Genomic DNA, 144,179 nt, shown 5'->3' with positions numbered 1-144,179 from the left:
GGTTTCCATAAATTCAGGGAAGTTTATTTCTCTAGATTCTCACTCGCGCTTATGGACAAAAGGGGACCCTGCCATGGATGAAGTTCACAACATGGAGCTAAGCTAGCCTCTGCTCTACAGAAACAGGTATTACCTGCAGAGGCAGTATGGGGAAACTAGTCTTTCTGAAATAGTTTTCTGTCAGAGGCTCCATGGAAGTGCTTCACAGTGCCCCTGGGCATATCTAAACTGGGGGACTTGAGAGAACTTCCTAGATATCACTAGGAGGCAGAGGTGTCCCCTGGCCACAGCCCACATACCTGCTGGGTAGGGCGGCCAACGCAGCCTTCAGTGCTGTCCCGGCCAACCTTCCTTTGGCCGTGGCCTCCTGGCAGGATGGGACAGGGCATTGCTGCTCAGAGGCTGCACAGTGTCCCGCAGTTAGAACACAATAGACTAGACTATTTCAGGTGGAGGGGACCTACAATGACCACCTAGTCCAACTGCCTGACCAGTTCAGGGCTGACCAAAAGTTAAAGCCTGCTATTAAGGGCATTGTCCAAATGCCTCTTAAACACCGACAGGCTTGGGGCATCCACCACCTCTGAAGGAAGCCTGTTCCAGGGTTTGACCACCCTCTCGGTAAAGAAATGCTTCCTCAAGTCCAGTCTAAACCTCCCCTGGTGCAGCTCTGAACCATTCCCAAGCATCCTGTCACTGGATACCGGGGAGAAGAGAGCAGCACCTCACTCTCCTCTCTGCTTCCCCTCCCCAGGAAGCTGCAGAGAGCAGTGAGGTCACCCCTCAGCCTCCTTCTCTCCAAACTAGACAAGCCCAGAGTCCTCAGCCGCTCCTCAGAGGACATGCCCTCCAGCCCCTTCAGCAGCCTTCTTGCCCTCCTCTGGACACATTCCAGGACCTTCGCATCCTTCTTAGATCGTGGGGCCCAGAACTGCGCACAGTACTCAAGGTGAGGCCTCACCAACGCTGAATACAGCAGGATGATCACCTCTTTTGACCAGCTGGTTATACTGTGTTTGATGCACCCCAGGATGCGGTTTCCCTCTTGGCTGCCAGGGAAACTGGCAGGAAACTGCTGACTCGTATTGAGCCTGCTGCCGGCCGGCACCCCCAGCCCCGTTTCCGCAGGGCTGCTCTCCAGCCACTCCTCTCCTAATCTGTACTTGTGCCTGGCATTACTCTAGGCGAGGTGCAGGATCCCGCATTTGGAGTTGCTAAACGTCATCCCATTAATCACTGCCCAATGCTCCAATCTATCTAGATCCCTCCGCGAGGCCTCTTGTGCCTCAAGAGAGTCAACAGCACCTCCCGGTTTGGTATCGTCCGCAAACTCGCTCATGGCGCCTTCAACTCCTGCATCCGGATCATCGATAAATACATGGAACCCAACTGGCCCTGGAATTGAGCCCCGAGGAACACCGCTGGTGACCGGTCGCCAGCCAGATGTAGCCCCAAAGGCAGAGGCATGCCTTTTCCCGGGCCTGCGCACAGCCACACACGTCGGCCCTTGTTTGTCCACCGTCATCTCAGACAGAAGTGCTCAAAATCCGTGCAAACCACCAGGACAGAGCAGGTTGAACCGCCATGACTCAGTACTTACCTTTCAGCCTTTAACCTCGTTGGGTGCTGCTTGATAGTAATCTTGGCTGTGGAAGTGTAGACACTCCATTACACATGAACTGACCAGCACACGTAGTCTCAAAGTTGAAACAGGCCGCAGCGCCCTGAGAGATGCCCGAGGGAAGAACCCTCTCCCTTTCCCACCCTGCTTTCTGCTGCAGTTAGCCCTTTAAAGTTGGACAGCGGATTCGCTTACTTCGTAGCAATTATAGAAGCCTTCGGAAGCCGCCTTGTGTAAACCCATGTCTTTGCCTTACGCGGCGCACCATGAAGAACACAACTCGCACTTTGAGAAATTCAAAGGAAAAAAATCTGAGCTGGAAGGCCAGTCTGGCTTTCGGAACTATTGGTTGCCCACACAACATACATCCTTGCAACTTTGGATACGGACCCTGCAACGATGCTGTGCAGCGACCTCGGGGCTAAACCGTTCCAGTTCTCGCGGCTCCACAGCTGAACAAACCGCTGCCCTACGCACCCCGGCCGCACCCCACCACAGGCACTCTCTGAGGCAGGGCGGCCTTCTCCCCTTCCCTCAACACCCCCTCACACAGGCGCCACCGGCCCCTCTCACGGGCTCAGCTGTTCCCCGGGGTGGGTCCCTTGGAGCCGCCGGAGCTGGCCCTGTCCCGCACCGGGCAGCCCCCGCCGCTCCGCTCGCTGCATTAGAAATGGCCACGATGGAGCACGCCAGGCAATTCAGCGTTTCGGAAGAGGGGTGGGAGCAAGGCTGAGCACCGAGCTGCTGCTGCCAGCAGATGACTGGTGCGGCAGTGCCACGGGCAAACTCGTGGCCTGCCTCCGCGTGGCTGTCAGGTCCTCCGGCTGAGCCCGCTGGCAGCGGGCTCGGAGGGGCAGCCACCCCAGCCACCCCACCATCAGGAGGCCGCCGGATGCTCTCTGTCCACAGCTGTACTCGCACTCGGAGCAGCAACCGCTTCGTAAGCGCTTGGAAAAGCAGCGGTTTTGCAAGAGTTCATTAGGGAGCTGTGTCAGTCCTCCTACAAGGGAGAGCCACGCACCCAGGCCTCAGCCGCAGGCAGCTGCGTGAAAGAGGCGTGCACTTTCTCTTTTTTCAAAAAAAGGAAACGAGCATTTCCCAATCGGCCTCCTTAAAAAGTCCTTTTCTCTCTTACATTTGAAGGGTTTTATCTGGACACTTTCAGAAGACTTTTTCTACTACCAAAAAATTCTGTTGTTTGAGTAGGAAATATGCTGTGTTTTTTAATAAACCCAAACTGACCGAATCCTCCACAAGCGATAAAGCTCAGCGTCTTAAGGCTTGTCATCTTTGTTGTTTAAAAAGAGAGCAAATCACGTTTTCACAGAATCACAGAATCACTAAGGTTGGAAAAGACCTCTAAGATCATCAAGTCCAACCATTAATGTAACCCTACTAAGTTCACCCCTAAACCATGTCCCTAAGCGCCTCATCCACGTGTCTTTTGAATACCTCCAGGGATGGTGACTCAACCACCTCCCTGGGCAACCTGTTCCAATGTCTGACGACTCTTTCAGTGAAGAAATTTTTCCTAATATCCAGTCTAAACCTCCCCTGATGCAACTTGCGGCCATCTACTCTCGTCCTAAGAGCAATTTCTCATAAAAGTAGCATTCACAGATATGTTACAGCATTAGTAAGGAAGAATACCAGGATCTCGTTAGGTCACGCAGAGAGGGACTTAGAAAGGCAAACGCCCAGCTAGAGCTCAATCTGGCCACGGTCGTAAGGGATAACAGAAAATGTTTTTACAAATATATTAACAACAAAAAGAGAGCCAAGGAGAATCCCCATCCTTTATTGGATGTGGGGGGGAACATTGTCACCAAGGATGAGGAAAAGGCTGAGGTACTTAATGCCTTCTTTGCCTCAGTCTTTAATAGCCAGACCAGGTATCCTCAGGGTATTCAGCTCCCTGAGCTGGAGGACAAGGATGGAGAGCAAAATAAACTCCCCATGATCCAGGAGGAAGCAGTTAACGACCTGCTATGCCACCTGGACACTCACAAGTCTATGGGGCCTGATGGCATCCACCCAAGGGTACTGAGGGAGCTGGCGGAGGAGCTTGCCAAGCCACTCTCCATCATTTATCAACAGTCCTGGTTAACAGGGGAGGTCCCAGGCGACTGGAGGCTTGTCCATGTGATGCCCATCTACAAAAAGGGCTGGAAGGAGGATCTGAAGAACTACAGTCCTGTCAGCCTGACCTCAGTGCCGGGGAAGATCATGGAGAGGTTCATCTTGAGGGTGCTGACAGGGCACGTGCAGGACAACCAGGGGATCAGGCCCAGCCAGCACGGGTTCAGGAAAGGCAGGTCCTGCTTGACCAACCTGATCTCCTCTATGACCAGGTGACCCGCGCAGTGGATGAGGGAAAGGCTGTGGATGTTGTCTGTCTGGACTTTACTAAAGCCTTCCACACTGTCTCCCACAGTATTCTCCTGGAGAATGGCGGCTCGTGGCTCAGACAGGTGCACTCTTCGCTGGGTAAAAAACTGTCTGGACGGCCGAGCCCAGAGAATCGTGGTGAATGGAGTCAAATCCAGTTGGTGGCCGGTCAGAAGCGGAGTCCCCCAGGGCTCAGTTTTGGGGTCGGTCTTGTTTAATATCTTTATCGATGATCTGGATGAGGGGATTGAGTGCTCCCTCAGCAAGTTTGCAGACGACACCAGGTTGGGCGGGAGTGTTGATCTGCTTGAGGGTCGTAAGGCTCTGCAGAGGGATCTGGACAGGCTGGATCGATGGGCCGAAGCCAATTGTATGAGGTTCAACAAGGCCAAGTGCTGGGTCCTGCACTTTGGCCACAACAACCCCATGCGGTGCTACAGGCTTGGGGCCGAGTGGCTGGAAAGGTGCCCCGCAGGAAAGGACCTGGGGGTGCTGGTTGACAGCCGGCTGAATATGAGCCAGCAGCGTGCCCAGGTGGCCAAGAAGGCCAACACCATCCTGGCCTGTATCAGAAATAGTGTGGCCAGCAGGAGTAGGGAGGTGATTGTGCCCCTGTACTCGGCGCTGGTGAGGCCGCACCTCGTATACGGTGTTTGGTTTTGGGTCCCTCACTACAAGAAGGACATTGAGGTGCTGGAGAGTGTCCAGAGAAGGGCGACGGAGCTGGTGAGGGGTCTGGAGCACAAGTCTTATGAGGAGGGAGGGAACTGAGGTTTCTGGGGTTGTTCAGTCTGCGGAAGAGGAGGCTGAGGGGAGACCTTATCGCTCTCTACAGCCCTGCCCTGGTGCTTTGAAGGGGAAGGCATGGAGAGTGTGAGTGAAAGGGGCTCTGTTGCAGCATTTGTGTTCGAGAAGTTCACAGCACACTCCAGGAAATGCTAGAAAGCATTCCCTGCAATGGTTTGTGCTCTGGGTTTTGAAAGAAACACGCCCCAAAAAGCTGCTGGATCCTTATTCAAGTTCCATGAAGGCAAGCAGCCGTTCTCTTAGCGCCAGCAGGTCATAGCGGGAGACGGGTCCATCCGCTGTGCTGGCTGGGCGCTCCCCTGCAGCCTGCTGGGCGGAGGCGTTGGAAGGCCCTGGAGCTGCAACACCCCGTGCCCCTCGGTGCCTCCTCGCAGGTCCCCTTCTCCCATCTGCAGGCTCGTTGTTGGTGGGCCTCGGGCGCAGGTGGTAGCGCCGCTGCGGGGATCTGCTGCGCTGCCGCTCCCTGGCCGCGCCTCTCTGCCGGCGGGCGGACGAGCCAACCACATACTCCTGGTAGTCATCGTCCATCCTCACCGTGTGCAGGATGTGATTGAAAGAACACCTGCAGAGCGGGCACGTAGCTCTCGTGGCGGCCCACCGCCGGATGCAGCCAAAGCAGAAGGTGTGGAAGCATCCGTCGATGTAGGCTGCGTTCTTGATCTCGCCCAGGCAGATGGTGCACAGGTCGTCTACCGCTGCCTCCGACTCCTCTGCCTGCTGCTGCTGGCTGGTGGAGGCTGTCACGGCAGAGTTGCGCTGCTCCGGAGCCTCCTCAGCACCCGACGCCATGACCTGCCACAAGAGATGTTGAGAGCTTTCCTGGCACAAGGACCGGAAAAGCAAAGAAAGCCCCAGAAAGCCGTGGGAGAGGGGAGGCAAGGGCCTCCCAAGGGATCTCCTTGCGGGCTGAAAAGTGGCAGCAGAAGCAGCCCCGTGGGACAGCCAGCCCCAAGGGCTGCCCTCCCCACCTGCCCGTCCCCCTCAGCTCCCCCCAGGGACACTGCCCACAGTCCAAGACCCCCCCACTCCCTCCACTCTCCCAGATAACCGGCATGATGCGAGCTAGCACAGCTAGTACCTGAAGGAAGCGCTCAGGGAAGGCGGAGGAACTGGCTGGGAGTCTTCAGTGGTGCCCACAGCCACAGCACAGCCGCCGTATGGGACCCGCAAGACCCCCGCCAGCCAACACTCTGCACAAAGGCAGCACTCCCAGTGGAGGTCCACAGTCCTGATGGAGCTTGCACGCTGTGCGTGTGCACTCGCAGGAGCTCTGGACCAAAGGTGCTGGGACACAGCCTGCAGCTGCTGAAGAGCAGTGAGGTTGGGGCCGTCACAGATGCCCCCGAGTGACATCACAGGGGTCTCTGGGGCTGCCCCCCAACCTAGCAACAGGCAGCCCAGTAATGCAGGCAGGGAAGCCCCGGTGACCTCCTCGGTTCCAATGGAGCACCCTGACTGGGCTCCTCCAAGGGCTGTCAGGGAAGAAAGACTCGCCCCTTCTCTGCCATGGGAAAGCCCCAGAGCTTGGAAGGGACCTCTGGAGGTCATCTTGTCCAAGTCCCCTGCTCAAGCAGGGCTGCCTACAGCCAGCTGCCCAAGACTATGTCCAGGTGGCTTTGGAAGATCTCCAAGGATGGAGACTCCACCCGCTCTCTGGCCAACATGTGCCATTGCTCCATCACCCTCACAGTAGAAGAGCCTTTCCTGATATTCAGGAGGAACGTCCTGTGTTTCCGTTTGTGCCCATTGCCTCTTGGCACTTGGCACCAGTGGAAAGAGCCTGGCTCCGTCTTCTTTACACTCTCCCTCCAGCCACCTGTACAGCTTGATGACAGCCTTCCTGAGCCTTCTCTTCTCCAGGCTGAGCAGCTCCAGCTCTCTCCTCCCCCCACCTGCTGACAGCACTCTTCCTAATGCAGCCCAGATGCCTGTTGGCCTTCTCTGCCACCAAAGCACATTGCTGGCTCGTTTTCCATTTGGTGTCCATCAGGACACCCAGATCCTTTTCTGCAAAGCTGCTTTCTAGTTAGCCAGGCCCCAGCATACACTGCTGCATGGGCTTGTCCCTCCCCAGGTGCAGGACTTTTCAGGTCCACTAATTGAACTCGATGATGTTCCTCTCGGCCCATTTCTCCAGCCTGTCGAGGTCCCGCTGGATGGCAGCACGTGGTGTATCAGCCACTCCTCCCAGTGTTGTGTCATCAGCAATCTTGCTGAGGGCACACTCTGCCCCAGCATCCAATTAATTAATGGAGATACTTGTCGTGGTTTAAGCCCAGCTGGCAACTAAGCACCACACAGCCGCTCACTCACTGCCCCCCAGGTGGGGTGGGGGAGAGAATCAGAAGAGTAAAAGTGAGAAAACTCGTGGGCTGAGATAAAGACAGTTTAATAGGTAGAGCAAAAAAAACCGCGTGGAGAAGCAAAGCAAAAGAAGGAATTCATTCACCACTTTCCGTCGGCAGGCAGGTGTTCAGCTATCTGCAGGGAAGCAGGGCTCTATCACGCGTGGCAGTTGCTCGGGAAGACAAACGCCATTACTCCGAATGTCCCCACCTTCCTTCTTCCTCCCCCAGCTTTATATACTGAGCATGATGTCATATGGTATGGAATATCCCTTTGGTCAGTTGGGGTCAGCTGTCCCGGCTGTGTCCCCTCCCAACTTCCCGTGCACCCCCAGCCCACTCACTGGTGGGGTGGTGTGAGGAGCAGAAAAGGCCTTGGTGCTGTGTGAGCCCTGCTCAGCAGTAACTAAAACAGTCCTGCTTTATCAACATTGTTTCCAGCCCAAATCCAAAACATACTAGCTGCTATGAAGAAAGCTAACGCTATCCCAGCCAAAACCAGCACGATACTGAACAACACTGGAGCCAGTACTGACCCCAGGGTACACTGCTAGATGGTCTTCTCAGTCCTCCTGTTGACTCTACAGCCACAGGATTTGAAGTTTCTTAGCTTTTTCTCCTTATCTTGCGTGATGAGCATTTGCTGACAGTAGAACGTTCCTTCCAGCCATGCCTAGGTAACCAAAGGTAGCCTGGAGGGAAAGGAAATAATACATTAGTGAAGCTGTACTTTTTAACTATGATGCAACAGAGACATCTGAAAAACTACTTCTGATACAAAAGAAAAGAGATCAAACACTGATTCAGTTGGGGTAACTTGGTGTTGTGAGCAGAGGAGCACGTTGAGAGTAGAGAGAAGGAGGCCCGAGAGTCCGCTGGAACAGATAGGATTTCAGTGGGGGCAAAGGAAGTGTTTGTTGCTAGTAGTACAAGAAGCTGATCATCTGCTGGCAACTGAGGTGGGTAGCACAGGTTTTGAACTGAACAGAGTCAGGATAGACTTTACTGAAAGTTTTGTCTAGGAGTGGGTTGCTGTTTTGAGGATGTTGGGGAGAGAAAAGGTGATGGCGAGAGTTACATTAAGAGGAAAGCCCTGAAGTGCATGCCACACCATGCATGAAGAAAGCAGAGCAGAGAATAGTTCTCTACATGGCAAGAGAAAAAACCCTGGGCAAGGGCAGACCATGGAGCATATGCGTAAAGGCCAGAGGGGTGCGTGAACATTCTTCCAGAAAAGGAGGTCTTTAAAGTTGGAGTACCGCTGCACTAGATCCTCTAGATGGGTAAGAAGCATCTCAACAACCATGAAAACGTCAGGTAGTCCTTTTCAAATGATTTGTCCTTGAAGAAAGAAGAGGCTTTGGATTTGGCAAAGGGTTAGAGGCATCTTTTTTCCTGCTTATGACAAGAACCAAGGACAGGCTGCCTGTTCCGTATAAAAAAGAAAAGAGCAACCTCCACTGCCCACTGTCAAAAGAGAGAGAAGAAAAGAATAAAAAGAGAGAAACTAGATACCTACCTGCTCGGCTGCTTATTCAGTGAGTGGGAATGGCAAAAGCAGCTCAGGAATGAATTGCAAAGTTGTAAGCATCCTAGCATTGGCTGATACGAAGGAGCAGGGAAGGACGCAAAAGAACCTCTGATACATCCTTCAGTACTCAGCAGGAGGGCCAAAAAACAACTCTGGCACTACAATGCGGGAGGAGAAGACCAGTTTTGCAGTTAATTGTAATTGCTCCTCACCCTGAAGTATCACTTAAAATACTGTTTCTCCTCTTCCAATCCCATTTCCCCCACCACCCTCAAGCCTTTCAGCAGGAGATGATGAAGATCATAAGCACAATTTTTAGTCATGGTGAATTGGACTGTATCTATACTTTCTTCCACTGTGGCTATTTCTTATGGCCTAAAGTGATGGTATGAAGGACGGTGTCCTACAAGAGAAAAACCTTGCTGAGATAACAAAATTCTTCAAACTAAATTTTAAAATAACCAAGCCATTTATCAAGAACCTTGGAATCTTCCTCATACAAGAACTGGTGTCACTTTGGAAGAAAAAGCTGATTCAATTCATTTTAGATTTAAGCAGATTCCCTAGTTTTCTGAGAACTCAAAGGCCTTGACAACTTTTTATCTTTTTTTTCCCTGCAGAGCAAGACAGTCTTAAGGACCACGCTAGCCTGTTAAACTGAAATTTTGCTACTGACTTACGTGGGCTAGGGTTTCAGTAAGTGGGTTATTACGGAAGCACAAAGGTGCAACAGTTTCTTTTGGGAAGAAAACCCCATGCTTTTTCTAAGATTGATTAGGCAGGAGAAGGGAAGTAAAAAGAAAAACAACCTACGAAAAAATTCTCAGCTTCAAGATGTCAGTCAGCATATAATGGATTAGATAAAAAAAAGAAATAAAAGCTAAAACAGGATGTTTTCTGTAATCCGTACTAATGTCCCATGGAAACTAAGAAGAAAGCTGAAAGAGCCTATTGGCTTCCAAATACAAATCATGACATAATTCAGTTACATTTTCTAATAATATTTGTTAGATGTGCCTCTTAGCTCAGAGGTTAAGAAATTTCAGAGGTTTAGATGAAGTACCACTACCCCACGTAACAGATAGTTGGGGGAAACACATCACAGAATGAATAACCCTGTCCAAGGTCATCAGAAACCAGCAGGTCTACTAATATGGCCCCTGTGTTCTGAGGCCCAAACTAATGGCCTCTCAAGTCAGCCACACGACTTCTTTTTACAAGTTTTTCCTTGCTGATGTGTGCACTGCTGGTATTATTTCTTTGGTGTTGCATTTTATTAGTGCAATGAACCATCTGGATCGTGTCCAAGTTTAGATCCATTTAATCTCACCACGAAGAAACAAATCTATTATGGTACAAGGAAATTAGTGTGAAAAGATACACAGAGCAAATGTTTTATTTTAGTTCATCCTTCGTGCTGATTGTGAAAATTTGTGGATATAGACTCATCACCTCCAGCCGAGCGGTGCATTATCTGCCCAAAATGCAGTACATTACAGGACGTGCATTCACTCTCTTGGTCTTGTTTAGTTACGTTGAATAGACCAGTAGAACTGCAACAGCTTCGGTGCACTTACATGGAATATTTTGAAGGGCCTGTTTCATCACCAGCTTAAGATATCATCTCTGGGATACCTGATTAAATATAAGAGCAAAACAGGCAAAGGTTAGTGTAGAGTTCTATGGCATTTGCAGTAATAAAACTTTTTGGATACTTTCTAAAGTCTGGCAAGGTAACAGGAGAATAGGTTGGTTCATTGTTGTTAGTTTTTGTGACTGTTTCTGTCAGTTTCCATAAATTCAGGGAAGTTTATTTCTCTAGATTCTCACTCGCGCTTATGGACAAAAGGGGACCCTGCCATGGATGAAGTTCACAACATGGAGCTAAGCTAGCCTCTGCTCTACAGAAACAGGTATTACCTGCAGAGGCAGTATGGGGAAACTAGTCTTTCTGAAATAGTTTTCTGTCAGAGGCTCCATGGAAGTGCTTCACAGTGCCCCTGGGCATATCTAAACTGGGGGACTTGAGAGAACTTCCTAGATATCACTAGGAGGCAGAGGTGTCCCCTGGCCACAGCCCACATACCTGCTGGGTAGGGCGGCCAACGCAGCCTTCAGTGCTGTCCCGGCCAACCTTCCTTTGGCCGTGGCCTCCTGGCAGGATGGGACAGGGCATTGCTGCTCAGAGGCTGCACAGTGTCCCGCAGTTAGAACACAATAGACTAGACTATTTCAGGTGGAGGGGACCCACAATGACCACCTAGTCCAACTGCCTGACCAGTTCAGGGCTGACCAAAAGTTAAAGCCTGCTATTAAGGGCATTGTCCAAATGCCTCTTAAACACCGACAGGCTTGGGGCATCCACCACCTCTGAAGGAAGCCTGTTCCAGGGTTTGACCACCCTCTCGGTAAAGAAATGCTTCCTCAAGTCCAGTCTAAACCTCCCCTGGTGCAGCTCTGAACCATTCCCAAGCATCCTGTCACTGGATACCGGGGAGAAGAGAGCAGCACCTCACTCTCCTCTCTGCTTCCCCTCCCCAGGAAGCTGCAGAGAGCGGTGAGGTCACCCCTCAGCCTCCTTCTCTCCAAACTAGACAAGCCCAGAGTCCTCAGCCGCTCCTCAGAGGACATGCCCTCCAGCCCCTTCAGCAGCCTTCTTGCCCTCCTCTGGACACATTCCAGGACCTTCGCATCCTTCTTAGATCGTGGGGCCCAGAACTGCGCACAGTACTCAAGGTGAGGCCTCACCAACGCTGAATACAGCAGGATGATCACCTCTTTTGACCAGCTGGTTATACTGTGTTTGATGCACCCCAGGATGCGGTTTCCCTCTTGGCTGCCAGGGAAACTGGCAGGAAACTGCTGACTCGTATTGAGCCTGCTGCCGGCCGGCACCCCCAGCCCCGTTTCCGCAGGGCTGCTCTCCAGCCACTCCTCTCCTAATCTGTACTTGTGCCTGGCATTACTCTAGGCGAGGTGCAGGATCCCGCATTTGGAGTTGCTAAACGTCATCCCATTAATCACTGCCCAATGCTCCAATCTATCTAGATCCCTCCGCGAGGCCTCTTGTGCCTCAAGAGAGTCAACAGCACCTCCCGGTTTGGTATCGTCCGCAAACTCGCTAATGGCGCCTTCACCTCCTGCATCCGGATCATCGATAAATACATGGAACCCAACTGGCCCTGGAATTGAGCCCCGAGGAACACCGCTGGTGACCGGTCGCCAGCCAGATGTAGCCCCAAAGGCAGAGGCATGCCTTTTCCCGGGCCTGCGCACAGCCACACACGTCGGCCCTTGTTTGTCCACCGTCATCTCAGACAGAAGTGCTCAAAATCCGTGCAAACCACCAGGACAGAGCAGGTTGAACCGCCATGACTCAGTACTTACCTTTCAGCCTTTAACCTCGTTGGGTGCTGCTTGATAGTAATCTTGGCTGTGGAAGTGTAGACACTCCATTACACATGAACTGACCAGCACACGTAGTCTCAAAGTTGAAACAGGCCGCAGCGCCCTGAGAGATGCCCGAGGGAAGAACCCTCTCCCTTTCCCACCCTGCTTTCTGCTGCAGTTAGCCCTTTAAAGTTGGACAGCGGATTCGCTTACTTCGTAGCAATTATAGAAGCCTTCGGAAGCCGCCTTGTGTAAACCCATGTCTTTGCCTTACGCGGCGCACCATGAAGAACACAACTCGCACTTTGAGAAATTCAAAGGAAAAAAATCTGAGCTGGAAGGCCAGTCTGGCTTTCGGAACTATTGGTTGCCCACACAACATACATCCTTGCAACTTTGGATACGGACCCTGCAACGATGCTGTGCAGCGACCTCGGGGCTAAACCGTTCCAGTTCTCGCGGCTCCACAGCTGAACAAACCGCTGCCCTACGCACCCCGGCCGCACCCCACCACAGGCACTCTCTGAGGCAGGGCGGCCTTCTCCCCTTCCCTCAACACCCCCTCACACAGGCGCCACCGGCCCCTCTCACGGGCTCAGCTGTTCCCCGGGGTGGGTCCCTTGGAGCCGCCGGAGCTGGCCCTGTCCCGCACCGGGCAGCCCCCGCCGCTCCGCTCGCTGCATTAGAAATGGCCACGATGGAGCACGCCAGGCAATTCAGCGTTTCGGAAGAGGGGTGGGAGCAAGGCTGAGCACCGAGCTGCTGCTGCCAGCAGATGACTGGTGCGGCAGTGCCACGGGCAAACTCGTGGCCTGCCTCCGCGTGGCTGTCAGGTCCTCCGGCTGAGCCCGCTGGCAGCGGGCTCGGAGGGGCAGCCACCCCAGCCACCCCACCATCAGGAGGCCGCCGGATGCTCTCTGTCCACAGCTGTACTCGCACTCGGAGCAGCAACCGCTTCGTAAGCGCTTGGAAAAGCAGCGGTTTTGCAAGAGTTCATTAGGGAGCTGTGTCAGTCCTCCTACAAGGGAGAGCCACGCACCCAGGCCTCAGCCGCAGGCAGCTGCGTGAAAGAGGCGTGCACTTTCTCTTTTTTCAAAAAAAGGAAACGAGCATTTCCCAATCGGCCTCCTTAAAAAGTCCTTTTCTCTCTTACATTTGAAGGGTTTTATCTGGACACTTTCAGAAGACTTTTTCTACTACCAAAAAATTCTGTTGTTTGAGTAGGAAACATGCTGTGTTTTTTAATAAACCCAAACTGACCGAATCCTCCACAAGCGATAAAGCTCAGCGTCTTAAGGCTTGTCATCTTCGTTGTTTAAAAAGAGAGCAAATCACGTTTTCACAGAATCACAGAATCACTAAGGTTGGAAAAGACCTCTAAGATCATCAAGTCCAACCGTTAATGTAACCCTACTAAGTTCACCCCTAAACCATGTCCCTAAGCGCCTCATCCACGTGTCTTTTGAATACCTCCAGGGATGGTGACTCAACCACCTCCCTGGGCAACCTGTTCCAATGTCTGACGACTCTTTCAGTGAAGAAATTTTTCCTAATATCCAGTCTAAACCTCCCCTGATGCAACTTGCGGCCATCTACTCTCGTCCTAAGAGCAATTTCTCAGAAAAGTAGCATTCACAGATATGTTACAGCATTAGTAAGGAAGAATACCAGGATCTCGTTAGGTCACGCAGAGAGGCACTTAGAAAGGCAAACGCCCAGCTAGAGCTCAATCTGGCCACGGTCGTAAGGGATAACAGAAAATGTTTTTACAAATATATTAACAACAAAAAGAGAGCCAAGGAGAATCCCCATCCTTTATTGGATGTGGGGGGGAACATTGTCACCAAGGATGAGGAAAAGGCTGAGGTACTTAATGCCTTCTTTGCCTCAGTCTTTAATAGCCAGACCAGGTATCCTCAGGGTATTCAGCTCCCTGAGCTGGAGGACAAGGATGGAGAGCAAAATAAACTCCCCATGATCCAGGAGGAAGCAGTTAACGACCTGCTATGCCACCTGGACACTCACAAGTCTATGGGGCCTGATGGCATCCACCCAAGGGTACTGAGGGAGCTGGCGGAGGAGCTTGCCAAGCCACTCTCCATCATTTATCAACAGTCCTGGTTAACAGGGGAGGTCCCAGGCGACTGGAGGCTTGTCCATGTGATGCCCATCTACAAAAAGGGCTGGAAGGAGGATCTGAAGAACTACAGTCCTGTCAGCCTGACCTCAGTGCTGGGGAAGATCATGGAGAGGTTCATCTTGAGGGTGCTGACAGGGCACGTGCAGGACAACCAGGGGATCAGGCCCAGCCAGCACGGGTTCAGGAAAGGCAGGTCCTGCTTGACCAACCTGATCTCCTCTATGACCAGGTGACCCGCGCAGTGGATGAGGGAAAGGCTGTGGATGTTGTCTGTCTGGACTTTACTAAAGCCTTCCACACTGTCTCCCACAGTATTCTCCTGGAGAATGGCGGCTCGTGGCTCAGACAGGTGCACTCTTCGCTGGGTAAAAAACTGTCTGGACGGCCGAGCCCAGAGAATCGTGGTGAATGGAGTCAAATCCAGTTGGTGGCCGGTCAGAAGCGGAGTCCCCCAGGGCTCAGTTTTGGGGTCGGTCTTGTTTAATATCTTTATCGATGATCTGGATGAGGGGATTGAGTGCTCCCTCAGCAAGTTTGCAGACGACACCAGGTTGGGCGGGAGTGTTGATCTGCTTGAGGGTCGTAAGGCTCTGCAGAGGGATCTGGACAGGCTGGATCGATGGGCCGAAGCCAATTGTATGAGGTTCAACAAGGCCAAGTGCTGGGTCCTGCACTTTGGCCACAACAACCCCATGCGGTGCTACAGGCTTGGGGCCGAGTGGCTGGAAAGGTGCCCCGCAGGAAAGGACCTGGGGGTGCTGGGTGACAGCCGGCTGAATATGAGCCAGCAGTGTGCCCAGGTGGCCAAGGCAGCCAAGGGCATCCTGGCCTGTATCAGAAATAGTGTGGCCAGCAGGAGTAGGGAAGTGATCGTGCCCCTGTACTCGGCGCTGGTGAGGCCGCACCTCGTATACGGTGTTTGGTTTTGGGTCCCTCACTACAAGAAGGACATTGAGGTGCTGGAGAGTGTCCAGAGAAGGGCGACGGAGCTGGTGAGGGGTCTGGAGCACAAGTCTTATGAGGAGGGAGGGAACTGAGGTTTCTGGGGTTGTTCAGTCTGCGGAAGAGGAGGCTGAGGGGAGACCTTATCGCTCTCTACAGCCCTGCCCTGGTGCTTTGAAGGGGAAGGCATGGAGAGTGTGAGTGAAAGGGGCTCTGTTGCAGCATTTGTGTTCGAGAAGTTCACAGCACACTCCAGGAAATGCTAGAAAGCATTCCCTGCAATGGTTTGTGCTCTGGGTTTTGAAAGAAACACGCCCCAAAAAGCTGCTGGATCCTTATTCAAGTTCCATGAAGGCAAGCAGCCGTTCTCTTAGCGCCAGCAGGTCATAGCGGGAGACGGGTCCATCCGCTGTGCTGGCTGGGTGCTCCCCTGCAGCCTGCTGGGCGGAGGCGTTGGAAGGCCCTGGAGCTGCAACACCCCGTGCCCCTCGGTGCCTCCTCGCAGGTCCCCTTCTCCCATCTGCAGGCTCGTTGTTGGTGGGCCTCGGGCGCAGGTGGTAGCGCCGCTGTGGGGATCTGCTGCGCTGCCGCTCCCTGGCCGCGCCTCTCTGCCGGCGGGCGGACGAGCCAACCACATACTCCTGGTAGTCATCGTCCATCCTCACCGTGTGCAGGATGTGATTGAAAGAACACCTGCAGAGCGGGCACGTAGCTCTCGTGGCGGCCCACCGCCGGATGCAGCCAAAGCAGAAGGTGTGGAAGCATCCGTCGATGTAGGCTGCGTTCTTGATCTCGCCCAGGCAGATGGTGCACAGGTCGTCTGCCATTGCCTCCCACCGCCCTGCCTGCTGCTGCTGGCTGGTGGCAGCCGTTGCCCCAGAGTTGCTCTGCTCCGGAGCCTCCTCAGCACCCGACGCCATGACCTGCCACAAGAGATGTTGAGAGCTTTCCTGGCACAAGGACTGGAAAAGCAAAGAAAGCCCCAGAAAGCTGTGGGAGAGGGGAGGCAAGGGCCTCCCAAAGGGTTTCCTTGCGGGCTGAAAAGTGGCAGCAGAAGAAGCCCCGTGGGACAGCCAGCCCCAAGGGCTGCCCTCCCCACCTGCCCGTCCCCCTCAGCTCCCCCCAGGGACACTGCCCACAGTCCAAGACCCCCCCACTCCCTCCACTCTCCCAGACAACCGGCATGATGCGAGCTAGCACAGCTAGTACCTGAAGGAAGCGCTCAGGGAAGGCGGAGGAACTGGCTGGGAGTCTTCAGTGGTGCCCACAGCCACAGCACAGCCGCCGTATGGGACCCGCAAGACCCCCGCCAGCCAATACTCTGCACAAAGGCAGCACTCCCAGTGGAGGTCCACAGTCCTGATGGAGCTTGCACGCTGTGCGTGTGCACTCGCAGGAGCTCTGGACCAAAGGTGCTGGGACACAGCCTGCAGCTGCTGAAGAGCAGTGAGGTTGGGGCCGTCACAGATGCCCCCGAGTGACATCACAGGGGTCTCTGGGGCTGCCCCCCAACCTAGCAACAGGCAGCCCAGTAATGCAGGCAGGGAAGCCCCGGTGACCTCCTCGGTTCCAATGGAGCACCCTGACTGGGCTCCTCCAAGGGCTGTCAGGGAAGAAAGACTCGCCCCTTCTCTGCCATGGGAAAGCCCCAGAGCTTGGAAGGGACCTCTGGAGGTCATCTTGTCCAAGTCCCCTGCTCAAGCAGGGCTGCCTACAGCCAGCTGCCCAAGACTATGTCCAGGTGGCTTTGGAAGATCTCCAAGGATGGAGACTCCACCCGCTCTCTGGGCAACATGTGCCATTGCTCCATCACCCTCACAGTAGAAGAGCCTTTCCTGATATTCAGGAGGAACGTCCTGTGTTTCCGTTTGTGCCCATTGCCTCTTGGCACTTGGCACCAGTGGAAAGAGCCTGGCTCCGTCTTCTTTACACTCTCCCTCCAGCCACCTGTACAGCTTGATGACAGCCTTCCTGAGCCTTCTCTTCTCCAGGCTGAGCAGCTCCAGCTCTCTCCTCCCCCCACCTGCTGACAGCACTCTTCCTAATGCAGCCCAGATGCCTGTTGGCCTTCTCTGCCACCAAAGCACATTGCTGGCTCGTTTTCCATTTGGTGTCCATCAGGACACCCAGATCCTATTCTGCAAAGCTGCTTTCTAGTTAGCCAGGCCCCAGCATACACTGCTGCATGGGCTTGTCCCTCCCCAGGTGCAGGACTTTTCAGGTCCACTAATTGAACTCGATGATGTTCCTTTCGGCCCATTTCTCCAGCCTGTCGAGGTCCCGCTGGATGGCAGCACGTGGTGTATCAGCCACTCCTCCCAGTGTTGTGTCATCAGCAATCTTGCTGAGGGTACACTCTAGCTATCATCCGATTAAATAATGGAGATACTGAACAACACTGGAGCCAGTATTGACCCCAGGGTACACTGCTAGATGGTCTTCTCAGTCCTCCTGTTGACTCTACAGCCACAGGATTTGAGGTTTCTTAGCTTTTTCTCCTTATCTTGCGTGATGAGCATTTGCTGACAGTAGAACGTTCCTTCCAGCCATGCCTAGGTAACCAAAGGTAGCCTGGAGGGAAAGGAAATAATACATTAGTGAAGCTGTACTTTTTAACTATGATGCAACAGAGACATCTGAAAAACTACTTCTGATACAAAAGAAAAGAGATCAAACACTGATTCAGTTGGGGTAACTTGGTGTTGTGAGCAGAGGAGCACGTTGAGAGTAGAGAGAAGGAGGCCCGAGAGTCCGCTGGAACGGATAGGATTTCAGTGGGGGCAAAGGAAGTGTTTGTTGCTAGTAGTACAAGAAGCTGATCATCTGCTGGCAACTGAGGTGGGTAGCACAGGTTTTGAACTGAACAGAGTCAGGATAGACTTTACTGAAAGTTTTGTCTAGGAGTGGGTTGCTGTTTTGAGGATGTTGGGGAGAGAAAAGGTGATGGCGAGAGTTACATTAAGAGGAAAGCCCTGAAGTGCATGCCACACCATGCATGAAGAAAGCAGAGCAGAGAATAGTTCTCTACATGGCAAGAGAAAAAACCCTGGGCAAGGGCAGACCATGGAGCATATGCGTAAAGGCCAGAGGGGTGCGTGAACATTCTTCCAGAAAAGGAGGTCTTTAAAGTTGGAGTACCGCTGCACTAGATCCTCTAGATGGGTAAGAAGCATCTCAACAACCATGAAAACGTCAGGTAGTCCTTTTCAAATGATTTGTCCTTGAAGAAAGAAGAGGCTTTGGATTTGGCAAAGGGTTAGAGGCATCTTTTTTCCTGCTTATGACAAGAACCAAGGACAGGCTGCCTGTTCCGTATAAAAAAGAAAAGAGCAACCTCCACTGCCCACTGTCAAAAGAGAGAGAAGAAAAGAATAAAAAGAGAGAAACTAGATACCTACCTGCTCGGCTGCTTATTCAGTGAGTGGGAATGGCAAAAGCAGCTCAGGAATGAATTGCAAAGTTGTAAGCATCCTAGCATTGGCTGATACGAAGGAGCAGGGAAGGACGCAAAAGAACCTCTGATACATCCTTCAGTACTCAGCAGGAGGGCCAAAAAACAACTCTGGCACTACAATGCGGGAGGAGAAGACCAGTTTTGCAGTTAATTGTAATTGCTCCTCACCCTGAAGTATCACTTAAAATACTGTTTCTCCTCTTCCAATCCCATTTCCCCCACCACCCTCAAGCCTTTCAGCAGGAGATGATGAAGATCATAAGCACAATTTTTAGTCATGGTGAATTGGACTGTATCTATACTTTCTTCCACTGTGGCTATTTCTTATGGCCTAAAGTGATGGTATGAAGGACGGTGTCCTACAAGAGAAAAACCTTGCTGAGATAACAAAATTCTTCAAACTAAATTTTAAAATAACCAAGCCATTTATCAAGAACCTTGGAATCTTCCTCATACAAGAACTGGTGTCACTTTGGAAGAAAAAGCTGATTCAATTCATTTTAGATTTAAGCAGATTCCCTAGTTTTCTGAGAACTCAAAGGCCTTGACAACTTTTTATCTTTTTTTTCCCTGCAGAGCAAGACAGTCTTAAGGACCACGCTAGCCTGTTAAACTGAAATTTTGCTACTGACTTACGTGGGCTAGGGTTTCAGTAAGTGGGTTATTACGGAAGCACAAAGGTGCAACAGTTTCTTTTGGGAAGAAAACCCCATGCTTTTTCTAAGATTGATTAGGCAGGAGAAGGGAAGTAAAAAAAAAAAACAACCTACGAAAAAATTCTCAGCTTCAAGATGTCAGTCAGCATATAATGGATTAGATAAAAAAAAGAAATAAAAGCTAAAACAGGATGTTTTCTGTAATCCGTACTAATGTCCCATGGAAACTAAGAAGAAAGCTGAAAGAGCCTATTGGCTTCCAAATACAAATCATGACATAATTCAGTTACATTTTCTAATAATATTTGTTAGATGTGCCTCTTAGCTCAGAGGTTAAGAAATTTCAGAGGTTTAGATGAAGTACCACTACCCCACGTAACAGATAGTTGGGGGAAACACATCACAGAATGAATAACCCTGTCCAAGGTCATCAGAAACCAGCAGGTCTACTAATATGGCCCCTGTGTTCTGAGGCCCAAACTAATGGCCTCTCAAGTCAGCCACACGACTTCTTTTTACAAGTTTTTCCTTGCTGATGTGTGCACTGCTGGTATTATTTCTTTGGTGTTGCATTTTATTAGTGCAATGAACCATCTGGATCGTGTCCAAGTTTAGATCCATTTAATCTCACCACGAAGAAACAAATCTATTATGGTACAAGGAAATTAGTGTGAAAAGATACACAGAGCAAATGTTTTATTTTAGTTCATCCTTCGTGCTGATTGTGAAAATTTGTGGATATAGACTCATCACCTCCAGCCGAGCGGTGCATTATCTGCCCAAAATGCAGTACATTACAGGACGTGCATTCACTCTCTTGGTCTTGTTTAGTTACGTTGAATAGACCAGTAGAACTGCAACAGCTTCGGTGCACTTACATGGAATATTTTGAAGGGCCTGTTTCATCACCAGCTTAAGATATCATCTCTGGTATATCTGATTAAATATAAGAGCAAAACAGGCTGAGCACTGAGCTGCTGCTGCCAGCAGATGACTGGTGTGACAGGTCCTCCGAGTGAGCCCGCTGGCAGAGGGCTCGGAGGGGCAGCCATCCCAGCCACCCTAGCCATCAGGAGGCAGCCAGATGCTCTCTTTCACATTTAACGTCTGCTTTTTGGCTTTCTAGGAATTATTTTCCAATGAAAACTGTAGATACAAAGATTTTACTTTACCTGAACATCATGATCACCTGTTTTAATATTTATACATTCTAGAAATATATTTACTCTCATCTAAAGAGGGCTGTCAAAAGTGCTACCTGCAGTTTGAGAAACAAAAATTAATGACACCCATTTTTACATCTTTGTCACAGTGCATCCTTTCATTTATACTATTTTGATTACAATCTTCCAAACTTCAATGCACGTGCTGGAAATTTTAGTTGCAAGCGTGCCCTCTCCTGAAACAGATTCTCCTAGACATCATACGAATTGCTGCATGGACTGAGGACTTTTCCTGAGCAATACACCATAAAATTTGCCCCACAAGTCAAGATACCATGCTAAAGATGTTTGCTTGCTGCCCGGTCTCTCGACTTGACGTTCCTAATGCTCAGAATTTGGGGATTCCTTGCATATCAATCGAGCCGATGGCTAATTAAAAGAAGATGGAACTTGATACACAACTGCCCCTTTAGCAGGCAGATAGAGAAATTCTGGATTGCGCCACATAATTTTCAGGTTTGTAGCCTAATGCAAACTTTGCAGAGGCTTCATACTGCTCACCAACCTGTTGGTAAGGAAACTGGAGGAGAAGGAGCAAGAGCTATGTCCTCTGAAGTACAAGATGAAGTACTGGAGGGAACAATGGACATTTGTAAAGCGCTAATGCTGTACTTCACGCTTTGCTGAAGAAGCATACCATCATCCTGGTTAAACTTCCATGAAGTACCATTTTCAGTTTATCTCCTGGAAATTGCCTGTGATTTTGGTCTTCTTGTGATGGTGAGCTGTAATATGATGGCCATATTGTGCAACTCTAACTCAGAAAAAGCACTTTTTAATACCTTGGCCAATAAGTTAGCCATAATATTCTCTTCTAGATACACATCAAACAGTCACCTTAATATTAGAGTGCAAGATACAGACAGCCACAGCTAACCCCTGATTTCTAATGTTTGCTGAGTAGTCAGTGCAATTAATATATTATAAATAGCATTCAATATAATTAGAATTCACATAATAAAAGGTGAACACATATATAGAGTTGTATAAGGAGGAAGTAATTAAAACCATAGCATACTACCTACCTAAAGGTGTAGCGTTAAGGTTTCCATGGCAACACTAACTCTGCATTTCCTGCCTTTTGTGATTTCAAAGGCTCAGCTTCGGTTTTGCTTTAATATAGTATTTCACACTGAATACTTTTACGAATAGAAGGTTTATTTTGAAACCTGACATTTCTAGGGCTCCTAATACTAACCCAGGTTGCACAGCAACATTATAAATTATTCAGAAGAAACTGTACTAATACATAGCTCACAACAAAGACTGAACTTGCCTTGAGCTGGTGTAATGTATTATGGATATGTGGTAGCCTCTTCATAGATAAGGTGCTGGCAGCTTCCCTTGGGAGCCCTGTTTCATTTCCTCTATGACACTGGCTGAAAAACTATCTGGCCTGAAAAATGCCAGATTAAAACTGAAGGCAAGAAGGAACACATCTGCAATTGTAACATGGGAAAAATTTACTTTATTTGAATTACAACTTGTTAAAAAACATATAGCAAATGCACCTGGAAAAATGTTGGTTATGAATAAAAGTAACACTGTGAATTACTGCTGCATTAGACAGATCTGTTCCAATTTTGAACTGTAATTTTTGATTCTACTTCTGTAACTGTCTTCAACAAGAATGTGTATGAGCACACAGATATGTGTCCATCTCTTGGCTGCCTGCATCTTAAAATGAAAGTCACTTTTACAGTTTACTAGTAACATAACTGCTAGCAAGTTGAGAGAGAGGGACCTGGGTTTCCAGAGCCGAAGTACATAGCTCCAACTCTTTACAGGCTGCTTTACTTAAACACTAAGTAAAAATTATGGGTTTAGTTATTCGCATTGTAAGGCTTCATAGAAAAGCCCTGAAGAAAACACATTTACACATATTGTAAAGTTTAAGGTAATCTTTAAACCTGTTAACAAAAAAGTTCTGATTTCTTGAGAAAAAACTCTTAAACACTAGTACATTTTATGTCAAAGTTTTTATGGTACATGAAAATGTTCCTCATTCTGCCAAATGTATTTGAAATTTGGCAAACTTTACAATAGCGTTTGTGTACAGAGACTTGTAATACCCAGGATAGTAGTATCTTTAATAATCTGCTCTGGGGGCATACGATTAAGGAATTTCTTAGTTGATAGGGACACATCTTTGCCAGCAAAGCCACTACGTAAAGTTTTTTTCCGTAAAATACTGTCATCATTTATATCCAACTGACAAAGTTTAGTACTTAAACAAGGGAAAACTCCTGAATCAAGAAATCTCGGTGTTCAGATGCATTTTCCACAAACAAGTATGTAATCAAAACCAGACATAAAAACCTGCAGAATACAGTGAAGAAATGTAATACAACAGAATTTAAGTTGACCACCACCAACTAGCTGTTGCACCCTACTCAACCCTTGGCAGTGCACATAGAAAACGTTAGGAAAAAAGGCAACAAGTAGCAAATTATATTTTATTTATTAACTCATAGAAGAACCTTACCAACTCGTTCAAATCTCAATATGCCTGTTGAGACCTCACAACTTCTAAGTACATTCTTGATTTAGCAAAGTCAAGTATAAAATAGAGGTAATACTTATTATGTCTGTAAAATGCTTACTTCAAGAGATAAAAAAGTTCGCATCTGTCTGTCCCCCAGTTTGGGGATGTTAATATATGCACAAAGTTAAGTTAATGAGTATTTATTGCCTCTAGATCGATTAACACTAAATCAATTTTTCTCAGCTACTGATAAAAACTGGGCAACAGTGAAACATCTACTAGACCTTTGTAACAATAATCAAATTCCTTCTTAAATACCTAACCCTCAGCAACTGACTTACCAGGCAAACCCTTCAAAAACTTTACTGACTAGTTTAGGACTTGGGGAACATGAACATCCTCCAAAGAGTACAATGGATTAAAAAAAAAGTAAGTGAAAAAAAGAGCTATTAAAATTTAGGAAAACCCAGAACTTAGACCTTCTTTAAAAAAGTTGTATTTGAAGGACTTTAATTACAAAATTTAGAAAACCAAAGCACTGAAGTAATGAAATTACTAGCAAATATACTCATTAATCTAACCAGTGCACAGCATTAACCATTTATCAGAACAGCTTTAATTCTCATCAAAAACAAATAGTGTATTTTCAACAATAATCTAAAATGGCGTAGCACAATTCATCTAAAAAAGATACAGCAATCGTTCAAATGTAGACATGTTTTTAGATCATCCTAAATAAAGATAACTGTAAATATATATTTTGCTATAAATCAGCATAGTAGATTTATAAAATCTGTATTTAACAAATTTAAGTTGGAATTAATGGATACAACATACATGTTTGCATAGTTACTTAACATTTTCATATCAATGCCTATGATACACTAATTACATTTCAGAAATACTGTACTTAATATATGTATCAACTGATCTCTCACCTAAAAAGCACTGAAGAAAGCATATAGAGGCATACATGAACATCGCTGAACCTGGCTGAACGCTGAACATCAGAACTAGGATGCTGCACAGTGAGAAAAAAAAATACCGCATTTGCTTAATTAAGAAAATTATTCATTTTTCCTTCAGTATATACTTGCTAAACTTCTGAATCTTGTTTTAATATCGGTGGATATTTACATGGATACCTGCCAACCTTCAGCAATTGATTTGTGCCTTTTTAATATTGTTTCTTAATGTACATCTAATTGAAATTCTTTGTATTATTATTAAAACCTTGTATTGTTTTCCTGAGGAAAGCTGCTTTTTGCCTAGTACATAAAATTTATTTTAGACCTAAGTCTCTGGTTTGGCTTCAATCCCAGAATATCCTGATTTCTAAACAAACTGCAAAGCGTATCATATGGGTATCATGATTAATAAGCTGCAGTCTTCACTGTGGATCCTGCACCATATTGATCCCTGTTACAGCTCCGTTTATTTCATTGGAGTTACATTTCTTATTTTAATATACTTGACGTGTTTGGTCTCAGTACAAAATATGAATATGGTGTACTTAAAATGAAGCACTGTATGGATACAAGTTTCATTATTTCAGACCTGGTCCTGGAGACTAATAACATCATAAATTATTACATCTTACAGATGGTTTTGAAACTGATAAATGTTTCAAGTAAGTTGAGTAATTTCCCAGTAGGGAAAAAATGAGTACATGAGTACGTGTTTTTAATCACCCTTAATCAGGTAACACTTTTAAAAGCAGTAGCATCACATGCTCTTTCATAAGGCTGTTTGCTATGGTAAAGCACATTCTGAACATACATCTGTCTCAGTTCCCATAGGCCTTCTCTGGTGCCAAGAGATAGAGAAAAGAGCCTATAGACTTTTTAAGATTACACAAAGGTTTCCATAGAGGAATAGGGTTTTTTCCTTCATTTTCCCTCCTTGAACTATTGAACGTTGAGCTGCTTTGACCAAACTTTCCAGCACTATTTACCTTCAGACAGCAACTATACCTGGAGCACTTCAGCTCTAAAAGCTTCAGAAAATTGCAAATAGCAGCAAACAGGAACTTTAATGTCGCATAATTCGTTCCATTCTATGAGAGATTGCAGCTGGTTTATCAGAGACCTCTTGCTAATAACTTCTGGAAACCACTCTCTTTTCTATCCATCAGAACTAAATACCATTTATAGTTTTTAGAGGCTGAATTCAGCCTCTGCTTATATTATAGACCATAAATTTCTTTCACTGGTCATTCAGTTTCTTTGTTGTTGTTCCAGTAAATTAGTTTTACAAACTGTTCTGCTACAATAAATATGTTATCGTTATTCTAAAGCAGTATTTCTCTTTGGAGGCAGAAACAGAAGACCAGTCTTAATCCTATTCTATTTTGGGGGATCTGGTGGAATCTGTAGCGCCAGTTCTCAAATACCTTTTACAGTTGTTCAGCTGAGCATCTCTTGACCAGTGGCCTGATTCTTTGCTTGAATGATTAAAACCAGAAGTAAGGCTTTGCAGGTCTTTTCTGACAGAAGAGAATCTAACCTGTTAACCTTCTGAGATCACAGTCAGGGTCAGGAAGAAGGCACATACGGAAAAAAATAGAACAGCTTTCAGCACGTCAAATCACAGAGATTTTTCTCAGATGGCTGTTGGCGATGTGTAAAACGTCAGGTTATTTCAAGTGCCTCACTGAAACGCGTCGCTATTTTGACAAGGGGATGCAGGTAAGACACAGGGAAAAATCCTTAAGAGTGAACAGTCTGGGCCTAAAAAAAGAGGTTAGATTTAGTATCTAGATTAAGGGAAACACAAAGTATCAGGGTGCCTTGTGCCAAGGAGCAGAGGAGAATGGAGCAAGGGAAAACAGCAACACAAGTTACTTTAATCGGGTAAATGCATTTCTAAATCTTTTTTTTCCTTTTCACTGTACAAAAAATGTTGATACTTAATACACTGCTATAAACACTGCCCGTTAACCAGGCGTATTGATTTTATCAGGTTATTTTTATTGCAGACCCCATGACAAATCTGAGAAACCTTGAAGAATGACATGTTATTGGTTAATGGATAGATTATGGTGAGAGGAGTGATCAAATGGTCTGGAGAACATCGTCTGAATAGGTCAAATGGGGAACTCCAGCTACCTGAAGCCATATCACTGACTTTAACAATTAAGACACCAAGTTTCTGCCTTGAGCAGAAACTGGAAAGTTAAGTTTTGATTCCAGACAAATAGCATATAAAGGCGGCTGAGTTCCAGATGAAAATCAAAGTCCTGCATAACTGGGCACTGGTAGGATTCTCATGAAACTGAAGACCTATTATACTACTTACCCTCTGTTTAAGATCTCTCGGGACTGAATTCCTTCACAAGGGAGAACTCTTTCTTCATCCCAATACTTCCCATTTCAAATCCTCACCAACACCTGCCCCTCAAACAACTCACGCCGGGACTATGTAACATTTATAAACCAATTCCCTTACCCTATCCCTAATCTTAACTGTGGGCTGACCTTAGCCAAAGACCCCAAACCATGGCCAAGATGGAAAAGCTCTCAGGGGAGCATTCTCTGTGATGCACAAATCTGCCCTTGGTAGCCCTTTTGTAGCCCCATCACAACAGGACCCTTCAGCTTTGTGTCTCTTCTAATCCTAACCCTAGAAGTGGCCAGGTAGCCCTTAAGCCCAGAAAACCCAAACCATGGCACAGATGAAAAAGTTCTCAGGAGAGAACTGGTTTGGCAGCCCACATCTTCCCTTGGCAGCCTGTCTGCAGCCCCGCTTCATCTAGATCCCTAGGCTTTGTCTCTCTTCAAATCTTAATGCTAGAAGTGCATAGAGCTTTAACACTGGACAGCCCCAAACGTGACCCAGATAAGAAGGTCCCCAGAGAATTCCTTCTGCAGCCCAGACCTTCCCTCAGCAGCCCCACCTCAGCTAGATGCCTGGGAAATGTCTCTCTCCTCACCCTGAATGTGCCCAGGGCCTTAACCCCAGCTAAACCCAAACATAGCCATGATGAAAGTTTTCAAGGGTAATTCTCCTGCAGACCAAACCATCCCTAGGCAGCCTCTTTGCAGATGCACCACAACTAGACCCCAAGGCACTGTCTCTCCTCCATCCCTAAAACTGCCCAGAACCCACTTTCTCCAGCCTTGGCAGCTTCTCTGTGGTCCCACTCCACCTAGACCCCTAGGCTTTGTCTCTCTCTGAACTCAAACCCTAGCCTTAACCCAAGGCGTGTGCTGAGCCTTAACCTAAGACCTCAGATAGATAAAAATAAATAATAACATAATAATGGCAAAAATAACGCATTGTTAAGGGAAATTTCTTTGTAGCTAAGATTTCTTTTGGCACTACCTTTGCAGCTTCACTCAATATAAGCCCCTAAGGTTTGTCTCTCATAAATGTAATGCTAACCATAGCCATGGGCTGACCCTTGTATAATACAAGGACCCCAAGCCACAGGCAAGATGAAAAAGTCTGGAAGGAAGGATTCTTTTTGCAGCCCAAATCTTCCCTTCCCAGTCCATCTGCAGCCCCACTTCACCTGGGCCGCCGCGCTTTGTCTCTTTCTTATCCATTAAGTCTATCTACGAGTGGCCAGAGCCTTAAGCCATGACAACTCTACGTGTGGCCTGCTCTCAGCTGAGCAAGCCCTCAAGCAAGAAGCTCTCAGTTGAGCAAGCCCTCAGCTTACCCCTTCCCTCTCAAAGATGGAAGCTTCAACAGTGTCTCTGTGTGTGCACAAACTCATTGTTTTGGTACCTACTCAATGCCAAGAGTTCACTTAAGGTAATTGTCCTTCTCCATAGGAAGGAATCGAGTCTTGATTTGGTTCATGTCTTCTGAATTCTTGATCCTTCAGGGAGCAATCATTTTAGCCCATTCTTGACTTCAGATTTATGCCAGCACACCTACAATCTCTGGTAGCCAAATCCTAACGTATTAACTTAAATCATCTTTTTGACACACTTCTGAACAGTAGTTCAGTTACAATTGGTCAGTAACTTCAGAAAACAAAATACCTGCACCGTTGTTTCTACCTTTTGGCCTTAGGCAGAACTGCTTGTCAGTGGAGCACTGTGAGCTGTAACCTCTGCCTTTTGCTCCTTCGTCAGCACAGAACGGCCGCCAGGTGTTTGCCAGACAAGCCACTTGCGAACCGTAACAGCAGGGGACAGAGAAGAGGCTGGCCGCGAGGCCGGGCTTTTGGTTTCCGCCTCTACCGGGATGTGATGCTGTTGCAGCCCCAGCAGGAGGGCCAAGCTGGTACGCCCCAACCTGACAGAGCGGCGCAGGAACGGGGCGGCTGCAGGCCACTACCCGCAGGCCACTACCCGCCCCGCGCCGTCCTCGCAGCGCACTGCGCCGCCCAGTGCCTCTCCACACCGCCAGCACCTCGGCAGGCAGCTGCCCGGGGCTGGGGGGGTGGGGAGGGCGGGAGGGCCGGCGCGCACGCCACCAGCCTGCCGGTGAGGCGGCCGCCCTGCCCGGCCGGCCGCCGGTAACGTCCACCCAACCCATTGCCCGGCGCCCTCGCCGCCACAGGGCCGCCTCTACGCATGCGCCTTGCCGTGCCTCTAGGGGGAGGGAGGCCCGGCGCACGGCGGGGAAGCAGCAGCGCGAGAGTTGGGCGGAACGGTCACTTCCTGTCGGCGTCTCTGCATCCGGGTGAGAGGGCAGCGCTCAGCTGGAGGAGCTGTTGTCCGCTTCCGGCCTGTGCCGCCGCGGGGAGACTGCGGGCGAGGGGGCTGCTCTGTGCCGCCTGCGGGTCCGCCCCACCTGCCCCCGCCTAGACCTGGCGTGAGTCTCCCGGCGGGGTGTGAGGGTCCCCTCTTGCTGTGGGGAGATGCGCCGGGGGGGGGATCGGGGCCCGAGGGGTTGGAGGGTGGCCGCTGCCGCCTCCTGCTGGGCCGCCAGGCTCTGAGGTGGGGGGCTGGCGGGGCTCCGGTCGCCGTGGGAGCGGCGTGTGCCGTTGGGCTTGCATATACGGGAAGTGTACCTGTGTGCTTCCCCCGAAAATCCACGCTTATTTGGAAAAAGTGCCCACTGGGACAAGTGTATCTGAATGGTAACTATTATGAAACTTGTTTTGGAGAGCCTGGCAATTCTGCCAAGGTAATATCTACTGAAAGTCACTGTAAATGCCGTTCTAGCTACTGTGAGACAGCACTGTTACTACACTGTTTAGTTTCAGAAAGGTAACTCCGTCATTGTTTTCCTTTCTGGTATTTACAACATCTCTTTCTGGTATTTACGACTTCAAAGACTAAAAAGAACGTGTTACTTTTGCAACTCAATCTTGAATTCGAACACATGGTTCTGTTACTGATGAATTATATCCATAAACCGCTTATGTATCCTGTGTGTGATGCTAAGAGTGCCAGGGCTGCTTAGAGATGAATGAGTTGTGTTAACAGTTGTTACATCGCCTGTCTGTACTAGAAATGGAAAAGTTTAGACGGCACATAAACATCTATCATTCAGATTAAATATAACTGTTAGGTGACTTTCTTGTCACGCAATTTGGTTTTGTTCCTGCAGCAGAAATGAAAGTAAACATCCCCAAAATAGCTTTCAGTAATACATAATACTTCCCCTCACCTGTGTGCCCTGCCCCCCCCCCCCCAAAAAAAAAAAAGAGAGAGAGAGGAAAAAAATGTGAAAGTATTAATCTTGACAGCTTTTTCTTGGAGCTAGTCCAACAATGTCCATGTAGGTAGTACCAGGTTTTCACTAGAGTGGGTTGTCACCCACAGGAAGTAAGTTCCTTACTCCAGGAAGTAAGGAACAAAGTCAAACCTGAGCAAATAAACTCCGTGGTATTATTTGCCTATGTTCCATGCTAATGCAGCCTGCAGTGACAGTCAGAGCTGTCTGAGGCGGTTAAAATATGACAACAGTCCATAGTGATAAGTGAAAGAAGACTTCAAGGCTGTGGTAAAAGTGAGACCTTGCTACAGACTTTACTACAGTAACGTTAGGAATAACTGATTTTATTTCAGTGTATGAGAGAATGCCTATTAATGTAACTGTTAATACAATTTTATATATTTAATTTTCTTTTTTTTTAGTTTGGTAAATAAGAGAACCTAAACCTGATACTTCAGTTTTATTCCGAAGTTAGACTACTGTGTGGTGATAGCATTTCCATGGTGGGGCATGGATCTAGCAACACTTTTTCCAGTTGTATTACTGAAGCATTGGGTGGATAAAAAGGTTTTTGTGTAATAATTAGGGAAATACTACCATTGCTCTTATGACTTCTAAATGTTCTAGTTAAAGTTGTTTGAAAAAACTTCTTCCTCTTGTATTTGAATTTGACGAAGCTGGTGAGGGGTCTGGAGCACAACCCTTATGAGGAGCAGTTGAGAGAGCTGGGGTTGTTTAGCCTGGAGAAGAGGAGGCTCAGGGGAGACCTTAGCGCTCTTTACAATTACCTGAAAGGAGGTTGCAGAGGGATGGCAGTTGGTCTTTTCTCCCAAGTGACTAGCGACAGGACAAGAGGAAATGGCCTCGAGTTGCACCAGGGGAGGTTTAGATGGTGTATTAGGAAAAACTTCTTCACTGAAAGGGTTGTCAGACATTGGAACAGGCTGCCCAGGGAGGTGGTGGAGTCACCATCACTGAAGGTGTTTAAAAGACATGTGGATGAGGTGCTTATGGACATGGTTTAGGGGTGGACTTAGCAGTGTTAGGTTAACGGTTGGACTTGATGACCTAAACGGTCTTTTCCAACCTAAACGATTCTATGAATCCCCGTATTGCACTAATTGGATAAATATTCATATGCAGAGTATTGAGATCAATCATGTACAACTGTGTTTGTCAGTGACACATCTTCTTTGTTTCAGGGTTCTTAATTTAAGACTGAAGTAAAAAAGACATGAAGAAATTTGAAAATAATGTCAGGTTTTCACTGTAGCTAAGATATATGTACAGTACTGATAACTGGTTTTAAAAATCTTCTGATATGTTTTTTCCAATGTAAAGTCTGGACTTTTATTGTTTCCAAACATGTAAGTTGACCTTAAGGTTAAATACTGATTATTTGCAAAATGGATGTGATACACAGTTTAACCTATTGTAGAGGCAAAGATTTTCTTTTTCATCCAACCTTTCTGCTCATGTGTAGTGCATATAATGATCCAAGATCAAAGAGCTGTCCATTGTGCCAGAATCAATTTTAAATTTAAAAGATAAATACCTACATTTTTCTATCACAGAGTCCATTCAGTAAGCACAAACATAAAATAACACTATATATATGATATTCTTAAAGCATGAGTAGATTACTTTCCAACTTCTGTCATAATTTGGCTGCTTCTTTGTATATCATGTCATGAAAAGAAAAATTAATTTTACGTACAGTTCATGATCAGCTGCATCTTCATGTTCTTATGATGCAGTCAAGTATTTCTTCCCATGTATTGTGAACCTCATGGTGGAATGTTTGAAATAAGAAACATTTTTCATTGTAATATGTTACTTTTCCTTGAGATGAAAACTCTTATGTTTTGTGTTGTATAAATTTTCTAAAGTTAAACTTAAAATAGAGGAGCATATAAGAATTCACTTTTAGACATAAATAAAGTAAGTAATAATTGTGAAACTTAAGAGTATATAGTAATTTTATTTAGTGTGTTGCCCTGAAAGGAGATAAAACTAGCCCACAATCACAATTATTTAAGCAATTTCTGGAAATATATTCTAGATTATTTGAATTTTTAAACCAAGAGTTTAAAAGGTAACTAGTATTTCTTGTTGCCTAGTTTCGATTTCTTTTTCTTTTTTTTTTTTTAATGCAGGTAAAAGGATACATGTTCACTTCAAGTAGAAAGGAGCATGTTCCCAAATTCCTCCAACTTGGGTCGTCCACCCTTCCCTCCAAAACATCAACAACGGAGTAATTTCTTCAATAAGTTTTCTCTAAATATACCACCTACTCTTCTCTCTCACCAGCAAATTATTGATGCTCAGTTTAATTTTCAGAATGCAGCGTAAGTACAGTAAGGTTTGATAGTGGGTTGAAAAGGAGAGTTAATAGTCTTTTGAAAGACGTGTTTCTGTTCATGGAGAATGTTTTTCACCGGTTTTAACATTAAACTGCATTAAACTTTAAAAAATGGGAAGGTGTCGTGTATAAAACAGAGGTCTATCATTTCTGTTGGTGATCTGCAAGTTTTAATGCTCCTCTGCATTGTGCATAATGCATGAGGTGCCATTGCACTGATTAGAGGTAATATTCCATGGCTCAGTTTTAAAGATCTTCAATTGTATGTGTTTACTGGGGAAAACAGGGAGGAGATGAGAAGGGGAAGAAACATTTATTCTTGAGGCTAGATTTGAAGACACTGTAGTTTTCTGTAGGGTCCTAAATTTAACAGTACCTTAAGTTAATTTGTTTGCTAACCTCTTCTTACACATGTCCTGTGAAGAATGACCATCTTCTATTTTTCATTAAAAAATAGATTATATACTGAACTATCTCTTCATTTTGGATAGAAAAGACAGATGTATTGCTTCTAAGAAAAAAATGACAGGACTTGCTGAGTTTTATATTCACTTAAGAAAAACTACCAACTCATAAAAAGCATCTTAGTTATCATATGAATAACAGTTATGGACTGTGGTCTTTCCAGGGCTCTTTTGAGTGGGAACCTTGCAACTATTCCAGCTGTTACACCACAACCAACGACTTACAGAAATGGCAGTCCAGTAGATAAGTCTGATGCCCCCACATCATTCCGAGGAAGAAAGTAAGTTCTTTCTGTGTGTGTGATTAATACTGGTTGTAATGCACCCATGGTGAAGCTTGTCTAGTATCAATTTCTTGTGCAACTTGAATTTTGTTAGAAATTGAAAGAATACTGAATAAAATGTTTTTTGATGAAACAGGCCATGTCATGGCTATTTAAAGCATTTATGTACCTGCTTTTGAGAATTTTAGTACTCATATGTGATTTAGTATGTGTAGTTTTTCTCTTCCGACAGCTGTAGCCTTACAGAACTGTGACTTAATGTGTTTTATTTTAATGCTCTAATAGACTGTAGTCTGTGTGCTTGACTATAAGAGGGTTTGGGTCAATAAATTGATTGTTCTCTTCCTGTTAATTTGTTAAGTTGAGTAAGACTGCACCCTCAATGTTTTATGGGAATTGTGATGTTTTTCTGATGACACACTAGCTATTTCTCCTGATGTTCTTAATCATGAGATGCATCATTTTTCAAATACAAAGTGCTAAATTCAAGCATATGTAAGTTCTTTTTTTCAAGAGGAATTTTATGGACACGTAGTTTTTCTGCTTTTCAAAAAACTAAACTTACTTGCATTTATATAACTTCCTTTGTTACTTTAGTTACATCAGGAAGAGGAATTTCAGATGAATATATGGTTTTATTTTCTTTTAACATTCTAGAAAAAAATCTCTTCTCCTTATCAGTTCAGAAATAGTGGTTGATATGTGTTTGTAATAATTCTGTGAATCGGTTGATAGGGAGGAAGCTTTATGTAATCTCTCTTCAAAGCTATTTCCTGTATGCTATTTCTCTTCCAGATTTAACAGAAGAGAAAATAAGTACAATTAAATATATTGTATTGATTTATAGTTGAGTATATAACTATCACATGAACTAAAGAAGTTCCTGGTTTCATGCTGCGCGCATGTTTTCCTCTTGACCAGTGTGGTTTCTGGAAAGCTATGCTGTGTTAGGAGATTTGCATCAACTAGTTAATCCTTAGATCTTGAGTCGACTCTTCTTAAGGTATTTTTGCTGAACATGAGTTCATGCAAGTTCTTCTCAGTCAAAATAGTCTGAAACGGCATTGTGTTTTGACTTAATGTTATATTACGAGTTTCTTTAAGATTGTGGGTAGGTAATGTTATCAGAACTTCTCTCAGACTTGAAAACTGAAATGATGACTTGAGGTCTCTTCAGTTGAATTTTTATTATTAATAATACTATCTGTCCAGGTCCCCAAACTACTGTGATGCCAGCTTTTCTGACTACAAGAAATGACTGTAGTTTTATTAATAGTTAATTCATTGATATGTATGAACATTTGATTTCATGCTTTTTAATTAAAAAATGTGAGTACCCCCATACTGGTTAACTTTATGCAATACTTGATGTATAAACACAGCATGAATGTCCTCTCTTATTCTTTATTGTGAATGGACCACAGTATTCAACCACTGGTCAGCTTTCAGTACAATTTTTTCTTTCTGAAGAGTTCAGATGCCAAGGGGCTGTCTGTAAGATCACTGTATCTCTTCAAATATATTTGAATTACTGTTACAAATGACTTAATGAGGAGATACAGACTGGTGTTTAAAAATGAGGCATAAGGTTTATGACCTGTGTAGCTTAATACAATCATTAGTTTGATTTGTCAAATGAATAGTGTTTCTTTTTTGCCCAGATTAGAGTTTACTGTCTGTACAATCTAAGACATAGACAAATGCTACATTTTGAATGGCTACTGTGATAAGTTTCTTTTTCTCCCCTCCCCACTACTGAATTTATTTTATTCATCACTGGGTGTTCAGAACTCACAAAACTTGTCACTGCACTTACATCGATTTAACAGAAAAGTACCCTTACATAGTCTGTACGTATCTTTAAAAATAAAAAAAAAAAGTATGTTGTCACCAAAATAGTATGACCAGCTCTCCGAGCTGTCCTGCTTAACTGAACTTGCCATTTAGGTTTCAATTGGTTAATACAGACACTCTTGTAAAGCAGTTGCATCAATTCACTTCAAGGGTAGCTGCACTTTTGCAGTTGTGTGTTTTCTTTTCCCATTCCAGTTTATTTCACCTAATATCTAGGATGGGCATGCCTTTAGTTCTGTTAGAATACTTGCCTTTAGTGAAATAGTCACATAATTAAGCATTGGTTTTTGTACTTTGTAGCAACTGTCTTTTAATCATAGGTTGGAGCTTGCAAACTAGAGGAATTACTGTCTCTTTTTTTTTTTTTTAATTTTTTTTTTCTTTTTAGGAGACTAAGTGAACCAAGTGTTCCACGTGATGTCAAACGGCAGCGGTTTCATACACAGCATTCTGAAACAGCTGTAGTTAACCAAGCAGTGCCTTTACCAGAAGAACGTAGATACTCCTTCCCAGGATCAATTCAGTCTCCACTGTTCCATGCACCTTACATGCACCTTACATTGCAAGATACTTTGTTTCCAGACCCTATAGAAACCACGCTCCCTGTGGCCAAAGATAAGGTAATATCTGTCTATGCCTGTGCTTTACATCTGCCTTCTGGGTAACCAGGGTCCAACGGTGCTGTGGGAGACCACAGAAATTTCTGCAAGGTTCTTTGACAGTGTCATGGGGTCTCTATTGCTGAGCTGTCATTAGCTCATTGTTAGAATATCAATAAATGTAGCTGCCACTATGGTCTTATATAGCCTCTTTGTGTGTGTTTGGAGCATTTTTGGCGGGTAGGGGTGGTGTTTGCTTGTGTTGTTTGGTTTCCATACTAATGTGAGGAAACCTACATGTCTGTTCCAGGAAGTAGAAATTGGAGGGATGGTCCATTTCTCACAGGATTGGGGGGTGGGGAGAATCCTGATGGAAAAAAACCCCAGCCTAGTAATGTGAGAGAAGCCCATTCTGAATAAATACAGTATTGGGCCTGTAAATATGTCCTCTGCCTCCCTTCAGAAGGAGATAAAAGTTACTGCCCTAGCTGTTCTGGAATATAGAAGAGGATGTCTTCTTTAGGTGGACAGTGGAGTTGGAACTGTGGTTTTTGTTCTTTTTTAATTAAAAAAAAAACAGCGTGGCTAATCAGTCTTCGTACTTTATCTGCACCAACACGACAGAAGATTTTTTTAGTGTAAATATGCCTGTTGATTATAGCATACAATGTTGTGAAAGAGAAACAGTTAATACCTCTTTCCACCAAAGATCTGACTACTCCTTTAATAGTTTGTGTGGGATAAAAAAAGAAAGTTAAATCAGTTTTAACATTTATTTTTCTCCCTGTTACTGGTAGGCAAACTGTTGATGTTGAAGTCAGGTGAAGATATCTCTGGTCTTTCACTGCTTATTCCCTGAAAGGCTGCAGATACTGATGAGACAAAAATGATTTTCTGTGGAGAGAGATTTTATAACAGATAGAACAATTTTAAATTTAAAACTTTGCAGAAATTTCTTCCAGGGAGTTGTTCAATATGAATTCAGGTGTGGTAAAACTCTAGACAATGAAACAGATCATGTGAAATGATGCTGGATTTTCTTTTTAATGCAGTCTTCTGTGTTTCATGTAATTGCATTTCTGTCAGGAAAGAATATTCACTTCTCTGTATCTTTGCTTTTTGAATGTGTGTGTCAAGTTAAGTCAGCAGGTTTTGGAGTTGTTTCAAGCATGTCAGCAACAGACCTGTGATTTGAACAGAAAAGAACTCTGCAGAAAAGAACTCCAGAGAGAAATTCAGCGAATTTTTCCACGTATGTTTTGAATTTGATTACTTAATATAAGTTTGAATCAGGTTTGCAGTTCTTCCTTCCTCTTAAACTATGATATGTCACATCAGGTTTTATTCTGTGATTCTTCTGTTACAGAAAGCAGACTCTTTTTGGTTGGGTCATCACTGAATGGATTTGGCACTCGCAGCAGTGATGGTGATTTGTGCCTGGTGGTTAAAGAAGAACCAGTAAGTAATTTAAAACTACGTAGTTTAAACAAAGTCTGTTTTTAAAACGTATGTGCTTTTATAAGGCTGAATTCTAAAAGGAGACACAAATGATCAAATCCTTTTGATTTAATAATGTATTTTTGCACTCAAAATAGCTATGAAATGTGGGCCCAATAGCATTGCAAATATGAATTTAACCCTATAAACCCTTTAACCCAACAAAACATTCAAAAAATAAGCATTACCTTCATGCCGTAAGTGAAAAAAGCACAACAAAACAGAGAAGTAAATTGCCTAGAACCCTGAAGAAAATTGTTTAGAGAACTCTAACTCATTTTAGATGCAGGAAAAACTTTTAATAACTACAATTTTTTTATTCCATTATTTGGATTAATAGCCACTAATTTTAGTGAGCAGGCATAAGAAGGAATTTGATATGCAAAATATCTTTTTTTGGTGAGAGAAAATGTTTATGAGTGGAATTTAGGTTGAGAGAAAAGATGTAACAAAAAGAAATCTAAATAGAGCATAATTTTGAAAGAATTGAGGCATCAAGGTAAGGACATTTTTGTATAAGTGGGGCTAGGTTTTCATCAAGTTCTATGATTTGTGAATGTCTGATAGTTACTTTGCATATTGAATATTAATTGTTCTATCTGCCTGTTGCCGCACTAAATGTATATGTACACTGTGGAATGTGTTGATATACATGGTCGTGTCTTATTCTGAGAATTAATTTTATTTGAAAAATAAAGCATGCTTATTTGTAACATCTAAATGATTTCTTTAATTGTAATACCATATTTCAGGTAAATCAGAAGACTGAAGCAAGGCATATACTCAGCTTAGTCCAAAAACTCTTCAGTACTAAACTTTGTAAGTTCCGGCTACAGTGAGGTGGTAAGATTATTAGCAATTCTAGATGCACAGTTGTAACTAATTAATGTAATTGCATCTCGTCTAGCTTCTAATCACAGTACTGTGTGGAGAAAAGCTATAACTATTTAGTAATGTTACTTATATTGGTGCTGATGGATAGTAATTAGAAAAACATAACGGTTGCCTTACAAACTAGTGGACTTCAAGAACGGGTAGCATCTAAAATGACTTTTGAATTGTAGACCATAATTGGGGGGTGGTGAAAAAGTAGGTATCTGTTTGGGAAACCTCTGTTAGTGAACTCTTACTACTCTTTGACATTACAGTGCCTTCCTGGCACAAATTCCTCTAAGAATTTGTAAAATAACATGTCACTCACAGTAGACTGTAGAATTTATTTTTGCGTGGGGGGGGGAGGGGGGGGTAGGGCCTTGCTACCAGTGAAATAATTAACTTAGGTGGCTAGTGAAGAAAATATTAAATGTTGACACTACCAGCACATATAGGTCAATTTATAGTTCTTTTAAGTCTTTTAAACACAACAACCTTCAGTTGAAGAATTCACATGGGCAGTTCTTGACTTAAACGTGAAAGCCTCCTACTTCAAAGAGGCTTTTGTACCATCCTTTGTATTATAAAAGACCCTGTCATTTATTGATATCAATGACTGTGGCTCCCTACTTCTCAGATTTGTGATATATTCTGTGATGCCACTCCTTATATTGCGATATATTCTGTGATGCCACTCCTTATATTGCTGTTCTGAACAATCCTGCAATGGTAAAAGGAACAAACCATAAATTGAAAAGCAGACTTCAAAGTGTCTTTATTGTCAAGTGTGCATACCCAGATTTCAACAGCTTACTTGAAGAGAGACTTGAGAGATCCATTGCAGAATAAGCATCTGATACTTAATGGCTTATTACTATTGTATATTGATGTTTGCATAAGGAGTCCAGAACTTAGTCTGGGTTTACCTAGGATGCATGTTGTTCCAGTGCTTTCTGAGAAGCACAGTGATAAAATAGTTGTGTTTTTAGGGATCAGAAAGGGAGCATGTAAATAAACTATCACCCTCTTCTTTTTTCAAGAGGTTGAGTTCTGTGACAGAGCTTTAGACAAAATCAAGTTTGTTTGCCAGGTAATACAAGTATCAGAAAGACATGATGGTCATGTGGGAGCGATCCCTGAAGGGGTTTTTTTGTGCCATTGCTCATTTTTGATGCTTTCCTAATTCTTTGTTATCTTGCAAGTGCCTTTGGTCAGCTTCATTTAATGAAAATATTCTTTGGAAGATGAGGCAGGACAAAACACTGCTGATATTACCGCTCCTGTCAGACTCTCTTAGTTGTCATATGTAGACCTCTTAGATCGCCTCTTCATAATCTTAACATCGCTATGGACATGAATTCCTATACCTACCCACCTGTCCTTGTGCCTGTATATGGATGTTCTGCAGATAGAACTGATAGAAGTTGTTTGAAAATGTTCACCTGATTCAAAATGAAACAGTTTTGCCATATGGGTCTTTCCATTTGGATTTAGTTCATTTACAAACTGTAGCTCAACTACACTGATGTTTGGTACTTCTGAAACGGGGGTTGCCCTGTTATTTTGATTAAAGCTTATTTAAGCAAATATAATTGCTGTCATCCATAACTTCAAAATAGCTTGTGGGTTGGTTTTGGTTGGGGGCAGGGACGGGTTTCCCCCAGGCTAGACTACAGAAGCTGATAGATTAATATGCTTTTTTTTCACCTCTGGGGAAGTGATCTTAGCAGTATGCACTTCAGTGGTGTCCTGCTGGCACTCCTGCAGGTCTGTGGAGTCAGGTTGATGTGTGTAGAAATGGCTGTTCATTGTCAGCTCCAGACTGGCTGCTAAGTTATTCTTTAATAGAACTGCAGTTTTTTAAGTGATTTCCTACCTTCTACTGTCTTCAGAAGTCAGCTGCCTCTTAATCATCAAGGATGGGATCTATAAATACATACATTTAAAGAAAAAGCCTACAGGAATTGTAATTTTTTGGAGTTATTACTTCAACTTGAACCAGAATTCTAAATTTGCAACTTTTAAAGGGTTAGCGGTGCATGTATGCTGCTGCTGTGTACAAGAAAGTGTGAGATTTGTCTGTACCAAGCTTCTTTAAGAACTGCAATTTCATTCCAACAGTATTCTGTATTTTATTGCATGTGCTTTTTAACAACCTAAAAGGTATGAACCTTCTTCTGATCATTATTTTTAAGTTTCGTGCTGTCCACTTAATACATATAATGCTATCCTGTAATCTTAAGGTAATCCCTCTTTGACAATACTAGCTAAGTATTTCCTTCCTTCTTTCTTCTGTAGAAGAAAGACTGCAGCATGTTCACAAGTGTGTGAGCTGTCATTATTCCTTGCTTCACACAAGACAATGGAAATAAACATAGTTTGGGCCAAACAAGAAAACTAATGAAGTATGTGCCAAGATGTAAGAGAAACAAGAAGGGGGAGAAAAGATAAGATGTTATTTAAAACGAAGTTCTTGGGCTGGTTTTATGAAAGAGTTAGAGGACAAAAAGAAATAAGGAGATTTGTGGTGTAGGTAATGTTCTAGAGCTTTTTTTAACCTTTTTCCAGATCATTTCAGTTCAGAAACTTGGGAGATTTTTCTAGCTGTGCCTCTCCTAACAACTTCCTCTTTGTTCTTGCACTCTGTGGTGTTCCTGTACATTCCAAAATAAGAGCCGTAAGAAGAGGGTGATTCTCTGCTTATTTCACCTTAATTCCATGATTGATTGATAAATTAGGAAGGATTCCAAGTGCAGATTAGATCAGTCTCTTTCACAATTTGTCTTTCTTTTAGGTAAATCATCTTCAGAACTTTAAGTGCCATTTCTTTTATCCTTTATGTACAGTTAACTGATTGTTAGATTAGTGTTTCTTTCTAGGAGGTTTGGGAAATGGATTCAAAATTTATCTAAGCTCCAGTTTATTTCAGTTTCAGGCTTGCAAAAGGTAACAAGTGTGAGAAAGGAATTACAGCCCATCACATCTTAAGTCGTAGAGCAGAGGCTTTTCTGTGTTGTCATTCTGCATCTAGAACACTAACTGAAATAAAGATGCATTCTTTTTTGCATAGTCTAGTCACAGAGTAAAGTAGGAAGAAGCTTCACTTTTTTTGTGGGATGTGTTAGTCTTAAAGGTATGTATTGTGGTTCTCCTAGAGTGGAGAGATGTAAGGATAGCAGTAATTTATCTTCTGTTTCAAAGAGTAGCAGAATATATGTAACTTTTCGACTTACTTGTTCAGATACCTGCACTTATCTATTTTTTACAATATTGGCTAACATTCAAAGAACTGTATGCTCAACCCAATGTCTTTTAGTAATGTGAAACATGAATTTGGGGTGATAACTGTTACAACATACTGAAGAGAGTAAAATCCAAACCACAGAGAGTAAATGTCAAATTGATTACTCTTTTCAGATTCATCTAGGCAGGATTCATTTGACAATCAACTTAGCAGTAATGGGTTGACTGGTGTTTACTATTTGAATAAATAACAAAGAGTTCATTTTCTCTTATTTATACAAAGAGGTGCAGTAGTGTTGAGACTAGGATATCAGAGTGGAATCCGCCTAATGGTTGTCTAGTGGGGAACGTGCAACAGCTAGGAGAAGCAAGGGAACTTGAACTCAAATGAATGACCTTGAAGGACTACACAGGTGGGTGAGTGAATTCCAAACATCAACAATTAATTCATACTGTGCCGAGTTGTACCATCCTAGATTCTTCATGACTCTGGATTCAGATTTCTGTGTCGTCCAGTTTCTCTTTCTATAGTATAACCCTATCAATGAGATCAGGCTACATATGCAGGATGCCAAAGGTCTTTTTGGCATATACCATGTTTAGATTAATATTTTGTACGATTGCTTAATCTTTTATTCTGTAAAAGAAACGAGAGACTTAAGCTGTTTTATTCATGCAGATTTTCAGATTAGTTATTTATGAAACAGTGCTTAGTCTTCTTTGAAGTGGTTATATTCTTTTTCACTACAGCTGAAGTGGCATTTGTAGGTTTTTTTTCATAGACATGCCCAAAACTTTGGAGCAGCTATGTGGAATTCTTTATGTATTTTGGCCCCTCAGGTTATAGCTTCAAGATCAGGTGGTCAGTTTATTAAGGCATTTACTCAGCCTGTATGTATTTCAGAATTCCACATCCTGTGTTTGTGACTGTTTCTTCCCTTGTACATATGACAATCTAATGTACAACAGAGATTCTGCTAACAGTGCCATCGGTGTGAGCCAAGAAGGAGGGTACAGGCAGCAAGTTACTGACTTCTGATATCCTCTTTGCTTTGTTTCACCCTGGTAAATAGATTAGGATTATGTTTTGGGATTATTTTTTTTTCCTTAGCGAACTAATCTGTGCACAAGCATCCATCGAGTGTTGGGAGGCATTTGCAGACAAGGATGTGTTTGGAAGTGGAAGTTCAGTTAACTTCTGAAGGCACTTGAGAGAGGTCACAGTGAGGAAAGTTGAATTGCTGTGGCATGCAGATAGATACTTACCATTGTCTATCATGTGCTAATGCGTTGGGCATCTTTGTCTTAAATTTGGTAGTGAAAGGAAAGGAGACAGAAAGGTCTACATGTTTTATAGCTTTGCTTTAAGAATGTTCTGAGATGTGGGAGGAGGCATGCTTGGATGTGTCTGCAGGTGCAGCTAGAAATTGGGGACACTTATGTAAGTTTTACCAGATTGTATGTTCAGTGAACGTGGATTGGAGTTCCGTAAGATTCTTCCTTTAAAATTGGTAAGTTAATAAGATTATCTCTTTTTTGAGTGCCAGTCTGTGTGTTGCTTAGGATCATACAATGGATTCAAATGCAGATAAAGGATTACCTCAGATCAAATCTGTCTTAACATGCGTATCCATTAAACACTTTGAGAAAGTCTCAAAAAAAAAAGTAAAATTTGTTTTAATTGAATATTGCACAGTAGGATTTTACCAAACCTGAAGTTGTCATCCAAATGCAATGAAGATGTCACTGTTTAATCAAGGCTGCTATCCAAACTGATAGAAATACCTCTTTTTTTTTTTTCCCCCAAAAAAGGTGAAGATCAGCTTTTGTTTAAGGTTATTTTCAGTCTGTATTACTTATAGCTTTGTCATACTTATTGATGCTAATTTGAGGTTAATTTATAGAAGCAAGGGGAGAATATATGATGTTACATATAGGCAAATTCAAGTGGTTCTAGATTTTGCAACAGAAGAAATTACTAAAATTGTGCTTTTTGCCCAAATTCGTATCACGTAACCTACGGGCTCTGCTTTGCTTTTCTGTTTTCCACTACTTTATTGGGCCAGTTTCTCATTCAGGATCGTGGGCAACTACTAAACATAGCCTGAGATATCATCAAGAATAGAGAGATCACAGATAATATGACTGATGCAACAGTTTTGGGGAGCTGAGTGCAAAGGTGCATTTAGTGGCACTGTGTGAGTCTGGCAGAGCTTAGTACGTTTGCATTCGGATGGTCTGGCATTGAGCCTGTGTGTCTATACTGTGTGAATAATCATCTGAGGTGCAGTCCTGTGATTGTATATTTATTGCATGTCCTATCACCATTAAAGAAAAAGGCAAATAAAGCTTATCACATCTTTGAAAAGTGTTGTCCTGTTTTCAGTAACAATTCGATAGGAAATGTATTTCTTGATATGCACTTTATCAATCAAATAAACAGTTTTTAAAGGAAGTTTTAAGCATAATCAGTGCATAGTGAAGATACAGTTATGTTAATACTTCTTGATCAGTAAAATGCATAATTTCAACTGTAAGCAAACTAGACACTATTAAAAAGTATGCAGTTGATCACAGGCCTGTTGCTACAATGTAGTGCTGGACTTAAGTGTCTGGCCATCGTGTATGGATATGTTCTTGTTCCCCTTTTTTTGAACCTTAACTATAACTACTCAGAATTTCTATTACAAGTATTGCTCAGTGAAAGCATTGTAGAACTGTATTCCTTATGTTCAAATTTCTTGAATATACTTCCCACAGAAAAATCTTTCACTAATTTTTTTATTTAATGTTTAGTGCATTTTTTTCTACACACTTTCCTAGATTGTATTTTTGCTGCAGTTGCTGAAGTTTACTTAGTTTAGCACAACCCTTCTGAGAATATTTTTGCTAAATTTAATAAACTACTATTTGCCACAAATCAGTCAATGTGAGTCCACTTTAGGATCTTATTTTAAGATCAGCATCTTACATGAAACTTAATTGCATGTTTTTCTCCCTTTCAGCAAGCTACATTGAGCGACCTCAGCTGATTCGAGCAAAAGTGCCAATAGTGAAGTTCAGGGATAAAGTCAGGCAAGTATTCTGTTCAACATCATTTTTTAGACTCTGACACAGGAAAGTACTCTATATATGTACTGTCCATGTGAGTAGTCCCACTGAAGTAATGCATTGTTTATTTGTGTTGTACTATAGTTGTATTACAAATTTACACAGCTAGCGTGCAGTGGCAGTCAGCTTACTTCCTTGATGGCCTGAAACTCCTCTTGTGGTTGTTAGATGCTGTTTAGTTTCTGTGATGTAAATTAGTAGCAGTACGTCATGTATTTCTATTAATTATTTGTACATAGTGAATGCCGGCTGACAAATGGTTCATGACAGAAAAACAATGGTGGAAAGAAAACTGTTGTGAAAGATAATTTTGCTTGCTGTGCAAACATAACTATTGAGCTACTTAAGGACTAATTCACAGCGTTTACACTATACAGACAACACTAAAACAAACTTAAGTTTCTTGTGATGACGTTTTCTTGATTAAAAAAATCTTTGTTCATTTTAGAAGAGTATATTCTGCTGTCTTCTAGGGAGGTATTCTGTGTTTAACAGAATTATTACATGTTCTATGTTAGAACTAATTAGTTAGTACCTAATTAGTTAGGTACTAATTTTACAACTCTTTTTTTAGAAGGGGGAAGTAATTGGAGAGAAGTGGATGTGTTGTATGTTATTGTATTCATTGTATCTTCATTATGAAGACATGAAAATGAATAATCAGGAGGGATGTACTAGGACACAGAGCAACGTATTTCTTACTGTGTGTGATAAAAGTATCTGACAGAGGAAAAAACTGTGCAAAGCACTAAAATTGATTGGGAGTCTGAGTAGTGTTCTAATCTTTCTATATTCAGGGGCATAGATTTTGTAAGACTTATGTGTATCACCTTCATGTAATAACATAGCTTGACTATTCTTTGTAAATAGGACTTTGAACAGCTTTCTTGTATTTAACTATCTTGTCCTGCCTATACGCGTCTAAAATTTTGCAACCCTGTCTTTTAAAAACAAACAAGCCCGCTTCTCTGGCCTCCCTTTATAAAAGCATGTCACAATGTGCTTTTATCACAATATATCTTTATCAGGGCAGAAACCCTGCTGTGATAAAACTGAACCTGTCACATTTACAATTTGAACTAATAAATATCATACATTTAAGCTTTTCATGCATCTGAGATTATATAACACTTGTTAGGGTTTTTGCGTTAGACTTTTTTTTTTCATTTACACTTAATCCCATATTTACTTTTGTATACTTGCCTACCTTTTAAAAATGTGAATAATTTTTACCTAGTAACTTTCTCCTCTTAAAGTACAGAAGGTTGTTTCTCAGATGCTTTCTGAAAGTATTAAACTTGTCAAGCTAAAATTTGGGTTAAACGGCTTGGCTACATAAAACAATGCTAGTCTTTTCATAGATACACTAAATTGTAAATTCCTGGTACAAATATTGAATAAATCACAGTGTTATAGCAAGAATATTTTTTTCCAATTTAAAATCGGAAAATAAACTTTAAAAAGAAACCTGAAGTATGGAAGAGATTATGTCAGAAGACTGAAGTCTTTTTGTAGGCATTTATAGTCCAAACTACAGTCACTTGCAAAAAAAAGTAACCGTTATGATACTCATCTACCTTACAGACAGGATTTAAAGAATTCTTTATTTCCTACTAAATCAAAGTATAATCTTCTTAGACTAGAAGCTGCCCATTACATTTTTCGGAGAAAAAAAACCAGTACTGTTCACCATCTGGTTTCCTGTGTTGTTTTTCTGGAAGAGGGGAGCAGGGAGGGCGGGGGAATGACATGACTTTGGGTTGGGTTTTTTGTTTGTTTTTTTTCTCTCTTTCCAGTTATTTTTCTCTTACGTAACCTGTCACCTCCACCCATGTTTTGTCTTTTTATTTAAGCATCTGTCTCTTTCCAGTCTCTTACTGGCCTCTGTCTTTTGTAGGCTCACACATACATATACGTGCACACTCATTCATTTTTTCACAGAGGTCTTAAAAAATGGATTGGATATTCTGTACTCAGGGCACTAAGCTTGTTTTAGCCAAACCCAGAAACTAAACATGACAGGCTTCCTGTGAAAGCCAGTTTTCTTGATGCCTTGCTGGTGGGAGGAGGGGGTAGAATTCAATGGGTGGTATCTCTGCATCTGGATTCTAATGTGTTGCCAGTGGTCCATATATACCTGAAAATTGCCATTTCACATTTAACTTCAATTTGGTGAATGAGAAAGCATTCAGTTTGTGTTTGTTCTCCTTTTTCATCTTAAAGGGGTTTTTAGCACTGTAACAGTAAGGGAAGATCCACTGCACTTAAAGACTTACTATCTTTTTTTTTGGTAGTCTTTCCCAGGAAGTAATTCCAGTGCTGGCTCTGCTACCAGACAAGCTTTTGATTAATTAACAAGATTTCTGTACTACACAGGATGCAAAAGCTTCCTCTTCTGCTACATTTCATGTACAGTTGACTCTTTTCCTCTCCTTTAGTGCTTTTGGTAGAATTTGAGTCGCAACAGTACAAAACCTTTCTCACTTGCCATAATTGCAACGTCTATTAAATATGCATATTAAAGTACAAAGTAACTGCAATAGAACTTGCTTAATCAGCATCTGGTAAATAGTAATCTTGTCAACTGGGATTAATTGGAATTACACATGTGGCCTGACATATTTCCTTATTATATCTGCACATACAACTAATATTCTCGCCAGTGTTTATGCTTATTTTTACAACTGTCAAGCAGTAGCTCAAGCTTGTTTATTTCCTGTGGTATTATACACTATGCTCTTAAAGCATCTAAAGAGTCATGCTTGATATTAATTCAGGTTTAAAAATACGTAACATTTTTGATGCAAAGAATATTTTAACATAGTTAATGACGTCAAAAACCTTTTGTAGGCATCAAATTAATGTGTTTTATCCAGTTTAATAAATTCCCGGTCCATGTTCCCCTTACAATAATTCAAGAAAATCCAAAGGAATATTCAGGCAAATGAATGGGATGTGAATGAGACTTAGATATCTAAAATGGAAATAGCTGTACATTGCAGATAGCTACTACTTTGTCAATAATAGACTCTTCTTGTTGCAAGTTACGGTGTTGCTATAGCTTATTAACTATGAATTTAATATAGTTTCTTGAGTACTGTGAGTAGTTAAGCTCTACATACAGTATGACATTAAAACTTTGGGGTGGGTGTGTTATAAATAAAGCAGGTAGTGCTTGTTGCCTTGTTCTTAATTTGCTGTTCAGAGCATGAAACAGTTATTAAAACTTTTTTACCACAAAACATGCAATGTTTACTAATAAACAGTTTTCATTTCAAAGTGCGTGCTGATTATCTCTGACCATCACTGCAGAAGAGAGATTCTTACCTTTTGACCTCTTCCAATTCTCTTTCTCAGTTCGTTAGCATGATTTCCTAAACTAACCTCAGAGAATCCTTCCTGGCATAAAAAGTTGTCCATAGTAAATCATGTAGTGCAAGTCTAGTCAGGAGAAAGATTTGTTAAAAATCCAAAACATGTTTGATATATTTAGTTGTCCTAAGGTCTAAATTTGGATCTATGTGTATTCTCTATGTAAAACAACAATTACATTTTTATAACAATGGAAATCAAGTCTACAAGCAATTGAAGTACTATAAACAAAACCAGAGTAGAAATCACAGCATCAAAACTCTGTTGGAAGAAAGTTCCGGGAGTATTATCTTAAAGTTACATGTCTCCACCTCTGTCACTAAGTAATAAATACTCTGAAATGGAATACGATGATGCTTGATTCTTTTTCTTTTCTCCTCCCCAATAGCTGTGTGGAGTTTGACTTGAATGTAAACAGTGTTGTAGGGATAAGAAATACATTCCTTCTGAGAACCTATGCATACAGTAAGTTTTTATCTATTTTCTTATTTCTATAAACTTTGGTTTTTAAGTTTGTATTTTGGTATTGATAAACTATTAAATTCAGTTGAATATATTAGGTTATTATATATATAATTATCTGATAAGCTGCATAACTTCTTGTTGCTCACTCTAAATATATGGACAAAACTGATATATCAGCTAGGTATGTTTTTAATTGAATATTGTAATATTCAGAAGATAACAAAGATTCTTCCTATTAAGGTCCACATATCTGCTACAAGGGCTGCTTCAGTATTCTGCAGATAACGAGATCATTATACCCATGATTATCTAGTGGTATAATCTCCAGTTTCTTTTATTTCCTTACAGCCACTGATAGGTATGTGTGGCTGATAGCTAGCTGTGTCTGCATGCTGTTACAGAGTCTTTTCCTGAAAAATCCAAAATACTGCTTCAGTTTTTATACTAACCCCAGAACAAAACTGGTTTGTGTCTCCTCAGGAGTTTGCATTTTAGGGAGAGATTGTGAAACAGACTTCTGAAGGGGAAGTAATAAGAACAACACTCCTAAACTAAGGTTTTCTTACTTAGCATCACAATGTCATTTGGCAGATAAATACATAAGGAGTGGACCTCAGGCTAATTTTTCTAGGCCATTAGGTTTTTCCTTTACCACCTTCTTTAGTTCTTGAATACAGGAATTCCTTTCTGTTTAGGGTAGGAAGTTATCAGTAGAAGTTACCTTTACTAGTTAGTTTTTACTAATATTTCAGTCAGAGTATTTTCAGTGTTCCATATTCATGTTACTAGGGTCTACAACTTGTCCTGGATCAGTTGATTAATTGTAATTTCTTCATACATCCAGGAAGGTGTATCCCTGGAGAAGGATTTCCTTCTGAGCTTAAAAAGGTTAGGGAAATAATCTTTGTCATTCACGGCTACACGTGAGGGGTCATTTCACCAAATCTAATGTTGATATAGTTGTTCCTAACTTCTGCCACAGATTTCCCTTATTCCTCTCAGCAAATCACTGTAGGGCAGACAAGAGTCTAGATGTGAAAAGAGCAGTGGAAGGGGTCCTAGTTTTCTTCCGTTCTGCCTTGGTGCCCACTTTTAGAAGGCCAGCAAAATTAACTTTATGTCTCCTGATGAAGGATAAATATTGTTATTTTCTTGAGGTCAAGGAGTGAGTTAGTCGCTAAGGGAAAAGATTATCTCCTCAATGTGCTAGACCTTCTTAAATAGGCAAACTATATCAAGCATACTCTGTCTTGTCTTCTTTGGACCAGAAAACTCTCAGGTGACATGAGGCAAGCAAAAATAAATGGAAACTTTTATCAGAGGGTCTCTTTACATACAGGGTGGATAGCAGTAAAAGTATTACCCTGCTCACTTAAATTTGTGGTTGAAGGCCTTCACCATGCACGGGAGAAAAAAAGATCAGATTACCTCTCATGTGGAAGATGTATGGGCCTCTTTGTTCCATTAGAACAAATTAGATGCTCAGGCAAATAAAGCACTGGTTATCTTACTGAGCATGATAAAAAAAAAAAAAATACTCATAAATATTTCTGTGGATGCTCTTGTGTCTTTTTTGAAATCAGCCCTTCTATGTTGTTGCATAGGTCTGTAGAAAATATCACATATGGCAAAGTGAAGCAGAATGTCCACAGAAAACGTAGGTAGATTAAGCAGAGCTAGAAGCTGAAGTCTGCTGTTTTGTTATCAGTTGTTTGCCTAAGGAGGCATGTCTGCAATTAAATCAGCAATTGATGGTAGGTATTTTTCAATTAGTGGAAGCTGGACCTTTGAGCAAATGACATTACTGAGCATTTTCTTGAGGGGGTAGCTTGCTGACTGATGGAAGAGTAGCAGGAAAAGTTTACTGGCCATGTTGCACACTAACTTTGTTATATACTAATTATAGGCACTAGCAGACAGAAAACCTTATCTCAGAATAAGGTCAACTAAAAAGTTATCTTGTCTACTGTGACACACACACAAAAGAGGCCCATTTGGAATTTGAGCCTATTTGCATTTTTCTCTCATGGAAAAATCCTACTTCAGTTAATGCATGTTCATATGATGTCTGTACAGTAATTCTTCTGCATCTCAAAGTTAGTGTACTAATAGTCATATTTTTTTAGTTCAACCACTGGTGAATAATGTCAGGAATGAGGTGACTGGTGGTAAGGAGTTTTTTTTCTGCGAGGTCTTCTGGATCTAGGACATTCATGCTGAGAAAGAGTACCACTTACAGGGGCATGTGTGCTGAACCACTTTGAACAGATTGTGAGACTACCCCAATTTGAGCTGTTGTAGGATGTCTTTTGTCCGAGATAAAGTAATTACCTATTGATATATTCCTGTCGTGATGTGCAGAATACAAAACTTTGCACAATGTTTGTCAGGTTGGAAAAGATACTCCAGACCATATAAGGCATTGTGAGGCCATTATAAGGCAGTTGACTGAGCTGGTGATCTACTTCCACATATCTGCAAATAATGAATTAAGTATGCTGCAAGGTCCCTAGGAGGTGGGGGTGAGTGACATCTCCGTACAACACATTACTACCTTAATTAGAAGTCTATCTATATTCCCCAGAAATTCAGAAGATCATACCTGGAATGTGACTGTATTTATGTCTTTCCTCATGAAAAGCTTATGTCTTGATTTAATGAGTTGTTGTATCTAACATCTCATCTACATAAAAAGCTATTGAGGACAAGGCAAATTTAAAATTAATGTTTGTATGCAGGGGTTACTGCTTTCATGAATCCTGAGGAAAACTTAAGAATGAGCTCTGTGTCCTCCAACCAGAAGAATTCTTTTCCCTGCCCTCAAAGTTTATATAAGCTAAATAATAATAATATTAAAAAAAAAAATTAAAAATAAAATAAAAAAAAAAATAGGTGTGGTCTGTCCTGGCAGCAAGTTAATTCAGGGAAAATTAGTACAATGAACTGGAGAGAACTTAAAAGTAGAATGTGACGCTGCTACATTAACAGGTGCATCCAGTTTCGTCTTATCTGCAAGTTACCTGGCATACCCCTTGTAATGTGTCTGTGGATCTTACTATTCAAAAGACTGTTTTCAAATGCAAATATTTTTTTCTGATTTTTATAAGATGGATAGTAGTTGTAGAATAACTAAGTAAATTCCATAAAATGGTTTCAAAATGTAATCTTAGAATACAAGAGTATCACGTTGATCAAGTAGGAACAAATGTTGATTGATTGCTGTCTAGTTAAATGTGCTTTTTTTGAGATGCATTTATTTTACTTGCAGTTGAGAATCGAGTTCGTCCATTAGTACTTGTTGTTAAGAAGTGGGCGAGTTTTCATGACATTAATGATGCCAGTCGTGGTACTTTAAGCAGCTATAGTCTTGTATTGATGGTTTTGCACTATTTACAGAGTAAGTATTTTTTTACATGTTGAAACTGTCCCTTTTAAGTTCATATTTGCGTAGTTTTCCTCTTTAATAAAATTAAACACGAGCGGGAGTCATCTTCCACACAGAAAAATCTGAAAATTCTGAAAAAGTAGGTTTACTCCATCTCCTCAGTGCTGCATTTTTCTGTAACAAATGGACCTCTTCTCTGGAGGCAGTTACCAGCTTTAACAAGGTAAAACAAAAACAAAAGAACAAAACAATGTACCTGCAGGACACTGTGTAACTATAAAATAAACTCAAGCACTAGTTAACAGAAATCTACCTTTTAACAAAGGGAAAAACCTAAACATAACAATTTCAGTGGGTTTGGGGGTTTTTTGGGTTTGGTTTTTTGGTTTTTTTTTTTTATTTGGGAACTTCCAAGAAAATTCAAAGGGACAACAAATGCTGTGGGGTCATTTTTCTGTCTTCTGGTGGGTGAAGGACTGAACACAGGGGATATGTATATGCAAGAATGCACTGCCATGTGGTTAGATTTTTCCACTGATTACTGTCTTCTGTAAGGTGACAGATGTTGAAGACCGTTAGAAGTTGGGTTGTTTGACTGCCAGTGGCAGTATCTTTTCTTGTGACTTCAATGTATTGAAACATTGAACATCTGTATGGAGCTGGAGACCTTTACGTGAGAAACTAAGGATCACTGTTGAGAATTCAAGAAACCCATGCAGCCCAGAAATTTTTTTAGGAATAGAAAGAAATGAGCTTATCCCCCTATTTCTTTCTTTCATTAGAGGAGGTCCACGTTTGTGATTTTTGTACTTTGCAGTTCTTGCTTAAGACTTAAGGATTATCATTTAGCTCAGTATGAGTTTCTTGGGAGATAAGTGGCTTCAGAAAGGAAGGCAAGGAACCCCTGAAGGGCACATCTTGTGGCGTAAAATGCCTGTAGAAGTATTTTCATAACTCCTGTCAGTTCATGTGTAGACTGTATTTTGCTGATTCTACACCTTTGTTTTAATTGTTTTGTAATGTGCTGAGTATTCTTGTTCATGTTATTTTAATGACAAGTGGTTCCTAACATTTTATGATCATACCTGTGGACAAATTGGATAGGCTATCATTTTAGACTTTTCCCCTTTGTCAGTTTGTGTAGGTTTTTATTTTTTTTATTTTTTTTTAAATCAGGTAGAAACAATGTTTAACTCCTCTGACAGCTTGTTTGGCCTGGAATGTAGATACTTGCTGTAGAGTGGGTAGCCAACTATTTATTAGTATCAAGATCATGCTATGCCCCCTCTGTATTACAGTGGGAAGCTTTTTATGATAGTTGACTCAAGCTGGTGGCTTTCTTTCAGCTGAACAGTATCTGTAGTAGAGGACCTAGGAAGGTGTTTTGTGTATTTGGGATCCAATTGGCTGGGTTACTTCTGAGTTCATTGATGCTCACCCATGCTGTGTGCTTGTTGTTAATGTACCAGCTGTGAGGACAGTAGGACATAAGCTAGTCTGTCCAGTGACTATGTTTTTTTCTTCTCTACATCTACTGTGGTGGAATTCCATAGATTTCTTTGAAAAGAAGAGAAAATGTGGCCAAGTCTGTTCTCACAGCTCTGAAACCATACCGTAAGTGAGTGAGTACTTCAATGTAGATCCTTAATACACACGGGGGGAAAAAAATCAATCAAACAAAAAACGTTGATTTGGAGGAGGTGAAATGACAACTTAAAAATGCCAAAGTGATTATTAGATACAAGACTGAAAATGTTGGGAACTACTGGATGTGAAGATTGCTATGCAAAGGTGAAGCACAAGCAGGAGAGGAGAAAAAGTATCTTTACATGGTCTAGCAATTAGTCTTAACATCATCTTAACAGTGACTTGATAAGCATTTCATAGTTAGTGTTACACTTTTAATGGAAACAGGCCTTTTCACTTGGAAATTTATTCTCCAGATCTATTTTCATTGTATTGCAGTTACTCTAGAGACTTGTATTGGGTGCTGTGTGCAGTCATGGATAGCTGTGCATAAGAGTAATACACAAAAGGGAAGAGAGTCGGAGTTACCAGGAAGTATAAATGTGTAGGCTTGCCAGAATGTTAACAACCCTGCAAGCACGAGGGCATTTGCTGTAGTCATCTGTGGCAGCTGCCACAGCTGTCTAGGGAAGGGGGGAAAAAAAAAGTTTAAATAATCCTTTTCATGCAAAACTGTGATCAGTCAGCTGCCTGGGAAGGATCAGCAGTTTGCAGACCAAAAAGGAGCCTTTTATCTGTGCTTCATCAGCCTTTTCTGTTAAAAAAGGCTGAAGCATGGCTCTGGACATGTATCTAGTAGCAGCTGTTTAGATTCTGATGTTTTATTCATGCAGATTTTAACGTGGTTTGGGGTTTTTTTTTTTTCATTTCTGCTACATGCACGTGATGCTACTGAAAGTAGCTTGTGTCCTAGTCACAGATTTTCTCATAGAGTGTTGATGTTACTGGGGAGGGGGAAAAAATAAAAATAAAAGCTTTCTTTTGCAGTAAATAGTGTCCCTGTCTTCACTAGGCAAATTCCTTTCCTTTAGTACTTAATCCATTTCTATATTCTTATACCCGTATGGATGTCTTTGGACTTAAGGTTAATGTGGCTTGAGTTTATTTTGTAGATACATCAGTGTCTTGTACATGAACTTTCCTCCAGGTAACATGTCCAATTATCTTGTATAGTAAGAAAAGGAAAACTCATGTGGAGAATGCTAGTGGTAAGTGGTAACTTTCCCCTTAACTCCCTCCTCTTAGTATAGCATACAGACCCAGATAAAATATATTGATCGCTTGTATTGCTCAGATTTTGTTGCCTTTTACTTTAGTGTGGCAGAGAACTGGAAATATCCAAGATGTTGCAGAAATAAGATGCTCTTGCATGTTTCTAAACACCCACAAACAAAATAAAAATATTGTTAAAGCAGCTGTGATCATATTCTTAGCAGTCCTGCCAGTTAATATAGTATACTCTTTGAAGATATCCCAAGCGTGTTCTGAGAATTCTGCTGTTCTGATTTTCAGTCCTTATGGAAAAAGGATTCTGTAACATCTCATCCCCTGTGAGACCTTGTCTGAAGGGTGAATTAAGTCCCAAGTCAAAGTCCTATGTGCTGAACTTAATTATCATTCTCCCTAGTGAATGATGTAGACCAATTGTTTCAAAAAAACTGCCGAAGACATGGTGTTAAAGCTTTAGTATGAGGAGTGCTCTAACAATTCTGTAGCTGCTCTAAGGCTTGAGTGGGATGTGAATACTTTGGGATTTTTTTTTTTGTTTATCTGTAGGACCACCTAACCTGGGAGATAAGTTTTTTCCCTGTTATTTGTATTGTGCAATAGATGTTCTCCCCATCCATGACTTTGAAAAATGTTAAAAATCTTTAGTTCATTTTGTGTTTGTTAGTATTGTATGCATAATCTTTATAACCTGTTTGCCGTTTATTAGACCAGCTAACAACATTAGACTGTATTTACGTATTTTACGGGGATTTTGCTAGCGATGCCTACTAAGTGTGTTGGGCATTTTATCTTTAGGTTACTTTTGGAGACTCAGTATGTAATACTTTGCAGCTGAAGAATGTGTACTTTTGCAGTATCTGGAGACTTCCTATGCTGTGATAGAATCATATTGTATTAGATGTAGGGGAAAAAAAATGAGTGAAGCTCTGATTTTTCCTTTAGGGAATCTATATGAGTTTCTTATAGCCGTGAATTAATACGAATTTTAAAAGTGAAGTCATACCCACCTGCTGTAGAATTTTTCATGTCTTCTACAAATAGTGTCTTAGTAACAGCTTCCCTTAGCTGAATTAACTCCTTATACTACTGTATACAAAATAAAGTAATAGAAAGATAAGACGAATAACTCTTATTTTACGAAATGCATGAAAGTGAAGTTCTTGATAGATGTTTTTAAGATGGAATTTCAGTCCAACCCTTTGGTGTAGTTGATATGATACTGTTTTCTGTGAATTACATGAATCACAGCAACTTTAAACTTTTTTTTTATAGCCCTACCTGAACCCATCCTTCCATCCCTCCAAAAAAATTACCCAGTAAGTGTTTCTTATGAATTTACTACATCATATATGTGTATGAAGCTGCTTCTCTAAAATATATGAATTCTTAAATGTCTATAATGGATTAAGTTAAACACAGTCTGTAAGCCTGGTCATTGATATACTAAACATAAATGTAAAAAGGTTATTTGCTGCTTCTGATAATTTCTTTAGTGAAAACAGTCTGTTTTCATATATGAGAAGATTTCACACACAGTTGGAAATGAGTGCTAATGAGAGCTGCTGACCTAATTCTATTTATGCTGGCCTGAAAATAGCCCTCTGTCGTCTGTAACTTCCTGATTCTTATTTCTTAATGTGTTAAGTAGTGTTTTTCCATCCAAATGTGGTGTTTCAGAATTCCATACTTTCCCACTGTTGAGCTGTTGAGTTGCCTGGTATTTCTGGGTGCAGAGAGTGAATGATACACATTTATTAAGGAAACCTTTGAGACCTCACAAAATTGGGCTTCAGTCCAACAAGAAAATGCCTTTTAGGGACTTTGCTGTTACATCCAGATCATAGTCTGTTATTTCCAGACAACTCTGTGAATCCTCTGCAGAACTAGGACTATAATTAGTGAGACTTAATCTAAGGAAGATTACCTAGAAGTAAGAGCTAGCCTCCTAAATATTTGGGGGAAAAAGAGCTATTGCTGAATAGTTCTATGCTATAAACTATTTCCATAAATTCCTCAATTCCTTCCTCCTTACCTTTCCTCTCACATGTCATTTTTAAAATTTTTCTTTGTTCATAGTTGTCGTATTTTGATGTCCCTGTCTATGTATGCTTTGTTACTGTTGCTCATAATTGTCCTGAGGTAGTATCAGAAGGACATTCTTTCTTTTGCATATATTTCCTGTAATGCTGAAATGGGAATATTTGATGACACTGTACATCAGGAAGAAAAAACTGTGGTGTCAGTCGTTTGGGGTAATTAGGATAATTGAGATGCAGAAGAAAGCTTTGAACATTGTACATTGCAGTTTTATTTCTATTTTGCAAACCTGCTTAGGCATACCTGTGCTAAATTTTTATGATCTTTCTTTTTTCCTCTCATTTTTACTGCACTATTTACCGTCTAATTTCTTCATAGTGCTCAAAAGCATTTGAAGCGGTTTTTCATTTTTTGTACACTTAGCTTTCTGATGGGTTTTTTGAATTGCTAAATTTGCTAATTATGTTTGCTTAAAGCTCATATGCTGCAGTATTTTAAGGTTTTTGTATCATGTAATTTAAAGAAAACAACTGTAAGAATTGGTAACTTTTGACTCCTTTGTAATAATAGTGCAAACATTTATATTCATAGTGTTTGAACTGTGTAAAGGCCTTCAGAGCACTATATAAATATTACTGGCTTAAATTATTAAACCAAAAAGTCTACAATACCATAAGCTAAAATAAACTAATGAATTTGTACGAAATGCAAGGTTTTATCTTGTGTCATGTGAAAATGGTAAATCATTTGCAGAATCACAGAATCACTAAGGTTGGAAAAGACCTGTAAGATCATCAAGTCCAACAGGTTCCTGTGTTTCTAGACCACTGCTGTAAAACCATTTTTTACTCTGTTTCAACATAGATTTTTTTTGTTTTTGTTTGTGGTTTTAGTTATCTTGCCTTTGGAGGGTGGATTAAATATTCTAGGATTGCTAGTAAAGTAAAAAGAATATTTTATACATGCTTACTATAAAACCAAATCAAAACTATGGATTAAGATTAAAAAAAATTACGCTAGAAATTTGCAAATACATTTTTGGTCTACTGTCTCCATTAGGAATAAAATTAAGTGTTTAAAAATTGTGAAAGGTACAACTTCTGAAAACTGATATTGCAAAGAAATTTAAAATTTATATGAGAAATGCACCAAAACAATTCTGGTCTTGTAGCTTCCAGTAATAATTACAAAGCACAGGCAAATTTCACTATCCAAAGAAACAATATGTTTTTCTTACAGTGGTAGCTGGTCACCACTGTATCTCCATCGTAATACCACATATAAATAACTGCTTCTCCCCTTCTGAAACAAACCACCCTCCCTCCAATCTGTTTTTTTCAAAATCAAATCTGCAGCTCTTTCTGCAGCGAGAAAATACTTCTGAGCTTTGAAGGAAATGGCTTGTTTTAAACTTTAGGTGCCATGTAAAAGAGACATGCCTACCTTTAGTGAGAAACAAAAGGCAGATTCTGTGACTCAGTATATCCCTACTGCAGATGCGAAGGGTGAGAAGTCCTGGAAAACCACCAGATCTTCCCACCTGTGTGTTCTGTTGCCATGGGGGAGTCTCCAGCTGGCACTGAGCTGATGTGTTTTGCAACCACTAGTTTAGGGGGAGTATTGGACCATATCAGATGTGGGGTTAGATTCTGGGGCTTCATGCCCCCCCAGCCAGATGAGGTAGACAAGAGTAGCCCACAAAATATGTTGATCGGTTCTGAAGTCTATATAGAACTTGCCTCCAAGTCAGGACTTTCACAGGTGAGCTCTGGAGAGCCTGTGGTGGCTTAGGCCATTATGGCTTCTGGTTGTTTTGCCTTTGTGTTTGCCAGAGGTGAACACTGCTGCAACTGGGAGTCAGAAGGGAACGTGTGTCTGAGTCTCCAGTGTTCCAGGGCAGACTGGCATATTAGCTTAAACTGAGATGGAGGTGGGTCTCCACTAGTGCTCTGGATTGTGAACTTCGTGGACTCTAGCATGAGTGCACTTTTGTTTCTGCTGCCTCGGCTTCACGAGCAGTCGTATCTTGCAAAGGGTGGGGCAGAAGATGGGATGGTGCTTACTGTAGCTCCTTCATGCACAGGAGTCAGTCCTTGGACAGGCACAATTTGCTTCACTCTTAGAGTTGCACTTTTTTAAAGTGTAAACATGAGTTAAATGTTCATTTGTAAGACTGGGGAAGATATTTTATATGTGCAAATATAGATACCTATCAAAAATGGCAAGATATTATGCTGATGTTACCACTGCAAATTTTTTGAAGGAAGAATCTTGTACAGTCAGAGTTAAACTCATTGTACATCAAGATATTCAACGTATAGCTCATTATGGATACGGATATCCATATATCCATAATGGATTGCTCATTTATATTTGTTGCTCAATCAGATCGTGAATTTCTTTTCCATTTCTTAAGACGGCATGAAGCAAAGACACAGCAAGCAAATTAGGGACTAGTTTTAAAAGAAGCTGAATTTTTTGCCTTCTAGAGCAAGTTAGGAAGGGAAAGCTTACAGGGAAGGCCTTGAAACTAAGGTAGTTTGAAGGATGCTTTGTAATTCTGTTTTATTACCAACCTCTCTTATGTGCAGAATCTATAAGCTGTACCTTGTTCTGTTTTATCTAGTTATTCCCCACATCCCTCTAGCAGGAAGAAAAGTATTGTTATCCCTGTTTTACAATAGGTGAATGGGGGCGGATTGAGACTAATGGATTTAATGGGTTGTCTGTGGCAAAGCAGAAAAATGTGCCTAAGTATCCTGTGTCTGGTCTGACCTCTTCTTCATTGGACACTGAGGGACTGCTTTGTTAAGAAATGGGCTTAAACAGGGTACACTGTTGGTTATTGATATATTGAACATTGTGTATCTTGACAGAAGTTTTCATTAAATCTTACCCATACCTGATTTTAAGTCATAATTAATTTGGTTTTACATGTAAAACTTTCTAATCTGGTAATAGCAATATCTTCCATAACAAATTTTCTGTATTTCAGAAAGACAAAACACTTTTTTTTTCTTTTACATGTGTTGATCAGCAGCTCGCAGTGTTTAAAAAGATTAAGTTGACAAACAGTATCAGAAACATGTGATTAACAGTTTGCTTTAGTTAGTGTAAAAAAAAAAAAATCTTCTTTTCTTCCAGAAAAGTAGTTTCAGTCATGCTTTCCATTTTGTAATACTTAGTTGTCTTTTTAAGAGTAATTTTCATAGTGGTATAACCACTAAAACAAGTGGAGATGGGAATTATTTATGTGTGTCTCTTGACCTAGGTGGTTGGGTTTTTAAATGGTTAGCTGGTATAGACTGTAACTTGGATTTTTACTAGAGCACTTGTATAGAATAATATGCATTTATTTTTTGAAGGTAAATGCCTTTCTGAGTAAGGAAAACTTTTATTTGCCTGACCTTTGTGAGGCAAGTGTATTTAAGATACATGGTAAAACTTGGAACTGCAGGTTTCATGAAATTGAACTTGCTTTTGGAAACAAAAAGAATTAAACATAATTTTAGACTGCAGAATTGAAGAGTTTTAATCCTAATTACTAGATGAAGATTTAGAAAATGGCCTTCTAATGCAGGTTAGGAATTTTATCTCTTCTGTCATGGGTGGGAACTTTGGAATGTGGCACATCTCCTGCTCCTCAAATGAGGAGTCTTTCAGCTTTATTCACTGCTGCTTATGACTTTTGATCAGCTGGAAACTCAGTGAAGAAATAGACAAACTAAATGTCCTCAAAAATGCCTTCATCTGGACTATGCTTCTGTCATGATCACCCTTTTCAAAATACAGATTTGTGATTTTAAAACTCTGCAAGGTTTTGTAACTTCCTATTTCATTAACTGCTAACAAATCTTATTGAAAAATATCTTTGGATAAAGTTGTATTTGATATCCTTTTGCTTGTTCATTTTTTTTTTTTCTGGATGTAAGCATACATACAAAATCACACATGTATTCCTTTTTTTTGCTATAAGTTTTATTACAAATATATTTCATATATTGTCTTTTGCTATTAGTAGAACTGATTTTTTTTCTTATATAAATGATATACAAACACTAATAAAAAATAATTAATTGTAATCAATATATAAAATACAAATAAAATGTACTTAAGGTCAAGATTGATAAGAAAAAACAACATCCTCTGTAAACTTGTAACAGTGTTAAAGAAAACAGCTTATTTATTATTCTGAAAAATAATATCCCAAAGTCTAACTTTTTAGCTGCTCAGTATGCCAACCTCACTGTGGTGGCAGATTTTTCTTGCAGCTCAGAAGTTCTCAGGCATTTGAACATTCAAAGCATAAAAAAAAAAAAGTCTTGTTCTCCTTTTCATAAATGTCTGCTGCCTCCAAACATTTACATATTAGTCTTAGTAAACATCTGTGGTAGTAATTTCATGGCATTTCTGCTTTGTATTGTTTGGAGGTCAGCAGCCCTTTTTCTCTCTTTTTTTTCCTATGTCCATTTCCTCATGAGCTGTTACACTGCGAATACTGAATTCATTTTTTGTGACTCTTCTACAACTTTCTGTGGGAATGGGCAAGCACTGACTTTCACTCTCGTACCTGTCTGATTACCTTTGGGGTTAAAACTGTATATACTGTATAACATAGGAACAAGTGTTCCCCTTTTAGATCTTTATGTGCTGCATATCTGCTTTTTATGTCTGTCTGTCTCCATGTTTTTGGTGTGTTCTCTTGGATTGTAAGCTGTTAAATTCTAAGCTCTGCTAACTATAATAATATTTTATATGCAAAGTTACATCATGTTAGAACAAGACTTGAAACTTTCATAGCTGGAGGAATGGCCTTTTTTCCCAGAATGTGTTGTGCAAGGTTCCAGGAAGTTTTGCTAAAATTGGCAGAGGATGGGAGTCCCAGACTTACCAGTCCTACTGGTTTGATCGCTAACCATACTTTTCTCAGAGGGAGCACTGCCAGCTGTGAACATGGAAATAGTGTATAGTGCTTCCAGTGATATTCTAGTACTCTAAAGTTTGAGTCATGCCTGATACTACTCTTTAAAATAACAAAGGAGTGGGAGGGGAGATACAGTAATAACTGAATAGTTTCATAAATTTACATAGGTGTATGTCTTTATGTGAATGTCAAGCTTGCTCTTGTGTATCTTGGGTTCATTTTCCTTAAAATACACATTGCTGTAAAATGCAGTATCCTGGTATTACCAGTTTTTAAACATTGTTCCTCCAGCAAGAGAAGATATGTTCTCCTCCATGTACCCCAGTATCTCAGAAGAGCCTAAAGGATTCAGTGGACATCCAAACAGTGTAGCAGATCTAAACCTACATTAATTTAGTCTTGTGTAGATTCCTTTTTAAGCTGGCAATAGTGACTTGTGTTTATAGCAAACCTGACTTTTTCTCCCCAACGCCCGCCCCCACCCCAGAAAAAAAGCACACTTCAGCTAAAACAGTGCGTTCCGTGTATTCAGGTTTTTTGTATAACTTGTTTTTTATTCTTTCGGATAGGTTGGCTAGAGGAGGTGCTGCTGCAGTCTTTGAACTCATTATGTGGGAGGATGCAGGTTCATATTAGAGCCAGTGGGTTTCATATGCAATTTTAACTCTGTGCTGTGGGAAAAAATAAGTCAGGCCTTCCTTTTGGATTGTTTCTGTACCACAGTTACAGGAACTTGGTGATAAGTGCGTTAGCTTCACCTGCCCTATCTCAGTTCAGCTGCAGCCCAGGTCAGTGCAGGCTACCTTACTCAGCTTCTGCTCATGTGGTTTTACTACCATGTGAACACAAGTTCAGTTAAGAGATTCTCCCATGTTAATATTCTTTAGCAAACAGAAGGCAAGGGATCCTCTTGGATGCTCCTGTGCAAGATGATTCTACCTGAGTTCAGGGGGAGTAAGTGGTATCCAACAGAGGAGCACAAATGAAATAGAGTCCTTTGCTTGTAAGTTGTCCTTGAACTTCTAATAAGCAAATGATAGGCAGCTCTTTTATTGTGAAAAATATATGCACCTAGATTAAGGCTGTGTGTATGTGTATATACATACTCTCTGATTTTATTTTGACAGGAATCTTTTGATCCTACTATGCAGTTGCATCTTGTTCATCAAGCTCCATGTACCATTCCTCCTTATCTCTCAAAAAATGGATCAAGCCTTGGAGATTTGCTAATAGGCTTCTTCAAATATTATGCCACAGAATTTAAGTAAGTAAGAAGCTCATCTCAGTGTTTTAGAATATGCAAAACTGATTCCTTCTATTCAATATATCAACATTTTATACCCCTTGAAGAGAAAGAATAGCAGTAATGCGGGAGTGGTAACTGACAGGAAATGGGTAAAAAAGACTAAAGGACAACAGGAATGCTGATAGTGTCTGACATCTTTTGCTTAGCCAGTCATCCTAGCCTGTAAAATAACTGCCAGAAGTTAGAGAGCTTTGTCCTTTAAAAATAGCTGCGGTTTTTTATGTTACACTATTCTAAAACTGCCTATCCACGTGTGAGAAAAATCTATTCTTCTTAGTTGTAGTTTAAGGCACTGATTGTGATATGAATTATTTGGACTTTAATAGCTGCGCTTATTTTCTATCACCCTGAGTCAATGGAGGTAGCTGACCAGGTGGCTCCTTAGTTTGACTATAATATACTTCAATATAGGCCACATCTAGTGAAGAATTTTCCCATGTGTAGTTGATTCACTAATGTGAGTTTAGTTTTGGCTTCTCCTTCTCTTCTACAAGAAAGTTCAGATGCTAAAGTTGTGGGCATCTGAGACACCTGTAGACTATGAACATTTTGCCAAATTGTCACTCGAGAATTTTTTAGAAAGAGTGCTTGTCTGTTTAAAATATCAAACGGTTGTATTTCAATAAGCTTAAAGATCTTCTGAAGAACTTGTTTCTGAGGCAGTCGGTTCATACATGTTGCTGTCCTCTGTGTGTGCATCAGATCCATTTCATGGATACTCATTATAGTTTTTGAAGTTTACTTCAATGTGAGAAGTGAACAGTAACGAAATCCATAAAAGAAAACATCAAACATCGCTGGGGTGTGTATTACATGTGGAATATATAAGCGAAATCCATACGGCCTGTGACAATTCATGAACTAATTGCACTTTGTGCATGCTTAAGCCTGATTCTGAGAGATTTTCACATAAAGGATTTTCCCTCAACGATCTCTGCAGATAAGGGAATGGTCTTTTGTCCTGAAAGTTTGTCCTGAGTACCTGTCTTTTCAGCTGGCAAGGTGCTGTTTGCTAAACAGGTAAATTAGAAGATACTGCTGGAGGATATCCTCAAGTACCTAATTTATGTGGGACACTAGATGCATCCTTTACTACCTGTCTGTATAACAAGCTTTTAATGTTCTCATATATGAAAGTAAGTATCTTTTCCACTAAGGAAGAGGTTTCTGGTTTGCCTGTCCAAACTAGTGGAGCACATCTTGTCCAAATGCAGGAAAAATACCTAATTTTACTTTTCTGGTTTGGGTGCTTGTGAGCATAGTCAAGAGTAGGTTTCTGCATAAGTTAGTAGCTGGTCCAGAAAGAATTTTTTTGTCTGCTGTTAGACATGCAGGATATACTAAGTAGTATGAAGACTAACAATGCAGTAGTATCAGCACTTGAACTTATGGTAATCCCTGAATATTATTTTTCACGATGATCATAAATGAGGAAGAAATGTTACCTAAATTCAATCACAGAGGCACTGGTTAGAACAAAGCTTGAAAATGTGGACAATGAAGATAGGATAGTCACTGACATCAAGGGAAGAAAAGATTTTTAAAAAACAACCAACCAAACAAAAAAAAGAATATGTGCCTTGTTTTTCCAATGTTAAGTACCTGTTAAGTATTTAAACACTTGACTGGTGATACTCTGTTTAAAAAAAGAAGAAAAAAACCCCAAACCTCTAAAAAAATAGCTATTAGAATTCCTGTGTTGAAAATGTTACATAGCTGAGAAGTCATATTAGGAAATGATGCATCAAATGCAGCAACCCATATTATTTTTAACTCTTTCTGTACAGAAATAAAACTTAGTCAGGGGTACTGTTTACTTGACCATCTGTGTATCCCTGATACCTGTAAATCCTGTTTGAAAGGAGCAGGGTGTGTGTCCTGAAGATACTAAAATTCTTTATAGTCTCATAAAAACTGTAATTGTCTGGAGAAGAGAAACCCAAATTAATGCCTGGGGTGGGGGAAGGAGGTCAGAACATGGGGTTTAAACATCCTCGTATGTGTGACAGCCAGCCAATGAGGACAAGTACAGTGTCACACTATCCACAGTGTCATCTTTGCTTTGAGGTTGCTGATGGAAACAACATTACAGGTGGGAATGAGGATAAGCGTTAAATACACACAGCACAGGGCTCTGTTAGTTCTGCCTTTCATGGAAGAACTAGTATTTTACTCCTGAATGTGTTGAATATTTTCATTGGTGTAATCAATATTTTTTCAGTGTTTGCTTTCCCTGTAAAACATTTACTCGTGTTTTTATGCACAGAAGTTTTGAGATTATATTTCAGATACTGTAACTATTGTTAGGTCATGTTCATATGGCATGTACTGTACCAGTGAACTTTCACTGTTGAACTGTAATGTGTTTGATGAAAAGATTATTAAAGACAATACTACTTCAATTTTCATAAAAGTGACTTTTGTAGATTCCTATCTATGGAGTAGGACACAATACTACCAGGTTGATACACAGGATCTGTTTTGCTGAAAGAACAGCATGCAGTCAAGAATGATCAGATCATGTGTTAAGATCATAATTTTGGACAGAATAAGTCATTGACACCACCTGCCTGGAATGCTTAACTGATCAACTATTTTACATGTATTGGTCAGGAAGATGAAGGGAAGATGGAGGTACATTGTTTTAAAATTCCCCCTCAGTTGTAGCAAAGGCCAGTAGGTATTTCAGTTAAAATCTGTATTTTATTTTATATGATGTAGTGAATAATATTTAAGGGCAGGATGGGCACAGAGAGTAGGGCACAAAGAAAGAAGAGTGGCACAAAGGAACAAACAGGAACCTTGCATGCTGTGCAGCCATGAATAAGTTTATCTCCTTGTGCTGTGTTTTTTTTCCCTTATGCTTTTAGTCTGCTTTGTTTATTTAGACTATAAACTCTTTCAGAAAATTGCTGATTACCATGTATTTATACCATGCCCATTCCACAGTCCTACTCTGGGATTTTCGGTGTGTCCAGAAGAAGTAATTTTTATCCCCCTTCATAAGTTACTAGAAATGTGATTTGGAAATTGGTGCATATATTGGACTTACATGCTACATATGGCAAAGCTTGATTTGCTGATATGGTTACATAATTAGCTTGCCATAACAGTTCAAGTCTGCATAATGTTTCGCACGATACAGCTGCCTAAAAGTCTGCTTATAACTCCATTTCAACTGTTAAGTATTTCAAACTATCAAAGGTCCGCTGATTACACAGTGAACGTGGCCAAGTAAAAAATGTATGGAGGTATTCTCAAAAGAAAGTATTTGGAAACTCGTCCATGTTTACCAGGCCCTCTGAAGAGAGTGTCTGATTTCATTCCGGCAGCTGTGAGTGAAGGCAGCAGGTTTTCACTTGGCTGTCTCTTTACGAAGCAAGACCTTGAAGCAAGGCCTTGCTCCCCTGATGTTACTGCTAGGGAACCTAGAGATTGTCCTTTGGGACTCTACTTCTCTTAAATTTATTGTTTCAAGTTGTGTAGCAGTTGTTTAAGGTCATTCATCAATTAAGTTGTATTTGGTGGACGTGATAGGAAAATTGCTTACATTATTGGGACAAAATATAAAATACAGTTGCTCACAGATCTCTTTAGGGTAGAAAGGGTCAGGTAATAAAAGGATCCTATTTTTTAATAGTATATTGAACTAAATATGCTTGCAATTTGTACCCATCTTAGTGTGTTTATGCAAGTGGCTTTGGCTTGTAATAACACTCTGGAAAAGATAAGCTTTTTAATCTGTTTGTAGTGTATTCATACACACACCCGGAAATGCCTGGTCTGTTTTCTCTCAAATTGTTGCCGCCTTCATGAGGAACACAAACCTAATGTGGGCAGTGACACCAGAAATAACTGATGATTGAAATAGCTGTTTAAATGGTTGTTGTTAACTTAGGGATTGAAAGTGTGTATGCAGAGAATACTTGCTTTGTGTTGGCAATAATGAATTTATTTTGTGCAAACCAAAATGGTTAAAATTGATACACAAATCATGTGTATCAATCATCATGTATTGGTAATTCATTTCTAATTCAGGCTGATTTTGGTACCAATGCAGGGTTAGTGAAAGTTTAGTGAGACTATTAGATAAAGTAGTTGTTTTCAGTTTTAAATAAAAAGCTGTTTAAATAGCTAGAAATGTCACTTTTTTGTTGCTTTTTGCTAAACCAGTGTGTTATAAACCTTTTTTTTTTTTTTGGCTGAGAAATCACGCCGAGTATAACCTAGAGAAAAAGAAGTTGAGAAGAATTATGTGTTTGAAGTGAAGCAATACTGCCTGATTTAACCAAACAGAGATCAAATACTTTGTTGCATGATCCCCCCACCCCCCCCGGCCCTGGCCCAGATTTCTCTGACTTTTAAATAAGCTTTTAGAAAAAGCAGAAGAGTTGAACTGTCAGCTTCTGCTCATGACCAATGTTCTGGAGCTGCAGTTTAAGCTTCTTTGATGCTCTAGTCACGTGCTTTTTTTTTTTTGTCTTTTTTTGTGTTTGGTTTTTTGAGCAATTCATCTGAATATCCTGTTAAGCTTGTGCTGATGGTAGTTTATTAAAAAGACATGATAGGAAAGTATTTGGTGCTTGACAATATTTCTAATTCTTGTGAAAGTAGTCTACTATGGAAATTAAGGAGAGGGAGAGTGATAGGTTAGAATGAAAGCTTTAGTTTTCATTGAATGCTAGAAATGATCATCACCTGTACTAATTTTCTAAAGAATATATCAAAAGAAATCTATATATACACAGCAGTAGGTGAATAAGTAATCTGAGGTATCCTAAGCTATGTTTCATATGCTGTGTCCTCCACCTTTTTTGAAATAGGCCCTATTCATATTCTTCATAGAAGAATAATGCGTATGTTCCGTGGAAGTTCAGTTATTCAAACAGCTGACTTTCATAAGTGGTTTTAATCATGAGTTGTATCCAAGATAATTTGTAGAATTACAGGCACAGATTTTTGGCTGGTGTAAACTGTGTTATCACCACTGACTTAATGGAGTTATGACAGCTAATCTATGGCCTAGGGAGCAGAGTTCTTCCAAATTTAACTGATGAATTATAGACTGTATTTTGATTTACAGTTGATATTTACAGATTTATTGCAGGTGGTTGATGCACCCAGCCAAGCTCCTCTCTCTTTGCATTAAGTCAAAAGATTGATTCAGTCAGGAGATCACGTCAGGTGTACGTAACACCAGTACTGCAGCATGCTACCCAGCTGTTTCTAAGCCCCATTTAGTCAGGGCATATGGTGGCGCATTGTTGGTGATCCAGGCCTTTTGCTGATACGGTAGTTCCCCGGTTTAGTTAAGAGCAGCTGAAAACTGGCTGGGTAGGTAAGAACATAAAACTGCAAGTGTTTGCTTTGGCTTCCATTATGTTCAGCATACTGTTGTGCCAAGCATCTTTATGATGACATCATAAAGAATGCCCTGTAAACTGCCTGCTGTTCCTATTTCAGCGTGACCATTTCCTATGGTTTTGTTGTTGTAAAATTGTGTACAGAAAGCAGTAGAGTATCTTCAAACATATAGTTGAGTTGTTGCTCTGTTATTGCAGTTGTAGGACATATAAAATTCAGGATATACCAAGTTCTAATAATAGGTTTCTTGTACCAGGAATGCTGGACTGTAAGCAAGCTATCTTTAGATATCTTTATACTGTTGAGTATTTTTTAATGGAATGCAGTATGTGACTTCAGCTGCACTTAAACTGCTTACGTTCCTTTCTGCCCCACAGAAAATTCTGAAAGATAGATGTCAATCTATAATTTCTTTTGAACTTAGAAATAAATGTAAGTGTTCATATTCAAGTTGACATTGTTTTTCAAAAAAAATATTGTCATGAATATATGTTACTGATGGATACCTGTGATGTTCTATTTTCCAGATGTTTTCGTAAATGAACTTGTTTGTGGAAAATTTTTCTTGTTTCCTACCCATCATTCCTTACTCTTATATAGTGAATTATGAAGACTGTTACACTAAATTTCTCATCATTATCAAGTACTGTGTTAGTCAGGCTTGTGACATAGCAATTTGCCAATTTTTTTAATGTAAACTGGTATTATTAATTTAGAATCAAGAGTTAAAACTTCTGCAAATTGTTTTCCTTTTCCCTAGTTGGAGCCATCAGATGATTTCAGTTCGTGAGGCCAAGGCTATTCCAAGACCTGATGGTATTGAATGGAGAAACAAATTTATTTGTGTAGAAGGTAAAATGCGTTACCATTTTTAACTGTTAAGACACTAAATACGTAAATCTGTCAATTAGACTTTACCTTGGTTGTGTTTTAATAATGCACATGTGTAATGTATTTTTGTAGAAAATGACGTTTAACCAATGTAAATAGTTTTGGAAACAGTCTTGCCAAACACATTTGAGAAGGAAGCTTTAAGTTCTATAGTGTTTAAAAATAGTTCTCCTGACCTTTTCTTCAAGAGCACTCATTGCCCTGTTACTTTTGGAACAGGGATTAGGACTTTGACAGGGAATGGCCTTTATGACAGCAGTGTGTGTTTTCCTGGTCTGCAGAAATAGTCTTCAGTTTTGCCAAGATTGAGCCTCTGAAAAAACACAGCAGGCACATGTTCAGATTCCTCTCTAAGAATATTCTTTGTTCTAGAAATGCTCTGGCATCCCAAGTTCTTGCAGTGACTAGATTATGTATATGTCGATCCCCTTGTGGCTACCATTTTTGGCTGGCTGGTGAATGGACAGTTTCTGCAGAGACTGTGTGATGCCCTCCAGAACTGGAGGGTAAATCCAGGCTACCTTTTGGAGTTGCAGCTCTCAGCCTTCTTAGTGCAGGCTGAACTGGGCACTAGCACTATTCAGGGAACCTGCTTCATGTGCTCCTGATGCTTTTCAACTGCTGTGGGGAATCTGTGGAGAAGATGAACAGTTAGCATGCATAGGAAATGAAGCTTGGACCAGGGAAAGGTAAGATAATAGACCAAGAGAAGGATTGGGATGTTAGAGAGGAGAATGAAAAAAGAAGTAGGGAGAGGACAGAGAGGTGCTGTGTAACTGGAAACAGTTAACACAAAGAGATGAGAAAGGGGAGTGAGAATCAGAATGCAGCATGTGAAGGGGAATTGGTTGGACAAGAGACTGTGGATAATGAACCAAGGTGGAATAGGAGCAGAATTAGAAATAGGTGATTTAGGACATTGGGAGGGAAGGTTTGAAAGGGGGGAGGTGGCCCAGGCTCCAGCTGTAAATAAATGGAGGCTATTAGGATCAGGATATTAAGGCTTGAAGTTTCAGGATAAAAGGAATAGAACTTGGACAGGAGCCAAATGGTTTGGAAGGAGCTGTTGGAGACTGGGAAAATTTTGCTGGGGGAGGAGGGGAATAAGGCAGAAGTCCTGTGGCTGGGCAGACATTCCTCAAGATTGCTGGGGGTAGGGGTGTGCACACGTAATTTCCTGCACTTGTGCTGCTTTGTGTAGAGAATAATTACCTACTAATTACTTTGTGTAGAGAATAAAAAGTTAGTTATACTGTAGCCCACAGTTCACCAACTTGGCTGTAACCATATGGACGGCAGTATGAAGCCACGTAATGGGATTCCTGTTTTTTATTTGACTTTTGGGGAAAAAAAATCGGCTACCAGTCATGTGGAAAAAAAAAATATACTGAAAGATGACTGCACACTTGACTCTGCAGTCTCAGAGTTGAGAAATGTGAGAATAAGAGTATCTGCACAGCTGAAATGATTTAGGATAGCATAGTGCAGGCATTGCCAAGAGTCTGGTCTGAATGTGGGAGGTGGGAATGCTGGACAGCTGTGTCCGCTGCTGTCACATGATGCTGATCCACTGTGTTGTGGCGGGGAGCTGTGTGTTTCAAGCTCTGAATTTTTTTATGATATTATGAAGTAGTTGAATAATTAGGTTTTCTTTCTGTAAGGTTGGAAAATAGACTATCAGCATACAAAATAAGCATTTTAGAATTTGTGTTAAATGGTGTTGATTACATATAACTTCTCCTTAACCGTGCATTTTGCATTTGAACTATTAAAAAAGCAAAGTTACCTGTAGGTGGCACATCTGATTCCTTCCTGTTACAATGTCCTTCAAGGCTTCATTAAGAGTGGGTTTTATGCTCACATACCAAATTTATACTTTTAAATTGGAACAGAAAAATTAGATTTCCTTTTTCAACTCAAAGTAGGCTTCCTGTTTATAACAGCTGTTAAGCTGAACTAGTTTAACAAAGTACGTAGATAAACTGTGTTCTTTGAGAAGAAGCTTTTAAAAGCTAGCTAAACATGTCAAAATATTCTGGTTTCGAAGTCTTTGTCAGATTTTTCCAGTTAGCGGACTAAAATTTTGGTAATTACTATTATTGCCTATATTGCCTATATTTTTAAATATTTTAAATATATTTGTTGATAGATTACACAACTCTGTGCCTGCAAGTTGCCATAATTCTGCATATAGCACTGTATTTAGGCTCACTCAGAGAAAACATTGTGTTCTGGTTTAATTTTTACCGGCCTTAAGACTGATTCTCACTTCTATTTCTGCTGTTAGACAAACATACACAGGAGAGATGTTCTTTTCAGACAGTTTAAAATCTGTCAGGCTATTACCATTATGGGGATACAGAGAACACTGCTTTTAGCTAATGTTTGTGAACATTGCCAGAAGCTCTAAATTGCTAGCGACTGTTCTGGTTTCAGTTTAAATCTTGTCTATATCAAATAATATCGTCCACTGTCCTGTTGAAAAAGACACGGTTTGGAAAAGTAGAAACATGGCAATTTTGTGAGACAATTAAATTGACAGTCATTTAGGGAAACTGGATCAGAAGCCATCTAAGCTGCACCTGACTCATGCTTCTACTTCTAAATCTTTCAGATCCACATGTTAAAAATAATTCATTAGGGCTTGATTTGCATCAGTTCTGAAGTCTTATGATTCCTTGTATTTTCATTTGGAACGATGATCCCCTTTAGCCTTTCCCTCAAGCGTCAGTATTGAAGTTGTAGTACTTTTTTAATATCCTCATCTCTGTGTGTGAACACAATAACTTGTGATGGACTCTCATTTGTCTTGATGGTTAGAAAATGTAGTGTTGTAAATAGTAGCTGACTGCAAAATAATTCTTGCTGCGCTCCAAGGAATGAGTTTGTCTTTTGACAGTCAGTAAATATGCAGGAAGAGTAAAGGGAAGATGTGAGTCAGCTTTTGTTACTAGGAAGAGCACCTTTTTTCCTGCTGATGGTTTCAGAAGATTGTACAGCTTTGCTCTCGTTGCTTTAAAAAATATGTATCTCTTGATTCAGCATAAACGTCCTAGCATTAAAGAAACAACATCACACTTAAGACACACAAAAGAAATGCCGTACTGCTTCACATGGTAAGGGACATGGAATTCTTAGTGGCAGTAGGTCACTGCGTCAAATTTTGTGACTGACTTTAGAGGACTATGTACCTTTTTTATTTGATCGCCAGTTTTTTTGTTCTAATCTAAATGTATGATGCATTCTAAAGTAAAATAAATCTGCCTGTAAACATCCACTGAAAACTTTATAGGTAGTTTGAAAAGAAACCTTTTAGAAACCTGCCAAATACAACATTTATTGCATGAAACAATTTTTTTGTGAATTTAAATAGCTTGCAGAAATTAAAACCCAATGCCATGGAGCATGTTCCGAATTTGAAGTCCCAGTCTCCATAATGGCATAAGCACTTCTGATGTCAGTTTAATGCTTTATTTTACTATATGTCCCTATCTGAATAAAAGCAATTCATAATCAACTAAACAAAAAAGCTACCTGATCTAGCAAATATTTCTGTGGTTCTGTGGCCTTTTATTCATTCTGCCAGTGTGAAATATACCATGTTACTTAACCAGTTCTCTAGCAAGGCAAAAAAGACTATAAAATCTGTTTTGTAGTGCATTGTAATGCATAGTCTCTGCATCATAATTTTTTAGTATCTATTGCTTTAATGTTGGCAACCCTATCAGTAGCAAGGAGTACTTTTTTAGTCCTTCAATTAAAAAAAAAAAAAAAATCTGAAGTATTAATTATGTTAGCAAAAAAAGGGAAAAATCACATAAATTTGTAGTCTGTTTGAAGGTGGAAGCCCCAAATTGTTAACTTACAAACAGATATTGTAGAATAGGCATGAACTGATAAAATATATTTTTACAGCAGTTGATAATCTTATACAGAAAGTTGTAGTAAATATTCTACTGTACTCGTCGTATTTCACTGAGAAGCTGTTGAATGAAATGAATTTAAAGTGAACAGTTCAGAGAGGCATATGTGTAGTAAGTTTCAAAACATTTTAATATGCAAAATCATATTCTGATATGTCATCACAGACTATTAACCAGTAACAAATAATTACTGATGCATAAATTCAGCACAGTCATAGTGTGCTTCAATAGATATAATAACCTGACTTTATTATGGATGATATACCATTAAAGCATTCAGGGTTTGGGGCTTTTATTTGGATGAATGTTATGTAGAAATAAAGATTGAGAAGCAAAGTGGAATCAGCCACTCAAAACACTTTTGGGAAGGAAAGATATCTTGACTCTTCTGGTTTTTGTCTGATTACTTGCTCAGTGAAGACAGCCTAGGTCTAGGTTTTTTTAACACTTTTAATGTTTGTGTTTGATCTTGCAGAGCCCTTTGATGGGACAAACACTGCTAGAGCTGTACATGAAAAACAGAAGTTTGATATTATCAAAGGTGAATTTCTGAAGGTAAAAAGTTCATCTCATTTGATTTTTCTGGTCACTTCGGTTTTCAAGATAGTTATAAAAATGCTAGTCATTGAAGCTGCCTGTTTCTGATGTTTGCGTTAAGAATATTTTTATGCTTTGTACTATTTAAATAGTAGAAAATTATTCTTAAAAAAATTTGTGGAAAATTGTTTAGTAAGGGTATTTATTAATGTCTGCCATTAAGCATCAGGCTTAAATTGAAATGGGTACTTGAAATAGTAAACCCTTTGTCTTAGATTTTCTTGTGTGTATAAAATTCTAATGATAGTTAATAGCTTTAGAATTACAACTTCATCTTCATTCATTATTTCTTCCTAATGAATTTGTCTGATAATAAACAATGTTTTATACTGCTTACTATCCCTTCTTCATAAATATAAATATAAATTATAAATATAAATAAATATAAATACAGTTTTCTGCTTGTTTTTGACAATTAAAATTAAATTGGTACTTTAGGGAGACCACACTCACAATTTTAGAACATGAGTAGTTCAAACTGTAGCTTTCAGTGTTCCGGTCAGTGGAGGAGGCAAGGACATTTTGAAGCAAGCAAAGATTTAGGCCTTGGTTAAACATCCTTTTTCTAAAAATCCTTGCTACCACCTCTCTTTTATGCTTGTCTCCTATCACAGGCATTGCATTTGGAATTATGTTCATATATCTGAGCTCAAATTCTAGTTTTCTAAGATCTCTGACTATTCATAATGTAGTTATGCCCAGGGATTAATGCACAAAACTGGCTTCCAGCTTTAACCAGTTAGACTCCCCTGTTACACTGTCAATGGAGGCTCCTTTTTACTCCAGTTCATCAAGTCCTTAAATATTTTGAGGGCTTCTCCAGCAGAAAGGAAATCAATGCCAGATACTTGTAATAAAACAAGTGCTGTAAGGTGTTGCCTTAGTCAGAAAAGGGTAACTTTTTTGCTGTGTAATTCTGCTCAGAAATGTCAGCTTGCTTCTATTTAACCTTGTTAGCATGCAAAATACTGAACTGTTGACATAATTTTACATAAAATATTTGATTTTGTGAATCTGCTAACGCAGTGGTTTACAAAGTAATTTGGGCTCTCTCACTGTTCTGTGAAATCAGAGTGAACTTCTCTTTTCAGAGTTTTCAGTTAAAACATTTGTTTCAAACCTGTGTGGTTGTCTGAAAAATGTAAAAGCAGTTGTTTGATCCTAGCTGTCTGGAAGCGTATATACTAGAGTGTTGTGGCCCTGAAAAAATTTCCTCTTTACTAGGAACCATAAGGAATGATAGTTGCTTAAAACTGCAACTACTTATTAATATCTGGCACTTTTTTTAAGAAGCCTAAGGACTCTGTTTGTGTCATTGCTCTTGAAAGATTATTCTTCCTGTAGTTTTCATTACACATTGTGGTTTAAATAAATTCTGCATAAAGATAGGAGGATCACTGCAGTTATTTGCAGCTTCATGGCCTAACAGATGTGACAGATGTGTCCCGGAATTCACAATGGAATACAGAAGAAAATTGAAATAACTTATTTTAAAGACACAATTAAGTTCTGGAAATGTCAGAGTATAACATCTTGTATCAGGAACTTTGACACGTGGGAATTTGAGACAATTATTTTCCAGTCAGAGTATCAATGTAATGCTTAAATAATGTTAACATCTCAGTCACCACAAATCCCCTCTCTTCTTGAAAGGCCTCAATAGTTCATTGCATTTTGTGTACCTTTTGGATTTTTTCTTCCTTTAAAAAAAAAAAAAACAAAACCAAAACCCTTAACTTTTCAAGAAGGGGGAAAATATCAACCTTATTTTTGTGGATCCGTGAGGCTTACTGCTTACAATGGTATTTAAGTATTAATGGCAAAGATTATTTAACCTTTTAAAACCTTGTACTTTTTTCCCAGTCTTGGCAGGTATTACGAGACAAGAAAGACCTGAACTGTGTATTACCTTTAAGAAGAACCATACAGAAAAGATAATCGACTTCTTTTACTTTCTTCTTATTGGAACCTGCTGAAATAAAGAACAGTATCAAAATCAAGAGGCTGTTATCCCATGGTTTTTTTATGACAAGTTTTTCTCTGTAAACTTTTGTCAAGGAAATGTTTATAAGAAAGATTGCATATTTTATTATCCACATTTGTTAATACAGCTGTTCATTCAAAGATATGTTTTCTGAAAATGCTTGCATTGTTCATTGACTTCTAGAAGAAAATCAAACAGCAAACCACACGAATAAATACTTTTCAAGGAAAATATGGGAATATACTGACTCGTTGTTTCCATAATCTGTGTAATCATTAATTCAGACACATTTAACCATTAAATGAAGACATTCAGAGCTAAACAATGTGCAAGCCGGACTATTTCCTTAAGGCATTGCGCACAGTACCCACTTCTTGATGAACACACAGCCCATGCTTTACATCTCCTTAATCGCAGTAAGCACTTCTGCTCAACTTGGCACTTTCCAGTTTTATTTCCTTTTTACATGGAACAACAAGAAACAATTTATGAAAATTAAGCTAGATTATGGTTGGTAGTGTTCTGGATATCAAGAATTGTAATCTAAACTGGAATTTTCAAGCAACAGTTCTACTACAAAGAAGTTGAAATAAAAAAGGAGAAATCAATATACATAAATGATTCATATTCACACAGAGTATGCAAGATACTTTTTAGTATCTTAGAGACTTTTTACATATTTGAACTAGTAGTGATGTCTGCTTTGGTGGGGGGAGAATCAAACCCCAAAAAAACCCCAAACAAAACACCCCATAACCCTACCACTCCTACAATGAGATGGGCTTCTGTTTTGATTTTGTGTGAATATTTGTAAATTGGTCAGCTTCTGTAAATTGAATTTAAATAAGTAATCTTGAAAATTTTAGGTTTTCAAAAAAAAGTTGTGAACCCTCCTTTAGACCTGCTGTAACACATATACGTATATTTGTTATTGAAGACCAAGTCATTGTTAAAACTGTACTTACCATTGAAATCAAATTCATGTTTTCATTTTCTTAAGTTTAATATTTTGTATGGTGTCAAGTGGAATAAAGTTTCTATATGGAAGATACAGCTTATTTTTCCAGTTTATGTTATTTCGTACTGCATATTTAAAGTATCTCCTGTAATTCTGTAATTTTTTTTTAAAAAAGTATTTTCCTATAATCCTGCATTCACAGGGCATGTGCAGGACAACCAGGGGATCAGGCCCAGCCAGCACAGATTCAGGAAAGGCAGGTCCTGCTTGACCAACCTGATCTCCTCTATGACCAGGTGACCCGCGCAGTGGATGAGGGAAAGGCTGTGGATGTTGTCTGTCTGGACTTTACTAAAGCCTTCCACACTGTCTCCCACAGTATTCTCCTGGAGAATGGCAGCTCGTGGCTGAGACAGGTGCACTCTTCGCTGGGTAAAAAACTGTCTGGATGGCCGAGCCCAGAGAATCGTGGTGAATGGAGTGAAATCCAGTTGGTGGCCGGTCAGAAGCGGAGTCCCCCAGGGCTTAGTTTTGGGGTCGGTCTTGTTTAATATCTTTATCGATGATCTGGATGAGGGGATTGAGTGCTCCCTCAGCAAGTTTGCAGATGACACTGGAACAAGCTGCCCACGGAAGTGGTGGAGTCACCATCCCAGGAGGTGTTCAAGGAACGTGTGGACGAGGCATTTCAGGACATGGTTTAGTGGGCATGGTGGTGTTGGGTTGATGGTTGGACTTGATGATCTTGCAGGTCTTTTCCAACCATAGTGATTCTATGATTCTGTAATTAAGTAGAAAAGGAAGTGCCCTGTAAAGGCAAGGCCCCTGTTGCAAATCATGAACTTCTATGTGGCTACTCTGTGCTGTGTTTGTGTACAGGTAAAAGTATCATCTATTGCCATCTCTAAACAGATTGTGAAAACCCGTATAACTGTAAAATAACAAGTATTATCTCTTCTTTTGCAAACTCTTAAGTTCTAATTTATTTCAAGTTTTACAATTTACAAGTTCTAGAAACTGTAAACTTTTTGCCTGCCGTGAGGTTACACACTTCATCATGATCTCGTCTCTGTAAGATTCTGGCTTGCTTCTTAAACAGCTTCCTCTGCAATTTAGCCGGTCTTCCAGTTTTAATCTGACTCCAGCAATCCACTAAAATGTTCTCCCTCCATGCCTATGTTCGTCCTCACTGCCCTCCCTATTTATAAGATGGTAGACTTGGTCTCAGTGAAACATTCACTTTGACCTGCTTTATGTAAAATGGAAGTTTTTAGCACAGGATGATAGATGCTCTACAAGCCCTAGGTGGATTTTGGGGAGAGGGGGAGGACTGCTCTTTTTAAGACAAAGGTGCTGGCTATCTCTTTTGTCTAAAAAATGTAAAACTTTCGCAACGCAGGATAGCTAAGAAGGGACGTACGTGTTTAAACTTGGCAAAAATGTATTTCAAGTGAGCTGGATGTGAGGCACCAAACTTTATGCACGGCTGCCTCTTACGAGTTTGCATTGCATCACCTAATGTGTCAACATATATCACGTCTTAAAATCACTGCTTTATGTTTGAAACTGCTTCTTCCTAACTGTTCTAAAATAGAGTTAAAAAATGGTGTTACCTCCATGCGACTCTAAAAATTGACCCACCAACTCAGTGATCTTTTTAATACAAGCCAAGATCTGTAACAACAATGGCCTGTGTCTTTCCAAAGAATCGTTTTTCCTTTTTTTTTCCTCAAGTTTATGTAATTCTGATAAGCTACATTTATAATCAGAAATGTAAAATCTAGATGGTACAGGTGTCTAGATGGTTGTCCCCCAGCTGTTTGGGGACAAGCCTGTTTGCCGCATCCTCTCTAACAACAGAAAACTCCCCAGTAATTTACCGTGTTAGCTACCAAGGTGCAAGGTGGTGTAACTTGGTCTAGCTTATAGTGAAAGAAGTGGGTAATCTGGCAAGAGCACGGAAAGTGGCAGTGCTCTCACATATTAAAAAATAATCTGAGATGTTTGGAAAACAAATTTTACCAGATGTCATATTATATTATTTTCCTGTTACGGCAAACAAGAGCAGCACCACTTTCTGTCGAAGTGCCAGACAGCTGGAACGACAGTGAGTGAACATAATGATATTTGTTAAATGATGGCCTGCAACTTTCATCAGAAAAGTTCAGATAAAATATCACAAAATAAATGGTTTGGGGAGAGTGAGTAGGAGCTGAACTTTAACTAACTTTGGATTCAGTTCTGTGTAGTCTGAGGTTGTTCAGAGGTTTAATGACCTAGATTTTCATCTACTCTGGGCAGGTATCCAGAGCGAGAAATCCACTAATGGCTATCATAAATCTTAGTGTGAAGTTTTCCCTTCTCCTAAACTTCAAAACAAAAACCTTTACACACCTATCCCTCCGCATACACCCTAGCAGGAATAGTTTTTCTGGGAGACCTTTGGTAAAAGGTGTTTTTCATGGCTGAGCAAGGTTTCAGCGTGTGTGCAAGATGCTAACATCTCTGAGACTTCTTACTGCCTTGAAATAAAAATGCTTTAGTTCAGCCCTGTTTGTTACTTTAGGACTAGTTTTGACTACTCATTTTGGCACTGGGTTTGCCTGTCATTTCTCACCTTAGATAATGTCAGAAACTACTAGTGTCTTGTCTAGGATTTTAGGAACTCTCTTTAGTCTTCTAGTAGTGCTTTTAATTAACAGGCTCAGAGGTGTACGGGAGAACCAAACGTTACCAAGAGCTTCCCATTCAGTAACAGTAGTGCCAGAACTGGCATTGGCTGTATACTGTGAAACGAAGTTTTTCTTTTAGCTCTCTCACTTCTCCTAAAATGTGACAGTAAGAGAGGTTATTTTTAAGAAATCTCTTACAAATAATTAAATATAAACCAATTTTAAGACTCAAATTGAAGGGTGACATGGTTATTTGGGAGAAATGGGCAGCCATAATAAAAGGATGTAAGGCAATTTGTAGAGAACTTGAAGTTAGCGTTTGTGAACTTGAGTCTCTGGACTCAATTCACAGTATACATGGTGTTAAATTTAAGTCCATTAGAGAATGTCACTCTTGATTTAATGGACTCTACTTGCTCTGGGTTATCTCACATGTATTTTGTAGTGTCTGGTGTTGTTATGTTTGTCTTGTTTTCTCTAATCCTTTTGTGCTTTGATATAAATCTTTCCCTCATTGATTTTACCGAGTGTGATGCTTGTAGGAAGAGCATGAAAGACTACACAATTTTGGTGAACTTACCGGTCAAATTAAGTTGTAAGAAGTACAGAGGGAAAGCACTAGTTCTGAAAATTTGAAGGGGTTCTGGTAAAAGAGTACTCACATTTCTCTTGCTTTGCTGAAGACTGAATCAAAACTTAATATATAAGCTTTTCTAGAAGACTGTAATGCTCCATGTGTGAAGAATGTGAAGTCCTCTACCTTAAATTTCACTGTGCTGCATACGCTGTCTTTGTGCTCATGCTAAAATCTGGAGTTCAAGTTAGTATCTGTTTCAAGTGCAGTTCTTCAAGAAATTATGTTCTGACCTCCTATATTGTGTACCTCAGTGGGTAGGTCAAGAGAGCAGATGGGTTTTATCCGTACGTGCTGTTTAGGGTATTTTACTTCAAGTGAATCTGTCAGTAGAATTTAAATTTAGTGTTGCAGAGAGAGCTTGTGCTCAGAAACACCTGCTTGGGGTCATCGGTTGATGAACTAGGAACAGCTATTTATTTGAAAAACAAAAAAATAAAGAAAAAAAAAAAGAAAAAATGGGATTAGAGTTATACTGTGTATACAATGTTTTATACCTGAAATAACTTGTAAGGTCTTCATTTAGAATCAGAGTTTCAGTGCTTCTCCCCCTCTTCTAAAAAATAATTTTTAAAAAGTCATTACTTTGCGTAGTACAGGTTGGAAATACTTCCATTTTGTCTGTGAAAAGCACTGCATTTTGTGTGAAATGCAGAATAATAAAGGGTAAATGTGGCTTAACCTAAACCGCACGTGGTAGTTTGTCTTTGCTTTGAATTAACATTGGTTCAAGTCCACTCAAAGAGGAAATCTGAAATGTCCTGTGATTTAACACATCAACAAATTTGGGGGTTCAGATATATTCCCTGTGTGTTGTTAAAAACTACAGTGCATCTGATACTTCTTAAGGTACGGTATTAATTACTAAAGGTGTGTGTCCTAGGCTCATCCACTAGTAATTGTATTTTACTTCTCTAGCTCAGAGTGAGGCACTCTGGGTCCTGCTCAGGGATGGAACTCGCTTTTGAACGTGCTAAATGCGCCTTTTCTGGGGATCACAAGAAAACTCTCCTTCCGCCTCATCTGTGCCGTCCGCCCCACGTTCGCTAGAGGTGGCTTGGGAAGGTCTGCTGGGGCCCCAGCCCCGGCCTCCCTGCCGCTGCCTCGCTGCCCCGTCTCTGGTGTGAAAAGGCCTCCTCGGCAGCGGCGGGCAGGCCGAGGGGGCAAGCAGCCAGACAGATGGCCATCGGGTTTTGCCACGTGTCCTGGCACCCGGTTGGTGCTAGGACCCAGGGTAGGACCAGCAGCGACTCAGCGCTGTAACTTCGCTGCCTTCTATTTAAAGACTGCCCTGAGTCAGGAGAAGCGAGAGCTGCTGGGGATGACAGTTGCTTCAGGCAACCCTGGGGAGGACAGGGTTGGGGGTAAAAACCACCGGCGGGGGCCTGAGCTAGGAAGGGAATGGAGGGGTACCGTGGCGCCGAGTGCGACAGGGCCTCTGAGACCTCGTCCTTCGTAGAGGATGAAGAAGAAGAGGATGAAGAGGAGGAGGAGGAGGAGGAGGAGGAGGAAGAAGAGGAGGAGGAGGCTGTGGAGCTGACTAACAGGTATTGCCTCCCCAGGGACTCACAGCCTTGGGGGGAGCTGGCAGCTTCCTCCCAAAGCACAAGCCAAGCCGGGGGGATGCCAGGATGGGGGCTCAGCGCTGGTTTTAGTGCCTTTCCCCCTTCCTTTCCCCAACTGCTGCGGATAAAAAGCAGGGCGGGGGGCTGTGATGGGGGGTGTTTTGGATAGGTATGGCTGCAATAAAGTTTTGTTCAGTAAGTGCCTCCCTGAGTTCCCTGAAAGCTTTTCTATTTAAAGATCCTCAGGCGTGCCAGCTCAAGTGGCATCTCCCTCTGCTCCTCCGTCTCTGGCTGACTGTTTGTCACATACGGATCTTAAATGCCCTGCAGATTTGCTTGTCAGGGAGAAAATGGTCAAAGATTACAATGGCACATTGAAATTTCTTCCTTTTTACCACCCTTTCTCCCTTCCCGTTTGTCCCTCCCTCTTCAGTCTCTTCTTCCCCAAAAAAGGAAAAACTTGTTGTACATGCTCGCCACCACCTGTCAAGATTTGTGTGGCTGATTTTTGGGGTGCAATGAGGAATATTTTATCGCTTTGATTTTTTTAAATTTTTTTTTCCTTAATAACTCTTGCACAGAAACAGTTCGTTGTCCTAATATTGCGCTGCTACCATCAGGAAAATAACGAGCGAGACCGTGGCCTGGTGCCCAGCGCATGGCCCTGGTCCTGTGCAGGATGCAGAGGCGTCTGCAACCTGATCCACGCAGACAGACTCCTCCAGCCGTGCCAGTGCTGGTCATTTCAAAAAGAGACCGTGAGGCCTGAGACTCCCCTTGTACATATCAGGTCCCAAGATTTCTTCCTTGTCTTGAGTAAAGCTTATCAGTTTTGAGTGGATATGGTAGGAAGAACTGAAGACATTAATGTTGACAGTTTAAGGTATTTCCAGAAACCAGTTTTTTAAGAAATTTGGGCCATATAGTTCCTAAAACCTCAGTGCTGTGGAGCCATCCTGCGTTGACAAACAGCTCTGGGCGTGTCACAGTTCGAAGCACTTTCTAACATTGACAATGGCCACTGGGAGAGAAAAAGGTGGCAAAAGGGAGGCAGCGAGACTGTCTGCAGCCTCAGCCACCCCGCATGCTGCAGGAATCAATGTCAAACAGGGAAACGTAGCCCAGGACTGTAGGAAAACATCCTTGCAGAGGAAATAGAGAGCTGGTTTTCCAAAGAAGTGGGGGACCCCCCCCGGTGTGTAATGCTGCTTTTCTCCAGAGGAAGATGTTGACTCTTCAGTCCTGTACAGGCAGCGAGAGGGGTTACATGCTGATAAATGCTGCTTGCACACGGATGCAACCCTACAAGAAACCCAGCTGAAGTCAGCGGAGTGGAGCCACTCATTGCAGACAGCTAAAACACAAGTGATGTGATGGTTTTTAATGCAATCTGCAATTAAATGGCTAGTAATAAAACTCAAATTATGAAACATAAGTGGGAATGGCTAAGTTTTCCCTTAAAGGGAGGGAAATCTATGTAGCCTTGCAGGCTCGCACTGGGAGGATGGCTTCTCCATGGGTGCCTGTTAGGGATGGCTTCTCCATGGGTGCCTGCTAGCAGCTTCCTGCAGCTGGGTCTTGCTTCTGCCTGGCAGCCTCTGCCAGGCAAACTCTGGCATTGCATCTCAGAGCTTAATTAAATCACAGCAACCATTCCCTTTAGCTCTCGGATATATTAAGAATTGCAAAGTTCATCTCCATCCTTAACTGCCTTACTAATAAGAGAGGTCAGAGTCTACTGGAGAGGTTTTTAATAGCTGTGCTCAGTGGTAACTGAGTGTATTTAAATCCATTTGATTAGTTTAATTAGGCTAAAGGAGATGTTGAATTTGAGGTTTGGCACAGATATAGTAACTGCACCAAGCGCTCAGCAATAGCTTAGTAAAGTTAGATAAAACTGTCTTTAACTGCTTAAATTTTGTTGTTGCAAATGTCAGCGTTGTTGTTGAGCTTACGGCCTTCTCCTGTGCAGAGTGCCTGGGCAGAGCTTCTGGGAGATGCTGGCTAGGCAAAAGCAGCTGGGCCGAGCCCCTGAGACGTACCTATTCAAGCTGTAAGCTAATTATTTGTTGACAAACAAGTTTTCAAACCCCTGTTGCAGGACAGATTTTTTTTTTCTTTGTGCTTTGAAAATGTAGCTTAGAGGAGATGTAACCAATATGCAAACTTGGCTGAGGACAGCCTGTCCTGGACTCTGCCGTCATTGATTTATTTTTAACATCCCCAAGCACTCTGCTGCTTTTGTCTTCCTCCTCTGCATGCAGTTGAACAGCACCTGGTTGTGTAATGTTGCAGTCAGTGGGAAATTCCCCATTGGCTCCTATTTCCACCTTTCAAGCATGCTAAATATCCTTATTCCTATTTTATGAGAGAGTTATGCAGCAAGATGTCTGGCCCAAGGTCAGCAAGTGCCCGTGTGACAGAAGCAGAAGAGCCCTGGTGTTCCCCCAGGGACACTAACCCCTGAGCCCTGACCGACCTGCTCCGCTTCCACACCAGTTCCTCTGCAGCAGCTACAGGGATTAAAATCCCAAAAGCTGCAGTGGAGCTTCTGACTTAGCCCAAAATTATGATGCATGCACATAAAAAGCAGAAAAGTTCGTGTTTCACATCTTTATTACCCTTTTTGATGTAATCTCTAAATAATTTGGGTTCCTAACACAGGTTTCTATGCAAGTAATGAGACTAACGTGTGGCATCAGAACCTATTATAAAGATGGGGTAAGGCATCATGTCCTTGTCAGCATAAATAACCCACTGATCTTCAGAGGGTTCATGCAATACTCTCTTGCCTTTGGGCATTTTACTATCTGAGATAGATAGACAGTGGCAGATGTCTTTCGTTTCTAGCTCCATGTAGAATTAATCATCTAAATGGGGAAAATATTTTGAAAGCATGTATTGTGTGTTTTAAGGCAAACATGAGTATGAAGTTAATATGCTTTAATTTTTGTATTGTTAACGGTGAGATTGAAATCTAGCTATAGGAAGATAGTTTACTGGTTAACGGGTTTACATACCCACTGGAATATCCGAGTCTGTTACAGCTACGTGATGGGTGAGCTGCTCTGATATGGTTCTGTCTCTCGGACCGTTCCCAGCTGATTTCCTTCTGCAATGTGAAGGTCTCTGGATGTGTCTGTGTGCAGGGCTTACAGAAAAATGGCCAATTTATATGTTTTTCCAGGTAGCTGGTTTGCCTGGAATGGGTATGGGGCTGATGTTTTCTATTCATTTAGTGATCACCTAAGACCAGTAAATGAGGAGAAACTCATGGAGTTGTGGAATTATTTATTTTTTTTAATGAAGCAGTCCTCCACAAGAAGATCAGAGGTGTGGAAGCTTCAGAGCCAAGTCTAGTTTAGGATGAGTGGTGAAAAGGAAGAAAGGGAAAGCAAAGTGGAGAAGGGGGCTGCCCACCATGTGGGGAATGCTGCAGCATCCAGGAGAACAAAGGAGTGGAATGATGGCAAATGGGAGGGTGGGAAGGGCAGCGCTGGGGGTTTGTCTTCCCAAGGAAAAGTTTGCCATACTCTCTCCAAAGCAAAGAACGAAAGACAGGGGAAAGGGGGTGTGATTTTGGTTTCCTAGATGAGGCAGCGTCTGCCTGGGGCTGCAATGGAAAGGGGTGGCAGGGCCATTTGTTCCCAGCTGGCTGCAGGCGCACACCTGGGGAAGGTGAGAGCGGCGGGAAGCAGAGGCTTTCCAGTGCCCTGCGCGGCAGGGCAGAGGCTCAAGCTACAGGGCACCGGGAGCAGCTGAACTGGGCGAAGCATCGAGGCAGGGGCGTTGCAGTGAGGAGGTGTGCATCTGGTGAACCCACCCCACATGCCAGACCCTGCCAGCGGCTGCAACCGGGAAATACACTTCACTCCGTGTTTTGCTTCTCTTCAGCCTTTTAGATAATAGTAACTGAGTTCTTGATAAAGGTCTAGATTGCAGTTTGGATCTAAAATAACACTCAGACTTTGAGAAAGTTCCCCGTTAGGTCTCAACAAAGTGACTAAATCACTGGGTAGAAGTCTCCCACCCAAACCGAAGTGTTTGTTCACGGCCTGTACAGTGGAGAATCTGGAATGCAGGAGCAAGGCAGACCGCCGGGATATGGAGGTGCTGTGGTTTCTCAAGCAGTACGTGAAATTGCAACTGGAAACACCACTGGCAACACCATGACCTGACGTCTGAAAAAGAGACCAGCACCGCAGTGGGTTGTGTCACTTCCCAGGCATTTGCAAGTGTTGAGGATGGAACAAAATGTCTGAAACTGGCCCACGTCCTGGCTCCCAGCTGCTCTTAATAAAAGCCAGCTTTGTAGCAAGGCAAGCAGCAGTCTTACTGCTTTTAGGTATTTGTTTGAATTTGGACAGATGCAGGAGCCACTGTGTTGCCAGAAGGGGCATCATTAACACTGAAGGAAGTTAGCAGTAGGTTAACAAGTGAAAGGCTGGGTTTAAAGTAGTGACTTTCTGTAGTTCGTAATTCTCTTACCCTGAAGAAGGAGATGGATGAGCTATAGCCCTAGGAAATGCAAAGCAATAGGCAGAGACCTCGCTGAGCGTACTGATTACTGCAGGGGAAAGGGGCAGCATGGTAAAGGCAGAAACTAGGGGAATGTATAGAACAAAAACACAAATACAGGAGAATAAAATACTTCCTTCAACTGGGCAGGCAAGCTGGCCAGTACCAGTTTCCAGCTCCCCTGCACTGTGCCTGCAGGGTTCAAGTAGGAGCCTTCAGGGGCTGAGAGGTCTTGTCAGTGCAGGCCATTGCCACAGCTTGACATCTCGGCCATTTTATCTGGGTTGTTTTCAGCTTGTGAAGTGTTATGCGGCAAACAGCAACAAGTTTTGATGATACCAGGAGTGAGAAGGTCTGATGTGAAGTGAATGAAGGGAGGCTCTGAAAGGATTTTGGAAAGCTGCTGGGCTGGCTATACTTCTCTGCGCCGCTGGTGGTGTAGCACAGATGGACAGACGTCACTCAGCGTGTCTGAACACGACTGCTCTGGCAGCTGGGGAGGTGAAAACTCTTCCCTGGTATGATACATACGGGAATGTGTGCCCAGCCTGCTGAGCTGGACTAGAAAACTGAAATCCCAGTGGACACAGCACCGAAGTTGTAGTGAGAAGCAGAGGAATGTGAGAAGCACGAAGAGGCGATAAGAAAAAATCTGCTTTTGAGCTATCATGAGGGAAAGCACAAAACCAGTTGTCACTGTCTTCAAGAATTATAAAAGGTTTGAGCCAATGTCCTAGCATGGAAATAACAGACTGACAGCACGCGTGCGACAGGATTGGGTGTGAAATGTCTACGTGGGAAAAAGGCAGCACTGGCTTTCCTCCTTGGATGTCAGTGGCTTTGCATCTGCATTTATGGAGCTGAAATATTATGAACATATATTTTGCAATGGCAGACGCTTCCTCTCACTAGCGAGGGGTCTTTCAGCTACTACTGTGCAGTGTGCAAATTCTATACAAAACTAAGGCAGCATGTGGAAGTATGTTGGGAGAAAATGCTTGAATTATGTGTCTTTCATTCTGGTCTTAAAAATATAAAGCACCACCTCATTGTACTGTAGAGAAATATGGACTGTGACCGCAGCCTTGCAAATGAGACAATGATGTGAATAATTCAAGCTTTTTGCATAGGCAGGGCCAGGCAGCCCATTCTTATTCACTAATATCAGCTGAAGTGGGAGTGCTGCTCTGTTCTGCATGGGATTTTATATAATAACACCAGGTAGTGCAGAAAAATAGGTTAAAAAATATATGAGGGTTATTTAGAACTTGAAAAATCTTAAAAAAGATTAGGCATTTGTTACTGTGGACTCAAGTAAGACCTGAAAGCTTCCTTAGTACTGTTGCTATTGATTTATTTTATTTTATTCTATTTTGCTATGCTCAAGTCAACCTCATGCCAAGCTATGAAACTGGCAAAGGGAAAGCTAGCAGCAAAGTTGGTATAGATTTATTTGCTTTGCCTTTTCCTTGAACCTGTAAATCTTACCTTATGGAGCTAGCCTTGCTAGAAAGTACTGCACCAAGGCAGACAATTAGCTGTACTTGCTGAGGTTTTGTACTTGTTTGAGGGCTGGTTTGGTTGGGGTTTTTTTGGCTAAGATGTGATTATTTAGTATTGCACTGTCAGACTCACTTTGAGTTGTGGGCTTTAGTGCAAGCTGTCCCACTAGTCACAGTCTCCAGGACAGCCCAGTCACCACAGCTGGCTTTAAGTGCCATCACTGGACTTTGATACCGTTTTGTCCTACCACCTCCTGGTCAGGCTGTTGTCCCACAGGGTGACTGCAGTCTTCAGTTGGCACAGAGGACACCAGAGATGAGATGGTCTGTGCATCAGTCTGCATGGACCTCAGCATGGGCGAGCCCAGGGCAGCCCTTCTTGTGCTGTGCTCTGGAGAGCAAATTCATGGAAAGGTAAGGTCAGCACCACTAGTATCAGGACTACCTTTTTGTTTCTGATAGGTACTGACCAGTTTTGCTGAGGGACCTTTACAAGAACCTTACAGTTCAGAGAGTTTGCTTGATGGAGTGATTATGGCTCTCCTCAGGATTTCCTCTTCTCCTCCTTCAAAGACCACTGCCTTCTGCCAGGCGCTCAGCACCCTCCAGAGTGATGCCAACTGCTCCTCAGGGGTGTCCCCCCACCTCTGCATCCTGCAGGCATCTCTGACACCCGCACGGTGCTGGGTTGCAGCCTGTGGCAGTTGGTCTTCTGCTTCTGCAATCCCATGGTCAGGAGCCAGCTTCACTCTTCCTGAAGAAGTGCTTTATCTTAATCACCTGGAAAGGGACCCTTCCCTCTGTTCAGTGAAAGTAGGACCTTGTGTGGCCATAGGTTTGCATCCTTTCATGGGAGTGACAGCGACTTCTGCTCTAGTGAAGCCTCTGCCTTTACCAGCAGATACTCTACCTTTCTTTACATCAGCTACTAACACGATTTCCCTAAATGAACTACTGCCTATGCAAGAAATATTGGGGTTGAGTGTTATGATTACCTTTTTTATGCTTTTTTTTTAAATAACTGTTGTAACCCTAAACCCTTTTTTTTTTAAAAAAAGGTCTTTTAATTCCTTCTGCTATTCTTTACACTCTTATTTCTAAGACTTTTTTTTCCTAAAGCTTCCTAGAAAACGTTTCTCCAGCCTTTTTTTTAACTGAGATTTAATTGCAGCACATGATAGTGTCTGAGAGAGATTTAATTGCAGCACATGATAGTGTACTGATTGCATATCATAAGGTTTAAAGTTAGCTTTATAAAACATTTGGGGAGGGCTCAGTATATTTTTATTGTTGAATGTATTCTATATTATATTGTTATTAAATGTGTTGAGTGCTTAGAGGATGAAACATAAGATGGTAACAAACTAAAGGATAGATTTTCTACTCCTTTGAGCATTGTATAATCATTTACACTTAAGGAAAGCAAGTGTGGGTGCTATTAAAACACTGACATTGTCTTGTAAGTGTTTAATGCAAGGTTTAAATTATACTGTGAGATAACCAGGCACTGGAGAATAGCCCCAGAATCAGCTCAATCTCACACTGGCAAAACAAGGTCAGATCAAAGACTGTTTTCCTACATTGTCAAGAGCATATAAACAACTCCCCTTCATTGAACTAACCTTGCAACATGCAGCTTTACAAACATTTACCTAAAATATATTTATCAGATAAAATATGACTTTGCTTATGCTTCTGTTTCAAAATTTATGCTCATGCAGTATTTTTACAACTTTGAAAAGTATTTTTGCTTTAATGCAAAAATTTAGATTTGCAGTAATTTAATTTGTTGTGTGATTTTATGACTTTTTTTTTTTTTTTTTTTTTTTTTAGTTTAAAAGATCTTATCCAAAGCGAAGATGTGAAACCCAAGCTGCAGTACATCATGACTAACCCTTCCTTTTCTATGGTAACAGTTCAAAGTGAAGATAGTGGGATAACCTGGGAAACCAGCTCAAGCAGATCTTCTACTCCCTGGGCCTCAGAAACCAGCACAACTTCTGATCTTTACAGTATGGAAAGTTCACCAGTAGGTTCTCCTCCAGGAAAAGTTATCTTCATTATGGATGAAGGTAAGATTGTTCGGAAAAGGAAGCGTAAATCTTCAAATAGGGTGCCGATAGCTACAAACCTGAAGGGAGGCCAGGGCAATAAGAAACGTGACTCTTCTGGAATGCAGAGGCAAGAACCAAGAACTGTTCTAGGAGACGTGCAGGGCTCCGTCTTGAACGTTGAACAGGTGGAAGCACAAGACACAGATGAGGAAATGTTGGATGACAAAGAAGATCTAGAGAACATCACAGAAGAGCCATTAAAACGTGCTCCTATAAGATCAATATTTAGAGAAAGCAGACTGAGAAAAGTAGGGCCGATCCTTGGAGGACCAGTACAAGCTAGAATCCAGCTGTTCAACTCAATTTTTGGAGGGACTGAGCCAGCCCCTGAAACATTGGAGAAAACCAAAATCCAGAGAAGTAGCTCAGTTTCAGGAGATTCTGAACAGTTCCTTGAAACATCAGTAAAAGAAAGATTGCAGAAGTTCAGTTCACTTTCAGAAGCAACATATCCAAAACCTTTCCAGAGAGCAAGAAGCAGAAATCTTGAAACACCATCGGAGAGAAGAAGGGAGGAAAGACAGCAACCCACAGCACATGCAAATCAAAGCTATTCGTCAGCAACAACACCTCGTAAAAAACAGCTTACTAATAAAGATGATGTTTCATCTGAAAATATTAAACCCATTAAAATGAAAGATAAACCAAGCAGATTTTCGAGCTTTGCTGCAGACGCAGGTCTTCAACGTGAAGAAAGAAAAGACAGACAATGTCTTTTGGAGATTTCAAGTCAGGTATCAGGCCAGTCATTGAAGTCCTGCCCTCCTGAAGAAGCCAAGAAACAGCAAAGTTATTCACCTGTGGCCAAAATGTCAATAACAGAGCAATCATCCTCCATTTCGTTAGAGTCCGGTGCTAAATCAGAGAAACAAGTGCCGCTTCCTTCAGCTGAAACTGCAAACAAGAAACCAGACCAATCCCTGCTGAAAGCATCAGATCTTCTGGATGAACCAACGGAGCAGGAAATTCAGCCCGATTCTGCACCACAGTCTGTTTCAGCAGATTTTGTTAACGAATTGGATAGACAAAGTACCCAACCTATTTTGCCTACAGCATCCATGTCAGAACATCCTGAGAAGGAAGCACACAAGTCAGCAGTTCCGTCTTACTTACCTAGTGCTCCATCAGCTAAATCCAAATATTCCACTCTGTCTGAAGTAAGACAGGAGGATATTATTCCTCTGTCATCAGAAGCTGCACAGTCTGAGTCTGAACACGTGCTATTACCACATTCTGCAGATAAAACAGAGAAGCAGTCAGAAACTGAGCATTCAGGTCTATTGTATTCTGCTAAAAAAAACGAGAGTCAAAAGACCCCACCACCTGAAACCCAGAAAGTTCACTTAAAGAAGCAAGCAGAATTGGAGGAGCAAAGAATTAAACTAAATTTACCTATTCCTGAAAAGATAGATTCTAAATATTTCGGCATTTCATATCCTGTTCACACAGAAACACAAGAAACTGGGAAAACTTCAGCTGTAAATGAAGGAGTAGATTTGGACCACCCTGTTTTTTCTGTTGAAAAAACAAAACAAGTAGAGAGTGCACAAATGGAGATGGAGCATTCAGATTTCTCATATTCCAGCAAAGAAACTGGGGAATCAGAGGGAACACAGATTGAGACAAAGCATTCAGACTTCTCTTTTTCCAAGGAAGAAACAGATGAGTTGGTGGGTGTACAGTCAGAGATGGAGCATCCAGACTCTTTTTCCATGGGAGAAATGGAGGAATCTGAAAGTGCACAACTGGAGACAGAACATCCAGATTTCTCATATTCCAGGGAAGAAACAGAGGAATCAGAGAGTGCAAAACTGGAGACAGAATATCCAGAATTGCTTTTTTCCACAAAAGAAACAGAGGAATTGGAGAGTGCCCAACCGGAGACAGAACATCCAGCTTTCTCATATTCAAGGGAAGAAACAGAGGAATCAGAGAGTGAAAAACTGGAGACAGAATATCCGGAATTGCTTTTTTCCACAAAAGGAACAGAAGAATTGGAGAGTGCCCAACTGGAGACAGAGCACCCAGATTTCTCATATTCCATGAAAAAAACAGAGGAAACAGACAAGGCACAACTGGAGAAAGAGCATCCAGATTTTTTTTCTAAGGAAGAAACTGAAGAATCAGAGAGTGCACAGCTGGAGGTGGCACATCCAGACTTTTCTTTTTCCAGGGAAGAAACAGAGGAATCGGAGAGTGTCCAATTGGAGACAGAACATCCAGATTTCTCATACTCCAGAGAAGAAATGGTGGAATCAGAGAGTGCACAGCTGGAGATGGAACGTCCAGACTTCTCTCTTTCCAGGGAAGAGGAGGAGGAGTCAGAAAGTGCACAGCTGGAGACAGAGCACCCAAATTTCTCATATTCCAGAGGAGAAATGGTGGAATCTGAGAGTGCACAGCTGGAGATGGATCATCCAGACTTTTCTTTTTCCAGGGAAGAAACAGAGGAATCAGAAAGTGCACAACTGGAGAGAGAACATCCAGATATTTTTTCCAAGGAAGAAACAGAAGAGTCAGAGAGTGCACAGCTGGAGATGGATCATCCAGACTTTTCTTTTTCCAGGGAAGAAACAGAGCAATCAGAAAGTGCACAGCTGGAAATGGAACATCAGGAGTTTTTATTTTCCTGGGAAGATAAAGAAAACCAAAAATCTGTTCCTTTTGAACTGGAACAGCCAGAGTCTTATTCCCCTGAAGAAGCAGAGCAAGAAGAAACAGCACAGCTTGCACTGGTACCTTCAGATTTCTCATGTTTGGTGGAAGAAGCAGAGAAAGAAAACACTACAGAACTCCAATTGGTACATCCAGATAGATCTGATTCCACCAGCAGAGCTGAGACACAGCAAACTGGGTATATGGCAACAACAAGTTCAGATTTACCATACCCCACAGATAAAACAAAGCAGCAAGAATTGGAACGAGTAGATGTGGACAATTCTCTTACGTCATATTTTGGTGACAAAGGAGAACAGCCACAGCCTGTACAGCAGGATTCACAGCCTGGAGGTAAGATGTATTCCTGTGCCAAGGGAGTGCAAGGCGAAACTACTCAACTACAGTCAGAGCATCCAGTTTTGTCATATTCTACTGAACAAGAACAGCAACATAAAACCTCACAGCTGAGGACAGAACAGCTGGAGATGACATATTCCACTGTCAAAACAGAACAACAGGAAATATTGCAACCAAAGTTGGAGCAGGCAGATTTGCTGTATTCCCATGGAGAAACAGCACAAGAAGCTGTACAAAAAGACTTGGAAGGTCCAGAGCCATCATGTTGCATTAGTGAAGCAGAGCAACATGAAAATCTACAACTAGCTTCAGAAAATAGGGATTTCTTATTTACCAGTGGAGAAGTAATGCAAGAAGGAGTGGAGTCAGGATCTTTGGGCTCCTCACATTCGACTGACAGAGCAAAGGCCTGGGAAATGGCACAACTGGAGCAGGAGCAGCCACTTCCCTCCTGTTCCACTGCTGGTAGTCAGGAACAGGAAACCACACCACTGGATGTGGCCCAGCCAGATGTATCGTATTCCTTTGGCAGAATGGAACAAGATATAGTGCAGAGAGAGCTAGAACAGCAGGAAACAGCCCCACAAAAAGCTATGCAAATGGAAATGGAGTATTCAGATTTGTCAGAAACTTGGGGTAAAGAAGAGCCACAGGTCATAGAACAAATCAATTTGGCACAGCAAGAAACAGCTCAACCAGAGTTAATGCATCTGTCTTCACCACATTCTCTCAGTGAACAAATGCAAGAAGAAATGCAAACAGAGCCAGCATATCCAGAACAGACATTCTATGTAAGTACAGAAATGCAGGAGGAAATGACACAGTACAAATCAAAGCAACCATTTCTTTCAAGTTTTACTGGCAAAACAGAGCAACAAGAAATAATACATCCAGAGCCGGAGCAAACATTTTTGCCATTTTCCAGTGGAAAAGAAGCTCCACTGGAAATGGAAGTGAGTTCAGAATATCCAGATTTATCATATTCTTTTCACGAAGCTGAACAACAAAAAAAGTTGAAACATCCAACCTTACCATTTTGTTTGAAGCAACAAGAAACTGCACCACTGGTGATGGAACATCCAGATTTTTCATGCGACAGTGATGAAGCAAAACCAGTTGACACTGTAGAGCAGCAGTCAGAATATCCAGAGCTCTCATACTCCATGGGAGAAACACTAGAACAATCAGAACATTTGGATTCACCAGGAACCCTGGGTGAAGCAGCACAAGATGGAAGTATGGAAGTGGAATCTAAATACTCAAATTTGACATGTTCTGATGGCCAAAAAAACCAGCAAGAAACTTCACAATTGGATTCAACATATCCAGATTTATCATTTTCCTTTGGTAAAGACAAAGAACAAGCAACTCAAGAGTTTGAGACTAAATATGAAGAATTGCCTAAAACGGCCAAAAAAAGAACTTCTCCAGCAACTGCACAAATAGAGTCAAAATATCCAGATTCCCTTGGCAAAGCAAATGAGCCAGAAATTGCACCATGGGAAGTGAAGCACCCTGATTTGTCACATTGCACTGATGAGACAAACCAACAAGAAGTAATAGTGTTGGATCAAAAACACAGAAAAGTTTCTGTTGGCAGAGAAAAGCAGCAGCAAACCACAAAACAGCAGTTAAAGCAAGAAAAGTTATCACATTCTCCTGGTAAAACAGAGCAATTAAAACATGCCCAGGAGCACTTGGAACAACCAGATTTATCATTTTCCATTGACAGACTGGATGATGAAATGGCCCCACCAGGGGCAGGACACACTGATGTGATATGTCCTCTGGACAACACAGAGGTGCGACAAAGAGTACGACGAGAATCGGAGGAAACAAGTTTAACTTACCCCTTTGGAAAAGCAGAACAGAAAACAGTTCAGCCGGAAGTGGAAATTCGACATTTGGCCCATTCTGTGGGTATGGCAGAAGAAGAAGAAGTGGCAGAACCAGGGCAGGGACATCCTGACTTGCCTTATTCCATCTTCAAAGCAGGAGGACTGCAGACTGCACAGCTGAAACGCAAACACCCTGGTCTAGCATGCTCCCTTGATGAAGTACAAGAAATGACCCAGCTGGGGTTGGAACAGCCAGATGCATTGTATGTTCATGACAAAACACAGCAACTCCCACCTGCCCAGCTGGAGCTGGGCCACGCAGACTTGGCATCCCCCACTGACGAAGTGGGGCAGCAAGGGATGGAGCACACAGCCTTGGGACGCCCTGATGAGGGACAGTCTGTCAGCAGAGCAGAGCATCCACAAGCTGCAAAAGAGAAACTAGGAGTTCCAGATGCAGCACCTCGTAGTGGAAAAGTGGAGCAAAGAGAAAAGGCAAAACTGGAGCCAAAGCATCCTGATTTACATACCATTGATAAAACTCAGACACAAGAAACTACACAACTGGGGTTAGGAAAACCAGATCTATCATCTTGGCCTGGCAAAACAGAGCGAGCACAAACTGCTCAAGAGGAGCAGCCAGGCTTCCTGTATTCCCTCAAAAAAGCTGCACAAGGAGAGAAAGCACAGCCAGAACTGGGACACTCACAGTTATCTTATTCTGTTAGTGAGGCAGAACAAGAAACTGCACATGTGAAATCAAATAATGCAGATTTATCTGCTGGCAGATTAGAACACCATGAAGTCATACAACCAGCGGCAGAACTAATGGATTTATCATGTTCAATTGGTGAAACACAGCAACCTCAAATGGCTGAAGTGGATTTGGAGTATCCGGATTTATTGCATTCCACTGGCACAGTACAGCGACAAGAAAAGATTCAACCAGAGCAGGAACAGCCAGCTGATTTTTCATCATCTCTCAGCAAAGAAGAGCTATGGAAAGGTGCAGGAATGCAGGCAGAACACCCTGAGCTGCAGTGCTCTATAGGGAAAACAGAAGAACTGCAAAATTCCCAAGCAAAATCAGAATATGCAGATTTGTCATTCTCTGTTGGCACAGCAGAACCTCATAAAACAACCCAGCCAGAGTTGAAAGAACATGATTTGTTGCATTCTTTTATCAAAACAAAGCCATCATGGGCTGCCCCACTGGTGTCTGAACATGCAGATGTCTCAGGTGCCATGGGCAAAGTATCGCACCCTGATTTGTCCTCCTCTGTTAGTGAAGAAAAACAAAGTGCACAACTGGAGGTCAAACAGGAGAGGGGAAGCTATACATTAAACCCAGAGGAAACAGTACGACTGAAATTGGAACAGCCAATGTTATCAAATTCTCGTGGCACAGCACAGCAACCAAATAGGGCCTCACTGGAAGGGGAATTCCCTGGCTTCTTGTATTCCTCTGGCAAAAAAGAGCAACAAGAAATGGCAAAACAAGAGTTGGAGCATTCAGGTTTATCATATTCCACTGATAAAAGGCAGCAACGAGAAACCACACAACTTGGATTAGGACAACTAGATTTATTATCTTGCCCCAGGAAGGCCGTGCAACCACAAACTGTTCAAGTGGAAGCAGAGCATCAGGACTTGCTGCATTTCACTGGCAAAACAGGACAGCGAGGAACAGCACAACCAGAGGTTGAGCATCCAGATTTGTCATATTCCAGTTACAAGGTAGAGCAGCCCCCAGCTACACAACAGAAATCAGAGCAGCCTGTAACACCCCATCCCATTGGAAAAACAGAGCAACAAGGAGTGGCACATACAGAGCGGGAACTTCCCAATTTATCATATTCCATTTGGAAAACACCGTCACAAGAAGCAACACAAATGGACTTAGGGCAACAAGATTTAATATGTGACCTTGGTAAAACAGATGAAATGCAAACTGTGCAAGGTGAACTGCAACATGCAGGTTTGTTGTATTCTTCTGGCAAAAGAGAACAAGAAATGGTATTGCCAGAGTTGCAACATCCACAGCTATCTTACCCTGTTAGAGAAATAGAAGAGGAAGCTGCACATCAGAAATCAAACTATCCAGATTTGTCATATTCTATTGGTCGACAAGAGCACGATGAAATTGAACAACCAGAGGTGGAAGAAATGTGTTTATCCTATCCAGCTGGCAAATCAGAGCACTCACAATCTGCCCAAAAAGTACTGCAACAGCCAGAGCTTTTGGAGTCCTTTGGCAAACTAGAGGAAAAGTCAATGGCCCAGCCTGGCTTTTTGCACTCCCTTGGTGAAGAAAAGCAGAAACCAGCTTCGCCATTAGCCTTAGTGCAACCAGGTTTTTCACATTCGCTTGCCAAAACAGGAAAACAGGGAACTGCACAAGCAGGGTTCATGCCTTCTGATTTTTCATATTCCACAGGAAAAGCAGAGCAGTTGCAAATGGAAGGACTAAAATCAAGACATCCAGATTTGTCATATTCTCTTGACAAAGCAGAGACTGGTGGAATGAAACCACCAGATTTCTTGTACTCCTATGGCAAAGCGGAGCAACCACAGACTGCCCAGCTAGAGCACCCAGAGACATCATATTTCACAGGTGAAATGGAGCGAAGGGATGGGGCCCAACCTGAACTGCAGTGCATTAATTTGCAGTATTCTGTTGTTGAAACAGAGCAACCAAAACCACCTTCTGTATCATATACCTTCGGTAGGACTGAGGAGCAGGGAACTGCACAACCGGACTTTGAACAATCAGATTTATTAAGTCCTGCTGACAAAGCAGAAAAGCATGAAACAGCCCTGCTGAAAGCAGGGCGTTCAGAGAAGCGAGACACTGGGGCTACTTCATCTCTAACTGCTCAGTTGGAAACTAAACAAGATTTATCCTTCTCCACTGAGGAAGCAGAGGGCCAACCATATTCATCTCTTACTGAACAAACAGAGTCTGTTTCACATTCTGTCTCTGAAACAAAACCAGAAGGAAGTCCAAAGCCTTCACCTGTAACTGGAGGCCTGTCCCCCAAGCACTTAGATTTATCTTACACCCACTGTAAAATGGAGCAGACAGAAACTGCCCAGCCTGAATCAGGTTTCTTCTTTGCAAGAAAAGAAGGAGAGAATACAAAAATTCATCTACATTTGCCTGTGGCTGCACAGTCAGAGGCTGAACATGTAATTTTACCTGAAACAGAGAGAGAACACACTCCACATTACTTCCACACGGCTATGCAATTAGAATCTGAACAATTAAATTTATCATATTCTACAGATAAAGGAGAAACTCTAGAAAGTCAAGATTATTTAACTGTATCTTCAAAACTGGAGTCTGAACCTTCAGTTCCATTTTATTCAGCTGATGAAACATGTCAGCAAGAAATTCCACCTTATTCAAAACCAGCCTCTGAGTATTTGGTTCCCACATGGTCCCTTGCTGAACAAAACAAGCAAAGCATGCAGCCATTTATTCCCCAGTCTGGACAATCAGAGTGTAAACATGTAATTCCACCACACGATGAAAAAGAATTGCAAAAAATTCAGCTCTATTCACCTAAATCAGCAAGCTTGAAGACAGTGCAGTTGGAGAGTATGTCTGTAATGCACACACAAGACCAATACAAGCAAGAATCTCAAGATCGTTTGTTGGACACAAAATATTTGTCATCAGAGCAGCTAAGAATCTCCCCCAAATTCTGTACTGAGCAGGATAAGCAAGAAATACAATCTGATGTGCAGACAGTGCCGAGGTCAGTGACCACAGAGTCAAAGGTGACTGCTGTAGCAGATCGGCAAGCAATGTCACCAGATTTATTTGTACCTTTTCATACATTACCTGAAAAGTCAGTATCACTGGTTTTCACCGATGATGAAGAGAAACAAGATATTCCATCATCTTTATCTGATGTAGTAGGCATGCTTGGAAAGCAACCTAGCATAGTTTCAGGCAGTTATACTGAGGGAGAGGATAGATGTGAAATGCAACCGTATTTTGCAGACAAAAAGCATACATCCTTAGAGCGTCTGGGAGCTGTTTCATCAGATCTTGTTTATGAAACTGTGACACACAAAACTCAGCATTCTTCTGCTGAAAGGGGCAGCCTTTCTCCAGCAGAGATGAAGTCCATTAGTTCTAGTTCTGATGAAAAGCAGAATCCAGATATTCCATCTTTTGGGCTAGCTAGCTGGCTGGTGGAAGAGGTGAAAGCTCGCTCAATTAGTCCAGTAAGAGCTACAGAAGTAGACAGGCAAGGGATTCAACTTTCTCCAAATGAAGCTTCTGATTTTGGATCAAAACAATTTCCATCTGGAAACTGCACAGAACACACAGTTCATGGTGCTGCAAAGAATAAAGGAGATATGGTTAGAGTTTCTGGTTCAGTGTCAAGTGAAATATCCCACAGAGTGTCCTCAGAAACTAGTCATAGAGTGCAAAGGTATGATTTACCATCTCTGGGAGGAGACAATCCAGGTCCAGACAAAGTCCCAGAGAATGAAACTAGGATTGGAAACCCTACAAAAATGGAAGCAATGCAACATCTGGAGGCAGACAAAGTGCCTGAAGTGCCTGAATATTACCTGAGAGAAGAGGAAGAAATGGAACATGCGAGCACTGTAGAAGACAGTCAGCATGCTCCAGAGCCTACTGAACAAAAAGATCTATTTAATATAATTTCAGAAGGTTATGAAATACTCAATATTCATGCTCCTACACATATTTCTTCTGTTGATCAAGAAGAAAGTAAACACATGCCAGATAAGCTAGAATACTTGGAAACAAATCCTTCGTTTAAAAGAAAATTAGCCGATGATGGCCGTAGAGCCCTAGCTTCTGGAACAACCACAGAAATTTTGGAAAGCTCAGTGTTGGGAAAGCCTGCAAACCATGAACTAAAACAATTGGTCAAAAATGATGATGTTGAGGGAACTGGAGAAACACAAGAAAATCCCATGTTGCCAGAAAACAATAATAAGGCAGTGCTGGATCCTAATAATGGTGTGGCCGATATGGATTATTTTGAAAAATATACCTTGATAGATGACAAATCCCTAATTAAGCCACACTTTGAAAGACCAAGTTCATTGTTTCCTGTGACAGAAGATCCCAACGAACCTGTGGAAGAATCCACGTCTTTTAAAGAAAGTCCTGAGGTAGATACTTTGGAAGAGGAGTTTTCCTTACTTGAGGATCTGGATGAAGTCTTTTACGGTACTGTGAAAGGAGAAAGCAAAATGCAGTCCTATGCAGATGCTCCAAAACCCTTACCTCTGCAGAAATCAATTGATATTAGCAGTAAAAAGATTACAAATGTAGAAGATGAATGGAAGTCGCCAGGGACACCACTCTTCGATTCAGAAGAAGGAGTGCTAGAACGATCTCTGTTGTTCCCTACCACTGTTGCTGCAGTTAATCCAGAGCTTCTAGAAGAGCCACCTGCTCTGTCATTTTTATACAAGGACCTCTATGCAGAAGCAGTAGGAGAAAAGACAAAGGATGAGACTCCTTCTGATGAGGAAAGTGGTAATTCTAATGCATCTTTCCCTAGTAGAAATTCAGACACAGATGATGGAACTGGAATATATTTTGAAAAATACATTCTTAAAGATGAAATTCCAGGTAAGGCCACAGGGCCTCAAAAGGATCTGATACCGGAAGATGAGTCCTTTAGTGGAGGAATTTCAGTTCATAGTTCAGAGGACAAATACAAGCAGGAGTCTGGTGATGTTCAACATGTCAGAACTGAGGTTCTGCCAGAAAGGGGTGTTGTGGAGAGAGAGAAGATCCAGGTTGACAGTGACATTCAAGCAACAATTTGTAAACCAATGCATGCCATTCCTTTTGGAAGCAAAGTAGTTCTTTTGGGTGCAAGAAGTGATACCACTGAACAAAGAGAAGAAGAAAATGCACCTGTAGAAGCAACTGAGGAGTTGCCAGAGCAATCAAGTCACCAAGTAAATAGTCAGCTAGTGGATTATCAGGGAGCTGCATATCAAGAAGCTAGTAATAAGCAGGAAGAACAGCATGAAATAACAGCAATTCCTGAAATGGAAAAATATGTCCCATATGTCCGGACTCCTGTTGAAGACAGTGAAGATGATCAGTATACCCAGGAAAATCTTTCACATGTCCCTACCATTCAGCAAACAGAGGAGCCAGACTTGCAAAGAGAGGAGCAGCACCCTGATGTTTACGAAGATCTCGCTGAGTCAATGGACTATGATGTGATTACACAAGAAGAACTTTTACAAGATGAAATATCATCTCAATTCACACACGAGGAGCTATTATTTGAAGACAGGGACTCTTTTGACCATGTTGGTGATAGTTATGAATTTGTTAATGAGCCAGAACAAAGAACACCTGTTGAGCATGAAGATTCAGGCTTTGTGGTGATGTATCCTGAAAAATCAGCAACAAACATTCCTCAAGTTCAGAGCCCACAAAGAGAATTGAAGAAAGCACAAGCAGACACATATTGTTACCACTGCAAATGCGCAATATCTGCTATTGACAAGCTTTTTGGAGAACATAAAGACCATGAAGTCACAACACTAGATGATGCTGCAACCAAGATGAAGGTAAGAAATAATTTGGGTAAGGGAAGGAGCTACTGAACCTAATTTCTACAGACCTCCTGTGTTGCCAGGAGAGAGGCTTCAGAGAGCAGTCCAGAGGCTAAATCACAGTATCTATAAAATAAAAACTGTTCCTAAACACCAGTTAAAGATCTTGAAGGGAGACTGTCTTATTAAGGTATTCTCTAGAGTCCTAGGCTTGCTAAGCTGATATTTTTATTTGTTTATAAGTTTGAATGACCTTGTTTATATGTAGCTGTTACCAGACTTTCCATCTTCTGGCCTGCTCACCTGTGTACATTTGTTCTGGTTTGTATGTGTAGGGGGAGAAATGGGAGAAGTGTTGTTTCTATGAAAAGAAAATTTTAGCAACAGGAGCTTGTTTCAGTTGACAAGGTACAGAAACCTCCATATGTGGCAACCAGTATCATCATAAAGTGTTCCCTGTCCCAATTACATCTGTTGGTTGCTGAGAGATGCTAGACGAGTTACGTGGTTTACAGTACACAGTTTTGTTGAAACTCCATCCTCATTTTCTCTTCAGTTCATGTTCATCTGGGCCAACAGTGTTTTAGCTGTAGCACAGGCAAGAGTTTAGCAAGTCCTACTTCTTCCCACTATCTCTAAGCTGTGCCACTCTAAAAGATAGATAAAAATGCCCTCCGTTTCAGTAGCCTAGTCCTTTGCCTTCAATACTAGTGAAAACACTTTTGTTTCTGTGGAAGTTGTTCTTCATTAAATTGCAATTCTGCTTGTGAAAACAGCATGCATGTGATGTTTCACTTTTCCCATATCAGATTTGTTCACGTACAAGTATACAGATGATACTTTCTCAGTTACCAGCTATTTAATCTCACCTCAGTATCTGAAAGGTGATGTCTCTTTCCTGGCACATGTTCAGTTGATGGTAATACAGATTTTGTGTGATTTCATTAGAAGTCCAGAACACCTTGTATCGATGGTATTTATGTTATCTTTATGTTAAGTCATATGCAAGAAAGAGAAATTAAAAGTAGGAGGAGTCAATGTGGCAGTTTCAAATATCAGTATTTACAAACTATCTCCATGGTGTGCAGATGTATGACAGCAGAGTTGCTTTTTATATATGGCCATTGATGCTTGACTTAGAAGTGATAATTAGCCACCAGTAAGTCAGTAATAAAGTCACAGACCCCAACCATCCCTTGAATGTACCTGCATCGCAGTGAGTCAAGTTAAGCCGCAAATAAACGTCCCATGATATCACTCCCTGGCTGTGGAGCACAGACATGAAGCCAATATTAAATCTGGCCACAACACAGGCTTGGCTTCACATGATTTCTAGCACTCAGGGCTCAGGTTACTCTGAGACGCTATTTGTATGTTTCTTGTTACTTTTGTATAATTATGAAGAAAACATTAAGATAGCAAAATGCTTGTTGCCTGAATTTTAACTGTGGGAACATAGCTTCACAGTAAATAAAATGAGAATGGATGGCATCTGTCAAGTTTTATAGGTTATCTTGACAAACAGAAGTTTGCCTCTGAATTTTGGTGATTTGCCCTAAATATTTTTAAAGTGAGCCTTCAATTGTACAGTCCAATGTGACATTTATGATTAATGGAAAGTCATATGCTAGTTTTCAACAGATCTAGCTGTAGACGTTTGCCATAATAGGAAGCTGTTACCAAAGGAAGTTAATGTTCCTTTTAGATTTATGCCAGCTAATTACAAGTATTTTTATAAATCATAAATTGCACCTGAGCAGATGGCCAGCTTGCTTTCACAAAAGGTCAAGAAGGACTAAGAAAAAGTTCTGAATCGTCTCTGATGCCTGTTGTCCCTTGGACTGGTTTTGTTTCCACGTCTAATTCAACCAGTAATTTTGATGAATTCTGGTTTATAGGAAATATCTTTAAAATTTTAATTTAAAAAGTCATGACACTGCATAATCTATTAGCCTCATAATCACCTGCATTATCTTCCTTTTTATGGGCTTGTTCCTGTGATGTCTCAAGGACCCTCATGAGGCTCTGAGTACTCTCAGTCTCTAGCAAAGCTGTACTGGAATTCATAGCATTCAACAACTTGTATAGACACTCAGCACCTTGTTGAACTGCACTCACTTTTTTTGGTTTGGAAACAGTTTTGTGACTGTTCCAGTTGCTATTTCTGTGCTTGTCTTTGTAGCCAGGGAGATACTTGAACTTTATTTAGCAATTGTTCCAATAGTGGCTCATGGCAAAACAAAAATCACCTAAAATAAGTTGTGTGTAAAAACTTTATAAAATAACATGCTTATGTTTCTGAAACATTTTAAATTTCAGGATCACTTAGGTCAATTGCTAATAGCACTGGAAGAAAAGTCAATGAAGATTGAAGAGTTTGTGAGTGATATTGAATCGCTATTTAACTCTGTTGAGGTAGGTCTGGTGTTTTATTGCACTAGTTTTCTTTCCCTCTACAAAAATCACTTCTAAGCGATGCTTGCCTTGTTTTGTAGCATCATTGGTTCCACTAAAATGGGCTGTTTCTCCAGTCCTCAAACTGGAGGTGTTTCGATGAGCTTCCTCTCCCACTGGAAGGTGTTAACTTTAGGGGAAGAAAAAGATAGCTTTTTTTTGCACATTGTTGCAAAGTGGAATATGTGACTGTCAGGCACTGAAGGAAAAAGTTCCCTTAATTTTGTTTATGCTTATAAAAAGCTCATGCTGTTTGTGTCTTTATTTAGAATCCTGTGTGAAGCATCTAAATGAGTTGCCCAATGTCTTAACTTCTTAATGCCCAAGTTCTTAAGCCTTGAGGACTGTATTAATTTCAGTTGAAATTATGCATTTTTAGCTATTTTATGGTCGGAGTTCCTGTCTCAATGCTTAAATATAGAAGTTTAATTTTAAACACTAACAGTAAAAAAAAAAAAAAAATCTGCTATTGTTTTTAATGTATTTCTCTAGCATTATTTCTCCCAGATGAGCTTGCTTACAGAAATAAAGTTCTCTTGTTCTCAGAGTGCCAGAAAGAGTCTGGTGGAGGGCTCATGTATGGGTAATTGAGATTTTCTGTGTATTCATTAAATTTAATTTTATTCTGCAGATCAATTTACATCTGTTTTTACTTTGCAGGAAAATTGTAAGAAAAATGCGGAGTTACTGGAAAAACAGAATGAAGAGATGCTTAAGAAAGTAGTAGAACAATATGATGAGAAATCAGAGAACTTTGAGGAAGTGAAGAAGATGAAAATGGAGTACCTGTATGAGCAGATGGTTAACTTCCAGCAAACTGTTGATTCAGCAAAGGAAACTTTGGAGACAACAGTAAAAGAAATGGAAGAACTCGATGGATTTGTTTTCCTAAATGTAAGTATAAAAGGGCTTTCATACTGTAGCTTTTATGATACTAGTTATGAAAGCACTTATACAATACCAAGGCTGAGAATGAGTTATTTGCCTTCCTTTTTTTTTCAAGATAGCTAAATCCTGTAAACTCAGCTATTCCACTGTGAAACTGCTAGATCATGTGTTTTTGTCATGTGAATGCTCAGAGAGAATTGCAAAGATAATGCATAGGATGAAAACGTGCCTTGTGCCATTAAAATGGTTCTATGCCATTAAAATGGTTCCGTTCTGTTTTATGAAGAGAGGCCTGGTCCTCCAATGTTGTTCTTGTGCTGCAAGACTTGTCCGTAAGTGAGTTGGGACACTTTCTCCTTTATAGAAGTGTATCAGCAGTCTTGAAGGGGATGGGATTTCTGGGACAATAATATTGTGCCATTATGGAATTAGCATGTAGTCTGGCAGTTGCAGAGAAACTGTCCTGGGATGCAAGAAATGAAAAGTTCAAATTACTGGCTAAAGACTGATCATTCATTCAAAATGAAACAGCTTTCCAGATGCAAGCCCCCAGCCCATATACCAGCAGTTATGGAAATGGTGAAGCAATGTTTGGCTTTCTCCCCTGCTCCAAGCTACAAAATTTCTTAGTATCCTGTAACCAGGTGAATGCCATGGGAGATTTTGGGATGAATGAGAAATACATCTTATTTTCCTGAACTTAGTGAGGTGGTGGATCAATGCTTTGGCAAAAAGATAACTTTGTAATCTGAAATTCTTTTGTGGGGAGGGAAAATTACTAGATTCCCTGCCCCTTTCTGTTAGTGATAGAGGACAGGAACTTTTCCATCCATGAGTCAGGAAATGTTAGTCGAAGTTTCATGGAGCATGAGAGAAACTCTCACTCCATGAGTACAAATCTCACACAGGTTCTAGTAATGAGAAGTTATGAAGGATATTTCAGCCAGAATTTGGATATAAGTGTTCTTAATGTGCAAATGATTTCTTTCGGTAAAAGCCTTGGTTTAAGAAATTATTTGACTGTGCTCTGGTCTTTAATCCTGGATATTGAATACTGACCCCTCAAGACTTCAAAGCCAGACTTAGACTCTAACAGCCTCCTAAGCCAGAGCTTTGAAGTGGAATATGCTGGTGTGAATAAGCAGCATCCCAAACAACATCAAGTCAATAAGCCGTGTGTATTTTATGTCTGTGGAGCGTAGCAAGGCTGTTAGATGAGTGACTCTTCAACATTTTCAGGGTTTTGAAAACTGTTAACACATTTCTTTTTTTCCTCCTTTAGTCATCTAAAGAATTGAATAAAAGGTATATGAAGTATGGGTTAAGTGCACCGTAGTGAGTACTAGGCTTAGCATGCTGGATGCTTCCTTTAGTATTTGCAAGCTTTGAAAACACACTGCTGATATTCATAGCTACTTTTATAAACCTTGCAAATAATGAGATTAAGACGTTTTATACTTGTTGCTGTAACTGACTGTTTTTGAAGTGCTTTGCACGTGTTCTGTAATACATCAATTAAACAAGTAGCATTTTAAAATGTCATCTTAGTTTTAAATCTCTACATAGATATTTTTAAACAGATGTTCCTTGTAGTTATTATTATACACACAAATACTAAGAAACTGTTTTGACCATGCTTCTATCTCCTAGACATCACGGGTACGTTCTTTTTTCACTCGTCTGGTTCTATATTATATGGTCTCTGAAAGGTTGTAATGCAAAGCGTTACTCACATGGCTGGGGTTGTTGGACTATACTTCTGAACACAATTCCAGAAAAAAATGAGATTAAGAAGCTTTTAAAAGCTTACCAGGAGACTATGGGCTGATGTTTTCCCATGCCTTCTCATCAGCACTACTTGATTCAGGATGTGTCAGAGGGCTGTTGCCTCATCACAGCTGCATCCTGGCCCACCTGCACATACCGGTAAATACATGCAATTGCAAACAGTGCTCTGCCATGTGTGATGTCCTCAAGGGAGTAATTTTGGTGAGACCCATCCTTTATGAGAGAAGTGTTCAATTATAAGCCTATATTCCCCCAATAAATTTTCTAAGGTGAAATACAAGTATTTAGACAAACTGGCTGCAGGCTTCTCCTATGCAAGCCCCCAAACCTGCTTTGCCCACACCACCGCCACTGACTTTGCCCAAAGGGCCTGGGCCTTGCGTGGTGCATGTCAAACATACCCTTGTCAGTGCTGCCTCAGCCAACACAGCAATACATGTGCTGACACATGTTGATGGACTGGGCTATAACAATGACATGAGTGTTCCAGTTCGCGGTCAAATGACAACCCCAGGAGACTGGTCTGAAAAGAATGTGCCAAACACCCCTTCATGGTTGCCATTAATCTGTAGAATTGGGACTACACATTTGGACTCCCCTGTTCTAAGTCAAAATGTGGCAGTCCGGCCACATATCTGCATGTAGTTTATTGCATAAGAACAGAGCAGGTATAATGTGAGGAAACAATTTTCCAAGGCTTTCTGTATACTTGGTCTTTATTTGTTAACTTACACACTAAACTGAGTTTATTCTGTTTTGTGCATGTGTTTGGTTATTACTTTGATAATACCTGACTTGCTAAAAAAGATCAAGAACAAGTCTATATAACAAAGCATGCTTTTCTAAAGAAAGTATATTTTGTATTTGTTGTGCTTTGTTAAGATTATGCATCACTACTTAGGTGACTGAAAAAAGGAAGGGGAGAAAGGTAAAATTCAGTTGACTTGAAAAAAAAAAAATCTTTCATTTCCTTGAAGCTGCTTCTGCCTCAGAGTTAAAAATATGTTGGGTTTTTTCCTATAATGAACTCAGCAAATTAAGTGGAATCCATTTTCCTTCTCAAGTTTTTTTTTGCTCGCCACAAGCAGCTGCTTTACGTTATGACTTTGGAGTCAGCTGCTGTAGTTTAGCTCTAAGGTTTGTAACCTTTAAAGGCACTGCGTTAGGACTCTTGGGAGTCTTGCTATGAACTTCAAATCCTCATGTTCTCATGGGTCAAGTGAATACAGACCATGTGTACTCTCTGCACTCCTGATCTGAAAACACAGTATGCTCTAAATGTTCAAAATCAGGGAAACAGCTTCTCCTTGCATGTTGTCCTCAAGTTCACGGGAAATATTTAGAGACGCGTATGTTGCATGGTGTTTTCTTCTGGCCTTTGGAAACTATGTGACGCCACAAGGGATTTTTATGGCTGTATGTTTTCTTTCAAATAGGTTACTTTCTGCAATGGATACTACTCTGTCTTTAGAAAAGGTGCCCGGTGCTTTTTCACAGTTTGAGCACTATGCGGACAGTCCAGGACAAAGCAACCAGCATCCCTTGAAATGTGTGGCTGGTAAGCATCTCTGAATATCGCCTTTACAAAAGCTAACATTTTGGCAACGTTTTGGAAATTTTGCAAAGCTAAAAACAGAATCTATTTGAGAAGTATAAATTTGCAAACCGTGTAATTAGCAATCAGAGTTGAATGTAAAATGAAGTCTTAATTGTGCACAAGAATTTGGCTTATAGTAGGACACTAAGATGAGCAACAGAGGGGAAAGTGCTAAAGTGGGGGATTCTTGCATCATTTAAGATATCTGCACCTCACACTAGCAGAAGGTGTCTGTCTGTAAATCTCCCAGGGCTAAAGAAGCTGCTGTTCCCTTGCAGGCAGGGACAGAGAGGCGATCAAAGGATCTCCTGAGCTCTCTTCCTCCAAGGGGGGCAGCCCCAGCATTGCTGGCAGGGGGAGGAGGGCAGCGGGCTGGCTGATGGCTGAGGTCCCTGGGCTTGTGCCAAGTGACTGGAGGCACCTGAAACCCCCACGGGATGTGAAGGGAAGGTGGTTAACTGTAGCTGGAAACAGCCTCTCCTTCAGAGGGCAGTGGTGAAAATTGCACATGATAAAGAGGTTTATTCATCTCTATCTGATATTTCAAATCCTGTAAATAGCCTGCCTGTGTGGGCTTTCTGCTCTGCCTGTATGTATACCTGTAGAAATTATCTCTCTTTGTCATGCTGTATTTCCTTTTCCCACAAGTCATTCCAACATGTTTTTCCACAAACTGCTGAGATCTGCTTTTTGGTTTGATTCGCATTAGCTACTGTGTTTGCTGAACACCAAATGGCTTTGGTTTTGTTTTGACAAACTGGAAATGAATGACCACTAGTAAGTGACCATCAAAGCTCCTCATCCTTTATACTTTCTTCTCTTTTTCTTTCTAAAATACCCAGTTTTCATTCTTCATTTCCACTACCAAGTATTTCAGTTGCGATTGTGAGTTCTTTGGTGAGCAGTAGACAAAATATATTATTTTTTTTCAAGATTACACTCTGCCTGAAGGAAAATAGAGGTAAATGCCTACATGAAACTTGATTTGGAATTGAATGCCTTGAGTACCTCATTTATCACACGCTGGTGGCAAATGTCAGACACTCTCAGAATTTTTTTGTGACTGAAGGCATTTTATGAAATACATGTGAATTTGCCGTGTTTCTCCAATCCACATAATTTTCCTTCAGAAAGTATAGTCTTTTACTGAACAATTTCACAGAACTTTGTTTTCACTATTTCAGAAACATCTTTCCTTCAAAACACCCTCCATTTCCAAATTTTCCATATCCACTAATGAAACGCCCTTTTCCACCAAATTTTTCCTCCTTTCATGTAAGCCACCTCATTACCAAATGAGTACACATAAAAAACACCCTTGCAGCATGCCATCAAGCATACTGGAACCCAGGCTGTGCCACAAGAAGAGTGGGTAAAATTTAAAAATCAAAAAATTATTATTTCCAAAGCCTGCTGTGAGTCCTGCCCTTTTATACTGGAAGGCGAGGACCTTTTCTGATTGTAACAATCTTCCATTAAAGTCACAGAGGAATGTAACTGCTCTCCTTCTTCAAGTCCACAAAGCCAAAGAAATGTTATTTCTCATTACATTGGAAAGGGGTAAATATCCACAAAATATTTGGAATTATTATTTTTTCTCCTGGGGGCTGTGGAGATTAGGTAGCGTGAAGGAAAAGCTTTTTTACACCACAGCACTTCAATGAAAACTGAACTGATGAGAAAACATCACACTTTTCCGTTGAAAAATATGATTTAGTCAAACTTGTGGTACAAATATCATATTTCTTTGACTAAAATTAATTTTAAAAGGGACCAGCACTTTGATTACACATAGATGTTCTATTTTTGAAGAGAATAGTTCAACTTCTTGCTTTGAAATTACTTCCTTTCAAAAGTTTGTTTCATACTATGCATCAGGAAATTAGAAATCAAATGTTTCTCAATGTTAACAACCTGAATTTTGATCTATAACTTTTTTTCCAGAAGTTTCATTCATTAAGCTAGCTTCTGTTCAGATTTGGCATAATAATAAATCTTGCAGTGGTCGGGTTTCTGTGATCATAAATAGCGGTTTCTAGGCAACTTCACAGGAAAAAAAAATCTGGTTTCCCCACTGGGTCCACTGAAAAGAAGTCTTTTGCTAAAGATGATCAATTTTTAAATTGACCAACTCTAGATGCAGTCAAAAGACAAAATGCAGATTGTTTTTAGCAATGAAAAGGATAATTTTTTTCAATGGGAAGCAGATGTAATCCTACTGTACTGGTAGCTCTCTGTATAAATCACAAGGAAACAGCCAGCATCTGCATTTGCCTTGTTCATGCCACAGGGAATCATCATCATTACTGTGAAGATAGCTGAAAAAAAGCAAAAGCTTTCTGCTGAAATTCTAAGAGAATTCATGCAATATGGAAATTTACTGTGTGAAGAAATAGAACTGTGTATCTTCATTCCTTGCAATCACTTTAACAATGAATATCTTTTGGGGCTTTTTGCTTCTTTCTTTCCCCTCCCTGTCTTTTAAGCCATAATCATAGAGGGGAACAATATCTCATCAGGGATGGATCTGTGACCATCAGGAGACAAAGTTTATATGAAATTTGGGGAACCTTGGAGGTCTTCGAAGCACTCTTTGTGAAGGATGCTTCTGGTTGTCCCATGAGGTTCTGGTGCTTTGGCAGAGCTCGCATTCACCTGCGCATCAAGGATCCTCTGTCCACTGGGTCTGTGGGAAAAATGACCATGCCAGGCAGGAGCACCTGGTAGTGCATCTGCAGCAGGAGACAACCTCTGGGCAGGGGTGGACCCAAGACTGCAGGAAGCCTCCTGCTCCCCAGGCTGTTAGTGCAGGAGCTCTGAGCCTTCCTTTACCTAAAGTACATCCCTGCTGCTGTCAGTCTCAGTGGTTTTGACACACTGTGTGAATCCCTTCCTGATGTGGCAGGTCCTCTCCCCTGCCCAGCTCCCTGGGATCAGCTGCATATGGCTGTCTCTGGAGGAAACCTTCTGCAAGCTCCCTCTTCCCTTCAGTGAACTATCCTGTGCTGTTTGCTACAAACAAGTGCTTTTAGTCCCTGCTTTCATGAGCATCCTCTTCATAGGGTGTCCTCTCCTCTGGTGCCTGTGCTGCACAGCAAAGTCAGGTAATGGAGAAGGCGGTCACCCAGAGGAGCCTGTGTTAGGCTCCAGGGTCTTCTGGCCTTTCCAAGGAGATGTCCTGAAGTTATCAGGAGTCTCTTGGGATTTCATCACACAGGTGCCTCAAGGTGGAGCACAAAGCCGAAGAGCTCTCCCTGTGGCTGAAGGGAGCAGGTCTCCTGGGGAAAGGAGAGGGATCACTGAAGTTGTATGACAGCTCTGTGTGTTCAGGATTGCCACAGCCCTGGGAACCTCCTTGCTGGAGGTCGGAAATGAGCAGCCATGCCATGACTCATCTGTGTGATGGTCCTGCCCCATAGGGAAGGACCAGAAGAGCTGGGCAGGGCGTGGCCACACACTTTCTGCTGGGTTCAGGTGGTCCCAGTACGAGGACTGGATCTTATTTTGTTCATACTGTAAGGGAAATGGACAGATTCCAATGCAGAGCAATTAACTTTTCTGTTCCTAGTTTAGGAGGACGTATCGCTCTAAAACTGCACCAGTATTATTCGTATTTCATGTACTTGCTGTACTTGTTCTATGGAAATAAGCAACCTGAGTGAAAATAAACAACCAGGTTGCCTCACAAACCTGTAGGTAATTTGTCTGAAAATACAGGAGTGGGAATAACAACAGGAGACTTTCCTCTCAGTCCCACAGACACCGACTGTCATACCTCAGGAAGCAAATTCAGCCACCAGCACCTCCATTGCCATTTACTGGGCTGTGAACGATGGGGACGCCATTGACTGCTTCCAGGTCTACTGTATGGAGGAGCCACAAGCCAGCAAAGATGCAGGGGGTGCGTAAGGTTTTGCCTTCACGATGGCAGGAGTCCTTTCTGCTCTGGTCTGGGGTCAGCAGAGGGGAGGCGAAACTGCAGGGGAGGGCCCAGGACACAGAAAGAGGAGCTGTGAAGACATCAAGCGTAGGACTAAGGCCGGGTGACGGTGGAGGAGAGCGTGAGGTAGATACTGTTCCTTCTCCTCCCATTTGTCCCCCAAAATGCAAGACAAATATCATGGTCTGTAAAGTGCAGGGCAGTTGTTTACAGAGAAGCAGCAACATCCCCACTGAGGTGCCCTTTATGAAGCAGCGTGACATTCAAAGAGGATGTGTCCGTGCTGCCCTGTGTGTACTCATGTGGACTTCAGATAGAGCTCCCAAAGGGACAGGCTTCATAAGGTTTTTAGGGCCCTACATGTACTTCAGTAATGTGTCCTAATAAAAAAAAATGACAGGAAAAGATAATCTGTATTTCTGCAGTATTTCCACATGTAGACAAAGATTTTTTTTTTTGAAATTACATTAAAATATTTCAAATGCTAGATATAAAATTGAGAAATGAGGATTGAAATGTTCATTCATTAAAAAGCTCGGACTGATCATAAAGTCACTTTAAGCAACTGGGCTCTGCACAAATCCATGTGTGCTCTGTGCATGCTAAAGGATGCTAAGGGCTTTTTATAGTAGCTAATTTATAGCTCAGGGCTATAAAGTCCATTACGAGAAACTGTTACGTTTTAGAATGGTGAAACCAGGGTTGACAACTGCTGATTGTATGTCCCAAATTTGCAGCCTAGTCCTCAGTAGGACTGAGGGCCATAATCTCCCCTTGCCATCAATGGGGTTTGAGTGCACTCAATTCAAGGGCACATCAGAAACTTTCTGTCAAAACTGAGTGAGAGTAAAATATGGAGATCTTGGCTAGTAATGCTTTCTGGATTTTTTTAATTGACTGGTTTTTACATGTTGGTTGGGGGGCACAATCATAGACCTTACCAGTGCAACACGTGAGTGTGACATCTCGTGCATGTGTGTGTTCCTTCTAGCTTTGGTGGAAGAGTACAGAGTGACGGTGAAGGAGAGCCACTGTATTTTGGAAGACCTGGAGCCAGATCGCTGCTACAGTGTGTGGGTCATGGCTGTGAATGGCACAGGCTGTAGCTTACCCAGTGAAAAAGCCATTTTTAAAACGGGTATGTACATATTTTGGCATTTAATTATTATTCTGGCATTTGATTATTATAAGCTTCAGGCCCTTAGACCAATTCTAGTCCATAGTGTTACTGAAGAAGAAGCAACTGCTTCATTTAGCCCATCCAGCAGATAGCAGGCATCTCACAGCCGTTTCCCTTTTTGCTGAGACATAGCGGCATAATTGCTCCTGGGAGGAAACTTGAAGGCATTCAGATTTGAAGACGTTTCCAGCCCTCCTGACTGGGGCATTGGGGCAGCACATGATGAATTTTTGTTCTGCGTGCACTGCAATGCTGTGGGCCAGCTCTGGGAAAGCCACCCAGCTGCTCCCTGCTGCTCCTGCTTCTCCTGTGGAAAATGAGGTGACGGCTGTGTTTTTTGCCTCTCTGCCATCCTCCCAGAGACATCTATGTTGCATTGATTTAAATAATTAACTTTTCAGGAGAAGGCCTGCTTTACCGAGGTTACATGCTGTGTCTAGCTCAGTGGGACACAAATTTCAGGTGTGGCTGAGAAGCTCTGCTGCTGTTTAAGTGTTATAAATTAAGATGGGTAATTAGATGAGGATTGTTTATGAGCGTCATTTGACTGATCAATTTTTCTGAGCTTTAATTTCTTTAATAATTTGTGTTGACAAAACCATTGCCTCTTGAATTATGAGCAAGGTGAAGCATCTTGTGTCTGAGGCCCTCTTGCCAGACAATTTCTTTAGTGCTACAGGATAAAAACCATCATTCCGTTCTTGCAGTCACAAAATGCACACACAGGTATTTAACAATTTCATAATGAAATAACTCTGACAACACTGAGTGTATTGTTGAAATCACTTGGCAGCAACCACAGCTTCAAGCCTTTTTCTTAATCCACTAGACTTCAAATTTGTTGATAATTTTCCTTGATACTCAATTTGCTATTCATATTTTTAGCAAAAAAGATTTTCCAGAGAATTCAAAGTAGAAATTCAAATTTTATGGCCTCAACAATGTAATTGTGAGCATAGTGCAGAATTCCTGCAAAATGGTCAAATAATAATGAGTTATTACTAGCTAATAAATAGTAATTTAAAAAGGGGTTCTCACCTCTCTGAAGCTGTTACTTTTAAGAACTGTCTTTGCCTTTTGGCATCAGGCTCACAATTCTTTCTCCCAAAGCTGAAGCCTTCTGAAGAAATTAATTTCCTCGAGTCTTTGATGCCTTCCTTTGGCCCGTTTCTTTAAGAAAACAAATAAACTAGATCAAATAAGGGCTTATTAAACACCTTCCTTCAAGCTGAGGTGAACTCCCTCTGGAATGCATTGAGCCCCAGATAGACTTGTGGGGACACTGCTGAGCGCTGACTGATGCAAAACCACTGCATCCCCTTAATATCAGAGGAGAAAAGATGAGCACTGGTAATGGGAACCAGTTCTTCGGTGTGAGCCCGACTGCTTTGATATAACGGTAGAATACTTTGATTCTTCAAGTAGCCCAATGAACTCAGAAGCAAGAATTTAGAATTTAGGTTATTTTTAGTAATTCAGATTAAAAATTGGCACATACAAGAAAATAATTTGCTGGTATATGCCATTACAGGAACATACATGTTAATAGTGGATCAGAGCTGTGCCTTTCCAGCTGTTGGGAGCCTCCACAAGGTTTCCCTATTGGGAGTGCACCCGTGGAGGTGGCAGTGGGCCTGGGGAGTTGTGGGGAATGCAGGCGGGTGCTGCTGCAGTATTCTCCCAGCACCTGCCATATCCTGCTCCTCTACCTCCCAAACTCACAGCCTGTCCTCCCCGCCCCCGGGGAACACGCTGTTTCCAAGCAGTATTTTCTGTGAGGAAATGGTGCTGAAGGCAGCAAGTACCCCTCTACCCCTGCCTCCTCCCTGTCCATCTCAAACTGATCAACAGATGAAGGATCTTTGCAATCCTGAAGACAGAGGAGTAAGTGTACCTTCTTCTGTTGTTCAAAACCTGTGTGATTCTCACCCTGTATCTGAGGGACAGAGCAAGAACTTACCATTTTCGGCTCTTTGCCTCTTATAAGATCACTTATATGAGTGCTGGGATATTACCAGGAAATCACATATATATTCTAACTGCAGCTAATTTGTTTAAAAAATCTCAGAAGCACAGTAACAACTTTTTCTGGTATGCTGACTCCATCTACTCTTTAGACAAATAATTTCAAATTAAAAAAACCTGTTTGATGTCTTGTGACATACTATTTGCACATACATAAATGTGGGTATGTGTGTCAGTTGCTGAATGCAGGTATTAGTGGATTTAGCTATTAATTTTTCATTCTTTAGAAACAGATGCATTTAAAACCAGACAATAATCAAATATGTCAGAAGAGAATTAAGGGATTATTGCTAAGGGAGCTATACAGATGTATTACCAGATGAGAATCTATCCCACGGAGTCTTTCTTCTGCTGGATACCCAGATTAGCTGTTCCTGTAGTAAAACATCGAGTACTCTTAACCTGAACTAACCTCCTGATTTTTGCTAAAACAGGAAATCGATATGTACTTGTGGGTGTTTTTCTTTCCTTTGCTACAAATAAAAAATACAAATACTAATACAAAACAGAATGCATCTGGAATGCTGGTTGCAGTTCTATAAGATTATCTTGTCATAAAATTGACTGATTTCTACTTTTGTCTTAGGCCTCCTATTTGGAACCCTATCTCTTTAAAAGCAAAGTAACTTTCTATGACCTTTGTTTAATTAATAACCTTTCTTTTAAGGATTGGTATTAAGACTGTTTCTATGAGTTTCAACAACAGATTGTAAGGTTGATTTATGTTGCTATTCCCTGGAAAGGGAAAGAGCAAGAGAATACAACCAATCCATTTTCAGCCTACAGTGTTGCATATGCAATTTCACACAATAGCTTTTGATTACTTGCATTCAGTGCACTATTTTACATTCAGTTTTCTGTCTTGCAGTTGGTCCTGTAGTTCTTACACTGAAGCTCTAAAAAAGAGAAATTACAGGACCACATTTTAGCATTGCAAAAATAAACATGACATAATTAAGCAGAAAGTCAGCATCTCCCCGTCAGTTCTGCAGTAGCACATTTGTTGCTGATGTAGTTCACGCAGGGACTGCTGAGGACAGGACTGAGGTGATGCGGGGAGAACTGTAGGCAATACTGCCTTGGTGCTCTGCTCCTTGAAGATTGGCAGAAATAAGGAAAATGTGCTTGAGAAAAGGCATAAAAATCTACACAGGCATTCTAAGAATGTGCAGAAATGCACAAATATTCACAGTGACTTTCCCAGCATGGGGTTCTTTTCCCATAATGTAGCCCTCTGCCATTGAAACACAAACACGCCAAAGGTCATTGCTGGATGGGCAAAACTAACTATCCTGTGGGTTTTTGGGGAGGTGACTCTTCCTTTCCCTCGTGAGCATCCCCTGCCAGCTGCTAGTGCCCTCTTTGTGGCACAGCTAATGTGTTCCTGTGTCCCCAGCTCCTGCTGTCCCCACCATCAAGGCCGAGGATTGCACGGTGTGTTGGGACACGGCCACTGTCCGCTGGTGCGCTGTCTCAGCGTCGACGGAGTCCTTCACCCTGGAGTACTGCCGACAGCACTCGCCAGAAGGAGAGGGTCTCAGGTCAGTGCTGCAGTTGCAAGCGCCACTCGGCCGGATTAGGCAGCCGTTACTGAGTGTCCCCCAGATTGTGTGTCATTACGCAAGAGATTATTCTGGTTTCAACCGCGCAAGGAAGAAATCTGCTTCTGCATGCTGAGGAACTTAGAGGACAGACACTAATCGGTGAGATTAGGCTGAGACACGAAAATACTTCCTTGTTATTCTGCTTAACTGGGCAATCCCTTTCATTTGGGGCCAAAACCCTAGAGATGTTGTGCTGTCTGCAATCAACCAGAAGTTGCAGGGCTGTGCTGGCTGGGGAAGCAATCGCTGCCCTGCAGCTGCCAGGGCCCCGGACAGGGCAGGGGAGGGCAGCTGAGCTCCACAGGAAGGAGCGGGATGGAGAAGCCTGGCCCAGTTTGCTCTCTGCTTTGTGGTGAACAAGATAGGAGCCAGCTTGGGGCACAGCGAGGGTGATCCAGGTGTCCCGGTAATGTTGGTGACCCATTTGCAGTCTGGATGTGTGGGCAGATCCCTCCCAAAGCACATCTGAGCCCAGCACTGCCTGGCTCTGCAGGCATGCCATAGGGATCAAAGAGCATCGTGAAGAGCAGCTTTGAAATTGGGGGTGGTGTCTGCTTATGCCAGACCCTCTCTGGTTTCCCCTACACTAAGTCTGTGCCACGTAGAGGAGAGGGCAGGGAGGGATGTAGGCACCACTGAGCCATGAAACCATGCATGTTGAAATGCGGAGAAAATTATGTGGTGCTTTGTATGTCCTTGGGGCTTGGGGTTTTTGTTTGTTTGGTTTTTAAAAACAATGACAACAATATTCCAGCAAAATACAGTTGCAGAGGTCTGAGAAGCTTTGGGAGGTGGGGGGGTAACTTGCCATACGGAACCCTGTTGAAAATCCTTAGCCCAGCTGAGTTTGTCTGTCTTCACCTCCCAGGGAGCCTAATTAGGGTCTTCACCCGGGGGGCCAGTTCATATAGACTTCATGGAGATTTGGCAGAGAGGGGTGAGCTTCACCCCTTGCAGTCAAAATCAGTTAAGTGGACTAAAGGGTTCACAGGTTTCTAGCAGACAAGTACAACAGTGAAATTGTCCCTGCCTTGTTGCTTACAAAAGTAGGCTAAAAATTGAACTAAAAAACTTCTGCAGGGTTGGGAGACCTTATTTTCCATGCAGTACCAGATTGCTGTGTTAATGCAATCGAGGAGAGGTCTTGTCCTGCTCTCCTGCCTCTCCAGGGGTAGCCATGTTTCATACATATTTCATGAAGCCATCAGGTCCCTGTCAACCCTCCAAAGTTGCTGTTGGTCAAGAATAATGTAGCTGCTCCCAAAACCTGTGCTGTGTGTTTACACTTGAGTTTCTTTGCTGTTAACTGGAATTGCTTCTTTTTCTCAAAACTGAACCAGAAAGTGTGAAGGTTTCTGTAATCTGTAAGCGAGGTGTCAATAACACCAAGCAGTTTGCTTGTGTGGTGATAACTGTGGCAAAAAGCTGCCAGAACTGACCCATTCCCTTTCAGAAGTGAGCTTGTGCAAAATCTAACATTTATAATTGTACCATGTCATGTTTGACTCTTTGGCCTCCCTGTGGGCAGAAGCTGGCCTTTTACTGTGACAAGTGTGAAAAACTCCCACAGGACAAAATCATGAATTTTCTCAAAATTGCTGTAGTTTAAATTTCTCTATTTGTAGAAAGGTTCTGATCTCTTTTTACAGTGTCAAAGACCATCTTTTACCACTTATTTTCCCTCAAAGCAATGCCCTATTTCCTTTTCCAAAAGCAGCCCCTCAAGATTAACCTCGAAAGCTTCTATAATGGCACATGATGTTTCAGTGATGGAGAAATTTTTTTTAAGATTTCTATTTAATTTTTTGCACAAAGCCAAGGAATAAAGAGCCCACTGGTAGATGGAGTATACTGCCTGTATTGCTCCCATCCAAGGCCCCCAAGGTGCTAGTTGGGGCTAGAAATCAATTCCTTATGTAGCTGATTCAGTGAGAAGCTGCTTTCTAGTACCTTAGGGACCTTAGAGTTCCTGTGTCGGATGCCTATATCAGGTGGAATAAAACTGTGTCTTTATGCACATCTAGGAGCATTTGGGCCCAGAAATGCTGTAGTTTCTTCTGGTTGCTTTCCTTGCAAGCTTGGAGTTTGTCCTTCTCGGGCTTCCTGAGCAACACTCATCTTGGGGACCAGCGAAACACGGAGCCCGTTGACAGAGAGCCTGTGCCTCTCATGCTCGCAGCAGCCCTGTAGCTGAGCAATTTCCCAGTCCCTGGTTGGGAGTTCAAACACATTTCTCAGCAGCCCTGGAAAGTTCATACAACTGCTGCAGGGGGCACAGTGGGAAAGCAGAGTGTGGGGGAAGGACATCCAAGGGAAGTCCTGGAGAAAGCAGCCTGGTCACATCCCACAAGGCTGCTTTTGTACATGTCATTCTGGGAGCTCATCCAAAGCAAGGGACTCCGCCAAGGGAGCAGGCAGGGAGAATTCCCCCCTCAAACAGCTGGAAACATGTGTGGAGCCCCTTGTCTCAGGTCGCCCCCTGTAGCCTTCGGCATGTCACAGAATCACAGGATGGTTGAAGTTGGAAGGGTCCTCTGGAATTCAACTGATCCAACTCCCCTGCTCAAGCAGGGCCACCTAGAGCCAGTGACCCAGGCAGCTTTTTAGTATCTCCAAGGAGGTCCTTGGAGTAGTCCCAGAGCAGTCCCAGCTCCCTAGGGAGAAAATTTGAAGAGCATCTGGAAATAAATATCATAAAAAGTTTCCTTCAAAATACCATAAAAAAAAAATCTTTATTTTCCCTTTCGGGTTCTCTCTGCTTGCCAGCTTGCCACCTGAGGGACATGGTTTCAGATAAAATCATCTTAAATCTTATGCAACAATGAGTCCCTGGCCTGCTGCTGTGGTTTTAAAGCTCCTTCCTGGGTAGATTCTGTTTCCAGAATCTTTATGAGGCTTTGAAATGTTTCTTTCAGTTTCCAGAGCTCTGCTATTTTCTCACCGTTCAGCCTCTTTGTGTTGAGAAGTCAATGGAGCTGTGGGTGGAAAATGGAAAACTGCAAGAAGTGCAGTCCAGGGATTAGGTGTGGGGGCTGTTCAGATGGAAATCATGTATCACATAATGAGAAATCTGTAAGACTCAGGGAGGCAGAAATTAGTACAATAATCAGTGGGTTTGTAAAAGTGGAAGTGACTGAGTGTCATCTGCTCTGTCAATGCAAGACCGGCACTGCTAGAGACTGAAATTTGCTGTCTATCCATAGAGCAGGTCTAACACTGGAAAAAGGAGAGCAAACCTCCCCCTATTCCATTACCCACATGACTGTCCTGCCAGCTCAGGAAACAAGGTGTGGAAAATAGGGAGTCCTCCTCCCCTCGGGCTGTGCTGGGCTTGCCATCTGAGATAGAAGTGAGGACCATTGCAGGTGGTACTTTGGTGATCTAACCCCAAGACAGCCAGAGCTGGGACAGAGGAGAGGAAAGGAAGCATGCGGCACAGCTGGGAGCAAACTCAGAACTATTTGCTCTTTATTTTTACCTTCAAGAGCTTTTTTCCACCCATGGTACAACCTTTCTGTGTATCTTCATATGTGTATGCTTCTACACGTATCTTGAGAAGCTTGCATGCTTTCAGCTCTATCTGAACATCGGTGACACCAGCACAGGTCTGGAAGTGCTGTTTCAGTTGGAGGGTGGAGATGACAATTATGGCACAGAGGGCGTTCTGAATCACTGTGAGGCATATAATTTGCTGGGTTCATGCAATATTAAAAAATATCCTCTAGACATTATTTCCTTGAAATAAATGAGGATGCTGATGAGAGAAACATGCATCAAAGCACAGCATCAGATTTCCCTAAACCCAGGAAAATCACAACTTTAACAGACATCTGCTACTGTAATATTCCTTGGCAATTTAAAGGTGAAGAAAAAACTTGTAACTCCTTCATGTTCTGCTTTGAATAGCATGTACCTGAAATTTGGAGACTGGATTTTGAGACTTAAAGATTCCTCTTGCAAAGAGAGGGATTAAGAGGAGATACTTACAATATTTAACTTCAAGTATTTCTTGAATTTCTATACACTGAATTTTGTATCATATTACCAAGACATTGTGGGGGCATTGCAAATATGATAACATTTAGGCTAAAGGCTAGGATGCCTCATGCTTTCATAATAACATTATTACATTTCCAATCATCTATAAAGTGAGCAGGTGTATTTAAAGTAGAAAATAGCTGACATAAAAAATGTTGTAGGTGGAATTCTCTTTCTTTCATGACCAAAATTACAGCTTGAGGAAGATCTAGCTGCAACGGTTGTTACAAGAACTTGGAAATGAAACAGACTTTCCCCCAAGACAGTCAGGATGCATTTTCCCTTCTCCTATGCATAAACTGTATGCTGTAAGCTAAGCAGTAATCATACCTTCGCCTCATCCTTGCTTTTTTATCACTGATTGCAGGGTCAACCTGAAGCATGACAAACTACAGTGATTGCTAGGGAGCCCTCAGTATTCACTTTCCTCCTTCACCCTATCCTCTAAACAGAAAGAGAGGTGATAGCAAGACCTATTTCTTCTTTCCACGCAGCCTCTTTTGAGCTTGAAGTTCAGTCAGAATGTTGCAAATGCCTCCTTGTAGGCATATTCTGCTTCATTAGTTGGCAGCAGCAGGACTGTTTTTTAAGCCTTAATTGTGGCTAAAATTGATGGGCTCTTATTCTTAGGCAGCTTAAAGCTGGCTAAAATAGATTACCAAGCAGCGAATGCTATTTGAAAATCTGATCACTGTTTTACTGACCAGATCTGCTTAAAGTCCAGACTTTTCTGTCTCATTGTTACAAATGAAAAGAGGCATGCTATTGCTCTCAGATTTAAACATGCAACCAAATTCTGATTTGGAGAATTTTAGATTTGAAAGAGACCGAAGTCTGAACTTTGATGGCTGACCCTATTCTGCAACTGGCTGGGACACAAACTCTTTTCTGAATACTCAGGCTCTGGGATCCAGACTCCAGACTATGAATACCCCAGCTGTACTCATTACACCGGATTGTAGCTGTCTATTTGGATTTAGAAACAATTTCCTGTTTTCTTAACTAGCCATGAGTTAAATAGCACATAGCGAAAAAGAAGATCGCCTAATTTGTTTGGAAGGATGCTGACTTACATGGCGTTTTCCAGAAGACAGAAGAAAGAGCCATATAGAGGGCATCACTGTGCTTAAGACATGTTGATATACATGTTGCCACAAACAGCTTCTGATGAATAGCTTAGAGTATCATCCATTCATCTCACTTGTAACTGTTGGCTCAAAACTTCTTTCTAGTGGTCTGTGCTTCAGATTCACACCAAAAATGTCAGGATGGTGCTTTTAAGGAACAAATTGAGTGAGACTTGTCTAGGAAGCATGAACAAATTTCTTCAAAGCTTAGGTCCCCACTTCTTTTCCCATGCCTCTGCTTCCATCCTCATTTTCCTTTCTCTCAATTCTTTTATATTTGCCTCCTTGCTCAGTTTCTGTTTTATACTTTCCTTCATCTCATCTTTCCTGTACTCAAATGAACCTTTTTCTTCTTTCCAGTCTAAAGATCTCAGGTTCTCATCAGGCAACTCATTAGGTTGCACCTCTTCCCTGAACCTTTCAGTAAGAACCAACCAGCCTGCCAAACTCCTGGTGCCTTGCTGAAGTGGTCGGGGCTTTGGTTAGTCATAAGGGTGAAGCAAACTATGCAATTGCTACCATGTTTGGGCAACCCATTTCTGTTTACTGCATCAGTTACAGCATTAATGTAACATGTTCCCCAAAGGCAGCATGGCCTTGCACTGATCACGCAAGAGCCCCAAACTCTCTGAAATTCTTTCAAATTGAAAAAAAAAGATCACAGGAGCACCCAGTGCTTTTTCTCAGTGCTTTCAATCACTTTTAATGACAGCTGTCAGTACAAAATACCTGTTACAAACTAATAAGGATGATGCACAAGTCTTTCCCCAGGATGCCATCCTCCTAGGCACGGAGCTGTGTGTAGTCTTTGCAGGAATTCAGTGTGTGTAGGGATGTGGGATTTTACCTTTATGTGATAAATGCAGCAGAGACAGGCATGTGAAAAATCCTGATGGATGAGCACTGATTATTCTTCAGATTATACTGCTCTCTGGTGGGACATACGCGGAAAAACAGTCACTACAAATGAACAGCAAGGATCTACTGACTGCTGATTTGCCTGCCTTTACCTCCTCTGGGCTCACAGTAATTAGTGCTGGAAAAGGTAATTTGTTTAATCTAGCCCCCCACAGAGACTTTTCTGGAGGAGGGAAACCATCCTGGGCTCCACTCTCAAACCTGAGGTGGCAGGGAAAGTGCATTGCATGCTCTCCAAAGTCACGTCTCCTGTTCGCGAATTTGCTGGAGAGCAGAGCAAGACTCCCACGTTCAGCCCTTCCTCAGCGCAGAGGACAGGCAGGTTATCTCAAAAGACCTGCGTTATACTTGAAAATTTAAATGCTTACCTTGAAAATTACTACAAGGATTTTTGGGAGGAAATGATCTAATTCATACAGATGAACAGTCTTTACCTGCAGGCATATAACGCGGTGGGTGTATACTGTCTGGTTTTAACATTATCATATGAGGCAAAATGAGGAAAATCAGGATTCAGTGTCTAAGAGTTTGTTAAGCCCATCTTTCATACTCCTGACAATATAGAAAATAAAATTGGCATCTTTCTAGCCATGCAAAGTACTTTCACTGGCACTTCAAAGCGCCTGTGAAGCAGATTGAGTGGGTGCTGACTCTCGCTTTCCCGCAGTGTGTCAAGACATCAGCAGTGGAGGATGTGAGGGCTGGAGCTGAGGCACCACAAAGGGGAAACGTAGTCAAAGCAGGGCAGTGTACAAAAGCGGTTTCCCTGCTGCCACCTCTTGCAAAACCAGCCTGTTAGAGTGCACAGCACCATAAGGAAGACAGAGCCAAGACACTGTTGATGAACAATTTGTGAGCAAGGAGTTCATAATCAGAAGTGCAAGGTTTCTGTGCGATCTCAGATAAGGGTATCCATTCTTTTGGATCAGTACAAACACAGCAAGTGCATTCACTGTCATGCAACTGAATTAATTACAGGGGGTTTTTTTGTTCAGAAGCTTGCTCATTTTGTAATGCAGCCTTTTTACAGGAGGCAGATGAGAATTTGATTCTGCACTGCCAGCATTGTATGTGATGACTTATGCTGCAAAATGAACATGAAGTGAGCATTACACCAAATGACTACACTGAGTGAGAAGGTGGTACAGGAACAAACGCCTGAAAATTTGTCAGATGAAGTAAGGAGGATGCCTCAAGTAAAATGCCAGAGCTCCTACATAACCCATTGTTTGTGAAAACAGTGTTTGTCTTTACAATTTGAAGTTTCTCTATAATGCCTGCTGTTTCAGTAGTCAACAATAATGCTAGGTGGCTTAGCTGTTTGCAGAAATTATTCTGTCCTGGTTTGGATATCCACATACATTTTCATGTATTAAAATCTTCAAAATTTGCAGATCTTTTGCTGGTATAAAGAAACCTGAACTGAAAGTATCCCTGGAGCCCAATGTGAACTATTTCTTCTACCTGAGGGCTGTCAACCCATTTGGGACAAGTGAACAAAGTGAAGCAGCTCTCATCTCAACTAAAGGTAGATCACCATTTTCTGATGTCGGAACAATGGGATGGAGGGGCAAAGCAGCCAAAGATGGCATTTTCCTGTGGAAAACATAACTGAACTTTCCAATACGGGAGTAAGCAAGTTACTGAGATGAAAGGGATTGTATTTTATATGCTTAAAATTAGCACAGTCAGGGACTACTTTTCTTGAAGTTGGTAGATTTATGTCAGTGTAAAACTGATGTGACCTCAGAAGCAAAAACATTTAATTCTGTCAGAGATATGAAATGATTAAATATTCTTCAGGGACCTCAGTTTGCTTGAGTTTGGCAGAGCACATTCTGATAAAATATGCCATGATCTTTAAAAAAACCCTGCAATTGAAACCTTACAGACATGGGGTTTCAGGGATGAGGAGGCATGCAGAGCACCTTTAAAATGTAATGGATGATTGAAACGTTAAGGTTTCCAGATAAATATTGTTAAATTATATGTGGTTCTTCCAAACCAGCCTCAAAAGTCAAATTTGCTATTTTGAAAAAGCAATTTATTGAAAATTATTCAACCTTCTCGAATACTGAAGACTTCTTTATCACCTAGCTACATTTCTGAATAATGGAGTGCCATCCCAACTGGGCACAGCTTGGGAGAGTCCTTGCATTTGCACACAATTTTCTGCCACTCCTACCTGCCAGCAGACACAACTCTGTCCAGCTAAGATGGCAGTACTGTTGCTTAACTTTTATGATTCACCTCGTGTTAACATTGCCAGCCTCTCAGAACTGGTGTTTCTTTGTTGTGAATTGTACAAGGAACTCGATTTTGCCTGCTGAGTGACACAGCCCATCCCGCTTTGCAAATCTCCTCCAATGCAACAGTGATCCGCCTTCCTGAGAAAGCTAAATTCACTGGGTAAGTAGCAGCATGATGAGTATGACCACCCTGCTGGGTTCAGGATGGGTCCCTCACTCTTATTTTTGCCTATAGGTAGCTTTCACATGGCACTAACTGATGCTGCAGAAGAACTGAATCATTTCAGTCATGTAGTCCCTGGACGTTGTGTGATTGACTCCCCTTTCAAGCAACGCAATATCTCAATAATGACAGTAGCAGCATTGATGTAGGTTCTGTGAAGAGTTCAGTGTCACACTGAGGAACCTCCAGAAAGTCAAAGGCAGTGGTACCTGCTGGGACTGCTCGGTTTGCCTCAGTCCATGGTCACTGCTGAATCCTTGAGCACTTCAGTCTCAAACAGTATTTGCTGCCCTGAGAAGGCCAGATTTGTGGGCTTACTTTTGAAAATATTGTGGGTAGAAGTAATCCATCCTTTTACTTTGCTCCTCTACTGAGGGCATTGTTGGTAACGTTTTTCAAAGCATCTGTGGTTTTGGAGAACTAGGAAGTGCCCCTGGGATACGTTAGAACGGTTGTACCAGGCTAGCTCCATCTATTGCAAACATGATTTTTTTTGACATACCGGTATCAGTTCCACCACAAGCACAGGTCCACTTGTATAGGTTGTGCCGTACTGATATGAATTCTTAAAAGGTAATGAGGTATTACTGGTTTAAGCACTTTTCTTTACTGCTGCAGGTGAATGCACGCAAGATGTTTGTCATTGTGTCTATTAAAAACAGCCATGCTTTCTAGTTTGAAAAAGCCTGCTAAATTTGAGGTCTTTTTTTGCTTCTAAAGTCACCTTTTCCATGTTTTGTTAGCTTCATATAATCTTGGGTAAAGTTGCCTAGTTTTCAGTCCTCAAGATGGGTCCATCTTAATGCAAAGATGAAATGAGTCTCAGTGACCACATTGAAATCTTTGCTAAAACCCTGCAGTTAGAAGAACAGAGTGCAAACCATTAGTAATTTTAGATGCAGCTGCATGACATGACTATAAGAAATACCATAACATGCTTGCTCTACCACCACGCTCACTTTACTGTGCACCTCTTCCACAAACAGGTTTCCTTCAGTCCTGGGTGAACTGCTGCCTGCTCGGGGACGTCATTACTGGGAAACAGTTGTCTCTGCCTGCAGAAGCTACAGGATTGGGATTTGCTACGAGGCAACATCACGGTGCAGTGTCCTGGGGCTGAGCGATACCTCCTGGTGCATGCGGTGCTGTCTTACACAAACCAGGTAAAGCTGAGTCAGTCTAGCTGCTTGGGAAGTTACTTGTCCTTCACGTAAATAAAGCTGGCCAGCTTCAAGAATCACAACAGCAGAAAGGATCTGTCTCCCTACTTTCTTCCTCTTCTTCTTCTTGAGTAATAAGAAAAGGACAAATACAAAGGAACTTTAGACTTCCTTTTAATTGAAAAACTTTACCAAATACCTTAAAAAATAAAATTAATCTCAAACAGACCAGTTTGCTGCCCTTCAGCCAGCCAGTGGATAAAACTTAAAAAACTCATTTGCCACTGCTTTGTCATTCCAGGCTTATATCTTCAACTGCTTAACAGAATCCCAGCAAGTGTATTTATTTCCATAAATGCAGTCTTTTCAGAATCTATTCTTTTTAGAATCTGCAGGAGGCTTCAAGCCTCCATAGGGAATGACTTCTCCTGCCTTGCCCTCCACAGTGACAGGCACCCACCTGCCACTGTGTCAGAGCTGCCGGTCACTGGAGTAGTCTCCAGCGGGCCAGTGCCAAGCTGCTTGGAGTTTTGTAAGGCATAACCCTGTTAATGGTGTACAGGTGCTCTTGATCTAAACATATATGCTTTTTTAGTGTGAAATCATATAGATGCATGAACATAACTACCTAAATAAAACACCTGAGATGCAAAGGAGTTTGCCAAAGCAGAGCTCATGCTTAAATCCCCACAATGACATGTGGTAAGAAAGGTATAGATGAATATGATTACAGCAAGTCTGCTTTTATCCTGAGAGTCCAAAGATGCCAAGTGAAAGGGCTCATCAGCATGGCAGGCTGGGTTTTGAAGCAATGCTACATTTGCTTTGCTTTCATGCTGAGCAAAATGCCATTGCCACATGATAAGCTGCTGTATGCAGCCACCTGTTAATAGGTGGGAATTAAGCAGTAGGTTATTTCTGGTAAATTGCCATGAAGAGGCTCACTGTATTCTGGTTTCCATTTTCCTGTAGCTTTCTTTACAGATTTCTTCACACTGGTGTGATGAGTGATGTCCACGTGACAGAACACCCGGCCAGGATCGGCATCCTGTTGGATTACAGTGGAGGCAGACTGTTGTTCTTCAATGCAGAGAGAGGACTTGTGCTGTTCACCATCAGGCACAAATTCACTGATGCTGCTTACCCGGCCTTTGCCCTGGAGAAGGCTGGAGCACTGACCCTGTGCACGGGCATGGAGCTGCCAGAGTTCGTGAAGCACAGCTAATCCCCTGCTTCACACTCTCAGGAAAACTGACAATTACAGTGTCAGGGGACAGGGAGGGGAAGGGGGATGTCGGGGGGGATGTCTAGTCTTCACCGATGAATGCCATGCACACAGCTCTTCCCCACATCATCAGTAATTGTAGTTAGTGTTCAGCCATGTAATCACCCTGAGCCTGGAGAGCAAATGGGCTTCTTCAGATAGAGCGTGCACCTAGTGATATACACAGCATTACTTTTGAGGGGAAAAAAAGTTTTGTTAGGTATGAACATTCAGAGGGGGGGAAATGTACTTTCCCTGTGAAAATAATGACAGTGCTAGCTGTCTTTTTAAAGTTGATGATGACCCTGTGTGTAAAATAAATGCATCTCTCACTGCAATACATGAAAGTCATCATTTCATCACTTGCCAGGACAGCCGGAGCCCAAATCCAAGATTATGTGTTTGAAAAATGTGCAACAATTTCAACAACTGAACCATTCTGCGGGTTAATATGACTTGTGTTACTGTTTGCCAACTCTTTTCTTTAAATGCACAAATTAAGAAAACTTGGAAACTTAGAAATCTGCACGTTTACAAAATGAGTGAGTCCCAGACCAGTCTTCATATCAGTCATGTGAAGTTTGAGTATGCAACACCTACCTACCTTGCTCACAGCAGACTAACTGACAGGTACTCATGAAACACGTGTATGTGTAAACTTGATAGTAGTGGTAAAAGTCTTCCCGATGTTTTTCATCCTGAATTCATTGACTAGGTGGTTTCGATGGTGAAGGTAGGGTTGCCACCTGGGACCTTAGAGAAGAGTCAAATTGCCAGTGACCTTCTTGTGGATCACCCCTTTTCCACCATCCATCACTGCTTTTTACCTTTGCGCTTATCACAGAATCACAGAATCACTAAGGTTGGAAAAGACCTGTAAGATCATCAAGTCCAACCATCAACCCAACACCACCATGCCCACTAAACCATGTCCCACAATGCCATGTCCACACATTCCTTGAACACCTCCAGTGCTGGTGACTCCACCACTTCCCTGGGCAGCCTGTTCCAGTGTTTCACCACTCTCTCAGTAAAGAAATTTTTCCTAATATCCAGCCTGAACCTCCCCTGGCGCAACTTGAGGCCATTTCCTCTCGTCCTGTCGCTAGCCTCTTGAGAAAAGAGAACAACACCCACCTTTCTGCAACCTCCTTTCAGGTAATTGTAGAGAGCGATAAGGTCTCCCCTCGGCCTCCTCTTCTGCAGACTGAACAACCCCAGTTCCCTCAGCCGCTCCTCATAAGACTTGTGCTCCAGACCCCTCACCAGCTTCGTCGCCCTTCTCTGGACACGCTCCAGCACCTCAATGTCCTTCTTGTAGTGAGGGGCCCAAAACTGAACACAGTATTCGAGGTGCGGCCTCACCAGCACCGAGTACAGGGGCACGATCACCTCCCTACTCCTGCTGGCCACACTATTTCTGATACAGGCCAGGATGCTGTTGGCCTTCTTGGCCACCTGGGCACACTGCTGGCTCATATTCAGCCGGCTGTCGACCAGCACCCCCAGGTCCTTTCCTGCGGGGCACCTTTCCAGCCACTCCTCCCCAAGCATGTAGCATCGCATGGGGTTGTTGTGGCCAAAGTGCAGGACCCGGCACTTGGCCTTGTTGAACCTCATCCAATTGCCCTGGGCCCATCGATGCAGCCTGTCCAGATCCCTCTGCAGAGCCTTACGACCCTCAAGCAGATCAACACTCCCGCTCAACTTGGTGTCGTCTGCAAACTTGCTGAGGGAGCACTCAATCCCCTCATCCAGATCATCGATAAAGATATTAAACAAGACCGACCCCAAAACTAAGCCCTGGGGGACTCCGCTTCTGACCGGCCACCAACTGGATTTGACTCCATTCACCACGATTCTCTGGGCTCGGCCATCCAGACAGTTTTTTACCCAGCGAAGAGTGCACCTGTCTGAGCCACGAGCCGCCATTCTCCAGGAGAATACTGTGGGAGACAGTGTGGAAGGCTTTAGTAAAGTCCAGACAGACAACATCCACAGCCTTTCCCTCATCCACTGGGTGGGTCACCTGGTCATAGAGGAGATCAGGTTGGTCAAGCAGGACCTGCCTTTCATGAACCCGTGCTGGCTGGGCCTGATCCCCTGGTTGTCCTGCACGTGCCCTGTCAGCACCCTCAAGATGAACCTCTCCATGATCTTCCCCGGCACTGAGGTCAGGCTGACAGGACTGTCGTTCTTCAGATCCTCCTTCCAGCCCTTTTTGTAGATGGGCATCACATGGACAAGCCTCCAGTCGCCTGGGACCTCCCCTGTTAACCAGGACTGTTGATAAATGATGGAGAGTGGCTTGGCAAGCTCCTCCGCCAGCTCCCTCAGTACCCTTGGGTGGATGCCATCAGGCCCCATAGACTTGTGAGTGTCCAGGTGGCATAGCAGGTCGTTAACTACTTCCTCCTGGATCATGGGGAGTTTATTTTGCTCTCCATCCTTGTCCTCCAGCTCAGGGAGCTGAATACCCTGAGGATACCTGGTCTGGCTATTAAAGACTGAGGCAAAGAAGGCATTAAGTACCTCAGCCTTTTCCTCATCCTTGGTGACAATGTTCCCCCCCACATCCAATAAAGGATGGGGATTCTCCTTGGCTCTCTTTTTGTTGTTAATATATTTGTAAAAACATTTTTTGTTATCCCTTACGATCGTGGCCAGATTGAGCTCTAGCTGGGCGTTTGCCTTTCTAATTCCCTCTCTGTGTGACCTAATGAGATCCTTGTACTCTTCTTCAGTTGCCTGCCCCTTCTTCCAAAGGTGATAAAACTCTCCTTTTTTTCCTGAGTCCCAGCAAAAGCTCCCCATTCAGCCAGGCCGGTTGTCTTCCCCAACAGCTCTTCTTACGGCACATAGGGACTGCCTGCTCCTGCGCCTTTAAGATTTTCTTCTTGAAGAAGGCCCAGCCCTCCTGGACCCCTTTGCCCTTCAGAACCATCTCCCAAAGGACCTTCTCAATCAGTGTCCTGAACAGGCCGAAGGCAGGCTTGCAGTCATTTTCCTGCATCTGCCCTGCTCGCTCCTGTTATCTACACTAGCACCAGCATCACACCAGCAAGGTGCAGTGTTTCAGGGTCATCAACACAGGCAGGCTAAAAAAGGCTGGTGCCAGCAGAGGAGTAGGATGCTGATTTTTCCCCTTGGCTTTTTCAAACTGTTTTTCCAAGAGCTTCACATGTTGCTGGAATGGCTATCTTCTCGGCTGCCCCAAGGGCTAAATGCATGAGTGCAAGTCGTGCTGAACTCCAGTGAATGCTGGGGAGAAATTAATCTTAAGGCAGGCGAGCAATGCTTTTCTTGCTGTGCCTGCTCTGGAGATTTCTGCCACAAGGGACGACACTGCCAGACCCATTTCTGAGCTCAGCTGAAGAGCTGTACTCCCCAAAGTAAAGCAGATTTCAGGATTCTAATGGAGAGGGTTCGCTATTGAAGAGAGGACTTAAATGAGTTACAGAGAGGCTTCTGCATTTTATGCTGAGGATGTGCCTGCTGCTGCCGTTTAGTTTATGATTTAACACCAGCAAGGCATGTGCTTGCTGCTTTAGCCTGCTGTATGCTTGGTGTCCCAGAGGAGCCACACTGCACACTGTCATAGCAGGCTTGGGCGGGATGGTTGAGGCAAGATAAACAAGATCCTGTGACCATTTATTTTAAGCCAGAGCTCTTTTTGGCATTTCAATTAAGGAGCGCCAGTTCTGAGTCCCTACCGGGGAGAGAGAGGAATGAAAAAGCACAGTAGTTAGTGCCCTGTTGGCTCAAGTGAGTGTTTTGTAGAGGTGTGCAGGATGGTGAGAAACAGGTCCGGTATTAATTGGGAAAGAAAGACAGAACGGGTATTGAGGGTAGCATTATCATGAAGGCTGAGGAGGAGGAGAGAGAAGGCAGGCTGGAAACTCACACCGAGCAGATGGTGACAAACTAAGAGGCAGGTCAGTGGTGTTGACAGGGTGCGTTCCTCAGGCTCCCACAGCCAGTGAGCTCACCAGAGGTTTGGCTATCTTCAAAGCTTAAGATGTGCTTTGAACGAAACCTGAAAAATCCCAGCTTTGGGGCAATTTTACCTGCCTTCTCCTCACCCTGGTCACTGCTGTCCCAAGTGTGCGATTGCTTCATGGACACCAACATGATGTATTGTCAAGGGGACAGCCAGTGAGAAGGAGAGCAAATTGACATGAAATTATTTGGGTGGCTTTTTCAATGAAGGCAAGAGGCAATTGCTGTGTCAAAAGTAACTGTGTATTAGTAGATAGCGGTTTGAACATGAAAAGTGAAAGCCTCATCCACTGCCACGTATTAATACTCAGGTACTACTGCAACATTTGAGCTTGGCAAAATATTTTTCTTGGATGCACTTCATTCTTAGAAATATTTGGTTCAATTTGAAAAACTGCCTGACTCTGTTTTCTTGCTAATTTTTGTATAAGGTTCAGCTTTTAGATTGGGCAATATGAAAAAGTGTATTTACTGTTTATGTGAAAGCTGAATAGATTATTTGAAATTGAAAATATCACTCAAAGAGGCTAAACAATACTGATTCGAATATCTAAATCTGGACTGCATTAAGCTATGCCGGATGAAGAGATGCCTAGGGAGAATATCTTGTTCAGAGAGATGGAAAAAAGTGCACAGTAAACAAAAAACAATATACAAGAATTAAGATTCAGTGTAGGGAGAAAATTCGTATTAGTGAGGAAAGCAGATCCTGAAAGCCACAGTTAAGCTGCTAGGACTTATAATAGATGGTGCAAACTCTCCTGCCCTTGGAAAGCCTAGAGGTACATCTGCTGTGATCTTTTACTTGCCTGATGGGCACAAAGTGGCACCAAGTTCAGGAATTCACTGTCCAGAAGGTAACTGTCCACAGGTGTGTCAATATACAGTGAAGTCCATACAACTTTGCATTCAGATAAATTGAGATTTTGAGGCTTGTTGCATCCATTTTTTCTGGCCATCATAGTTTGCAACAATATACTAGAGAGAAAAAAAGACCACCTCCCAGTCACTGTATTTTTCTTGCACTTGATGAGTTTAGCATTTAGAAATACCTTAAAAACAGAATGACATTTTTCAGCAATGGATGTTAGTTATCTTGGCTGATAGTAACTAAGTCTTCATGCAAATGCTGACAAGGCTGTATGGTACGTGTACACAGTCCGATCATCATTCCGTTCTTCGAATTACATAGAAATAAATATATTTTAAGAGTTACACGAAGAACTGTAAGATAGTTCACCAGTAATTTGGGGTTTATTTTCATCCTGAAAGTACCAAAGCTGATACCTAACACTGTAAATATTGTTAATAAATATTTGGGCTGATCCGAAATACATTGCATTAAAAGGAGCGATCTCTTTTCACTTCAGCAGTTTTTAGATTAGGCTCAGAAACCCTTGTGCACTGAGATGAGAATGTAGGCCTGACTGTAAGAAGAGAAAAATTAATTTCTACTGTCAAAATAGTGTTGAACTGGAATATTGCTAGTATCAGTAGTATTGATCCACAAACTTCGCTTAGGTCTTGCTGCTCCAGAGAGAGAGTTTAATGCTTCCATGCGATGTCAGGTGGAGGAACTTGGCAATGCGTCTGCAAACCGCAGCGCATGCATGCAGGCACAACTTTGCTTTTGCCCCAGCTCTTTTTAAAAAGGGAAATGTCACTGAAATTTAACTGTTTGTACTGAAAATGGTCTAGTGATGCCTTATTTTAGAAATAGGTACGTTAAAAACCTCCTCCTCCCCACTACTGTTAAGGAACTTAATTACAGGTTATCACTAAGCCTGTTGTAAGACATAGACCCAGTATGGCACAGTACCAATGAACCGTTGCTAAATCTACAGTACTCTGATATTGTCTGTGATATACATGTGAAATATGATTTCTATTAGCACTGCAGAGTTTTGAATAGGTATGTAAAGATGGATTTAAGAATGATATGAAATTATTATCTTTCTGAGTCATCCTCATTTCAGGTTAATAGATAGGACCTCTGACATTTTGAGGTTTAAATTGGATTGAAAAACCACATTCTGTGGTGGAATCATGATTACATTACTGTCATTTTGCTGGTGGATTTACTAGCTATCAAGAAGCTCAGTATGTTCAGATAGTCACACAACCAGCAAGGAAGTGAGAGCATCTCTTTCATTTCCAGCCACGTACTGTGGAAGGGAGATTGAACTAGAAAAGTACCTTCATTTTTCATGTTGAGTTTGTCCTATTTTCTACGGTAGCGGAAAGTGGCATTTGCTGACCAGAGACCACTCCGCAGTGCAGTTCCTACAGGAGCACAACCTGGAAGGAAATGGAGCAGATGTCCACCCCAGACCCGCAATGATTTTGTCAATGGTTAGAAAATGCACCATTTCAAGTGCAGTACCACTCTGGAAAATATCTGTGCAGAAATGATACTTTCCTTTTCAGGAGTTGTATTACAGACACACCACATTTCTAAATCATACTCTTCTCAACCCTGAAGAAACAGTGCTGCAAGCAGAGATGGAAGTCACCCATAGCCATTAATGCAGTGGTCAGCTGAATTTCAACCTGCCAGACTGTTACCTCGCTGCTGAGGAGTGAGGAATGGAGAGCTGGACCCCAGCCACAACAGGTACAAGAGAGAACTGGCTTCTGCTGAGCAGGCAAGAAGCCAGAGTGGCTTTTAATACTGAGGCTGGGAAAACGAGACCTTTATCTGAGCATCCCTTTATATAGCCCAGCCTTCTGAGGTTGTAAAATCTACGTATCTCTCATCACTTCATGAGCCCGCCTCAGATGGCATCGTGCCTATGTAGTCCCACAGCTCTTATTTATTTTCATATTCACCATGAGGAAAACTACATTTTGAAGTAAAATTAACAAAGATAATTTTACCTAATGCTGTAATTGTGTTTTAGGTATGTGTCTGTCTGCTTTCTGCTACCTTTTTTAAAAAAAAGAAAATTTCTGAAAAATGATACTTTGTGAATAAAGCACAGCCTTCAGAAAAAAAGTAACAATACAAATAAACCCTGAATAGTTTGTAACAAGGGAGGAAGCTTTACATGCTACTTGAACACATCCATTGGTGTTGGTGTCCCACACTGGCTATCGGTATCATTCTCTTTATCCATGAAGGGCTTTTTCTTTGTCTGATGTTTTAATAAAAATGTTATGTGCAGGATGTGCAACTAGCAGTGCAAATAACTATTAAACGACTGCTAGCACTTAGGAAGTAATCTGTATCGGTATTCAATGTACCAAGTGAGGGCTTTCTTTTCAAGGCAAAGAATGTGTGTTGAGATAGGTAAAGAGTTTTCTGTGGTTCAGTCACAGCAGAATTACACAGGAACATATACTAACAGCCTGCCCAGGTACAGAAAGGGCATTACTCCCTAGAGTATAAGAGCAGATTTTGGAAGTTAAACCGGGGCATTTCTTGGTGGTTAAAAACAAAAGACCATTGTGTCACTGAGCCCAAGTAAAAACTGCATTTTTTTGCTCAGGGCCATATACTTCTATTATATGCTTCTCCAGCAGAAATTGATGCAATGTTCTGTGATTGCAATGCAGCGAGATTCAGCTTTGCTGCATGGCACTGCAGTTATTGTTGCGCATGTTCAGTGAGTTCAGTGGAGCCTGTATAGGTTGGGCTTGCTGATCACATGTGACTTATTTGGGCAATTAAAGAGCAATAAATCAGACAATTCCCTGAAGTGCGGGATTTCCAGGACACCTGCATACCCATGGTGGAAAAATGCCATCAGCTTTTCTTCCAGTTATTCTTCCACAGCTGCTGGACCCTGGAAACCCCCACAGAAGGAGCACAGCAGTTAGAGTGCATCTGAACAGTACTTCTGCTGCAAGAAATGTTAATGCTGGAAGGGCTTACTTTGGGCCTTAATTGTGCCTGAGGTACATCTTCTGCTTGAGTTAACAGGATAAAGGTAGGTAGGTCACATTGAATTTACCAGGGGAAAAACAAAGTCCTCTTCCCCAGTCCACTGTAAGGAAACATTTGTTGTTCTGCTACTGAAAGCTGGCTTTTCAACTGCTTTGTAGTGTATTCCTCATCTTTAAAAAAAGCAGGATCTCTGCTAACGGCAAAATGAGTTACAAGAAATCCCAAGCAGTTATAGAGAGCTCTGCCTTTGTGATCACTTTACACTGTTGTTTTTCAAACAAGACTAGAAATAATTTAAGATCTTCACATTAGTGAAACTCTTCCCTTAATTAATATGGTTTTGATCTTGAGTTAAACAGGTTGGCTTTAACTTTCCAAGCTTAAAATAGTTATCTGCCTTTTATAGATAAGTATCTGTCTTTTAAGATGGTACACTTGCTCTGCTTATATACTACCTTGAAACTGCAAGGCAGCTCTATTCTCTTCAGTGCAGTGGTTATGGAGGACTTTAAAGATTACGAAGTAATGGGTCAAAGGAGAAGGCATTGCAGCTGTAACCCTCAAGAGGATGCTAACAAAACAGCAAAGCCATGACCAGCACCACCCATGTATAGGCAGCAGGATGTTAGCATAGGGAAGCAAAAGCTTGGAGATGTTATGGAATTGTAACCCAAGGAAGATGTGAATGCTGACTCTTACTGCATAAAGAAAGGAGCAAACAGGCAAAAAGGCAAGATGATATGCTGGATGTTAGGACTGGGGTCTTATTTTTGTCAACCTGTAACAAATACATAACAGCACGTCTCACTCCTCTTTTTAATGTACAGTTACTTAAGCTGTGTATGAACTCAATGGATCACATTTGTACAAGTTGGAAAAGCAAGTGTTAGGTCAGACACATGGCACTGAAATGAATCCAGAGTGACAGTTCCCACACTACGTCTTGATGTAGTCCAGTTCCTTGGATACCCCCCGCAGGTGAGAGCTGTGGAACAGCCATCCTTGATTCACCACCTGCTTCAGCTGAGGCTTCTAGTCTGCACTGTAGACAAAGGAGAATAAAACTGCAGAAAGGAGGCTAAGAGTGAGAAGAAAGACAGGTGCTGCCAGCAGGGCCATCTTCCTCAGGACTGCCGCCAACGGGGCAGCCAAAAAGGACCATGATGCTGGAGTGCAGTTGCTCTCTCTTTTAGACCTGCAGAGGTGCAGCAGAGCAAACCCCTCTCAGACCCTGGCTTCTACACTTAGCGGAACAAAAAACCAGGAATGACAAAATGGCAAGTTTCAAATGAGGTGGCAGAAAGTGTACAGAATGTGCTGGCATGTGAAACAGCTGGTCTCCACAAAACAACAACTCCTAACCACAGCCAAAAACGGTAGCTAAGTGTGACATGTACTCAACTTACATCAATTTCACAGCTACATGTCTTGTGCTGTAAATCTGGAAGAGTGCAATTATTGTTCTGCAAATCTCACTGAAATTTGTGCAGTCCAGCTTTGACAAATAGGCAATTTTTTTTAAATGAATAACTGCTTCATAAGGAAATACCTGACTTGCTGTATGCAACTAGCGCTCTGCAATCCCTTCTATGAGCTTCCACGTTCTTTCTAAGACAGGGAAGGTGCTTGTACCATGAATCCAGACCAGCTCTGGTATGGCACCAGGGTATATGGTACATCATCCCTCCTGAATGATGCCTGCTTGGCTAGCAAAGACTGTTTGGTTGGCTCACCAGTGTGGTAAGCACACTAACAGTCACCCAGTAGCTTGTTCAATCCTACCCTCTTTTCATGGATTAGCCAGTACATGATTGCTTTTACTTTTAAAATATTTATACTCTGCTTGCAGTGTCCTTGCACCCACCAAAAGTAACTTCTACAGCCAGTAACATCTAAAAGTAAGTGAACCAGCAGCCATAGCAAGTATCACATTTTCTCTGTCATTTCTCCTGCAGCCTGTAGTGACAGCACTGATTTCTGGTTTTGCAATGTCTAATTCAGTGACTGCAGCAGTGTGAGAAGCACTCTCACTTTCTCCTACTTTAGTCTACAGAGTCGAAGTATGCATGTGTGGGAGTACATCATGCAAGTATGGCTTCACAAGAAGGACTGACAAGTTTTTAAAATGCCGTTTTCTCTGATCTCACTCCTGGAATGACTCTGGTGCCCCAATGAGTATTTGGGCAGTTTTATGCCAGCACACCTGTTCTTGTAACTGAGATTGAGAGGAGAGGAAAAGTATTTCATTTTCAGAAAAATGGGCTGTGTGGAACTTCCAGGGAGAACACCAGAAGACAGGGTAATGTTTCTGAGCCACATAATTCTGAGTTACTCAGTAACTCGAATGAGATGCGTCTATCTCCTTCATTATGTATGCTGCTTTGGAAAACAGTGCCATTTTCTCTTGAATGCCAAAGATCTACCAACCTAAAAGTTCCATCACCTGAATCACAGAACCACAGAATGGTTGAGCTTGGAAGGGACATCTAGAGGTCATCTTGTCCAAACCCCCTGCTCAAGCAGGGCCACCTACAGCTGGTTGCCCAGGATAATGTCTAGATGGCTTTTGAAGATCTCCAAGGATGGAGATCTTCCACGAGTTGTCTGAGCATCCTGTACCATTGCTCCATCACCCTCAAGGTAAAAAAGTGTTTCCTGATGTTTTCTGCCTCCCAGCCACAGCCACAGTGTTTGGGGCTGTAGGACTTGGGCTGCTGTTGTACAGAAGTGTCAGAGAAAGGCTGTGACTGGAGGATGACGGGGACCATTTGCTGCAGAGGTGCTGGCAGGAGGACCCAGCAGGGACAGGGCTGTCAGCATGGCCTCTGTCTATGGCACTCAGCTTCACAGGTCTTCAGGACAGGTGGCTCAAGGGACTTAGGCAGCTTAGACAGACTTAGACAGCTCTGCCTCAGTGGTTGGAAGGGAGAGGTGGTGAGGCTGGAAAGCATTCCCTGCAATGGCTTGCGCTTGGATTTTGAAAGGAACACACCCCAAAAAGCTTCTCAATTTTTATTCAATTTCTATTAAACTAAACAGCTGCTCTTGCAGCACCATCAGGTCATAGCGGGAGACGGGTCCATCCGCTGGGCTGGCTGGGTGCTCCCCTGCAGCCTACTGGGCGGAGGCGTTGGAAGGCCCTGGAGCTGCGTCATCTTGCGCCACTCGGTGCCTCCTCGCAGGTCCCCTTCTCCCATCTGCAGGCTCGTTGTTGGTGGGCCTCGGGCGCAGGTAGTAGCGCCGCTGCGGGGATCTGCTGCGCTGCCGCTCCCTGGCCGCCCCTCTCTGCCGGCGGGCGGACGACCTAACCACATACTCCTGGTAGTCGTCGTCCGCCCTCACCGTGTGGAAGATGCGATTGAAAGAACACCTGCAGAGCGGACACACAGCTTTCCTGACAGCCCGCTCCTTGATGCAGCCGAAGCAGAAGGTGTGGAAGCATCCGTCGATGTAGGCTGCGTTCTTGATCTCGCCCAGGCAGATGGTGCACAGGTCGTCTACCGCTGCCTCCAACTCCTCTGCCTGCTGCTGCTGGCTGGTGGAGGCTGTCGCGGCAGAGTTGCGCTGCTCCAGAGCCTCCTCAGCACCCGACGCCATGACCTGCCACAAGAGATGTTGAGAGCTTTCCTGGCACAAGGACCGGAAAAGCAAAGAAAGCCCCAGAAAGCCGTGGGAGAGGGGAGGCAAGGGCCTCCCAAGGGATCTCCTTGCAGGCTGAAAAGTGGCAGCAGAAGCAGCCCCGTGGGACAGCCAGCCCCAAGGGCTGCCCTCCCCACCTGCCCGTCCCCCTCAGCTCCCCCCAGGGACACTGCCCGCAGTCCAAGACCCCCCCACTCCCTCCACTCTCCCAGACAACCGGCATGATGCGAGCTAGCACAGCTAGTACCTGAAGGAAGCGCTCAGGGAAGGCGGAGGAACTGGCTGGGAGTCTTCAGTGGTGCCCACAGCCACAGCACAGCCGCCATATGGGACCCGCAAGACCCCCGCCAGCCAACACTCTGCACAAAGGCAGCACTCCCAGCGGAGGTCCACAGTCCTGATGGACCACCAGGACCCCCAGGTCCTTTTCTGTATAGCTGCTTTCCAGTCAGTCAGTCCCCTCAGGTGCTTGTTGCTCCCCAGGATCAGGACTTTGCAATTCCCCTTGTTGAACCTGATGATATTCCTTTCACCCCATTTCTCTGGCCTGTCAAGGTCCCTCTGCATGGCAGCCTGACCTCTAGCATATCAGCCACTCCTCCCAGTTTTGTGTCATCAGCAAACTTGCTGAGGGTACACTCTGCCTCATAATCCAATTCATTAACGAAGATGAACCATATTGGACCCAGTATTGAGCCCTGGGTTACACCACTAGTTACCAGCTTCCAACTAGACTTCATACCAATGATCACCATGCTGAATCCACCTGCCCAACTCTCAACAAAAGTCTTCTCTCTAATCCGTTCAAAAAAACTATTCTAAGCTGCTACAGCAAAATTAGCACTATATAATGGAAACTTTGCATGTAATCACATCTCAGTGGGATGTTTGATCTTCACCGTGACATTCTGGTGAGGCAGATCCCCAAGATTTTGTGGAGGTCTAATGCCCACATAGTTACTGCTTAGCAACCAAGAGCTTCTTCAGAAGAAAGCAAATCCTTTGCAGCCTGGGAATTAGTTGCTGTGACTTCCTTCCAGGAAGGAGGAGGAGAGCTGAAACTGTAAAGTGAGTGGCTCTCAGCACATTCATCTCCAAGAAGGTACCAATGGCTTTATTCCTCACACCATGATCTCTGTTACTATCTGAATCAAGCACATCTCAGAGCCAATGACTATCTTGCAGACTTCCCCGGTGCTCTGGGGACGTGAAGAAGGCTCACTTCTTTCCTCAATAAGATTATTCCCTATCGGTTTTCAACAGGAGCCCTGCCGTCAGAATCCAGGCTGTTCTGAAATCTGTCCTTTTTCATATACTTCAGCAAAGTTTATTCATTTCCTCAGTCCAGGTAGCATTAGCCCAGCCTTGAGAAACACTGGCCATGCACCTAGTGGGGAGCTGAGGCCAGCTGAGGCTCAGTACTTGCTTGGTGTAGCGGGGATCTGTCCCCTCACCTGTAAAATTTTTACAGGAGACCTGTTCCACAAGGTGCAAAAGGAAAAAATGGGCTTCTCAGCGGTGTTTCAAATGTTGTCTACGTTAAAAACTGACTCTAAATCTCTGATAGCATCCTAGCTAACTTATCTCACACTTCTCAGTTTTTCTGTTGTTTTCATTATCCTTTAGTAAGTCCAGTCTGATGTGTGATTTACATTGCTCTGCCACTTCTTAGGGTCCTTTCTGTAAATATTAAGAAGTTGCCTTGGAGTTCCTTCTATAAATATTAAAGCAGTTTTAACCAGCATCTTATATGGTCTCTGTGGCAACATTGCAGAGCTATTTTTAGACCCACAGTCTTAAAGGCTGGTGTGCAGAATTCATCATTGCTTTGCTCTGGGAGCTTCTTTTGTCCAATAAGATTTTAAATTCTGTAACTTCTCCAACAAGCAATCAGGTACTTGATATTTCTTGTGGCTCCAGACTTCTTCCCTGTGCCAAAAGTAAATGTTCCTTGCAGTGATATAAGCAGTCACCTTTCTCACAAGTGACATACAGAAAAATCTATTTCCTTCCAATTGGCAGATACTTCTTTACATTATTGTGTCTCTGCTCATTCTTGTCTTTGCTTAAATCTAATTTTTATTCTATTTTCTCAGAAGTTAAATTTTCAAAATGTCTGAACAGCGACTTTTCCTTCTCTGGATGCTCTCCAGCTGGTCTGCTCTTTTTGCATTTTTTTTCCTGATATCTAGTGATTACTACAAGAAATGAAGGTCATCTAGTACCAAGTCAAGAAGAGATTTTTTCCTGTAAGTCTTACCTGTGTTTATGTACACCCATAAAATATTTACATTTTGTCCAATAGCACAACGCTGTTCAACTTACGATCCAGCGAAACCTACTGAGACATTCCTGAAATACTGCTGCAAAACAAATTGTTCCCATCCTATGCCCATGTAACTATGTATTCTTACCTAAGTTCCGAGTATTTCTTCTTGTTCTTCAGGATTTTCACCATCTTTCCATCTTCAGGGTCATTTTGGGCTCTGCTTCTCTCATCCAGCAGCCCTGTGTCACTGTTACTGCCACCAAGATCTTGTGAAGGTTCCTCTTCCAGCACCCAAGCCATTGACGTTGTAGAATAGTAGTGGACTCACAACAACTCTCCTGGCCTCCACTTCCTACTTCTTACAGTAATCCTTCTTCCATCTGAGTATTTTGGAGATGAGAAATGCATGTTTTCCAAAAAATAATTTATAAATAAAAGGGTTTTTTCAAGAATATGTTTTGCTGGTTTCTGGTCACCTGTTATCCATAAGGGGGCAATATATGGCAAGAAGAAGAGAACTGTTGAACTGCACAGAAAGTGTTGTCAGGACCCAAGATTAAGCGTATCTTTGCTTTTCACTGGGCACTGGAGTGTCTCTGTTTTTCTTCACCTGAGAAGGAACTTGAAGGATCCAACCCTACAGTGTTATTGTTTTCAAAAACAGTATTATGTCTGATGGCTGTTGAGAAGGTCCTTTAATTTTGCACAAATATGGCCTTTGATTAGGACAGTTGTGCTGTATTTATCTTTTGCTTTCCTGTAGAGAGTGAGAAAAAATTATTTGTAAGAAAACAGGGCAACATATTTTTCTTTCTGGTATGCCTTATCAAGAACTAGTACAAAACTATTGTTCAGCTGAAGCTATGCAATTTTGGAGAAAGAAGTTTATCAGAAATGAATGACATTACAGGAGGAATATCCTCTCAGTGGTATTGAAAAGGAAATCTAGATCAGCTCACTGGCAGTCCATCCACCTTTATGCTCTCCTAACAGTGATCTGTATAGAGCTGGGAGAGGGAAAGATAATTTTCCGGCTCATACGTGACTTTGCCATTCTTAGACCAGCCTGATCCTTCACACAAAATAAAGAAGCCTTTTGGTCAGATGCCATCAATACCCAACAGTTGGGATTAGCTGGAAGATGATGTTCCAGCCATATCCTATTTCCTTTACCTTTGCTGCAGTCCTGGAGTGGGACACAGCAGGGCATTGCCAATAGCACTCTTCTGTATGTGACACCAGGGCGTCTGCCTGTGCTAGGCATGGCTTGTCATTTTTTTTGTGGTGCAAAAGCGGTAGTGTGGTCCTGTGTGTCACAGTGATATGCACTTGCACTTGCACAACGAATTTGTGTCATTCTCTGTCAGATGACAGCAGTGATCATTCCCTGTTCTGAAAAGCATGTAGTATGTGATGTGCAAGAAAAGACACTGTGTGATAGTTCCAGAAGGAAAATCATGGAGAGGAGACCCCGGCAGTCTCATCCTCATTTCTGTTAGAAAGATCTGAGGAACGAGTCAGTATTCAGATCCACTTAGCTGAGGACAGTGATTGTGAACTGGAGGCCAGGAATTGCACCTATTAAGTGAGTCTCTGATAGGTTTTGGTTGATTCCAGCTGCTGTCATCTGAAAGTCCACTCTGAGCATATCGTACTATTTAAGTATTTTGGTGGTATGATAATGTTTCTGAATGCATGCCAGGAACAGTAGCAAAAAATACCTTCACTATGCTAATGACTAAAGTTGTTAGCTTCTACAGAGGCCAGCTTCCCAATATCATTCAAATACCAGGAAGTCTGAGTCAGTCCTGATCATCTCTTTGGGAAAACAAATTCACTCCTTTGCTGAAAAATAGCATGAGAGAGGAGTGACCTCACAATTACTCTGCCATTCCATGGGGCTGGGCATCTTGGTGTGGAGCATTGCACAGCTTCCCGATGCTTGAGATGGGCCATCAGGCAGTCGACTCTGTTATGCCCCAGTGCTGCAGGTCATAAAAAGACATTTTAGTCTCCATGATGCTGTCCTTTCCCCTCTGCACAGCCTAAACCTCTTTTTCTTTTGTGCCCCTCTTCCTTTCTAGGCAGCAGCCACCACCAGTGGAGCCCTGATTTACTTCTCCATTTGACTTTTCTCTTACGCCACTTGCCTTTAAATGCCTCAGAAAATCCAGGCCAGGCTCTGTGTGGACAGAAGTTGAGCCCTTGGGAAGAGATGGTGGATTCATATTCGTACTGCCTAGCCTGGACCTTTAGCCCCAATAAAACATGATGTAGGTGGTTGCTGCTTCTTAGTTGGTTTCACAAATGGCTACACGCATGTCCCTGCCTTCCACCTACTGAGACAGTGGGCCTCAGGGGATCTCTGTGTGGGGTTTTGTGAACTGCTCCCATCACACTGCCTCCTCTATGGCTGCAGCAAGCCGAAGCAGAATGAGCACTAAAGGACTCAGGTCCGATGGTGTATCCTTAAACTCTTAGTGTATACAGTCTTCCTAACTGGCCACACAATTCCTCACTTCAACATACACTCTGACTTTTAATATCAAATATTTCCTTTAAATTAGAACTAACAAGAAGACTAAGAAAAGGGAGGAGGGAAGTAAAGTAAAATTCTAAAACTGAAAAGATTTTTCTCTTATGAATTTGATATGCAGAACAGATGGTCCTCGGGGAAAAAAAAAGGTCATGCAGAGGAAAGCAGCCTAGAATGAGTCTGTATCCTGCTCCCACTGCACTGGGACCATGAGCAGCTCAAAGCTAATGCAATTGCTTATTCTGTTGAATGGTAATTTCCATCCCTTAGTGGTTCTGTCTGCAGAGAACACAGCTCTGTTTTTTTAATCCAGAATTCCTTCTTTTCATTTTTTTCTCAGTAACCAGTGTGCAACAAAATCACATTATGTGACGCTGAAACACATTTGGAAACCTTAGCTGGCCTTCTTAGGATACATTTTCATTAATAATCTATTTGTGCAAGAGCTAGACAATTTCTCTGTAATGATGTTTGTAATGGGATTGTTCCTCAAGTAAAGTAGTGAAGAAGAAAAGGCAAAGAGTAAGTCCTCTTATTTTCTTGACCTTAAAATATATTCTATTTCCAGCCCTCCAGACATTTGCTTAGCAGGTCAGTGTGCTTCTAAACAGCTGAATTGTTCTTTTTTCCGTCTTTTTCAGTGGTGCCAGTCTTTTTTCAGTGGTGCCCAGTGACAGGACAAGAGGTAACGGGCACAAACTTGGTCATAGGAAGTTCCATCTTAAACATGAGGAGGAACTTCCCTACTTTGAGGGTGGCAGAGCACTGGAACAAGCTGCCCAGAGAGGTTGTGGAGTCTCCTTCTCTGGAGATACTCAAAACTCACCTGGACACATTCCTGTGCAACCTGCTGTAGGTGAACCTGCTCTGGTGGGGGGGTTGGACTAGATGATCTCCAGAGGTCCCTTCCAACCCCTGTCATTCTGTGATTCCGTGATTCTTCTCCAGAGATTGCTCTGTAAAGTTCAGTTGTTGTTAACTAAAACCTAGCCTCCGAAATGTAAAACTCATTGAAGTGGGTTTGACTTGTAAGAAATTATTTGTCTGCTTCAAAAAACTAGTATTTCTCTTTTCTCCCCTCTAATGATGTACAAGTGGTAACTGAAGGAGC

General features: G+C 42.0%; 2 protein-coding genes across 2 annotated transcripts; both read left to right on the top strand.

Moving 5' to 3' along the window:
* The first annotated feature begins 28,705 nt into the window (after positions 1-28,705).
* TENT2 (terminal nucleotidyltransferase 2) lies at positions 28,706-75,840 on the top strand. Its single transcript, XM_059833284.1, has 15 exons — positions 28,706-28,751; positions 31,757-31,948; positions 32,591-32,707; positions 34,953-35,184; positions 36,301-36,415; positions 36,530-36,621; positions 37,413-37,479; positions 43,782-43,851; positions 47,648-47,724; positions 50,993-51,121; positions 55,139-55,182; positions 61,955-62,091; positions 68,258-68,349; positions 72,787-72,866; positions 74,772-75,840. Exons 2-15 carry the CDS (start codon positions 31,794-31,796, stop codon positions 74,844-74,846), a joined length of 1,482 nt encoding a protein of 493 aa, XP_059689267.1. The 5' UTR covers positions 28,706-28,751; positions 31,757-31,793; the 3' UTR covers positions 74,847-75,840.
* A 4,687-nt stretch (positions 75,841-80,527) lies between these two features.
* Positions 80,528-127,079, top strand: CMYA5 (cardiomyopathy associated 5). The gene is made up of 14 exons (XM_059834287.1): positions 80,528-80,703; positions 88,575-90,790; positions 90,848-100,299; positions 102,604-102,699; positions 103,399-103,632; positions 104,909-104,931; positions 106,851-106,972; positions 110,763-110,912; positions 111,943-112,089; positions 115,553-115,697; positions 123,238-123,371; positions 124,153-124,252; positions 125,302-125,478; positions 126,448-127,079. Exons 1-14 carry the CDS (start codon positions 80,558-80,560, stop codon positions 126,698-126,700), a joined length of 13,395 nt encoding a protein of 4,464 aa, XP_059690270.1. The 5' UTR covers positions 80,528-80,557; the 3' UTR covers positions 126,701-127,079.
* The last annotated feature ends 17,100 nt before the right edge of the window (positions 127,080-144,179 follow it).

The sequence above is a fragment of the Gavia stellata genome, chromosome Z (genome assembly GCF_030936135.1).
Source record: "Gavia stellata isolate bGavSte3 chromosome Z, bGavSte3.hap2, whole genome shotgun sequence".
NCBI lineage: Eukaryota > Metazoa > Chordata > Aves > Gaviiformes > Gaviidae > Gavia > Gavia stellata.
The sequence above is the reverse complement of the archived record's forward strand: the minus strand, read 5'-3'. Positions and strand labels throughout refer to the sequence as shown.

Excerpts from the sequence above, each read along its gene's own strand:
- CMYA5 (XM_059834287.1), top strand. The coding sequence starts at position 80,558 with ATGGAGGGGTACCGTGGCGCCGAGTGCGACAGGGCCTCTGAGACCTCG. Across the intron at positions 100,300-102,603 it reads ATGCTGCAACCAAGATGAAG|GATCACTTAGGTCAATTGCT; the intron begins GTAAGAAATAAT and ends TTTAAATTTCAG. Across the intron at positions 123,372-124,152 it reads AGCTCTCATCTCAACTAAAG|GAACTCGATTTTGCCTGCTG; the intron begins GTAGATCACCAT and ends GAATTGTACAAG.
- TENT2 (XM_059833284.1), top strand. The coding sequence starts at position 31,794 with ATGTTCCCAAATTCCTCCAACTTGGGTCGTCCACCCTTCCCTCCAAAA. Across the intron at positions 31,949-32,590 it reads TTTAATTTTCAGAATGCAGC|GGCTCTTTTGAGTGGGAACC; the intron begins GTAAGTACAGTA and ends TGGTCTTTCCAG. Across the intron at positions 36,416-36,529 it reads AATTCAGCGAATTTTTCCAC|AAAGCAGACTCTTTTTGGTT; the intron begins GTATGTTTTGAA and ends CTTCTGTTACAG.